The sequence below is a fragment of the Fomitopsis serialis genome, assembly GCF_022376445.1.
Source record: "Fomitopsis serialis strain Sig1Antser10 chromosome Unknown B0H18scaffold_117, whole genome shotgun sequence".
In the NCBI taxonomy this organism is placed as follows: Eukaryota; Fungi; Basidiomycota; class Agaricomycetes; order Polyporales; family Fomitopsidaceae; genus Fomitopsis; species Fomitopsis serialis.
This window is the reverse complement of record NW_025955077.1, coordinates 1-126887: the sequence shown is the minus strand read 5'-3', so window position 1 is coordinate 126887 and position 126887 is coordinate 1. Positions and strand designations below refer to the sequence as shown.

At 55.5% G+C, this 126887-nt stretch overlaps 35 protein-coding genes across 35 annotated transcripts; 20 read left to right on the top strand and 15 right to left on the bottom strand.

The window, feature by feature from the left end:
- Positions 1 to 12315: 12315 nt before the first annotated feature.
- Positions 12316 to 12951, bottom strand: B0H18DRAFT_1124221 (uncharacterized protein; the record flags this gene model as incomplete). Its single annotated transcript, XM_048034818.1, has 2 exons — positions 12316 to 12559; positions 12611 to 12951. The coding sequence occupies 2 exons, from the start codon at positions 12949 to 12951 to the stop codon at positions 12316 to 12318; spliced, it is 585 nt and encodes a 194-aa protein (XP_047887742.1).
- Positions 12952 to 13986: 1035 nt separating this feature from the next.
- Positions 13987 to 14220, bottom strand: B0H18DRAFT_884771 (helicase; the record flags this gene model as incomplete). The annotated part of the gene is made up of 1 exon (XM_048041041.1): positions 13987 to 14220. One exon carries the CDS (start codon positions 14218 to 14220, stop codon positions 13987 to 13989), a length of 234 nt encoding a protein of 77 aa, XP_047887741.1.
- A 3136-nt stretch (positions 14221 to 17356) lies between these two features.
- On the bottom strand, positions 17357 to 18325 carry B0H18DRAFT_850728 (uncharacterized protein; the record flags this gene model as incomplete). The annotated part of the gene is made up of 2 exons (XM_048039604.1): positions 17357 to 17845; positions 17900 to 18325. Coding segments are annotated over 2 exons (915 nt in total), but the record flags the coding sequence as incomplete, so codon positions are not given.
- Positions 18326 to 19541: 1216 nt separating this feature from the next.
- On the bottom strand, positions 19542 to 20742 carry B0H18DRAFT_958837 (uncharacterized protein; the record flags this gene model as incomplete). Its single annotated transcript, XM_048042735.1, has 7 exons — positions 19542 to 19581; positions 19628 to 19663; positions 19714 to 19764; positions 19815 to 19825; positions 19897 to 20022; positions 20306 to 20371; positions 20623 to 20742. 7 exons carry the CDS (start codon positions 20740 to 20742, stop codon positions 19542 to 19544), a joined length of 450 nt encoding a protein of 149 aa, XP_047887739.1.
- Positions 20743 to 24029: 3287 nt separating this feature from the next.
- On the top strand, positions 24030 to 25366 carry B0H18DRAFT_66040 (uncharacterized protein). The gene is made up of 6 exons (XM_048039009.1): positions 24030 to 24385; positions 24464 to 24603; positions 24666 to 24748; positions 24812 to 24918; positions 24969 to 25255; positions 25303 to 25366. The coding sequence occupies exons 1-5, from the start codon at positions 24242 to 24244 to the stop codon at positions 25233 to 25235; spliced, it is 741 nt and encodes a 246-aa protein (XP_047887738.1). The 5' UTR covers positions 24030 to 24241; the 3' UTR covers positions 25236 to 25255; positions 25303 to 25366.
- Positions 25367 to 26679: 1313 nt separating this feature from the next.
- B0H18DRAFT_66087 (uncharacterized protein) lies at positions 26680 to 27945 on the bottom strand. Its single transcript, XM_048039011.1, has 3 exons — positions 27422 to 27945; positions 27172 to 27357; positions 26680 to 27119 (listed from the first exon to the last, which is right to left on the bottom strand). The coding sequence occupies exons 1-3, from the start codon at positions 27750 to 27752 to the stop codon at positions 26791 to 26793; spliced, it is 846 nt and encodes a 281-aa protein (XP_047887737.1). The 5' UTR covers positions 27753 to 27945; the 3' UTR covers positions 26680 to 26790.
- Positions 27946 to 29781: 1836 nt separating this feature from the next.
- B0H18DRAFT_1038399 (Aldo/keto reductase) lies at positions 29782 to 31648 on the top strand. Its single transcript, XM_048030440.1, has 8 exons — positions 29782 to 29847; positions 29906 to 30041; positions 30103 to 30190; positions 30246 to 30337; positions 30399 to 30479; positions 30532 to 30655; positions 30715 to 30960; positions 31024 to 31648. Exons 2-8 carry the CDS (start codon positions 29996 to 29998, stop codon positions 31178 to 31180), a joined length of 834 nt encoding a protein of 277 aa, XP_047887736.1. The 5' UTR covers positions 29782 to 29847; positions 29906 to 29995; the 3' UTR covers positions 31181 to 31648.
- Positions 31649 to 41803: 10155 nt separating this feature from the next.
- B0H18DRAFT_1038364 (uncharacterized protein) lies at positions 41804 to 43205 on the top strand. The gene is made up of 4 exons (XM_048030439.1): positions 41804 to 41887; positions 41952 to 42262; positions 42330 to 42961; positions 43022 to 43205. Exons 2-3 carry the CDS (start codon positions 42193 to 42195, stop codon positions 42761 to 42763), a joined length of 504 nt encoding a protein of 167 aa, XP_047887735.1. The 5' UTR covers positions 41804 to 41887; positions 41952 to 42192; the 3' UTR covers positions 42764 to 42961; positions 43022 to 43205.
- Positions 43206 to 44286: 1081 nt separating this feature from the next.
- Positions 44287 to 46157, top strand: B0H18DRAFT_1038360 (Aldo/keto reductase). The gene is made up of 8 exons (XM_048030438.1): positions 44287 to 44352; positions 44410 to 44545; positions 44607 to 44694; positions 44750 to 44841; positions 44903 to 44983; positions 45036 to 45159; positions 45219 to 45464; positions 45528 to 46157. Exons 2-8 carry the CDS (start codon positions 44500 to 44502, stop codon positions 45682 to 45684), a joined length of 834 nt encoding a protein of 277 aa, XP_047887734.1. The 5' UTR covers positions 44287 to 44352; positions 44410 to 44499; the 3' UTR covers positions 45685 to 46157.
- Positions 45817 to 47088, bottom strand: B0H18DRAFT_958833 (uncharacterized protein; the record flags this gene model as incomplete). Its single annotated transcript, XM_048042734.1, has 5 exons — positions 45817 to 45930; positions 46005 to 46147; positions 46199 to 46613; positions 46682 to 46861; positions 46912 to 47088. The coding sequence occupies 5 exons, from the start codon at positions 47086 to 47088 to the stop codon at positions 45817 to 45819; spliced, it is 1029 nt and encodes a 342-aa protein (XP_047887733.1).
- Positions 47089 to 47979: 891 nt separating this feature from the next.
- Positions 47980 to 49198, top strand: B0H18DRAFT_884786 (Aldo/keto reductase; the record flags this gene model as incomplete). The annotated part of the gene is made up of 7 exons (XM_048041042.1): positions 47980 to 48019; positions 48072 to 48251; positions 48326 to 48406; positions 48476 to 48599; positions 48662 to 48857; positions 48924 to 48973; positions 49042 to 49198. The coding sequence occupies 7 exons, from the start codon at positions 47980 to 47982 to the stop codon at positions 49196 to 49198; spliced, it is 828 nt and encodes a 275-aa protein (XP_047887732.1).
- A 234-nt stretch (positions 49199 to 49432) lies between these two features.
- Positions 49433 to 50771, bottom strand: B0H18DRAFT_1215083 (uncharacterized protein; the record flags this gene model as incomplete). Its single annotated transcript, XM_048036614.1, has 4 exons — positions 49433 to 49464; positions 49544 to 50006; positions 50066 to 50274; positions 50456 to 50771. 4 exons carry the CDS (start codon positions 50769 to 50771, stop codon positions 49433 to 49435), a joined length of 1020 nt encoding a protein of 339 aa, XP_047887731.1.
- A 648-nt stretch (positions 50772 to 51419) lies between these two features.
- On the top strand, positions 51420 to 59139 carry B0H18DRAFT_1138713 (Ion transport protein-domain-containing protein; the record flags this gene model as incomplete). The annotated part of the gene is made up of 28 exons (XM_048035613.1): positions 51420 to 51445; positions 51467 to 52006; positions 52058 to 52240; positions 52287 to 53019; positions 53076 to 53158; positions 53208 to 53415; positions 53474 to 53566; positions 53621 to 53796; positions 53854 to 54292; positions 54342 to 54627; positions 54674 to 54942; positions 55036 to 55181; positions 55231 to 55671; positions 55740 to 56285; positions 56340 to 56570; positions 56627 to 56670; positions 56724 to 56988; positions 57040 to 57216; positions 57273 to 57302; positions 57353 to 57458; positions 57513 to 57537; positions 57589 to 57746; positions 57797 to 58110; positions 58163 to 58317; positions 58374 to 58527; positions 58566 to 58610; positions 58661 to 58746; positions 58796 to 59139. The coding sequence occupies 28 exons, from the start codon at positions 51420 to 51422 to the stop codon at positions 58828 to 58830; spliced, it is 5994 nt and encodes a 1997-aa protein (XP_047887730.1). The 3' UTR covers positions 58831 to 59139.
- On the bottom strand, positions 59027 to 62315 carry B0H18DRAFT_1124210 (uncharacterized protein; the record flags this gene model as incomplete). The annotated part of the gene is made up of 7 exons (XM_048034817.1): positions 59027 to 59125; positions 59269 to 59609; positions 59662 to 60157; positions 60211 to 60258; positions 60312 to 61079; positions 61130 to 61708; positions 61785 to 62315. The coding sequence occupies 7 exons, from the start codon at positions 62313 to 62315 to the stop codon at positions 59027 to 59029; spliced, it is 2862 nt and encodes a 953-aa protein (XP_047887729.1).
- A 1724-nt stretch (positions 62316 to 64039) lies between these two features.
- On the top strand, positions 64040 to 67183 carry B0H18DRAFT_1038339 (MFS general substrate transporter). Its single transcript, XM_048030437.1, has 24 exons — positions 64040 to 64191; positions 64247 to 64283; positions 64336 to 64367; positions 64487 to 64567; positions 64671 to 64747; positions 64797 to 64827; positions 64883 to 64924; positions 64969 to 65125; positions 65177 to 65214; positions 65244 to 65251; positions 65303 to 65442; positions 65508 to 65581; positions 65639 to 65672; positions 65736 to 65818; positions 65873 to 65898; positions 65948 to 66075; positions 66217 to 66267; positions 66317 to 66355; positions 66412 to 66460; positions 66513 to 66530; positions 66583 to 66629; positions 66683 to 66737; positions 66795 to 66844; positions 66898 to 67183. The coding sequence occupies exons 2-23, from the start codon at positions 64266 to 64268 to the stop codon at positions 66842 to 66844; spliced, it is 1278 nt and encodes a 425-aa protein (XP_047887728.1). The 5' UTR covers positions 64040 to 64191; positions 64247 to 64265; the 3' UTR covers positions 66898 to 67183.
- Positions 67184 to 67702: 519 nt separating this feature from the next.
- Positions 67703 to 71714, top strand: B0H18DRAFT_1087322 (uncharacterized protein; the record flags this gene model as incomplete). The annotated part of the gene is made up of 11 exons (XM_048032155.1): positions 67703 to 67882; positions 68005 to 68056; positions 68157 to 68271; positions 68327 to 68621; positions 68672 to 68693; positions 68747 to 69108; positions 69261 to 70119; positions 70176 to 70864; positions 70947 to 71272; positions 71326 to 71383; positions 71442 to 71714. 11 exons carry the CDS (start codon positions 67703 to 67705, stop codon positions 71712 to 71714), a joined length of 3231 nt encoding a protein of 1076 aa, XP_047887727.1.
- Positions 71715 to 72457: 743 nt separating this feature from the next.
- On the top strand, positions 72458 to 74783 carry B0H18DRAFT_1038319 (uncharacterized protein). The gene is made up of 12 exons (XM_048030436.1): positions 72458 to 72489; positions 72555 to 72950; positions 73012 to 73046; positions 73101 to 73269; positions 73390 to 73451; positions 73516 to 73613; positions 73669 to 73703; positions 73742 to 73755; positions 73875 to 74040; positions 74135 to 74186; positions 74244 to 74278; positions 74344 to 74783. Exons 2-12 carry the CDS (start codon positions 72904 to 72906, stop codon positions 74687 to 74689), a joined length of 1059 nt encoding a protein of 352 aa, XP_047887726.1. The 5' UTR covers positions 72458 to 72489; positions 72555 to 72903; the 3' UTR covers positions 74690 to 74783.
- Positions 74784 to 76869: 2086 nt separating this feature from the next.
- B0H18DRAFT_958826 (uncharacterized protein) lies at positions 76870 to 78671 on the top strand (the record flags this gene model as incomplete). Its single annotated transcript, XM_048042733.1, has 9 exons — positions 76870 to 76916; positions 77013 to 77235; positions 77266 to 77287; positions 77406 to 77408; positions 77467 to 77564; positions 77620 to 77717; positions 77910 to 77965; positions 78060 to 78136; positions 78294 to 78671. 9 exons carry the CDS (start codon positions 76870 to 76872, stop codon positions 78669 to 78671), a joined length of 1002 nt encoding a protein of 333 aa, XP_047887725.1.
- A 1294-nt stretch (positions 78672 to 79965) lies between these two features.
- B0H18DRAFT_1124204 (uncharacterized protein) lies at positions 79966 to 80923 on the bottom strand (the record flags this gene model as incomplete). Its single annotated transcript, XM_048034816.1, has 3 exons — positions 79966 to 80446; positions 80530 to 80756; positions 80843 to 80923. The coding sequence occupies 3 exons, from the start codon at positions 80921 to 80923 to the stop codon at positions 79966 to 79968; spliced, it is 789 nt and encodes a 262-aa protein (XP_047887724.1).
- Positions 80924 to 81872: 949 nt separating this feature from the next.
- Positions 81873 to 82163, top strand: B0H18DRAFT_853051 (uncharacterized protein; the record flags this gene model as incomplete). The annotated part of the gene is made up of 2 exons (XM_048039622.1): positions 81873 to 81982; positions 82043 to 82163. Coding segments are annotated over 2 exons (231 nt in total), but the record flags the coding sequence as incomplete, so codon positions are not given.
- A 589-nt stretch (positions 82164 to 82752) lies between these two features.
- B0H18DRAFT_65223 (uncharacterized protein) lies at positions 82753 to 83799 on the top strand. Its single transcript, XM_048038967.1, has 5 exons — positions 82753 to 82825; positions 82880 to 82907; positions 82963 to 83069; positions 83116 to 83245; positions 83324 to 83799. The coding sequence occupies exons 3-5, from the start codon at positions 82963 to 82965 to the stop codon at positions 83564 to 83566; spliced, it is 480 nt and encodes a 159-aa protein (XP_047887722.1). The 5' UTR covers positions 82753 to 82825; positions 82880 to 82907; the 3' UTR covers positions 83567 to 83799.
- On the bottom strand, positions 83664 to 85856 carry B0H18DRAFT_1038270 (P-loop containing nucleoside triphosphate hydrolase protein). Its single transcript, XM_048030435.1, has 7 exons — positions 85662 to 85856; positions 85530 to 85606; positions 85145 to 85478; positions 84653 to 85093; positions 84088 to 84595; positions 83800 to 84031; positions 83664 to 83754 (listed from the first exon to the last, which is right to left on the bottom strand). The coding sequence occupies exons 3-6, from the start codon at positions 85437 to 85439 to the stop codon at positions 83809 to 83811; spliced, it is 1467 nt and encodes a 488-aa protein (XP_047887721.1). The 5' UTR covers positions 85440 to 85478; positions 85530 to 85606; positions 85662 to 85856; the 3' UTR covers positions 83664 to 83754; positions 83800 to 83808.
- Positions 85857 to 85952: 96 nt separating this feature from the next.
- Positions 85953 to 88243, top strand: B0H18DRAFT_65160 (uncharacterized protein). Its single transcript, XM_048038963.1, has 3 exons — positions 85953 to 87551; positions 87611 to 88013; positions 88073 to 88243. The coding sequence occupies exons 1-3, from the start codon at positions 86367 to 86369 to the stop codon at positions 88105 to 88107; spliced, it is 1623 nt and encodes a 540-aa protein (XP_047887720.1). The 5' UTR covers positions 85953 to 86366; the 3' UTR covers positions 88108 to 88243.
- Positions 88244 to 88262: 19 nt separating this feature from the next.
- On the top strand, positions 88263 to 89141 carry B0H18DRAFT_1038266 (uncharacterized protein). Its single transcript, XM_048030434.1, has 3 exons — positions 88263 to 88547; positions 88630 to 88759; positions 88817 to 89141. Exons 1-3 carry the CDS (start codon positions 88441 to 88443, stop codon positions 89045 to 89047), a joined length of 468 nt encoding a protein of 155 aa, XP_047887719.1. The 5' UTR covers positions 88263 to 88440; the 3' UTR covers positions 89048 to 89141.
- A 212-nt stretch (positions 89142 to 89353) lies between these two features.
- Positions 89354 to 90345, bottom strand: B0H18DRAFT_65162 (uncharacterized protein). Its single transcript, XM_048038964.1, has one exon. It carries the CDS (start codon positions 90260 to 90262, stop codon positions 89399 to 89401), a length of 864 nt encoding a protein of 287 aa, XP_047887718.1. The 5' UTR covers positions 90263 to 90345; the 3' UTR covers positions 89354 to 89398.
- A 3289-nt stretch (positions 90346 to 93634) lies between these two features.
- Positions 93635 to 94111, top strand: B0H18DRAFT_1124198 (uncharacterized protein; the record flags this gene model as incomplete). Its single annotated transcript, XM_048034815.1, has 2 exons — positions 93635 to 93802; positions 94040 to 94111. 2 exons carry the CDS (start codon positions 93635 to 93637, stop codon positions 94109 to 94111), a joined length of 240 nt encoding a protein of 79 aa, XP_047887717.1.
- A 3914-nt stretch (positions 94112 to 98025) lies between these two features.
- B0H18DRAFT_884788 (kinase-like domain-containing protein) lies at positions 98026 to 98932 on the bottom strand (the record flags this gene model as incomplete). The annotated part of the gene is made up of 4 exons (XM_048041043.1): positions 98026 to 98179; positions 98237 to 98306; positions 98390 to 98608; positions 98728 to 98932. 4 exons carry the CDS (start codon positions 98930 to 98932, stop codon positions 98026 to 98028), a joined length of 648 nt encoding a protein of 215 aa, XP_047887716.1.
- A 2700-nt stretch (positions 98933 to 101632) lies between these two features.
- On the top strand, positions 101633 to 103409 carry B0H18DRAFT_1124196 (uncharacterized protein; the record flags this gene model as incomplete). The annotated part of the gene is made up of 8 exons (XM_048034814.1): positions 101633 to 101714; positions 101777 to 101885; positions 101943 to 102119; positions 102182 to 102486; positions 102565 to 102637; positions 102713 to 102898; positions 102975 to 103315; positions 103396 to 103409. The coding sequence occupies 8 exons, from the start codon at positions 101633 to 101635 to the stop codon at positions 103407 to 103409; spliced, it is 1287 nt and encodes a 428-aa protein (XP_047887715.1).
- Positions 103410 to 103647: 238 nt separating this feature from the next.
- Positions 103648 to 104624, bottom strand: B0H18DRAFT_1215072 (uncharacterized protein; the record flags this gene model as incomplete). Its single annotated transcript, XM_048036613.1, has 3 exons — positions 103648 to 103791; positions 104018 to 104438; positions 104476 to 104624. The coding sequence occupies 3 exons, from the start codon at positions 104622 to 104624 to the stop codon at positions 103783 to 103785; spliced, it is 579 nt and encodes a 192-aa protein (XP_047887714.1). The 3' UTR covers positions 103648 to 103782.
- Positions 104625 to 105160: 536 nt separating this feature from the next.
- On the bottom strand, positions 105161 to 105554 carry B0H18DRAFT_1038260 (uncharacterized protein). The gene has a single exon (XM_048030433.1). It carries the CDS (start codon positions 105521 to 105523, stop codon positions 105233 to 105235), a length of 291 nt encoding a protein of 96 aa, XP_047887713.1. The 5' UTR covers positions 105524 to 105554; the 3' UTR covers positions 105161 to 105232.
- Positions 105555 to 114793: 9239 nt separating this feature from the next.
- B0H18DRAFT_958817 (uncharacterized protein) lies at positions 114794 to 117119 on the top strand (the record flags this gene model as incomplete). The annotated part of the gene is made up of 8 exons (XM_048042732.1): positions 114794 to 114833; positions 114888 to 114988; positions 115047 to 115074; positions 115134 to 115192; positions 115241 to 116246; positions 116481 to 116594; positions 116768 to 116881; positions 116932 to 117119. The coding sequence occupies 8 exons, from the start codon at positions 114794 to 114796 to the stop codon at positions 117117 to 117119; spliced, it is 1650 nt and encodes a 549-aa protein (XP_047887712.1).
- A 935-nt stretch (positions 117120 to 118054) lies between these two features.
- On the top strand, positions 118055 to 119097 carry B0H18DRAFT_1124190 (uncharacterized protein; the record flags this gene model as incomplete). Its single annotated transcript, XM_048034813.1, has 3 exons — positions 118055 to 118112; positions 118165 to 118934; positions 118990 to 119097. The coding sequence occupies 3 exons, from the start codon at positions 118055 to 118057 to the stop codon at positions 119095 to 119097; spliced, it is 936 nt and encodes a 311-aa protein (XP_047887711.1).
- Positions 119098 to 120159: 1062 nt separating this feature from the next.
- B0H18DRAFT_1124189 (uncharacterized protein) lies at positions 120160 to 122039 on the top strand (the record flags this gene model as incomplete). Its single annotated transcript, XM_048034812.1, has 6 exons — positions 120160 to 120408; positions 120696 to 120709; positions 120762 to 120896; positions 121280 to 121449; positions 121505 to 121678; positions 121732 to 122039. The coding sequence occupies 6 exons, from the start codon at positions 120160 to 120162 to the stop codon at positions 122037 to 122039; spliced, it is 1050 nt and encodes a 349-aa protein (XP_047887710.1).
- Positions 122040 to 122497: 458 nt separating this feature from the next.
- Positions 122498 to 125585, bottom strand: B0H18DRAFT_958815 (uncharacterized protein; the record flags this gene model as incomplete). The annotated part of the gene is made up of 10 exons (XM_048042731.1): positions 122498 to 122863; positions 122917 to 123047; positions 123152 to 123398; positions 123454 to 123527; positions 124000 to 124036; positions 124305 to 124406; positions 124587 to 124656; positions 124949 to 125342; positions 125397 to 125525; positions 125570 to 125585. 10 exons carry the CDS (start codon positions 125583 to 125585, stop codon positions 122498 to 122500), a joined length of 1566 nt encoding a protein of 521 aa, XP_047887709.1.
- Positions 125586 to 126299: 714 nt separating this feature from the next.
- On the top strand, positions 126300 to 126852 carry B0H18DRAFT_958814 (uncharacterized protein; the record flags this gene model as incomplete). Its single annotated transcript, XM_048042730.1, has 4 exons — positions 126300 to 126337; positions 126388 to 126447; positions 126501 to 126696; positions 126722 to 126852. Coding segments are annotated over 4 exons (425 nt in total), but the record flags the coding sequence as incomplete, so codon positions are not given.
- Positions 126853 to 126887: the final 35 nt, after the last annotated feature.

Genomic DNA, 126887 nt, shown 5'->3' with positions numbered 1-126887 from the left:
CGCGACCGAAAAGAACACAAAAGCCACACAAAAACCCAACCGTGAGGTCGAGCAGTGGTATGCGAGGCCTCTGCGTCTATGAGATGTACGGGGGACTGTACAGTGGTCTAGTTAAGAAGGAGGAGGACGGACAAGACTCCGAACGACGTGGGAGAGCTTCGAAGATGTCGAAGACTGTTCGAAGACGAGGGCTAAGCCTCGAAGGTAGGAGGGGGAGTTTCGACAGACGTGTCGAACGAACGGTGACAAGAAAGGCGAGCGACGGCAGGAGGAGAAGGGTAGAGCCTCTCGGGGCAACTACGAGCTGGCGAACGTACTGGCGAACTGACTGACTGACTGACTGGCTTCGAACGTACTGACTGACTGGCGAACTTGCTGACTTCGAACGTACTGGCTGACTGACGAACCTCGCCGGTGCGAGGTGAGATTGAGAGGGAAAGGGGGTCTCTGAGATTCGAAGGGAACAAGTCCCAGAGTATATACAGGAAAATACGGTCCGAAGACCAAGAGAGCCAAGGGAAATTGAAGAAATGATGAAGGAGAGTGATAAGGTAAACAGCCAATCGGAGAGTGTCACAACGCTCAACCCGGACCTACTAACACATGGAGAAACCAACTCGGCCTTCCGCAAGTTCCGAATAACGGGCGACCGTCCCCGAACGGCGAAGGTCATAACCGGAGCCGGTGACAGTCCTCGAAGATATGAGACAGCCGCAGGAGTTCGCCTGACTTACACGAACATGCCGCACCTCGACCCAACTTCCGAAGCGTATGCTGCCCGCTACTACCGCCTCCTCGAAGTCCTCAAGACCGAGGGACTTGTCGAACCGCGATACGATGCCAACAGTCCCGGAGAGTGGCTGGCTTGGGCTCACGGAGTCCGTTGGATGATCGTACGTGCCTCCGAACTTAGACTATCCTTCGAACCATCGTACCGACCTTCGAACAGCGCTTCTTGTTCGAGTCCCGTAGCCGGGCTATCCTACTAGCGAACGATACGCTTCCTGCTCCCAGGTCGTTCCCCGAGATCGACGAGTTGATGCGTTACCTCGACGAGGTCTTTCACCGCGATGGCAACCAGGGAGACATCCTAGGTTCGCCCTACCCTACGATCGCGTGGTCCGAGACCTTGGTACTGCTCGAACAAGTCAACCAGGCCGAGCGTCGTCCCTCGCGAACCCGCAGTATCAGCGCGAGTCGTTGATCTTGTCCGACTTTTGCCAGCTGCCCGACAACCTCGAGTCCATGGGTCGAGCGATTCACAACATCGCAGTTGACCAGCGCCGCACGCACGGCACCCTCGTCGGGTTGCTCGAAAGCCTACTCGAGCGCGTCAACACTGACCGTGGCTCCGACACCGGCCCGTCTGTTCGTAGGGGTAGGGGTGGTGGTCATGGGTGTGGAGGTCGAGGCCATAGATACGAGAGTTGCCGAGGCCGTCACTAGTTAGTTTGACCTAGCCGTGTACTTGCCCGTAGTCCTACCAATGTAGTGACTCTTCTAAACCGTGTGACTTCACCGCTAAAGGTTCCGAACATGGACATTCGAGCTTCGAACATCGGGCGGTTCCTTCGAACGGACGGGACATCGGGCGGTTCCCTCGAACGGACAGATAGCGCGTCGACCGGACTGACTTAATGTACTGTCGCATCGACCGTAAATCGCGTTTTCGGTGGGTAGGTGAGCTAAGGGCTCATCATCTCCCCCTTACTGAGTTACTGACCGTCCCCGGTCAGCACGAGCACGCCGGCGCTCGATTTGCGTCCGCGATCATCGAGATGCTTCTGCGCCAGGTCCTCCGACGGCCTTGTCCAATGGCGGCCCTCGGGAAGCGCCTGGCGAACGGCTGGACGCGCCTCGATCACATTGATCCGAAGAATTAATCCCATTGGACGGGAGGTGAGCGCTTCTTGACCGTTTTGGGCTGGTTCTGATGGGGATGATCCCCGTTGTTTCAGTGCGTTGAATGCGGTAGGTGGACCCACAAGTCTCGAGCGCACATATAGCGGCGGGGTCTCCAGCCAATTTCGCTTGATCCCCCGCTCCGCTCGCTTTTGACTTCGTCCGTTTCTCCATGTCCGCCTCGTCTGCCTCCGCTTCCGCCCCGTCCCTGCTCGGCCCCTGCGCCCGTTCCTGATCCGCCGGCGCGCCTGCGTCGGACGCCGACTACACCGTGGATCCCAAAACCGGATTCCCCGTTCCGCACGACCCGAAGAGCCCAATGGCTCCGCTCGCTAATTGGGTCGTAGCGCATCTCGTCCCGGAGAACCCTGAGGCGATCGAAGAGTGGATCGAGGGCGCCTTCGCTGCCATGGTAAGTCGCGTCCGCCTCGTTTAATTACTGCTAACTTAAGTGTTCGAAGAATCGGTACACTCGCGTGACGAAGGGCGCGGCCCTCGCTGCCCGTTATGCGAACGCGTTGGGACGGCTGCTCGTCCTCGCCACTCACGCCAATCCGGAGGCCGCGCGCCAATGCGCTGAGAACATGCAGTGGCCACTGCTCGACGCCGCAATCAATCACGCGCGTAAGGAGGCCGAGGACCGTCGTCGCTGGGAAGCGAACCAAGCCCAGCTACGCAAGGAAGCCGAGGAGCGCGAGCGCCGCGAACGACAAGAGGCGGCCGAGGCCCAACGACGTCAAGAGGCCGCAGAGGCCGAGGAACACGAGCTCCAAGAGCTCGCCGAGGCCGAGGAACGCGAGCGCCGTGAGCTCCAAGAAGAAAAGGAGTACCAAGAAGCCAGCGCGGCTCATGAACGCGAAGCGGCTCGCCAACTCCGCGAGGAGAAGGCCCCTCTCCGTCGTGGACGATCCCGCGCCCGTGGCAAGGGCAAGGCTCCCGCCCCTCCTGCTCGTTCGCGCTCTGCCTCCGACGGCTCAACTGTTCGTGGGGAGTCGCCCGAGGTCGAGGTGATCCTCGAGCCCAAGGACTTCAAGAAGGGCCGTAAGCGCAAGGCCCCTGCCGACGGCATACCTGCTGATGTCCTCGACCGTGCGGCTCGCAAGCTCGTCGCGCGGGCGATTACTGTCCGCGACAAAACCATGTCGGTGAGCAATCGTTTCGGACCTTCGGTCCTTCCGTCACTGATTCCCCTTCTAGTGCGATCGCTGCGCGGCTGGCTACGCTAACGCCAAGCCGTGCGTTTTCGAGGCCAACGCGACTGCGTGCAACCAGTGCATCCACGATCGTGCCGGATGTTACTGGGGTGCCGCGTTGCTTTCCGGTACTCGCAAGGACCGCCGTCCGGGCAGTAAGTCCTTTTCATGCCTTTTAACGTCTTCTGCGCGTCCGTGCTAACCTTAGTCCTGCGTAGATAAACGCGCCGAATCCGAGGATCCCGAAGACGCGGCGTCCGCGCCCGCCCCCGTCGGTGTTCCAGCCGGCGTCGCAGCTGGGCACCTGTCCTCGACGTCTTGCGCGTCGCAATGCATCCCCGCGTCGCGGCTGCGCTCGCTGCGAAGCCTCCGAGCTCGCCTATCGATATCGCCGCTTTACTTCAGGTTCGTAGCCGGCCCATCAATTCTCTCGCCGAGGCCCGTGCTGCTCTTACCGCGACCTCCGAACGTATCGGGCACGTCGACGCGTCGCTCAACCTCCTTGGACTCGAACTCGCCGTCCTCGAGGGCCTGCACGAGTACTACGCTCATCGCGTCGATGAGCTGTATGTGGAGTCCACTGCGGCTGCGCGTGGTGCCTTCGATCCGTCTGCAGCGGGTCCATCGGCAGGCCCTTCGAAAGGGAAAGGTTCGAAGTAGGTCGCTCGTAGCTACTTCCCGTCGTGTTCGTGCCGCGTAGTGTGTTCGTAATGTCCCGTTTGTGTCTCGCGATGTGACTGTAAATGTATAATGGCTCTCGCCGCGTCTGTACAATGAATATCTCGGTTCTAACTGGTGCGACGATGTTCGAGGGTTGAAGTGAAATGAATGATGTGTCTCAAAGCCTGGACCGGTATAGGGTATACTGTACGAGTCTTTGACAGACTCACTCTTCGTCTTCTGAAGTCGACGATTCATCGTCTATCTCGTCGGGTAAGCCGGACGCCTCTGGTTCGTCGTCCCCTAGAGTGTCTGACTGCTCCATCTCCCTCAAGCGTTCGAAGGGTATGTCTAAGTGTTCGAGCGAAATCGTGATTGACCTTCGAGCAAGATATGGGATGACTCGAAAAGCGGCGATAGGTCTGTCGAGGACCGTGCCATCTAGTTCAGCAATGATGTAGGCACCTCCTCGGTTTCGAGATACGACAACCATAGGCCCTTGGTATCGTGGACGCATCTTACGGTTCAAGGCTTCTCTATCGCTGTGTTTCGTACGAGGACTAAGTCCCCTCGTTGGAAGTCGAAGTCTTCGATCGTGTACTGATGCTCTCGTTCGAAGCGTCGCGCAGCCTCACGTCTCGCTTCGTAGACCTTCGAGTAGATCTTCGAAAGGTCCTCCGACCGTTTCTGAAGTGCTATGGCTCGTCGGGCAATCAAGTCGGTAGTGTCGAGTGCTGTCTCAGGCGGTGGGACAAGGTACGTTGCTTCGACGACGTCGAGAGGCAGTATCGGATGGTGCCTGTCGCTGCAAAGTATGGCGAACATCCCATTCTTCGACGAGTTGTTACGCGTTCGGACCATAGTACTGAATGGAAGACCTGTGACCAGCGCGACTGATCTCCGTCGGCAGCCTTAAACAACGCTTGTCTCATGTCGAAGTGCGAACGTTCGACAATACCGTTCGCTCGCGAGTTGTAGCCACTGATCCTGATATGGTTGATGTGATACTTCTTCGAGAGGTACTCGAGCGCCTTGACCCAGGGTGCGCCGTTGTCGGAGACTAGTTCAACAAGCGTGCCCCAGCGACAGACAATGTCTTGATATAGCCATTCGCCAAGGGTCTGAGCCGTCTCTCTTCGAAGCATTCGGGCTTCGGGTACGTGATCGAGAACAGCGCGCTTGCGCTATGAGCTTATAGCCTCCCGAAACAGGCATGAACATCGTGTCGCAGAACGCCTTCATGAATAGTCCGGCTGGCATCCGACCGTCGGTGGGATGAGGATCTGTCGTAACTGACGCTTCTGACATAGGTCGCACGTTCGAACATACCAGCCTACGTCGGACTTGTGATCGGGCCACCAGAAGCGTTCGGAGACTGCTACGATCGTTGCGTGGATTCCGCGGTGTCCGATCCTATCGTGGCTCTCGCGTAATGTTCGAAGCCTTCGCTCGGGTGGTAGGACACCTTATGCGCGCCTTGACCATTTCGTCTCCAGAGTCGATCCCCGGTGACGAAGAACTGCGTCGCGTACTTGTAGAACGCTTCGAACGCTCGTTGCGACAGTCCGTCTGGCTTCGAAAGCGTCATCAGGAAATGCTTAACTTGCTCGACACGTGCGTCTAGCTTTCGAGCTTTGTCCGAACGTGGTACTATCGCGTAGTCGTCGTCATCCTCCCCCTTACTGAAATCTTGACCGTCCTCGGTCAACACGAGCACCACAACGTTCGAAGGGCGGGAGAGGGTGGGATAGGCTGTATCATGTGCACGAACGAGTACATGTTGTCGATCCAGTCTTCGAACGCTTCGTCTTCGTCTACTGGGTCGTCGCCTGGTTGCGTCGTTCTTCGGGACAGTCCATCCGGTCCGTGCGAGGTGCCGGGCACGTGCACGAGAGTGAAGTGAAACGTGAGAATTGAGACAATCCAGCGATTAATGCTCGCGCTCGGTGCGATGTCAGGATTAGCAGCATCCCCTTGATGTAGCGAGCGTCGACTTCCACGATCAGGTTTCGAATCCCGATGACATACATTCGAAGCGCTCGAAGAGCGCGGAACAGTCCATAGATTTCAAGCTTTGGTTGCGAAATCGACGTTCGCGGTCGTTGAGCGTGATTGATCCGAACGGCTGTAGTACCTGCGCTTCGCGTCTCCTCGTCGCACTGGCATAGGAGGAATCCGACTGCAATGAAGGACGTGTCGACGGCCAGAATAACGGGTGCCGTCGAGTCGTAATTGATCGAACGAAGTGCTGGGCTTTCGAGCAAGGCCTGCTTCAAGTCGTCCTGAGCCTGCTGTTGTGCGGGGCCCCATTCGAAGGGCATATCCTTCCTTGTTAGCGAACAGAGCGTCGGCCCGGTGCGCGAAGTTCTTGATAAATATCCTGCACACTCCGATCGTGCCGAGAAACGCTCGAACATCGGACAAGGTCTGACAGGCGCCCCAGTTCGGATGGTCGCGACTCGAGATTCGTCGGGCAGGCGCCCTTGAGGCGTACAACGGTGGCCAATGACCATGATTTCTCGAGCTATCAGCACACTCTTGACTCCCGAAAACGTTCCACCCGCGTAGCGCATTCGAGTGACAATCCGGCTAAGTTCTGGAAGTGTTCCCAGACGAACCTTCGAATGCCAGGGTTCTGCGGGATGACTTCGCCACCGTAGTCGCTAGCCGGACCTTTGAGCGGAACGTCGTCGATGTAGGGTACAGTGTGTTCGGGAGTTTCGGGCTGAAGTATATAGGTTACGTCGTCGTGGAAGATGGGTACTGCATTTGTCCACCCCATAGGAAGCGTAGTAAGTCGCATGGCTCCGTACGGTGTCTGGAACGTAGTGAGATCTCTCGAACTTTCGGCGATGTAGCGTTCGTCGTAGCCGACATAGAGGTCTAGCATCCCTCCGCACGTTCGTCCTCCGAACTGTTCGGCGAGATGTTCGGGAGTCGGCGGGACACCAGAGTGTTGGATCGTGACTGCGTTGAGAGGCTCGAGACTGTGAACAATCCGCAAGGACTTGCCATCCTTCTTAACAACACAAAACCATCGCGAACGGTACGACGAGTTCGAAGGTTCGTAGACTCCGGAGTCAATCTTGCGTCGAATCATCGAGCAGACCTCCTTGTACAGACCAGGAGGGATAGGGATGTTCTTCTGGACCCAAGGCGTATGCGGGATCACAGGAAAGTCTATAGGTGGGAAATACTCGGACTTGAAGTTGCCACGTTCGTTGTCTGACCATGCGAACACGTCGTTGTTCGTAGCCATGAAGTGGTGAAGTAGATCGCGTTCGGCGGGTTGTAACAGATCATCGTCGTGCAGCTTATCCGAGACAGCTGCCCTTTCGGCCGTGTAGCGACCTTCGGGCTTGAAAGGAGGTGGGTTGGGGTTGAGTTCACGCATCGTAGAGAGCGGATCTCCCTTGATGTCGCGAACGATACGAAACTGTTCGGGACGGACCCGAGAACAGGTCTCGTCTTGAGTGCGACCGGCTTGTACTTCTTCTTCGATTTTGCCTGTGCGAAGTGGACACATCAGGAGCATCCTCGGACGAGTCGGTACTGTCGTGGGTATGGCCGGTGCGGGTATACGTAGGTGAGTCGTTCGAACGAGAGAATGTGTTCGGAGAAGTGGTCGAAGATGTCTGCGTGTTCGAAGGTTTCGAAGCGTATGACGGGGTATGCTGAGTCGATCTCGTAGCCTCGGTGGCTGTCCTGACTTCATCGAAAACAAAACTGGAATAGGTATGGGAACGGAGAGATACGTAGCCGCGAGAACTGGGTCTTCAGGATGATATGTTGGCATAGGCAGAAATGGACGGGGTATCGTTTTCGAAGTCGATCACAAGTGCGACTTGCTCGTCATCGTCGGCCTGAACTACGTGTTCAAAAGTCCCGACTGCCTCTTCTGAAAAACCTCTTGGAACTTCGGACGTCCTCGAGGCATCGTAGGTACCGTGATCTGTTCGGACGTGTTCGGGCACAACAGGGTGATGGTTTGATTCTCGTCGGCGAAGTTCTTCACCAGGCTCTCAGTGATGACGTCGAATGGTCGACCTAGCAGCACGTCGTACGACGCGCGCTTGATGACGTGAATCTGGAGATACAAGGTGATCGGGCCGACTTGACATGGTACGTTCGAACAAGGCCGAGCGAGCGGTCGACTCCACCGTTCGCGGATTGCATGCTGAGGACGATGGTCGGGTCGAACGATAAACCGAGATGATAGCACAGTGCTTCCGACATGCAGATGACCTGCGAACCGGGATCGAGAATGCAGGCTACCTTCTCCTTACGATCGATCGTGAGGTCGATCGTTCGAAGCGAGTGGGACTCGGCCGCGACAGTAAGTTCGCTAGGTATCGCGCCTCGAGGCAACACCCTAGGTACGTCTCGTACGAATCTGGATGATGGTAGCGTCCGGATCAGCTCGTTGTCGTGGCAGTCTACTAACGCGGGTCGTGTGTCGGAAGTTCTTCGAACACAGCCATGTTCGTCGAGTCGGGTTCGAGTCATGCGTCACTCTTCGAGGCGTCACAGCTTCGCGATAGCGGTTCGAAGCTCGGGCGAGATGCTAACAGTCCTCGATGGTCAGCGGTACCGTTGGCGTGCTCATCGACCGCTTGAAGACGGACTCGGCTAGCTGGGCCTGAACGACAGGTGCAAGATTCGTATACGAGCCGTCCCGGTTCTTAAACTTCGTAGGCGCTGCTCCAAGTTTCGGGTCGTCGGCGGTGCATAGGTCGCGTCCCGAACATTTGCGAAGGGATGGATCGGACTCTCCTTGTCGGGCACTGACTGCGCTGATGGCGCCGAGACTGACTGTGCCGGTGGCGCCGAAGCCTGAACACTCGGCCTAGACTCTGCAGGTGGCGTCGGAGCTCTCGGTGGCGGACCTGCACGCTCCACACTCTTCGAACGCGTGGTTGGGGTCTCGATCGGTGCTGCTTGTTGACTCGACACAGGTGGCGAGGCGAAGCGTACGGTACGCTCCTTCGAAGAGCCTCGGGAGTCCGGAGCTCGTGACTTATCGGTGGGCAAGTTCGCAGGACGGGCCGTGGAACGCTGCGGCCTCTTGTCAATCATGACGCCGTCGAACACGTGCTTCTTCCGCTGCTCTTGGGCGTAGACTTCCGTAATATGTGACAACTGGTCTCGCATACGTTCGAGGGTCTCGCCAATGTCTAAGGCGTACGTCGCAGTCGGTGGGGCCTCGATCGCTTCATAGAGTAGCTGGGAGGTAGTCGAACCTTGCGTGGCACCGCCCGAACCGTTCGAAGTGTTCGCGTTAAGTCCGACTTTGCCGGTGCGGCGCGCGTACTCATAGATGGCGTCGCGGAGGGTCTCGCCCTCTCTCCTGCTCATGAATCGACCGTCGAACGACACGACCTTGCCGTCTGGGTTCCTCCGGCACAAGCCCTTCTTGGCGTCGTCTTCGAACATTTCGCAGTCGTTGATGCGACAGCCCGAACGACCGCAGTAGAAGCAGTGAGGGCCGTCTCTACCACCAGGTGGTCCGGGTGACCGACTCCTAAACTGCTGAGCCTCGAGAGTCTTGATCAGCGTCTGCAAGACTGGTAGGAGGTCTTCGTTCTTAACGCCGGACGAATTAGATGGTGCGACGTTCGAAGGACCTGAGGGGCGTTCGAAGATTGGACTATGACTTGCTGAAACGTCGAAGCGGGGGTAGGGCCGTCCAGGACCCATTGAGCGGCGATGTAGATCTGCGCGAAGGTCCATGGCTTGCGTCTCGAGTGATCAGGGTTCTTCATGAACAAGCGTTGTTCGATCGGTCCCCAAAGCGCTGGGGGAAAGCCTTGCTGGAACCTTCGATCTTGTTCGAGCGTCGAGAGGGAACCCTGAGCGATTAGGTACTCGGAGATCATGTAGAAGTCACGGTAGTAAGCGGCGAGGTCGAGCGCGTTACTCAGACCAAGCCTCTGACGTTCCTGGACCACCTTGTCGAGGTCGTCCGTCGAATACTTGTGTTGATCGTCGGCACCCGGGTAGAGTGTTCGAAGAGCTGTCTTGAACTCGTCGTACGTCTTCGTAACGTCCTTGTACGTCGGCTGCATCATCCACAGGTCCGAGACCCGTATCGGCGGGTACCGAACGGCCCATGACTTCTTGTCCGCGTTGGTGGTGATCCCGCATCGCGTGAAGTGGGTCTCGAGATCCTGGAAGAAACGGTTGAACGCGAAGGGCTCTGACTCATCAAAGACCGGCGCAGTCGAGTGACCGCGGGCAGGCATGGAAGCCGCCTTCGAAGCTTGTGCTGCTGCTTCGGACATGTTCGTATCGGTGTTCGGAGGGTTCGAAGGATTTGGCGGATCGTTCGAAGGGTTTTGGTTGTCGCTGGTCGAAGTCCTTCGCGGCTCGGACGACTCTGGTCCTGGAGGGGCCAACGACGCTCTGCGACGAGTGGGTAAAGGTAGACGTGAGGTGGTAGCTCCACTACGCGTCGTGATCGGCGTGGCTGAAGTGAGATCCTCTCCTTCGAGAGGTGGCGACGGCGTTAGGGACGGTAGAGGAGAGCCAAAGACTCGAGACTCGAGGCCGTCTGAAAGCGAGAGTCTTCGAGCACGTCTGGGCTGGGAGGGGGTAGTAAGGACTTGGTCTCGAACGGAGCGTCCTTGATCGTCGTGATCGGGGACAAGCTCGATGTGTTCGGACGAAGAGGGGATAGTCGAAGGTCCTGGTAGAGGGTTGCTACGCCTGCGAAAGGCGGTGGCGGATCCGGGACCTAGACGACTGTCGATAGCGAGTGCGAGAAGAGGACTTTCGTAGTCTCGGTAGTCTTCAGGGTTGACGTCGAAGTTCCGACGCGGCGGAATCTTGTTCTATATCCCCCTCGCGGTGGGCTCCAAGATGACGCGACCGAAAAGAACACAAAAGCCACACAAAAACCCAACCGTGAGGTCGAGCAGTGGTATGCGAGGCCTCTGCGTCTATGAGATGTACGGGGGACTGTACAGTGGTCTAGTTAAGAAGGAGGAGGACGGACAAGACTCCGAACGACGTGGGAGAGCTTCGAAGATGTCGAAGACTGTTCGAAGACGAGGGCTAAGCCTCGAAGGTAGGAGGGGGAGTTTCGACAGACGTGTCGAACGAACGGTGACAAGAAAGGCGAGCGACGGCAGGAGGAGAAGGGTAGAGCCTCTCGGGGCAACTACGAGCTGGCGAACGTACTGGCGAACTGACTGACTGACTGACTGGCTTCGAACGTACTGACTGACTGGCGAACTTGCTGACTTCGAACGTACTGGCTGACTGACGAACCTCGCCGGTGCGAGGTGAGATTGAGAGGGAAAGGGGGTCTCTGAGATTCGAAGGGAACAAGTCCCAGAGTATATACAGGAAAATACGGTCCGAAGACCAAGAGAGCCAAGGGAAATTGAAGAAATGATGAAGGAGAGTGATAAGGTAAACAGCCAATCGGAGAGTGTCACAACGCTCAACCCGGACCTACTAACACATGGGAGAAACCAACTTGGCCTTCCGCAAGTTCCGAATAACGGGCGACCGTCCCCGAACGGCGAAGGTCATAACCGGAGCCGGTGACAGTCCTCGAAGATATGAGACAGCCGCAGGAGTTCGCCTGACTTACACGAACATGCCGCACCTCGACCCAACTTCCGAAGCGTATGCTGCCCGCTACTACCGCCTCCTCGAAGTCCTCAAGACCGAGGGACTTGTCGAACCGCGATACGATGCCAACAGTCCCGGAGAGTGGCTGGCTTGGGCTCACGGAGTCCGTTGGATGATCGTACGTGCCTCCGAACTTAGACTATCCTTCGAACCATCGTACCGACCTTCGAACAGCGCTTCTTGTTCGAGTCCCGTAGCCGGGCTATCCTACTAGCGAACGATACGCTTCCTGCTCCCAGGTCGTTCCCCGAGATCGACGAGTTGATGCGTTACCTCGACGAGGTCTTTCACCGCGATGGCAACCAGGGAGACATCCTAGGTTCGCCCTACCCTACGATCGCGTGGTCCGAGACCTTGGTACTGCTCGAACAAGTCAACCAGGCCGAGCGTCGTCCCCTCGCGAACCCGCAGTATCAGCGCGAGTCGTTGATCTTGTCCGACTTTCGCCAGCTGCCCGACAACCTCGAGTCCATGGGTCGAGCGATTCACAACATCGCAGTTGACCAGCGCCGCACGCACGGCACCCTCGTCGGGTTGCTCGAAAGCCTACTCGAGCGCGTCAACACTGACCGTGGCTCCGACACCGGCCCGTCTGTTCGTAGGGGTAGGGGTGGTGGTCATGGGTGTGGAGGTCGAGGCCATAGATACGAGAGTTGCCGAGGCCGTCACTAGTTAGTTTGACCTAGCCGTGTACTTGCCCGTAGTCCTACCAATGTAGTGACTCTTCTAAACCGTGTGACTTCACCGCTAAAGGTTCCGAACATGGACATTCGAGCTTCGAACATCGGGCGGTTCCTTCGAACGGACGGGACATCGGGCGGTTCCCTCGAACGGACAGATAGCGCGTCGACCGGACTGACTTAATGTACTGTCGCATCGACCGTAAATCGCGTTTTCGGTGGGTAGGTGAGCTAAGGGCTCATCAGCGTGATCCTCCGCCGTCGTAGGAGGAGGTGGTGCCATAGACTTGGCGAGAGTCGAGTCGTAGAACGAGGTCGTACCACTTCTCCATCGTGTCAGGAGGGTTCTCGATGTTGAGCATCTTTCCTAGAAGCTCCGGACGCACGGCAGCCTTAAACAACCCAGCAAGGGTTTTCTCGTCGGTGACGTTGCTTTGGCAGCGAGGGTTCGGAACTTCGGGACAAAGGCTATCGTTGGTGTCTTCCCTGCTTGGTCTTTATCAGGAGCATGAGGGCCTTGTCACCCTCAGCGTAAACGGGGAAGGCTTTCTTGAAAGCTTCTTGAAGTCGTCCCAGGTGGCGAAGCGGTGCCTATGCTCAGCGACTGCCTTCTCTTCCTCGTGGAAGTGCTGTTCTTCCAGTAAACGCATCACTCTGCTGTCAATGAGAGTGACTGCATAGGCGATCTTCCTTTGATCGTCGATCGTGTCGTTGTTCGTGGCGCTGAAGTACGTGTCCAGGCGCCTCAAGAAGGGTGCGACATCGTCGGGCTTCCCTTCGAATTCCTTCGGTGCGCGGACTGCGAGTTTCGTGGAGGCGGATTGTAGTCGCGCAATCTGGGCCTGCAGGCCTTCGATCTCGGCATCTCGGTTGGCCATCTCGTAGGATTCTGGTTCGTGTTTCGGTTCGGGTTCGGGTTCGTATACGATCTCCGGTACGTTGGGAGATGGTGATCTGGTTCCTTTACAGAGGAAGCAGATTCGTGTCTCGAGAGCTCGCGCTGGATAGCAGCTGGAGTGTCTGGTCTCGGTCGTTCGTCGTGGATCTTCTTGACTAGCTTGGCAGCTCGTCCATTGGTGTCAAGGAAGGTCTGTGTCAACTTCTGTCTGTCTGCAGCTGAGACGTCGGTAGGGAGGAATGACCACGCGGGTTTCTTTCCTTCTTCTTCTGGGGTTCGAACGAGGACACCGGCGTAGGTGTCTACTCCGTCTTCAGTCTGCTTGTACTCGAAGACTCGGAGGTCGTCGTTCCAATAGAGGTTCGCTAGGTCCGGTAGCCCGTGACGTCTGGGCTCGACCTGTACTCGGTAGTCCGTGATGTCTGCGGAGCCCCAATGCGATGGGCTCCAGGGAGATAGTGGGTGGAGGTGGGTATGCTCTGCGTCTGAGCAGACGGAGCGTAAAGATCAGTTCGACCTTATGTTACGCGAAGCGTGACACCCTGAGCACTAGCTCACAACCTAACCCTTAAACTCGGGTCTTAGGCTGTTCGATCGTTCTTGCGGCGGTAGAGGATGGTTCGAGGACACTGCTAAGCACGTCTAGCAGGTCGAGCGGGGTGTCGTTCACACTCTGGAGTATCGCAAAGCGGAATGCTTCTATAGATCAAACCAGGTCGAACTGAGGGTTCGACCGCTAAAGTACACAGGCTTATATACATGAGGAGTTCAGGGCAGGGCCCGGGAAGAGTCAGGTATAGCAAGCCAATCAGAGACGAGAGGGGGAGGGATGAGTCACTACGAGTCAGGGGGGTGAGTCATACCGAGTCAGAGGGAGTCATAACGAGTCATGGAGTGCATGTGATAGTCCGGGTAACGCCGGACCGGGTACAGAGTGAGCCGGATGCCGAAGGCGCGTGCTCGTGTGAGGTTGCGCTCACATTAGTATAGTACAAGTCGACGAAGAGAAATAAAATCAAACGGACGTTGTCGTAACAGAAATGACATACACAGTAGGGATGAGCACCTCAGGATACACAATATTGGCAGTGTTAGTGTTGTCTTGGTCTACAGGAAATAGGACTTTGATCCTGTCTGCAGATGTACATCTGGAAAGAGCAACATAGAGTTGACCATGACCAAAGACTGCTGTACGCAGATCAAGTCCAACATTGACCACTGACTGCCCTTGAGCCTTATTGATAGTCATAGCAAAGGCAAGACGAACAGGGAATTGTCTTCTGCTCAATGGGATTGGCAAATCCTCAGCTGATGGTTCAATGCTAATTCTGGGAATGTAGACTTCCTTGCCACTATGAATGCCACCCAAAATTCGACATTTCAGGACCCTTTGCTTGATGTCCATGAGAATCATTCTTGTCCCATTGCATAGTCCATTTCTGGGATCAAGATTTCTCAAGAGCATGAGAGGACACCCTTTCTTTAGCTCAAGCTTAGACAATGGAAGGCCTGACACATTGATAGAGTTGAGATATTCAATAGGATAATGGATGTTCTCATCTCCAATGACTTTGTCTGCAGATGCCAATGTGACTTTCTCCCCTGGGAACTTATCCAAAACAACAGAGTTGATATGATCAACAGCATCATTTTTGGAAGAGAGGATAGTTCTCTGCAGGAAATACTCATCAGGCTTCTCACCCTCACTGAGACCTGGGTATAGAGCATTTATCAAGCCATCCAAAGTGTTGGACTGGAGCTTCATGTTCTGGGGCAATTGGATTGTCTTTTGTGGAGACACATTGCTTCCAGCACCAACTTTCAGAAGCCACTTTGCAAAGTCTTGGCTGGCAGGACTGTTCTCTAATCTCATGTTCTGTGTCAAGTGAAGCACCTGCATATGTCTCCACAAATGTGACCTGCGCAGGGAAGCAGCCACAATATGAGGTCTGGAGCCTTTGAAGACAACAGGAAGAGTCTGCCGAAAATCTCCACCAAATACTACAGTGATGCCTGCAAATGGTACATCCTTGTCCAAGATCTCACGCAAGGTTCTATCCACTGACTCAAATGCATGTCTATGCTGCATAGGGGCCTCATCCCAAATTATCACTCCAGTTTGGTGAAGAACTCCATGTAGCTCACTGTCTCTCTTAATGCGGCATGTTGAAGTCTCATGAATAGGGATGGGAATCTTAAAGCATGAGTGTGCTGTTCTCCCACCTTCAAGCAGTAGAGCAGCCACTCCAGAAGATGCCACACAAAGTGCAACTTTTCCCTGAGATCTCACAGTAGCAGCAATAGTATTGCATACATAGGTCTTGCCACAGCCACCTGCACTGTGAAGGAAAAACATCTTTCCCTGATTCAAGTTCACAGAGCTTATGACAGCATCATATGCAGCAGATTGCTCAACATTGAAATGGCCAACATTAGCCTCAGCTTGCTCCATGAGTGCCTCATAGTCATAGTCAAGCTCATGTTGCAAAAGAGGATTCTCAGCAATAGCTCCCCAAGGATGCTCAGGCATAGGCATGGGAGGAAAATCAGTTAGCTGTTTCCCAGACTTGAGAAGAATCTGATTGAGCAGATATAGCCCATAATCCCACACTTGATCCTCAGTAGGCTCAGCATAGCCAATTGCTATCAGCTTATGGCTCAGATCATCACATATCCCAGCTCTGAACTCATGCCATAGATCCTCAGGCTTGAGTGGATGAGAAAACAACAGAATGATTGCAAATAGACTTCTCAATGAAGAACCTGTCCTGAGCTGTGTAGCTTCTCTTAGGCATTGTCTCCATTCACCATCATCTTCCAAGAGACCTCTTGCAAGGCATGCATCCTTAAAAGTGGGATAATGGGCACCATCAAATGAGTAGAGATCATTCCAGTTTGTAGCACCTTTGACCACAGTCAAGAGAAGACGAAGATAAAATCTCTCATTGGCTGATGGATGGACAAAGTGCATTCTCCCAATGGCAAAGCCTCTCTGCCTCACTTTCCACTTCTTATATCTCTGATCCCAAACAAATCTCTCAGGGAAGTTCTGATAGAGATGGTTCTTAGCATCCTCCAGCTCAGCATTGGCCTTGAACCACTCAGTGAGCTGGGTCTTGGATGATCTCTCTTCACCAACCACATCCTCAACCTGAGCATCTGACTCAAAGTATACAACCTGTTCATTTTTGAGATGAACAGGTAGCCTATAGACTGTAGGCTTTTCCTCATGCATAGGAAACTCAAAGATGTGCCATGCAGCCTCAACAGGACCAATGTATCTGGCATCCACATAATCCTTAATCTCATCCACTTGGCCAACTTGCAAAGTTGTCCTGTCATTGCCTGTCAAAAATTAGAAAAATGTATATGATGTATATGGATATATTCTCACCTTTGTAGATGTACTTGTGAATGTATTTGACAGCTTTCACTGATGCACAGACCTCCACATTGATGTGACAGTCAAACTCAGCCAACAGATGAGGGTTGTAAGGAACCACATCCTGATTTGTGAACACTTGGCCCCTAGAGTTTGTGAAACTCCTCCCATTATCAGGCCTGGCATAGACAGGATACCCATCATCACCAAAGATGGTGTCCTCACAAAAGCTCCTGGGAAATCTCTTAGAGCATGTATTGTTGTCAGACATGCAAGGTGCATTGGGATATCCAGCACCACATGGGCCATGTAGCATGCACTTGGTCACAGTTGCATACAACTGAGGATGTTTAACTGGGTCAGGTAGCTGAGCACAGACAATGCTGTCTACTTGAGAGGCATCATGGATCTTATGTTCTTCCTTGAAGAATATGAGAAGATGCATGTGAGGAAGACCTCTCTTCTGAAACTCAATTGTGTATACATCAGCAGCTAAGTTGCCAAAAAATCCATCTTTGATTTTTTTGAGCAGAGCTTGTTTCTTCAACTGAAAGACCCTTGCTACAATGTCTGGACGATCAGCTGCAGTCTGATGCTTAGCAGGATCATTCTCAGCAGAATTGATTTCCAAAAGTGCTTCCTGAATCTCAGGCCAATTTGGATTGGCAGTCATAGTTAGGAACAGATCTGGCTTCTTATTCCTCCTACATATGGCCATTGAATCCTGAAACAGTTGGTACATATGCCTTGAACTCCCAGCATGAGAGGATGGCAGTATGAGTCTCTGTCCTTGTTGACCCATATTCACTTGTTCATTTTGTTGATCAGCCTGATTCATTGCATCCAACAGTCCTTGGTATAGCTCAGCTCTTATGGTTTTCTGATTGTGCCTAATCCAGTTCAAATTAGAAGCCTCAATTGAAGCCCATGCATCCACCAAGTACTGTTGAAACAGACGACCTCCTCTGAACAGATAATCAAACTCATTGTTCTGAAGCAGCCTGGGATGAATCCTATATGCAAAGTAGCATCTCTGAGAGACATTGGCACTTCTCACTCTGTTATCTGGCCCTGGTATAGATGGTATGTTCATGTGCCATCCTTGATCCCCTCTTGGGAATAACATGACATAGTGGAGTGGGAGGTATAGAGGATGCAAGTTGCTCACTCTCTTCAGTCCTCCACCTTGTAAACGCAGGACAATATCTCTGTGTTTGTCAATATCCTCATCTCCAGAGCCAGGTATAACTGCAGCTACTTCCTCAATAGTAGGAAGATTGTATCTCCTTTTATCTGCAGATGCCTCTAAGATAATGTGGGCCTCAACATGCACTTGCTCATTGGCTGGCTTCTCTCTTATGATCTGATATGCTTGCTTATAGAGAGGAATGAGGGGGTTGACTTGCATGAGAGCATCCTGAATATCTGACATGACAGAGGCCATGACAGCCTGATCCCTATTATTATTCTCAGGATTGTTTGCAAGCCTTGACTGCAATGCTTCAGCAGGGTCATGGATATACAGCTGGGCATATCTGGGAGAAACACCATCCTGAGGCATGAGACTACCCATGAGATGGTATAGATCCCCATGTATTCTGAAAGAGTATGGCCCAGATCCCATCAGAACAGCTTGATCAATATTAACTGCCACTGAGGTAAATGCAAATGCAGCATTATAACGTCTTATGTTTTTCAGGAAGTGAGCTGAGCGATTATCTACACCATTGAACAACCTCTGCAAGGGCAATGGAGGTATGGTGGGTGGGTCAAGCTGTACCTGACCCTGCAGACAACATATGCCAAATTTGGGATGAATAAGAGAGGAATTGCTCAATTTCTCTCCTTTGAAGTGAAGGGCTTTACAGTTGGGACATTCAATATTCATGGCCCCAATACTCTGTTTAACAACAGGTTCTGAGTATGGCCTTCTCCCCTTAGGAAGTTGCTGGATAGCCTGAGCTTCATTTGCCTCATGTTGATTAACCTCAAGTAGATGGTCTACTTGCTGTTGGTAGACATGGGCTTCATGTTGTTGCTGTTCAACATGTTGTAACTCATCATGCTCATGGATTTGCTGCTGCTGTTGCTGTTGCTCATGATCTCTCTGCAATTGATGTTCACCATGAGCAATGAATGCCTCTTGAGACTCAGCATGTCTTTCATCCTGTCTCTGTCTCTGTTGTTCATCATGGGCAGCAGCCTCCTGTTGGTGCTGAGCCTGTCTCTCAAGCTCTCTCAGCCTCTGTTGCTCATGATGGGCAGCAGCCTCTTGCTGGTATATGGCTTGCCTGTCAAGCTGTCTTTGTCTCTGCAGCTGTTCATGATTAGCAGCCTCCTGAAGCTGCTGAGCTTGAATATTCTGCTGAGGAACATTTGCTTGAGCTGTATGTTCTACAGCCAGCATATGAGATTGTCTCTGATTTTGTCTATCAGCAACTCTTTGAGCATGACTCCTATTTGTGTTTAGCTCAGCCTCCTGCAAGTAATTTCTCCTGGGAGGCAATCTCTGACCATGTGCCCAACCCAAGTTAGAGGGGCCAGCAACATTTCCCTGTGCATAGCCAATATTTGAAGGCCCAGCTACATTTCCCTGTATGTGCTCATGATGTGAAGGGCCTGCATAAACAGCATTATAATTTCCAGGAGCCTGGTAGCCCAGTGGTAAATTTTGAGGCATATAGCCTGCATTGTACATCCCAGTTGGGTATGGATGCCCAGCATTATGCATCCTAACATTCCCAGCATTATACACCCCAGTATTTCCAGCATTATACATCCCAGTAGGGTATGCCTGTGGATAGCCTGGATTGTCTCTTACAGGCATATCCTCTCTTAGCTGGAAAGCATGGCCCAGTTGAGGCTCATGTGCATGGCCAATCTGAGGTCCATGTGCATGTGGTCCATGTTGAGGATCCACAGCAAACTCAGGCTGTCTCACTGAGAGGTTTAACCTCTGCCTCTCTCGGCGCTCACTGGGAGAAGTCATTTGACGACCCTCACGCTCCTGCTCTCTCTCATGCAGTCTCTGTTGCTCAGGAGGAGTGTGAGGAGAAAGTCTGTCATGCATAAAAAAATTAGCCATCTTGAGTATAGAATTTTTTGAACTCACTGATTCTCTCTCTGTGATATGTGAGAACTTATCAAATGCTCAGTAGAGCCATCATAAGTACAGAACAGATGTTTACTCACTGGTCATCTCTCTGTTGCTCATGAATATGAGGATTTCTGTGAATTGTTTAGCCATCTGTAGTGCAGATATATGATTACTCACTCATTCTCTATCTGTTGCTCAGGAATGTGAACATTCCTGAGATGCATAGTTTAGCCATATACAGTTCAGACATTATGATCACTCACTCATTGTCTCTCCCATTGTGTCTCTGTGGCTCAGGAGCATGAGGAGGATTTCTAAATTGCATAGATTAGCCTTATTTGATTTTAATTATCTGTTTGCTCACTGATTTGGGTGCTGATTCATGACAGATACACTGAATTGTGGTTGTTACTACAGGATTGGCTCGAAAAAAGCGAAATACACACCTGTGCAGGTACAGACAGAGTCAGAGATGGGGGAGAAAGCAAGTCGTCGCACAGAGGCTGTGATCTTAGATAAGATCGCAAGATCGCGCGCTCATCGAGGCGGTGGCACTGGATCGCTTTGGCGCCCTAACGGACGACCGAGGCAGCGGACGATCAGTGGGCCATGCGGCGAACGTGGACGCCATGTGCGCTCCATGTGCGTTTCTCGTGGGCGTACGCGAAAAGCCACGCGAGTTACGCGCGCCACAGCACCACCCTCGTCCCACTCCTTTTAGATAGCCGCCGTTTCGCGGCAAGTCCATCGTCAGATCCAGTCGAAGCCCGCCCTCGGCTGGCGATGCCCGAAGCAAGACGACTGTCCGCACTAGAGGCACTCCAGCGAAGGGAGGCCGTATGTTCCTATGCGTACCAGCGAGTCGGTCGCAGGCGTGTGTTCCGTCGCGTAGATGTCGGAGAACCCGACCCCTTCCCCTAGCTGCGACACGATGGCCACGCCCCTCGCGTGGTCCTCGTCGGCATGGGAGGTCTCGTTTGCCACTGAGTACCTTCCCCCGCGTCTCCATGAGCCCATGCGACGTACGGTACATGACGGCGGCGGGCCGCTCCGTCGTACTCCGGCCACCGAAGGGGTTAATCCTCGTGATCCTCCTTCACGAGCACCCGGCGAGCTGCGTCGCTCCGTCAGCGACCACAGTAGCGCAGGAAAGTGGATGCAGCGAAACTCACCATGAGCACGGTCTCGGAGTCTATCAACGCGTTCGCTTCAAAGGGGTGCCGCCGAGGAGTATGGGAGTAGGAGGGCTTCATCCCTGAGCTGAAGCGCGCAGATCGCGTCCTGCGAGCCATCCTCGCTGTCGTGGGGATGTCCAGCGGAATCCCAGCGCAGCCGCCCGCCCAACCATGGACCCGTCGGCGATCGGCTCGTGACCGGAGTGGTAGGTAGGTGCTGCGTCGAACGCGGCTGATGTCGTGGTGCGAGCTCCCGGTTGTCCGATGGAAGGATCCTCGGTATGCTCTGCCCGCCGTGCACGATGGTACTATGGCACCCTCTACAGCGGATCGCGCCGCCACACGAGCTGAGGGGCGGAGAGACGTTAGGTCCAGGAAGGGATGACGACGATGAGGAGACGGCGTACGAGTGTGGGGTGCTGGACGGCTGTCACTGGCGCTGCTGACCGCAGGCATGTTCATCAGCCGGTGTCTGTGGGCTGGTTAAGAGGAATGGTACGACATGGGAAGCGGGCGGTAGTCGTAGTCTCAAGTGATCATCGAGTCGAAGGCGGTTGAGATCCACCGGGACGTGGGGTATTTATACCTCGACGGCTAGGCCCTAGGGTGTTGTCAAGTTTGCAACGAACGTGGCTTTGTCGTCTTTGTTGGAGGGCGATCTCGATGCACCACGGCTCATGCGCCGATCAGCCCCTCGGTGGTCGATGGATGTCCTGTGGCATCGTGAGCCAAAAGTAGTGAACTAAATGAGGCCACGCAGTACCGCTGACGCTTTGACTGACCATGCCAGCTGTGATTAGGCGGTGAAGAGCCGACCGGGATGGCACAACGCCTTAGCCTGGGTATTGAAACGCTGAGACGGTTGTGCTTTGGCTGAAACGAGGAGACGGGGGTTCAAAGAGTGGCGAACACGTTGACAAGTGACGTACCTGAGCATGACCGTCTTTGGCCTCCGTTGCTACGCGTCCTTGTCTCTGGACCACCGGCCGGCTCTCCCTGCGCATATATGCGGACACGCTACGCGCAATAGCTAGACATCACGCGCTCGATTATACTCCGCCCGTGGCTGTCGGTCGATGGCATGGACTTCCCGAATATCCGACTTTCGTCCCGCATGTTGCCATTCTTCCTAGATTAACCAACTCGCAGAGCGTTATCCGCATCCGCCGCCAATGATGGGCATCCTCCTCGGCACAGACCATAGGGATTTCTGGTGATGCCGCAGCGCAGTGGTGGCGCTACTCGCACGCTGCGTTTGTGAGTCTGCCGCGTGTCCGTCTTCACTCATCGTCATATTCATGCGATCGTTACAGTTCTGTCTCCTACACCACTCGTCGGAGCTGCCGGCGGTCCAATGCCAACATGCATCGATGAACCTCGCACATGAAGGACGAGGAGGGAGACACTGCAGAGCCAACCATGCGTGGCGAGGCTGGCTCGGCGGTACATTTGCGGGAGGAGGGCATTGACGTCGTTCCTAGTACCTCGGTAGGCAGTCCTACACTGACTTCCTTGATTTCAAGCGTGCGCGTGAACCCTTCCTTTGCGCAGCGCGGACAGTGAGCAAGCTGCAGAGGCGCGGGTGGGTCGTCACTCGCTCGACGAAGCCGTAGAGAGTTGCTCACAGCACCGAAGAGACGGAGACGAGACGGACACGTCATCAAGCAGTGGCAAGCACGCACCGCTAATTGCACAAGGCGCGCAATTCCAGGATCGACCACTGGTTCCAGTCTGGCAGTACTTCGTGTCCCTCTCGTCAACTCGCGTCTTGTGGCTGCCTCCCGACTTTCGTGACCCCTCCGGGAGAGTCCTCCTGCTATGGGTACGTGGGTTGCGAGGCGTGCTGCAGTTGAAATAGTCGGTCGACGGTAGTGGATGGAGAGAATCTGGCGTGGGTGAGAGGTCCGAGTCGCCGACGCGTCTGTGGCTGCCAGATCGGGCAGCGATCTGATCAGTCTCGCAAGCCTTTGTCTTCGGTCCACCTCGCGCATTCTGTTCTGACACTCATCCGCTGCTCTTGTCGGTATGCAATGCTAACTAGTGCACATCAACCATCAGAGCGCGCAGCATTGTCCAGGTTCGTCGTCCATACCGTACGGTCATGAAGCGGGTGTGGACCACGGTACGATCCTTACTGGGATCTAATTCCTGAGCATATGCGCGTTGCTCGGTGGGCGAGCCTCCTATTGGTATCTAGTCGACAGTGAGTAGTCTCGTCGACATAAGTTCGCTGAAAGATGTCTAGTGTCAGCACGATGCATGGAGCCGACGCGACCCGCTAAGACCGGGCCCGCCACCAACAGCGACTCGTACTAGGCATGGATTTTTCTGGCGTTTTACACCTCCAAGCTTGTTGCCCCGCTTCTGTATCGTGTCCTCGCCGACGGCGCGCGTCAGAAGAAACCATGTCCCTCGCACGACGTTACTCTGGACGTCAGTCGGCCTGTCGCCTGTCTGCTTTGAGCAGTGTGAGTCGTCCGATCTACCTTGCGTCCTCTCGGCTGCTGATACCCGCCAACAGCCGACAACATCCTAAACTAGGCGACTCATCCTCGCGACACCACTCCATTCGCGCCGAACATAGTTTCCAATCTCCGAAAAGGATCAACATGTACGCCGTCTCGTACATCGAAGTAAAGACGACATCCTGGCTTGGAGCCTGCTCACGCACGCCGGCATCATCCTGTCTTCCTAGTATCTCGATAGTCGGCCAACTAACGGGACGTGTAGGCTACGGAGGCCGCTGAGTTGCGTGGTCGTGAGGACCGGCCCTGACGTTGTACAGTCAACTGGACAAAGCTCTCCGTCACTGCCTAGCCATCACGGGAACAACTGGATATCATTCTTGATTACTGCAACGACTACGATTGTCCGACGATTACGACTGGACAACGGCCCCCAGCACCTACAACCACCTCGATGAGGCGGCGTACACCACCGATTCTGTGGCGAGATGGTGGATATCAGCGGAGGTGTACTTGGTGTGGCACGAGACTAAGGACCAGCTACCTAGTTTATGGAGCCCGTTCTTCTCGAAGAGAAGTGCCACTATACTGCTCCGTGGATGCTTCAATGACTTGTGGCTATCTATAAAGGGCATTTGGACGAGAATGTTCACCATCCAGGATGTCCCGGATTCGTACGACGGTAACCTGTAACGCTTTGTCGCCGGCTTCTTGCACGTTCTGCAATGCACCTACAGCAGGTGTGGTGCATTCTTGGACAGGGCGGTCATTCAACTGGTGCGCTTCGCGTAGGGGAGACCTCCCGCGTGAAGCATATGAGTCGTCTGACTAGTACCTGTCCGTGGAGACAGACCCAGACGCGCTGAGGTGTGGCTCGACTGGTATCTTAATGCTTCTACGTACAACTGACCAGCCGTTTCGCTGACATACATGTACAGTGCCAGGCTTGTAAACGCGACTTTTGTCGAGCCATGACATCAGCAAACTCCTTCGGCCATGGACGTTGAACAAACACGCCAAGAGGCCCGACCTCGTTGCAGTTCAGTGTTTAGCTATGCTATTCAAGTTCCAGTCAAGGAACCTTCCACGAGCGACCGCATCAGGTAAGCACTGTCGCACTCATCTGTCAGTGGATCAGATATGCCCTGTTGATGTCCGAAGATGACTTTACCAGTGTCCAGGAGACGCGGCACGAGATGAAGGCCTGCGTCCGGTCCGATCGGAGCAGGGCCCAGCGCATCGGACGCCGCAGGGAAACGAGAATCTCTCAGGATGGTCAAGGTCGTATCATCATGGTAAGCACAGTAATCTTACCCCGATGCGCTCCCAATCCATCATAATCTCAGGCTGACTCGGTCCGCACGGGCACGCAGGTGCGCCTACTACATTCAGCTGGCCCCCGCCTTCGACAGGGCTGTGGCGCCCTGAAGGGTGCCGTGAAGCTCGCCACGGTCGACCGTTCCGACCACACGCAGTTTGAGTTATGCAAATCCATCGGCGTCATGTCCTTCCCGTAAGTAGCATCAGCCTGTCGAGTGTCGTATTGTGGATTGACGGTTTGAGATCATCTGCTAGAACACTGCAGGTCTACCATAACAGCGCGTTCGCCACGCACCCATTTCCACAGCATGCACGTATAGCTACAATTCTACCACTGGGTGAGAGGGAAACCGAGAGTGTATGTACCCGCTAGTTTTGTGCGACTGACCCCTTAGTTCCAGTCACTTGCGAGCAAGCCCCTTTCCCAAAGGTGGCCGACCGCCCGCGCAGCTGGGAATGCGGAAGACTCGCACATGCACGTCCACTTGCTTCCATAGCATTCTCCTGCGTACGTGACACGAGGTCTCGGTCCTAGTTTTATCCTTATTCAGCGCTCAGCACTCGCATCATGTTTTTGGGGATTCGATACTCGTCGACGCAGTTGCCGTGCGATTGAGCCACGAAGAATCTATGCGACAGCATGCATCCCGTAGAGGAAGCGTGCAACAGGTCGAGATGACTATGAGTCATGACGGCGGGAAACTGGGATCGAGTCAAATCCTTGAGGGTCGCTTACGAGCCATGATAACTGAATGGGCACGGAAAGATAACGTGTGCCATGTTGATGATACAGGAGTCGTGCAGAAGCATCTTGCTCGTTGCTGAATGCCTACTGGGCACGATAGGTGTGCTTCGGCATACATGACCTTCTCTGCGCTCACGAAATGGACAGGCTCGCGTTTCGGCGCTGTGCAAACGACTCAAGTGACGACTTCAAGTAGATGCGTCTTTGTGCGGTCTCAAAGCCACAGGTAAGTACGTCGATAGTCAGGTCGTCCAATATCACTGGAGAGTGATCCCTATACTCAGCTTGGTCGCAAATGCTCCCGAGCGATCCCTTGCAGGTAGCGCTACGCATAATGCATGAACGGCGACATACGGTCTGACTGCGCGGGCTACTGTTGTACCAGGCTACCAGCTATCGACTGAACACTCTCCCTCTGTCTACTTCCGTGCTTCGGTCGGTGTCTCCGTCAAATTCAATGGCCCTGCCACCATGTTGGGCCGCCACTCTGCACACTCCGCTGCACCGACTCGCAAACTGGATGACTCGGAGGTTCCGTGAGCGCAGATCGTCAAGCCGATTCGCGCATCGCACGTCCGCCGCTCGGGCTTAGACTGCATAGTGGTGAGTCTCCGCTATCCATTCGACTCGTTCGTTACTCATTTCCCAGTCCACTTCACAGGATATTTCACGCGACCTCGCTTGGGCCGCGGCGAGACGTCTCAATCCCTGTCGAGAAGCGAACCTCCCGTGAGTATTCCGCAAGTACTGGGGCTGTCAAGATTCGTCGCCGCCGAGGAGGCGTTCTCGCAGCTGGGGGCGCAGAAGGAGTCGTCTTTGCGTCTCTGTTGTGTGCCCTCGAACGACCCGTGGCCGGCTCCGCTACCGAGAGACATCGCACAAGGGCAATCCGGGCGTAATCACTGCGCGAAGTTGGGAGGATTCGTGTGCGTCCCTCACGCGCACGCGCCGCCTCGCCATGTCAATAGTAGTAGAGACCCCAATATATCTATTCATCGCGACTATACTACGTACAGGGCCTCCGTACCTACGTAGGGCAGCAATCGAGGGAGCGATGCGCACGACACGCCGGTCGCCCGCCGTCGTATCCGGCGTGTACACAACGAAAGTGTTCACCTTGCAACCAGTGCACGGGCACTCCGCCGAGTGTCTGTGCCCATCGATGCCGACGTCGAGAGACGTCCATCGTGGCATGCCCGCTGGCACTGATCACACCACACGGCGAGGGCGTGCATGTCCCCTCCGGTCCCGCCTCCGCTGCTCACCGCCGTCCCTAGCCCTCCGCTCACTGCCCGCGTCGTGACGAAGCTGCTCCCTGCCTCGCCATCCATTCCAATGAGCGAGTAAGTATCCGAAAATTGATCGTTACGACACTCACCTCACCATTCCTCGCCGCGAACATGGAATGCCGTCCGCGGCGCACACTGTACGCGAGAAGGCTGTCAGATGGTGAATGGTGACCGTCTCGCAATCTACAGCCTGTCCCGATCGCGTCCTCCCTGTGTAGCCCGAGACGTACCGTTACGCGCCGGGTCCGTCGTCAACTTCACCGGGACAAGCTCGACGTAGAGAGCCTCGTCCACGCTGCCCGCCCTGCCATGCACGGGTGATCAGTGCAGAGAGACAGCCCACTCCTTACAGCAGAGAGGACGCCTTCCCCGCGCCGCAGCGCCTGCTCGGTAGCTCAGGAACATTCGCGTCCCACGTCCGATCCACGCGTAGGTGCGACCATCGAGTAGTGTCCGGATCGAGTCCGTGGCATCCGTCCGTCTGTGTCTGTGGCACTGACGTCGTTCGCAGCGACACGCCAGGCGCGTCGCCACCTCGCTTCCGCGGACACGGTGCACGATCCGAGTCCGAGCAGCGCTCCGGAACGGCGGCGGCCTGCCGTCGTAGTGACAGAGGCCGCGGGTGAGCGAGGTGCAAGGGCGAGAGCTGCGGCCGCAGGGAAGCCCATCGGTGAGCTGCACGCCGTGAGATGTGCCGAGCGTCGGGAGTACTAGCAGACGGACTCACCGCGCGAGCATCCAGAACGCGTCCATGCGTCCGTCTGCGGCAACCGACGGGGCTGCCATCCATGCCAGGCGCGACGCCACGCTCGCTCGCTTCCGCGGACGTCGCCCGGAAAGGCGACGGCGACTCGGCTGCTGCTGTCCCGTCGCTGACGAGCGCCCGGCCAGGCGAGGTACATAAAGCAGAGTCCTGTGGACGTAGAGCGGCATGGTGAGTTGTGTCCTTCCCGCGGTAGAGCGTGCACAGTACTAACCACCCGTCTTACAGATTGGAGCCCTCGTCGCAACGGGTGAGCAGGCCGTTCGTCGACGGGCAGTGTCTGCGAGCCGTCGCGAGTCGGCACGTCTGTCGCCGTCGTCGGCAGCACCGGTGTTGGCGGGAGCAGGTGAGTTTGCTCGAGGTTCGATGCCGCCTTGCAGATCGCTGATGATGTCGACCCCCCGCAGACCGTAGACGACTGCCGCGTCGTCCCGGGACGGTCCCGATCGCTCGCGGCGGGAGCGGAGGGGCACGCTGGCACGGTCGTGCGTGAGCACGACGGGACGGGCTCTGACGTGGGCGGTGCTCGTGCTAGCTGCGCGCATTGCAAGGGCGGTCAGGGTTGCATGTAGACACCCGCAGGAGGCTGCCCTGCGCTGTGGACCGTCTCGGATAGTTAGTTTAGTGTACTCACGCGTGTTCCATGTGCTGCGGGCGGTTGAGGTCGGCGTAGACGACCGACTCGAGTGGAGCGTATCGCAAGAGGGGTTGACGGATGAGTGGAGATCGCACAGAGGCGAGGATGATGGCCAGAGAACGCTGCCGGGAATCGAGGGTGCGCTCTGAGCCGAAGACGGTGTGAGGCACTTGGTGAACGAGACGGTGCAGGGCACACGGGCTGCAAGAGCGAAGCTAGTGTTAGAGAGGATGCAGGGGTTGCACGTAGACTCGTACCGCACACTGTGTCGTGCAATACGCACCTTGCCCATTGCTCGTTGAAGTACATGGACGGGAGTCATCCGTGTCACCTGCACGATAGAGCAGTGTTTGAGGAGCTGCGCGGGCGAGACACGCTAGCAGACGCAAGCACTGTGCTTCTGGTCATCGCGAGGACGAGAGGCGGCGAAGGAGTGTGCAGGAGAGGACGGCGGGCGCTTGTTGCACATCGCCGCAGAGAACGGCGTGTAGGGAGCGGTCCGGTGCACAAAGTCGGTCTCAACGAGCGAGAGAAGGGTGGTACGATGCTTGAGCATCGCGTGGTGATGCGCAGGCGGGTTCGGCGCGGGGGAGGGCGGAAGCAAGTCGGCGATGAGAGTTGGGGAGACGGGTTTCCTCGATGAATGCGCGCGATTGAAGAAAGAAAAGATAAACCGTGGACCTGTGTGGACCCGAGAAAGACGGCGTTGGGGGTGTCGACGGACACGTCTCGGCTGCGCGCATGAGCGCAGGGCAGCGGGACACGGGGCCGGAGCGCAGGGAAGGGAAGGGCGGGGGAGAACGACGGCAGCGGGATGGAGACAGAGAGAGCAGCCAGCGAGAGGAGGAGGAGGAGGGGATTCCATTGAGTCCTCACGGCTGCGTGCCATAAGGCTCGCCACGTGAGTCAGAACGCATCGTGCAGCAGCGACGAGAGTCGTCAGATAGACGCCCAGACACGGCGCGCCGATCGACTCGGATGACACGACTGGGAGCGGTCGTCAGTCCCGCTGAACGCTGACAGGCTGCGTCCCTCTGCAGCAGCAGTCGACCACGGATGACTGGTGCACAAATGTGCCAGGCTGGCTGCGTCGCAAGAAGCCTCCGTACTGCAAACCGCCATCATCCAATTAGATGACCTATCAAGCGCACAATGTCCCGGGCTGATGGACGCAAGATCTTAGAATCGCCGCCGCGGTATCCCAGGTCCGTGCATACAAGCGTATAAAAGGCGAGATATGCCTGCCGTATCCCTCAGCTCCTCTTCTCCTTCCGAGCTCACCGAGCAGGTTGCCGGCAAGTGAGTGTCCAGCAACGATGGTAGTTTGAATGTTAGACTTACCTTGCACCTCTCTAGCCTCGCTCTTTTTGACGACTCACGTCCCTGATTCCCTTCCACCAAAATCCTTCGTAACGACCCCAGTGCATACAAGACATCATGCGTTACTGTACGCTCGCCTCCGCCGTCCTTTTGGCAGTGGCCGCAGCTCCCGCGCTCGCTCACCCGATCACCATGTGAGCGGCTCGTTGCACATTCTTATCCCACGACTGAGCATACAATGATAACAGTCGCGCGACTGAGGATGCCTCCATGGTTGAGCGTGAGCTCCAAGACGGACTGGTGGAACGCGGCTGCTTCGGCGACCTTCTCTGTCGGACGCGCAGCGCCAAAAAAGCTTCTACGAAGCCTAAGCCGCCGCCGAAGAAGAATAAGCCAAAGGTCCCGGTCAGATTCGGAGTACATCGTGCGATTAACCTACATTTGGATATGCCTTCGCCAAGCGTAGTTCACCCCGACTCGGACTCGCACATTCCAGGACGCACAACGGTATATATGTAACGGTGTAGACACTGAACCGGTGATGCAATTTGGTACAGTAAGTAGTGCACACTGCAAATGTCCGGTTTTCTTGTTGCACGCGCGTAAGGCCACGGTTCACGTTCAAAACGCGGACACGGCTCCGCCATGCCCCACTCGGCCCGGGGCAGACGCCCGAACACACGGTAACGATATTGGCAACATGCAGTCCAACCTGCGCTAACTTAACTTGCTACTTATCAGCCTGACAGTGAGAAATGGTTACCCCCCACTGGCCGTATCGCTCGAGTGAACAAGTTGCCGTGAGCCCTCGGCTTCAACGTCCCAACCAAGATGTCGGGCACACTGAATCTGGATACGGCTGTGACGCTCCCCTCCGGTACGTGGCCCTATACATGGCTGCTGGCGTGCTTGGATCGAACCAGAGGACGGACGGACAGGTCACACCATGCCCCTGTTGGGTCTGGGAGTGTACCAGAACGACGACTGCGTTCCAGCGTGCCTCGCTGCGCTGAAGCATGGCTATAGGTGCGTGTGACCCAATGCCAACAGCGTTGATCCAGCCAACATATCTGATCCTCAGGCATATCGACTCGGCGCGTATGTATCGCAACGAAGCCCAAGTCGGGCAGGCAGTGCGCGAGAGCGGTGTACCCCGCGCAGAGGTCTTCGTGAGTGCGTTACAAGTGTTCACAGGACGCTGAGATCACATCCTAACGGCGTTCGAACTGGGCAGCCACCAAGATATACGATCCTGACCACGGGTACGAAAGCACGCTGAAGGCTGTCGACGAGTCTCTGCAGAGCTTCGGCTTCGGTCAGTCAATCAGTCAATAACCAGTCTTCTCACTCACGCCTCAGATCGTCAGACTACATCGACCTCTACCTGATTCACAGCCCCCTCTCCGGCAAGGAACGGCGCCTCGAGACCTGGAGAGCCCTCCTCGACGCCCAAAAAGCCGGCAAGGTCCGCACTGCTGGTGTATCTAACTAGTGCGTCCACCCCTTTGCCTCTGCACAACCTAACACTTACCACCATCACCCGGGGTCAGTGGAATCAAGCACCTCAAGGAGATTCGCGACGCCGGGCTCGAGACACCCGCGGTGAACCAGATCGAGGTGCAGCCGTTCTGCCAACAAGGGCCGATCGTCGAGTACTGCCGCAAGAACGGGATCTTCGTCCAGGCGTACTGCCCGCTCGTGCGCGGGAGGTTTGACGACCCCGTCTTACAGGAGGTCGCGAGGAAGTACAACAAGGACGGAGCACAGGTTCTCGTCAGGTGGTCGCTGCAACATGGGTGCGTTTCGCATCTTCATATCTCCACGTCTGTGTTTGCTTGCTGACATTGGCGTTGTTGTAGGTACAACCCGCTCCCGAAGTCGTCCCGCCCCGACCGCGTGGTCTCCAACGCAGCCGTGTATGACTTCGACATCTCGGGTGAGGACATGGCGAAAGTCGACGCCCTCGACAAGGGCGCAGCGGGCGCGACGAGCTGGAACCCAGTTGACGCGGAGTGATGGACTGCGCATCAATACGTCCCTGAGGGCAACAAAGGGTGAACGCAGAATGTATTACGAGATACGACTAATGTGGATCAAAGAAGAAACGTCCGCGCTGTGACCTCCATCGAACCCGCTGCCTTCATTACGCCCTCCACGCTCTCCACGTGTCGCGCAGCCAGGTGAGCCGCTGCACACTGAAGAGGCCCTGCCTCGTACCGGCGTCGACGTACTGCCTCTGCTCGAGCGCCAACGCTACCTGCACGATATCGACAGAACGGTGAGCACTTCCATTGGCTTCGAGGGGAGCGAGGAGCTACGTGCATCGCGAACGAGACTCTGCGCGTCCTCCTCGCGCAGCATGCACACGACCGTTGCGATGTGCACGCGCGAGAGCTCCTGCGAGGCCTGCACGAAGAGCGCGTGGAACACCGGCCATTCGTCGTCGGGGATCGTTACCGGCTGGTGTCGCCGGTCTGCAAGAGGCTGGAAGATGTCCGGACTGGGAGGCCGTTTCGTGGGAAGAGCGCGTGGGAGTGCGGCGTGGGGGCGGGGCGGGGATCGTCGCACGGCGGGCGTGGGGAGGTTACGTGCGGGCGCAGGGATTGGCTGAGGGCAAAAACACAACTGGCGCCCCAAGTCCAAAAAACGTCCTTTTTTCGGCCATAGTTCCGCCTCCCCGCAGGGAGCTCGCGCGTTATGGGGTGTCAAAACTTTTCTTGCCACGCGCAAACGGGTCCAGGTATGTACATGCTGATGAAAACAAAACAAAAAAAAAGCGAAGTCCAGCCCCGCCCCCTACGACTCGATGGCATCCACAGGTGCGTGTCCCTCCTCGTTCGCCAGTCCCCACGTGTACATACATACAACGAGTCAATACAACCACTTTGCCCGAGTACATGGTGATGTCGAACATGCACGACCTCGCCTGAGCAGATTGTCAGCGAACGCAGAAGACGGACGCACCGCGGGGACGACTCACGCGATGGCGAGGCATGGTTGGAAGCCCAGCGAGTCGACCACAGACCTGTGACACTCCCTCAGTGATGTTTGCTCGATGTTGCATCAGCGAACATGCAATGCGAACGCGCGGACGACGCAACTCACCGCGGACGTGGGTGTCTTGTCGTGAACGAGGGCGGGAGTCGACGCTGTTGTGCGGCAGAAGACCACTCGCCGTGCTGAAATAGTCCACATGTCGCTTTGTGTGCGGGGCTCCTGATGGTGTAGAAAGGCCGGAGAATGACGCGTCGTTCGTGACGAGACGGGCCGCCGACGAGCGTGACCAGTGGACTGGCTGCGTTTGCGGGCTCCTGAGTAGAGTACAAGGGGCATCACATTAGCCATCCGGGAGCATCGGGCAAAGTCAATAACAATACCTCGTGTGCGATTTTAAGACATCCCTCGCCGGACTTCGAGACATCGACACCGCGCGGCACGCGATCATTGAGCCGTGAAGCGCGACAGCGGTCGCAAAGGCCGGGATGCATTGCGTGCGCGCTGCCCACCTCAACTAGCAATGCACACGAGGCAGAGGACAGCGGGCCTCTTGAATGCGATGTTCAGTCAGTCTCCAGGAGTATCAGTGCATAGCTGATGTACCTCAGATGCAGCCCGGGGTGTTGCTCGCCGGACGTCGATACATATATACATTTCTGTTCCATGTACAACGTAAGTGTGTGTACCGCTAGATCACTGACAGAAGACACACCTGGCGCGACACGTCGGTCGCCGGACGTCGATACATACATACATTGCTGTTCCGGGCCAGCGCAAAGAGCGGGCACTATAGCCTTACGTGCACGTACTGAACGGTGTTCCTCGCGCTGACTGAGAGTGGTACATGAGTAGTAGACATATATCACGTACCTTCAAAAGCACGTCCGCCTTGTTAAGACCTAGGATAGGCTCGCCTGCGCTGAGCATATCTCGTCAGCGATACAATACAATGCATTCACATGAACACACTTACTAGTCCAGAGCCGTGACGTCTGAGCGCAGAAAGGTACGAAGGACTTGTTGCCTTCATGTCCTCGCGGAAGCTCCGTACTACACATGAGTCGCCGAACATGTCCCGAGCCGTCGTTGCTTGATCGACGACGCACTCCATACATCGCCCGGCGAGACGTTGGTCGTCGAATGTCGATGCATATATGCATTGCCGTTGGAGGTGACGCGCTGCCTCTTGTCAGCCCATTGCGAACCGTCATCGGAAGGCAATCGAAAGACCTCTGCCCATTGAATGTCAGCCAGTTCCGCAACATATTTGACTACCTTACACACCCTCACGGAAAGCCCGGTCGCGGGAAGACGATCCATATATACATTACCATCCATGGCCGACTCAGACGAGACCTGGCAGCAGCACAAAATACGTACCGGCGCGTGATGGGCGCACACTTCGTTAACGTCGGTGGGAAACTACATGGTACACAGAGGCAGGTCAGTTCATAGACGTGGATTGATCGAGGTTCACCACGAACCTTCCTGCACGGCCGTGATGTCTTGCTCACCGGACGGTGTTCTATACATATATTGCCAACCCAGACTCGCAATAGCAGTGACCGGGTGGCATCAACCGACCTTCGCTCGGAATGAAAGGTACGAAGGGCTTGTTGTCCTTCGTCCTGTCATCCAAATGTCTGCGTCCAAACTAAGACGCATGCAGCATAAGCGCATGGTCGTTCTGCCCTACTACCCTGTAGCTCGGATACTGGTAGCTTACCACGGCATAGCGGGTGTCGCTGATCGCCCGCCCCGCAAGACACTCAGAGTACCCTGCGGCACAGACCGACGTACTCACCACATGGTGCATTTAAAATGAGCGGCCCCCTTGGCTGGCAGCGCATGTATAAGGTTCATGATACAACATATATTACGATGATTGATGAATGTAGCTGAATGCGGGATGATCAGTACAGTCAAACACAAGCCGTTGCGGCACATGCTTACATACGGTGCAGCTCGACACGGACGAGCTTGGTGACACGGCGAGTGTCCATCTAACCATAAGCGATCAGTAATCAGACACTTCGTACACCCAGTGACACTGCGGCTGACGTACCTGTCCTAGTGACGCCATCCCGTCACTCTGATGTCATGCGCTCGTAGGCGAACTCGTCAGTATCTAAGTACCAGCACGTCCTGCCCGAGTCCGCCGCCAATTCGCATGTTCGCGCAGATGTGCCAGTCGAGCGAAGTAATGCAGTCGGCCAAAGATATCTGCATGCCCCGCCGTTAAGGCTGTACAATATTCAGATGAATCTTCAAAGAATACAATGATATCCTCAACATACCTACCAGCTGTATACAGGAGAGATCTTCCAGCTTCAAGCTTACTTGGAATGCGTGAGGCACCGTGACGGTGTGTCTACGAGACTGTGAGCGCCTGATCTAATGGCTACTGCTATATCAGGAAGGTACTCACAGTCAGCGCATTGCGTGCGCGCGCACTATGATCCCTTCCGATGCAAGCTTTTGTTCGGCAACTGTCCGGAATACTAAAAACAGTGAGTACAAGTATAGACATCGTAACAATGAAGATATATACTGACCATATGTATGATTGAGGTTCGCGGGGCTGAGGTCGCTGCTGAGGAGATCATGGTCGGGATGATAGGCTGAGGGCATCGGTCGTGAGTGCTAGTTCGGAACACCGAGCGAAGACGGTTGTTGCATGCACTGTACTGGGTGATCAATACATGAGGGGAGCAGCATAGAGGAGGCAGGGAGTGGTACGTCCGCCCTCCTACTGGCCTTTATAACCGGAAGTCAGTGCTCGGCTCCATAAATGCCAGAAGCATGCCGGAATAATGTCAGGGTCATTCCGATTTCACTCACCGTGATGCTCGCCTCAATACAGTGCCACAAATGCATGCCACTGCCAGGCATTCCTTTGGATCCGGTTGGTGGCGCTTGTCTCCTGTCAGTCAATCGTGTTTCCCATCATTGCTCGCCACTCGGAATGAACTCTGTCATGATGTTCCTCACAGACACAGTGTGCTCATGGTCAATGTTTCAACCTCCAGTTAACTTGGCTCACAATTCACCAGTATTCTGACAATGTTCTGCTATTGTGACTAAGATGAGTTCAGCATAGCTGGTCCTGATCAACCCACCGCTTGTGACACGCTGTGACGACGATTTGTCCATTGCACCTGCGTGAGAGACTGGCATGTCTTCGCACCGTCCTGATAAGGTGTGCGCACCACTGTTGATCCCTGCGCCGAGGAATGACAGCGGGGTCCAAGATAATCGCACACGGCTCCTCTTCCATTGCCTAGGACCCTGTCATGACTGAGAAACGTTCACGACCTGTGTCCAATCAATGTGAATACCACACGCCCGGACCACTGATAGTACGGAGTTCACTCAATGCATCCATTCATCCCCGTCTGCGGCAACCGATGAGTGTGTCACTCATGCCGGCCATAGCATTGAGGCGCCACATTCGCTTCCGCGGACATCGCCCGGAAAGGCGGCGGCAACTTAGCTGTTGCTACTTAGCCGAAGAGCACCCCGGGCATATAGAGATGAGCGGTGCGGGAAGAAAGGGGCATTGGTCAGTTGATTTTCTCCCCGCAGCGAGTCGTCAGAGTACTAACCACATGTTGGCTGCATCCAGTGGACCTGCCAAGGGTCGACTATCCGTGGTACACGATGTCGAGCGGACATCATCATTGAAATGCATGGTACCGGGAGCAGGTAAGCCCGCTTTCCTGGATGTCGTCCTCGATCTTGCTGAAGATGTGTGTTGCGCCGCAGGTTTCTCGTTGGTCGAGGAGAGGTATTACACACGGTCGTGGCACGTAGGTTCGCACACACTACCGTTTGCCTTACGCTTCACTTGTCGCGTCCTAGATTGTCAGTGAATGAGATTGAGGAAGACTCACGCGTGTTTCCCTTGCGCCTGACGGGTGTCGTTCGCGGTACGGCGCGTCGGGGTCGACCTACATACACAGATGTTAGCAGTCAAGTACAAATTGTTTCGCATTGAGAAGGATGTCTCATTCATCGAATGAAGACGTGAGAAGGCCGTGGATGGTGGGCGGAGAGTGCCAGAGAGCATGAGAGAGGATTGCACGTGCTCTGGGCAGCTTCGCGGACAGTCACTGGCATACTACATAGTGAGACTCAGAGAAGAAGCCTGTGTCGAAGTTAGCGCGTCACGCGAATGGTCTTCAGCCACAATGCCACTCTGTCCTGCTCAACCATCTACTCGCGCGCTGGCTCTACCTTCAAACCCATGCCTCCAGCCTGAAGATTTGTATGCACTTCAAAAGACTCTGGTTCGTTACTCTGGCTAGACAAGTCGGCCACAACTCCTACTGCCTTCTCGACGGACAGCACTGACTCTCTCGCCGGCGATGTTCCATCAACCACGACTCTCAATGGGCCGTCGAACTCCTGCTCGCTTGGTCTCCATCGCGAAACATGCACTGCACCGCGCGATATGCTGAAACGCTTACCGCTGTACGCACTCTGTGGCAGCCAGGCTGTATGCGCGCAGTCGGGTCTTCACAGGCACTCCCTGTGTTCTACGTCACACGCTCTCGTTGTCTCTGAATTCAACAGATCCTGTCAAACTAGCTGCGACCGAGCAGTCCATTGATCGGGGAGGAGGGGGCACTGACCGTGGTCATAAATTCGGTGAGTCTATGCACCTGTCACACCTACGACGGCGCAGAACCACGCTTCCTCTCGACACACCCCGTGCATACGACCCTGACAGGTCAAAGGGAGATCTCACGGTACCGGACGTGTGGTTGTAATGGTAGCTCCGATGTTCTCCTGGCAAGGGCGAGGCATTTGTCTTCCGTCCGTGGCATTTGCGTGTCCCGGAATGGTGCGTCTGTATTGAAAACTCGGTTGCATGGCATACATCATGCATTATACATGTCGATCGGGGCCCCTGGGTACTTCGTCGTCGTGCAATCTCGAGCGCGCTGCGTGGCAGACGAGCATCCCACCGCCTCCCGCTGCCGAGTCTGCTATGACTTCGACACGAGTATCCGCCCCAGATACTGGGTCGGATGTACGGGTCAATAGTATGGCTCCTGGACCGGTGGCGGATTCGCTGAGCAAGTGCTACTGTCTCGCAGGCCATTACAATTACCTCGGACCCGACAGTGCGTTATGCCAGGGAGCTTGCCGTGATGCACCGATACCGTATCTGCGGGGCTCCATCTCAGATGCATCCGCTGCTCGCGTCTCGTGAGCCTCGGTTGGTTACTCGCTACTTGCCCCAAATGAAAGAGTCGAGACGAAGCCACGGACCGCCCACATCTGCTTGCCGTCAACTGTTACGGCCGATGCATGCACTTTCCTGCGAACTTCTTCACGTCGAAGAGCAGGGCTGTACAACATATAAACGGACGTCGACTGTGACTGCTCGGGTCCGCTGTTCCGTGACTCGCGGAAAGCAGACACGTAACACGTTCCTCAGCTTCGGCGGGCACGGTGCCTGGTCTGCCTTCTGTTCGGTCCGTGCGCAGTGTAAGGGATCTACGATGGAAAAGTGTGACATCCGCTCGATGGCGCGACGGGATACCCGATGCACCGAGGGAGACTTTGGCGAGCAGCGTACTACTGCATCGTCAGGCTCCCGAGAAGCACGTCCCGAACCCGACGCTGTGCCCAGGCCCGGGTCTCTGAAAGGTCTAAAGGGGAACTCACAGCACTGGCCGTGCGGTCGTAATGCGAACTTTGACGCTCTCCTGGCGATGGCGAGGGTCGTCAGGGGAGATCAGTCTTTCGTCCGTGGCGTTTGCGCGTCCCGGAATGGTGCGTGTGGTGTACACTTGGTTGCATCGCACACATGGTGTCATACATTCTACACCTCGATCGGGGACTCTGAGTACTTCGTCGTCATGCGATCTCGAGCGCAGCCGACGGGCATTCCACCGTCTCCCGTCGCCCAGTCTGCTATGGCATTGGCGCGAGTGCCCGCCTCGGATACCGTTTTGGGTGTATGAGTTGATATGGCTCCTGGACCGCTCGCCGAATCCCTGAGCGAGTGCTCCCGTCTCGCGGCCAATTACAATTGCCTCGGACCCGATGATGTGTCATGCCAGGGGGCTTGCCATTATGGCCGATACCATCTGTGGGGCTCAATTTCACCGCTCGCCTCCCGCGACGGTCTCGGTTGGTTACTCGTCACTTGCCCAAAATGAAATAGTCGGGACGATGCCAAACGAGGCCCCAGCATATTCACCCTGACCTCGACTGAAGCCGGTATTCTGTCATTCGCTGGCCGGTGAGCTGCTGATGATTATAACAAGAGGCCCGCGCGCGTCGAAGGTCCGCGTGCAGTCTCGGTACTGCAGCGTAGAAGATACAGGCACGCGAAATGTGACGTGCGCCACTTGCAGGTATGTACTTTCTGCTTTAATAGCAAGACTTGCTATCCCCACGGGCAGTTTTCATGTCCTGGGTGTAACGGGGACATATGTCGTGCAAACACATGTCTGAATTCCGGGCTGCTCGACGCAGACTTCTGCGTTGGTCAATGCCCTGCTTCCCGTCAACGCGGCAACCGTCAGAGAGCACACGAGATACAGACCAGGCACTTCCTGTTCTCAGCCTCGTGTCGATCGTGACGGGGATCGTGCAATGCACGACTGATCCGGACTTTGAATTGGGTCATTGCAACGGCATCTGTTCCGTACCACGGACATGCCCCAGAGCCTTGGTCTGCGTCTGCCTTGGACGGTGTTCGGACCGTCTGATATCTGGTCTATTGGGTGACCATCGAATCGCTGATCTGCACGACGGTGTTCAGCTTGAGGACGTGACGGGCTATACAGAAAGGGTCATCGACGAGCCACTGACTATCATTGCATCGTTCAGCTGTTGCACGGAGTTCTCGATAGGCTGCACCTTTGCGACGAGCGGCTCATTGCGAAAGTGAAGACTCGCTGTGCATAGGTCACAATAGAGCTCGCCGCCACCCCCATGTTGTCGGAGTCGTTGGATCATTCCATCGCACTCCTTTTTTTCGAATGAAACCGAGCTCTACCGCTATGGTATAGTGTGCATGCGTTGGCGATGAGGCTACTCACCGTCCCGCAGTGCCTCCAAGTCTGCCAGGTCTGAGTCTGCGATACCCACCCTTTCCGCCTGCGAGTAGCTATCGTGATGGTCTGGGTCAGTCATTCTGTGCCGGGTCACGCACACAGTAAGTGTCTGCGTGCCATCCGGGGAGAGGTGCACTGTAGATCAGATGCAGTGAGTCGAGATGCGCAAGTACACCGGCGTGCAGTAGACAGAGTCGGGTAGAACCAGCAAGTTGAATCGCGGGTAGAGTGTATCGAGAACATGCAAGACTAGAGTCGCGTGCGGTCGAGCATTCAGAGTCAAGAAGCATGGACCGGCGAAGTTGGCTGGGTAATCAGACCACAGTTTTGTTTTATATAGCACGGTGACTCAGAGAGGTGAGTGCTACATAGACCGGCACACAATGGTCCCGAAAGTCCTCAGTAAGTGCGGTGCATAGCACTGTTCCGCTCCTTGCGAGACCTGGCCGTACATCCTGGTACCAGCGACTGGTTTTGATTCAAACCCGGGTCCTCAGGCTGAACGACGATCGTATACAGGACACACGAATACCTACCTATCTGGATAGAGAGCGTTTGAATCCTCGAGGCTATGCCACCCCGCCCGCTGCTCGTAAGTTCTCTCACTCTGTTCATGCCCTTCTCTGTCCTCACTCGACTGGCGCAACAAGTTCCGTGACCGTCAAGCAAACATCGGGACCTCATGCCTTCCTGACGATGGAATTCGATGACGGCGGCGTCGACTCGAGGCAGATCCTACAGTTTTCTGCAAGACATGCAGTCCGTATGATATGTGAGGGCCGGACGCGTGATGTGTAGGTGCGTAGTCCGTTTGATTGCGAGTCGCGGGACACGGGGCCTGTTTCATGATCCCGCTAATCCTCAAATGTTCGTAGGCCCAGCTGTCATTGATACTCGCAGAACGAACGAGACCATTCACTCAGCATCGAGCCGGTGATCTCGTGGACCCATCGTCTTCAACAACGGGAACACGCGAACGCCGACATAACCTACTACCTTGACAGACTACGCGTGAACTCCTACCGTTCGTCATTGACACTCCCGCCCTTCCCCCGATATGTGCTCCAGCCTGAGTGAGTCTATTCCATGGTCCTCAATGGCTCTGTCACCGTGGTCCACTATCAGTTGTTTGCGTCCACCGCGGGACCCCTTCGCATAGTCAAGGGGACCCCATTTCGACGCGGTTTGAGGCCGGCATGCGAGTAACCGAGTAACAGCGATGTCGGACTCGCCATCTCGCTCACGTCGATCCCTGGATTCCACAGCTCTCCACGCTCTCGTCTCGGTGAGTCGCCCACTGAGCTCTACCTCGAGCCGTTTGATAGCAAGCGGTCTCGCACGGAAGCCGCGGCCATGACGAGATGTAGCCGGCACCGCCAACTTGAAGTCACTCTGGTCCGACGATGCGATGCGCTGTGAGCGCGTCGAGCAGGCTTGTCACACCAGTCGGCCAGAAAGGTTTACGGTGTGCAGGTGCGTAATTCATTCAGTCGACTGGCTCGGCGGCACTCCGAGACGAGATTGCTCACGTATACTCGCCGACATCCGCAGAACGAAAGGGCCCGGCAGCCCGACGTGATGCTCAGAGGGCCGACGGCGGACGGGCGGTGTTAATTGAAAGCGTCACTGCCCCGGCCCCGAGATCTGCAGACAATCGTTCGGCAGCTGCCTCTGCGCGACCACGGAGGTGCTGTTGTGACGTGGACACAGGGATACTGCAGGGGGACTGCGACGGCTCTGACCGCGCTCGCGTTCCGTGTCCGACGCCATGTAGAGTAGCTCAAATCAAATATATCCATTCCTCGAGACTACATTCACGGTCACCGTACCTACTTCAAACAGCACAAACGACGTGCTAGGCGTCCGTCACGGCAACCGTCGTCCATCGTCGTGCGGCGTGTTCCCACCGAAGTATCGTGTTTGCGCCCTCTGCGTCTGCGACCGGCATCCTCTCCATAGCTCCTGCCTCGCATCCTCCCCGAGCCGTCCCACCACCCTCCAGCTCACTAAACGACAGATCATCAGCAGCAGAGACACCGCGATAGTACTCACCTTCCTTGCCGCGAAGGATGGTCTTGTCGACGAGCAGGCTGAGGGCGACTCGCCGACGGACGCATGTTGCTCGAGGAGGGAAGCGTACCGCCAGTGCTCGCTTGCATGAACGACTCGGCAGACGTGCTTCGCGGGCTGGACGCGACGAGCGGCTGTCGTGTCAAAGGGAAGCACGATGCCCGCGCATCTCGTACGATGCTACAACCCGTCCCAATTGCACTTCCCTGAGCGGCACGGGTCGTAGCGCACTGCGTGTGCCGTCTACCTGAGACGCAGGCCCGACTGGCACGTCCTTGCGCCGTCTTCTGGCGGGTTGCGCGGTGGAGTCAACTCACCACGACGGGCGACGCGGTCGCGCCCGGCTCCTGCCCGTCCCGCAAAGCACCCTCCCCAGATCCGTCCGTTGACGAAGAACGCGGACCCAGCCCGATCAACGCGCATGTACCAGCCATCGAGCATGGGCCCGAACGCCGGCGTCGGTGGCACGGACGAGGCTGGCATCCATGCCAAGTGGCGCCACGCTCGCTTCCGCGGACGTCGCGCAGGATGCGCCCCGGCCGTGGTGATCGCGCTCTCGGGCGAGGTATAAAAGTGAGGGCTGTGGGCGAGAGGAAGCATCGGTGAGTTGCGTTCCGGACCTAGTCGACTGGGCGAGTACTGACTTCCTGGTCGCAGCAGAGCAGACGCGCTCGCCGAGAGAGCGCGCCACGGCGACGGGCTGCGGATCGTCGTGCACGGTGTCGAGGCCGTCGGTGCTTGTGCTGCAGGGCGAAGGTACGCAAATTTGAGGTTCAGGTGGTCCTGGCGTCCGCTGACGACGGGCGACCTGCTGTAGCGCGTCTCCGCGGGAGCCATTCGTCCAACACGCGGGTGAGAAGGATTCGCGTCTGACGAGCCTCGTAGATGGCTGTGGATGGTGGGCAGCGGGAAGAGATGCTGCGTCGCACGATAGAGGGGACCGTGTGCTGTAGGTCTAGAGCAGTGAGTATGTACGAGTTACTTGTGGTTGAGAGTGCGGGACGGGTCGTGGGCGCACGTACGTAGGATCGCACAGGACGACTTGGGGGTTGCATTGGCGTGTGTGACCTGCACGTCGCGCGAGAAAGTGCACTGCCGTCCGTCGCTGCGAGATACCTGCGGGCGGGCGGTCGATGCTTGCAATCGGGGAGGGTCGCGTGCAGGTTGTCCAGTGTGCGTCGCGCAAGTGGAATGTCGGTCATTGTCAACAGCGATTGCGAGATGTCTGCAAAAGCGCGTGGGCGCGCGTACCGTCGTACGTATGTACGAATGCGGTCCCGTGCGTCAATGCAACTGTCTGAGCTTGTTTCGCGGGCATGGGCCCAGTGTGTTACGGAGCATACCGCGGCTGGGGGTGGAGTCAAGACGCGTAACGGACGATGGCAGCGCCGGGCACCGTCGAAAGGCAGATGCGGGGTTTTGCTACTTGCTGGCGAGAGGCACAAAAAGACTGTAGACGACGCGTAGAGCGTGGCGGGCGCTCTTGGGTAGCGTCGCACAGAACGGCGTGTAGCGAGCCGTCCCACGCACGGGATCGCTCCAAACGACTGGGGGGTGCACGGCGGGATGCTAGGGCGTCGTTTGGCGGAGCCATTGCGGGGTGCAGAGGGCGCATTGGGCGCGGGGGAAGGCGGAGGCAAGTCGGAGATGGGAGCTTAGGAGATGGGTTTTCTGGATGAATGCGGGTGATTGCAGAACAAAAAGATAAACGGACCTGTGTGGACCCGAGAAACAGCTAAAAGGCGGCGTTGGGGGTGTCGACGGACACGTCTCGGCTGCGCGCATGAGCGCAGGGCAGCGGGACACGGGGCCGGAGCGCAGGGAAGGGAAGGGCGGGGGAGCAAGACGGCAGCGGGATGGAGACAGAGAGAGCAGCCAGCGAGAGGAGGAGGAGGAGGGGATTCCATTGAGTCCTCACGGCTGCGTGCCATAAGGCTCGCCACGTGAGTCAGAACGCATCGTGCAGCAGCGACGAGAGTCGTCAGATAGACGCCCAGACACGGCGCGCCGATCGACTCGGATGACACGACTGGGAGCGGTCGTCAGTCCCGCTGAACGCTGACAGGCTGCGTCCCTCTGCAGCAGCAGTCGACCACGGATGACTGGTGCACAAATGTGCCAGGCTGGCTGCGTCGCAAGAAGCCTCCGCACTGCGAACCGCCATCATCCAATTAGATGACCTATCAAGCGCACAATGTCCCGGGCTGATGCGACGCAAGATCTTAGAATCGCCGCCGGCATCCAGGTCTGTGCATACAAGCGTATAAAAGGCGGATATGCCTGCCGTATCCCTCAGCTCCTCTTCTCCTTCCGAGCTCACCGAGCAGGTTGCCGGCAAGTGAGTGTCCAGCAACGATGGTAGTTTGAATGTTAGACTTACCTTGCACCTCTCTACTAGCCTCGCTCTTTTTGACGACTCACGTCCCTGACTCCCTTCCACCAAAATCCTTCGTAACGACCCCAGTGCATACAAGACATCATGCGTTACTGTACGCTCGCCTCCGCCGTCCTTTTGGCAGTGGCCGCAGCTCCCGCGCTCGCTCACCCGACCACCATGTGAGCGGCTCGTTGCACATTCTTATCCCACGACTGAGCATACAATGATAACAGTCGCGCGACTGAGGATGCCTCCATGGTTGAGCGTGAGCTCCAAGACGGACTGGTGGAACGCGGCTGCTTCGGCGACCTTCTCTGTCGGACGCGCAGCGCCAAAAAAGCTTCTACGAAGCCTAAGCCGCCGCCGAAGAAGAATAAGCCAAAGGTCAGATTCGGAGTACATCGTGCGATTAACCTACATTTGGATATGCTTCGCCAAGCGTAGTTCACCCCGACTCGGACTCGCACATTCCAGGACGCACAACGGTATATATGTAACGGTGTAGACACTGAACCGGTGATGCAATTTGGTACAGTAAGTAGTGCACACTGCAAATGTCCGGTTTTCTTGTTGCACGCGCGTTAAGGCCACGGTTCACGTTCACGTTCAAAACGCGGACACGGCTCCGCCATGCCCCACTCGGCCCGGGGCAGACGCCCGAACACACGGTAACGATATTGGCAACATGCAGTCCAACCTGCGCTAACTTACTTGCTACTTATCAGCCTGACAGTGAGAAATGGTTACCCCCCACTGGCCGTATCGCTCGAGTGAACAAGTTGCCGTGAGCCCTCGGCTTCAACGTCCCAACCAAGATGTCGGGCACACTGAATCTGGATACGGCTGTGACGCTCCCCTCCGGTACGTGGCCCTATACATGGCTGCTGGCGTGCTTGGATCGAACCAGAGGACGGACGGACAGGTCACACCATGCCCCTGTTGGGTCTGGGAGTGTACCAGAACGACGACTGCGTTCCAGCGTGCCTCGCTGCGCTGAAGCATGGCTATAGGTGCGTGTGTCCCAATGCCAACAGCGTTGATCCAGCCAACATATCTGATCCTCAGGCATATCGACTCGGCGCGTATGTATCGCAACGAAGCCCAAGTCGGGCAGGCAGTGCGCGAGAGCGGTGTACCCCGCGCAGAGGTCTTCGTGAGTGCGTTACAAGTGTTCACAGGACGCTGAGATCACATCCTAACGGCGTTCGAACTGGGCAGCCACCAAGATATACGATCCTGACCACGGGTACGAAAGCACGCTGAAGGCTGTCGACGAGTCTCTGCAGAGCTTCGGCTTCGGTCAGTCAATCAGTCAATAACCAGTCTTCTCACTCACGCCTCAGATCGTCAGACTACATCGACCTCTACCTGATTCACAGCCCCCTCTCCGGCAAGGAACGGCGCCTCGAGACCTGGAGAGCCCTCCTCGACGCCCAAAAAGCCGGCAAGGTCCGCACTGCTGGTGTATCTAACTAGTGCGTCCACCCCTTTGCCTCTGCACAACCTAACACTTACCACCATCACCCGGGGTCAGTGGAATCAAGCACCTCAAGGAGATTCGCGACGCCGGGCTCGAGACACCCGCGGTGAACCAGATCGAGGTGCAGCCGTTCTGCCAACAAGGGCCGATCGTCGAGTACTGCCGCAAGAACGGGATCTTCGTCCAGGCGTACTGCCCGCTCGTGCGCGGGAGGTTTGACGACCCCGTCTTACAGGAGGTCGCGAGGAAGTACAACAAGGACGGAGCACAGGTTCTCGTCAGGTGGTCGCTGCAACATGGGTGCGTTTCGCATCTTCATATCTCCACGTCTGTGTTTGCTTGCTGACATTGGCGTTGTTGTAGGTACAACCCGCTCCCGAAGTCGTCCCGCCCCGACCGCGTGGTCTCCAACGCAGCCGTGTATGACTTCGACATCTCGGGTGAGGACATGGCGAAAGTCGACGCCCTCGACAAGGGCGCAGCGGGCGCGACGAGCTGGAACCCAGTTGACGCGGAGTGATGGACTGCGCATCAATACGTCCCTGAGGGCAACAAAGGGTGAACGCAGAATGTATTACGAGATACGACTAATGTAGCAAAGAAGAAACGTCCGCGCTGTGACCTCCCGTCCTCATCGAACCCGCTGCCTTCATTACGCCCTCCACGCTCTCCACGTGTCGCGCAGCCAGGTGAGCCGCTGCACACTGAAGAGGCCCTGCCTCGTACCGGCGTCGACGTACTGCCTCTGCTCGAGCGCCAACGCTACCTGCACGATATCGACAGAACGGTGAGCACTTCCATTGGCTTCGAGGGGAACGAGGAGCTACGTGCATCGCGAACGAGACTCTGCGCGTCCTCCTCGCGCAGCATGCACACGACCGTTGCGATGTGCACGCGCGAGAGCTCCTGCGAGGCCTGCACGAAGAGCGCGTGGAACACCGGCCATTCGTCGTCGGGGATCGTTACCGGCTGGTGTCGCCGGTCTGCAAGAGGTGCGCAGGGTAGCAGCCTGGTATAGTAAAAGAACGACGCACCTCGGAGGTACTCCTGCCACACCATGTCTATCCAGGCACCTGTCTGGCGAAGCTCTGTCGACGAGAGGATGCGCCCTACGACATGCGGTTTTAGGATGCTTTGGTACGAGGTGGAAGGCTGCTGTTCGGTTCGGTCGTCCGACTCGGATGTGTCACTTGTCCCAACATCGCTACCAGAGAAATCCGATGCTAGGTATCGCAAGCCCGCGTGCGGAGACCGATGCGCCCCTCGTTCCTCTGCCCAATCACGCCTCGGGCGGCAGGCCTTCCTACGCGCGTCGAACTCTTGTATGTCATGTAGGATGTGCCAGAATAGCAAGTACCGCTCCAACAGCTCAACTTCTTTCGGAGGGGCCTTCTGCCGACGCAACTCGGCAGGAGAATACGGTATCATGCCTAGGAGCTCCGTGACCTTCTGTCCGGCCGCGACCCACGGGCCACCGGGGGATCAGCGGCGGCGAGTTCAGGAAAACAGTCTCGGACCATATACTGCGCGGTGAAGTTGACGACCATGTATTCAAAGTCGAAGAGGTAGACGTCGTATACCCGTTCCAATTGCCGCGCGAGCTCGGCGTTGGATCGAGCGGGCTCTGTGTTGGTCGCAGGGACGTGCACGAAGCCCAGCTTCGCCGCGATCTCTGGCCAGAGCCTCCGGTGCGAGGCCTGCCATAGAAAAGTGCGTAAGCTGTAGGTCATGGAGGTACGTCACGTACCGAGAGGCTGCCTTGCGCGGAGACGACGCAGTTGAAGAGCGTGCAGAGGTCGATCGGGCCGCCCTCGGACAACTGGACGCAGCTGGGGACGAAACGCTTGCCTTCGTTTCTACAGTGGTCAGCGTAGATGTGAGGGAAGTCTTCTGGGGACACGTAGATGCCTCTCGGGAGGTTCATGGTCGGTACGCTGCCTCACTGAGAACGTCAATCTTGCTGTCTGTGCTGTGAACTGCGAACGAGGGGCCCGGGGTTTCAAGATGACGATGCCCCCTCCCCCTCGCCGCCGCACAGATATATGGCATACTTCTTGCCACCGGTTGCTACGGCAATGCCACTCATTGCCCTGTGCGTGGTATTGGTGTGGCAGCATTCGTGCTTTCACTCGGGGCGGACGCCCTTGCATTGTCGACGTCGCCACAGAAGTGCCACATGTGCACATAATGGAGTCCGCAAAGTTACTCATTGCATTCGCATTTTCATCAGTGTTGGCCACGAGCGGAAAAGTTGCCGCGCGGAAGACTCATAGTGTACATGTAGTGAATGGATCGTATAGAAAATAGTGATCACTGGCAGACCGACTCGAGGGACACCAGAGATTTGCCAGAGATATTGAGTCCACTTCAGGAGGCGCCCGGCAGGTTGCCGGCAGGCTCTCACTTATGGGCGCTTCCGGGTCGACCCAAGTTCTGCACTGACTGCACTTGCAGGCCAATCCACGGCCTCGCGATCTTTCAACGTGAACAGGCTGCGATTCTACTGTGAATCTTGAACTACTCGCTGTCCCCACTACCTGGAACAGTGATATCTTTTATTAACACCACCGGCTGAAGGTTGTCAGTACATACCGATCAGCATCGAATCAAACCTTGCCGTGCCGCCATTCTCTCATCGGTCCCACACAACTGGCCGAGGTTGACATTACACACATAGAATAGAAAGTATAGCAGGCTGAAGGGATAGATCACCAATATTGTATCAATGGAGCCAGGCTTATAAATAACGCTCACTACGATCTCACCCTGACCACCACCTTCACATCGAACGTCCCTCTCGTCTCACCTACGAAAGATGGCCCTAACCCTCAAGTCATCTGTACGCCTCTCCTCAGGTATGTACCACTTGTGTTGTCAAGGCTGATGTCTCGCTCACGAATACACCAGGTTATACTATGCCCCTCCTGGGCCTCGGGGTTTACCAGAACAGCGACTGCTCGCCGGCCTGCCTGGCTGCCTTGAACCACGGCTACAGGCTCATCGACTCCGCACGCGTGTACGGAAACGAGGTAGACGTCGGCCGGGCAGTACGGGAAAGCGGTGTGCCGAGGGGCGATGTCTTTGTCAGTGCGTGGGTCACCTAGTTCTCATGCTAGCGACGACGCTCAAGTACGCCGGTATACTCTCCGTCGACTCGACAGCCTCGAAAGTTATTAACTCTGAGCACGGTTTCGAGAGTTCCATCAGGGCGGTCGACAGTTCGCTGCAACGCTTCGGCTTCGGTGCGTCAATGTCCAGTCCAAGCCACGTCCTGGGCTGAATGGCTTTACGCGACTGCATCGGGATGATAGACTATATCGACCTGTTCCTGATCCACGATCCGCTCTCAGGCAAGCAGAGACGTCTCGAGACCTGGAGAGCATTGCTCGAGGCGAAGAAAGCGGGCAAGCTTAGGACTGTCGGTGTCTCTAATTTGTACGCATGCCCATCCATTCACCTCCTGGGAAACATATCTTACTCAACGTCGGCAACCTCAGTGGCGTAAAGCACCTCGAGGAGATCCGCGAAGCCGGCTTGGAGACGCCCGCCATCAACCAGATCGAGCTGCAACCTTTCTGCCAGCAGAAGGACATCGTCGAGTATTGTAACAAGCACGGGATCTTCGTCCAGGCGTACTGCCCGCTCGTGCGCGGACGGTTTGACAATCCGGTGCTGCAGGAGGTAGCTAAGAAGGTACTGTACGCCGCACTGGCTTGGTACCGGCCGTCGAACGGCGTCTGACTGAAGTCCTCACTGCAGTACAACAAGGAGGTCGCCCAGGTCCTCGTCCGGTGGTCCCTTCAGCGAGGGTACGTCGTCTCATCCTCTCATATCACCCGTGCATACCCCTAAGCGCGCGATTACACCACCTCCACAGATTCAGCCCGCTCCCGAAGTCATCTCAGCCCACCCGCGTCGTCTCGAATGCGGACCTGTATGACTTTGAGATCTCCGCGGAGGACATGGCGAAGATTGACGCGCTTGACCAAGGGAAGAAGGGCGCGATCAGTTGGAACCCTGTGGATGCTGATTGAGGATGGGGGATGGTGAGTTGGCCTATGGGTAGTATTCCGTATGTGGGGTGTTCAGATCGACGAAGAACAACAAGCATGTACAATAACGTGCTGCGACAAGAGCGTGCTTGCGAGCTTTTGAGCAGTTGTGACAGTCATAAAGTTTGTACGTAGACGTACGGCCCTCTAAGGACGGTTCAGCGTGAACCGGAAGGCAATTCCCCATTAGCCCTTCCAAGAAGCTAAGGCTACTCATTAATCGATTGTATTCGTAGACACTTTTGATGCTGCGTTTTGCACAAGCATGAGCCTCAGAAGAGCCACTCCCCCGCACTCTTTCGAATCGCAAGTTTTGGATGCCATCACTCTCCTTCCCGGCGACTCCAGGACCGATGATCTCCTCATCCGGGATCTCCTGTAGGCGGACCAGCTCCCGGCGAAGGTACGCGACGAGGGCTGCCATGAGCTCCGGATACGCGACGTACTTGTCCGCCTCGTTCGGCGCGTAGTCGTGCACACCCGACCCGTCATCCCGCGCCTCCTCCACCTCCAAGCCCCGCTCGTCAAGCTTCTTCACCTTCTCCACCTCCCCTCCGATGAGATTGACGGAACGCCGGAAGTACGGCTTCGAGGGGTCCTGCCCGTCGGTCGGGTAGACGATGCCGCGCGCCCCACGTCCGCCCAGGATGTTCCGCCACGCTACCGCGGCCATGTCCGCGTCGCCACGGAGGAGGGAGACGTCGAAGGACATGCCCATGCCCGCCCACTGCTCCTTGAATATTTTCATCTGCTGCCCGACGAGCCGCTCGGGCGCGCGCCCCTTCGGCCGCTTCCGGTCCGGGTTCGCGATGGTGTAGAAGTGGGAGGGGCCGTGTAGGGATTCGTGACGGACGCGGGCGTGGCGGCGGAGTCGGGCGTGGCGGGCTGGAGGATCGCGCGCACGCGGTCTTCGACGTCGAGGAAGAAGTGGTCAATAAGGGCTTGGATGTGGTTCATGCCGTGTGGTGGCGGTAGAGCGCGCAGGCGGACAGTGAGCAACCAGACGTGGAGATTCACGACGGTGAACCAGGACTGGAACGTCGGTGGTAGGTGACATTCTGGCATGAGAGCGGTGGTCAGTTCGTGCATGGCGCGCAGTCTCGTCACAGGCATTCATAGTCAGAGATTTGCGTGAACCTAAGATCCACGCGTCCACGACGCGCATACACGCCTGAAGGAGACGTTCCACAGATATGGTGCAGAAAAGAATGTGCGGCACGAACAACGTCCACCACGCACCTTCCTGCCAAAACGCCCTGTCCTCGTCGGGCCTGACGATGCACAGTTGCTCGTACATCGCGAAAGCGCGTCTTCCCGCGACTTGCTTAGGGCTACCGTACCCCATCACGTTTGCGGCTTTCAGAAACACCCTTTTGAGTGCAGGCGACGCCTCCACTTTCTTGGTGAGCCATGACTTTTCTCGCGGATGTGTGGTAGAGGGTCCTGGGGCGGGTTCCGCTGGTTGCTGTTGCTGCGCTGGTGGTGGTGTTGAGGACGCTAAACGAGCATGTCGACGAAGAGCGATAGCCGTGCTTCGAGCACTGCGAGCAAGCATAGAACGAGGCAACATGATCCGGAAGGGTGAGGTAGAATTGACGGTACGCGCGCGTCTGGCTGAACCACCTGGCGTTGATGCAAACTTGGTCTCTGTTAGACTTTTAGATGGCCTTCTAGCCCTGTGAGCAGGACCTGGACTCGAGTCTTCTAGTCGTCGTGAACGAGCCCAGGAAGTCAGGGGGCGCTGGCGACGACGGCGGTTGGACGACAGCAAGTGACAGGCTAGTACAGCAAACGGAACTGTTGGGCGCCAAGGCGAACTGGCTCATCTCTTCCCGCCACGGCGTTGCTCTACCCATCACTCTCGACGCTGCGGAAGTTGGAACTGGTTTCTTTCGCTTGACCACCGTGATCTTCGTTTATGGATGGGCTCTCTCGTTCACCGAAGGACTCTGCAACATCGGCAGTAGACTTGACTGGCTCACCCGCTGGACTTAGCGTCACCTCGCGCCCGACTTCTCCTACATTCATGGCCTCGGAACCCCGGAGCAGCTTCGCGCGTCGGCGCGCAAGTTGGGGACGCGTTGAACCAGGGCAGGATCCTCTACACATCGACATCGAGCACCCACAACCACCAAAATCGAGCTGGAGACTCGACGACGACCCGTTCGCTTCACCAATGGATGAGCGGCCGTACGGGCACGAGATGTCGTACCGCGACACCCGGACTCGGTACGAAAATGCTACAGGTAGCTACCAGACAGCACAGGCAGGTCCGTCTTCTGTGTCTCTTATTTCAGAGTTTCGTGGGTCAGGGGACACGCTGGACGGGCAGCGGGAGGACGACGAGGCGCGGTTAACGAGCAACATGGACAAGACAGGTGTGGGTGGTGTGGGTTGGGCTCTGTCCGACGAGGATGACCCTGAGCGGTCGGTTGGCGGATCAGCGCGATCACGACGACGAGCGAGTCGTTACGGAGCATCGCCGTCGCCGCTGAAGAAGACGGGGAACACGCTCAAGCTCATGACGGGAAACCTGCGTCGGGCGTCGATACGTGTCGTGAATTTTGCCGGGTTCGGCCTCGAGGACCATGTGCGGCTCGCGGACGCAGAGGATGAATCACCGGAGCACACGCTCGTGGACAAGGTGCAGGCGGACGACACGGGCGAGGAGGAGGAGGTCGCATCCCTGCCCGACCTGTCACGTAGTCTCCCGATTCGCGGGCGCACGCTTGGCTGCCTGGGCTCGACGAGCAGGATCCGTATGGCGATGTACCGCTTCCTCGTGTATCCGTGAGTGTGCCGTCTCTGCGCAGACGTTCGCGACGTGACCTTCGCTCGCAGATGGACAGAACCTATCATACTCCTCCTAATCATCTTCAATGCAGTACTGCTGACAATACAGTCACATACATCGGCGGCTCTCGATGTGGACGACAACGGCAACACCCCGCACCCGCTGTATCTAAGAGGTTACTTCCATCAGTGGGAGGACTATGCTCTGTTTGCGTTGTTTTGTTTCTTCACGTGAGTGCGTTCTATGCTTGCTGGGCAACTCGCTAACACCCCCTAGGCTCGAGGCCTTCGCCCGAATGAGCGTTTCGGGCTTTCTATTAGACCCTGATGTCCCTGTGTCGTCGCTATTCACGTCTGTCTCGTTCTCCAAATACCCGGACCCCTCGATACCTTCCATGCGCATGGAACTACAGACGCCACTCTCTCGCAATGCATCATCGCTGTCTCGCAATGCATCCCTCGGTCACTCGTCTAGTCGCTCGCGTCGCTTCAACGTCGTCCACAAACTGCAGCATTTCGCACATAATCTCGCCCGCCCATTCGCTTTACAACACCATTCAATGTCACTCCCTCTCCAACCACCTCAATCAACGCCTGCGTCCTCTGCTCCCCAACGCACACCATCTACGCAGCATAGCCGGTCAGACACCACCAACTCTCGCACTGCGATTCTTGAACCGGCGGTCACGAAAGCTCAAGAAGTACATGCGCACATGCGCAATCCTTCCCAGCCGACGGTGTTCTCAACGGCACTCCGGTCGGACAATCCGGATGTCCTCGCTCTTCCATTTCGGCTGAGTGTCGCGAATGCACGGCAGCAGACGCAGCGGAACGTGCCGTACCTACGGCATAGTTGGACCCGAATAGACTTTGTAGCTATCGTCGGCTTCTGGGTTTCCTTCGCTCTGGCTACTGCGGGCGTCGAACAGGGAGAATATCACATCGGTATCTTTCGCGCTCTGAGCGTCTTGCGGACTGCGAGGCTCTTGGCCATTACATCCGGTACAACCGTACGTCGAGACGTGAAGTACTCATATATCTTCGGTTGACTCTTGTGGTGTTCTAGACGATCATGCGATCCCTCAAGACAGCCCGTCCATTGCTTGCGAGTGTTGCCTACTTCGTATTGTTCGCGATGATCCTTTTCTCGTGAGTCACTCTTCATCCAATAGCAGGTCGTAACTAATGCGTATGAAAGGATCATCGGGATACAGTCATTCAAGGGTTCTTATCTCCGCTCGTGCAACCTATTGCCTACCATGGGAGTAGAAAATTACACGGACCTGACCCAGAATTGCGGTGGTTATGTGAACGCTACCACCCTCGAAGTCATGGGTTATCTCAAGACAGACGGTACATACGGTTCATCCAAGGGTTATATTTGCCCTGCTGGTCAAATCTGCATGGTAAGTGGCATGGCCACTCTTCGTGTCACCTCCTTGACTAGGTGTGGCTCTCGTGCAGGAGGATCCGATGAACCCAGACAGCAACATGGAGAGTTTCGACACAATCTACTACTCCGCTTTGCAAGTCTTCATTGTCGCTTCGGCGAATGGCGTACGTCATATCTAGGGTGCACTTCATGGTTTCCGCTTATAGCCAATTTCATAGTGGTCTCCGATCATGTACAACATGATGGACGCGGAGTTCTTCGTGTCCTGCCTCTTCTTCATCACCTGCGTTGTTGTGCTCAACTTCTGGCTCATCAACCTCTTCATCGCGGTGATCACAAATACGTTTGCGGCTATCAGGTCAGACACGAAGAGAAGTGCCTTTGGTGCAGCAATGTACGTAAATTCTCTTATGACGTCTGCTTTTGTGAAGCTGAAAACTACTCGTTAGAGAGGCCCCTGCTATGATGAAAACAACGAGGGTTGGACCATGGTGGACGGCAGACGCGTCTCAACGCGCAACCGCATCAAGGAGGTCTACGAGAGCATCCGCTGGTGTTGGGTTGCCTTGGCTCTCGCTTCACTTATCTTGCAAGCCACTCGTGAGGTGAACATGAGCACTACGCACCAACAGATCCTCAATATCGGTGAACTGGTAATCACTATGGCCTTCGACATCGAGATCTTCATTCGTGTGGGCGCATATCTCCCAGACTGGCGTGCGTTCTTCTTCCGTGGACAGAACTTGCTGGATTTGTTCCTCGCGATCGCGTCAAGCATCATTCAAATACCGGGTATCCATGACTCGGACGTCTATCCGTGGTTCACGATATTCCAGCTTGCGCGATTTTACCGCGTCATACTGGAGATCCCAAGAATGAAGCCCCTGCTTGTGAGTACAATCCCCCGGCTGTAATGCACTTGTATTGACTGGTGCATAGCTCGCCGTGTTCGGAAACATGTATGGTCTGGCAAACATGACGTTGTTCCTCGTCCTGTTGAACTTCGTCGCTGCGCTAGTTGGCGTCCAATTGCTTCGGGGGGACATTGCCCGAGGCAACTATATCGACTATGGCCAGATATACAACTCATTTCTCGCCGCCTATCAGTTGTTCTCGTCGGAAAATTGGACGGATGTACTCTATGGTGCCGGAAATCCGGAGATTCCCCTCAGACAGGCACCCATCATAGTCTTGTATCTGACCGGGTGGTTTGCGCTTGCGAACTGTACGTTTTATCGTCCTCGTTTGTGCCTCTTCTGACGCGACTTTAGTCATTGTGCTGCAAATGTTCATTGCGGTCATTAACGAGAACTTCGAGATCGCCGAGAATTCGAAGCGGAGTAGACAAGCCTCCCACTACTGGGCCTCACATCGTCCACAAGAGACCCGTATACCGTGGCTTCGCAGACTGAACCCGTACAGGTGGATGAAGGCGCAACCAAAGGCAATTGCGGTTGAGCAGTTGCCGTCGGATCTCATCCTTCCAATGCAGAAGACGTTGGTAGATTCTTATCCCATGCAGGAGAAGATAGTGGCAGATGTAAGTTGGCTTCCTCACCCCGGCCGTGCATCTCTGGATCCTCACCGTCACTATGTGTAGGAACCTATGACCCAAAGCATCTTTGAAAAACAGAGTGCTAAATCGTATTTGCGCCACCTACAAAAGCTTTTTGCTGGTGAGACTGATGCCGACCGTGTGCCGCTCGCGGCAATGCGAAAAAATCGTCGGGACTCTGCGGCACCTCAGGATGCAATAGACGAGGAAACCGAACGGCATCTGTAAGCCCCTTCTCAGCTCAGAATATCCGCATGTCTGACCAGGGCACAGCGAATTGTTGGCAACCCTCAACTCGGAGGCAGCCGCGGCGGAAGATTTAACTGACATCATCTACGAACGACGGGCGAGAAGGGCGGACTTCATTCGCGATCACCCTACCTATGACAAGACATTCTGGCTGTTCTCCCACAAGAACATCATCCGGCGAGTTTGCCAGAAGCTGGTGTCCCCGGCAGGCGGCGAGCGTATATTCGGCGCACAGCCGTCTCCGATTGCGCACCCAGTCTTCCAGGTCGTTCTCCTACTAGCTGTCATCGGTGGGATTGTGGTTGAGTGGATAGCCACCCCAACATACCGGCGCAACTATCAGCTGCAGTACGGGCAACTACGCGGATCCTGGTTTGACATTGCAGAAGCGACATTCGGTTTCACTTTGTTGCTGGAGTTCATCATCAAGGTCATCGCCGATGGATTTGCCTTCACGCCGAATGCGTACGTGCGAAGTATCTGGAACATCCTCGACTTCCTCATCCTGGCTGGCATTTTGGCAATCTGTTCAGCGGTCTCATCTTCGTCGTCGGCCTCAGTCGTCTCACGAGATCGTTGAAGGCTTTGCGAGCCCTCCGCCTCATCACACTTATCAACATCATGCGGTCTACCTTCGAATCGCTGATCATCTCTGGCGTGGCACGAATCCTGGATGCTTGTCTCTTGGCCATCCTCTACATGATTCCGTATGCTGTGTGGGGTCTCAACATATTCGTCGGTCTTATGAAGGAATGCAATGACACCAACGTCTCCAACGTGGGGCAATGCGTCGATGAATACTCGAACACAATCTACGGTGATTCATTTGGGTTCTTGGTCCCTCGGGTGTGGGCCGATCCCTCTCCGTCCACGACATTCTCATTTGACAACTTCCGTGCGTCTCTGTTGATCTTGTTCGAGATTGTCTCGTTGGAAGGTTGGATCGACGTCACCACGGTCGCAGTGAGTCTCATCGGACAAGGCGAGCAGCCCCAGACGAATGCGCGACAGTTCAATTCGATCTTCTTTCTGATCTATAACCTTCTGGGTGCGGTCATCATTCTGACCCTCTTCGTCAGGTGCGTGTCGCGGTCTGAATAGCATGACATTCAGTTCGCTCACCGTTGCATCAGTATCATCATTGGCAACTTTACCTCGAAGACCGGCTCGGCATATCTCACACAACCTCAGCGAGAATGGATAGATTTACAGAAGTTGATCAAGCGGCAGCGCCCCTCCAAACGACCGAAGCGTCGACCATCATGGCGTATCAGAGCCTGGTGCTTCGATCGTGCAGTGCATAAGCACGGTTGGTGGCACAGGATGATGACGGTGGTTTTCACTATCCATGTAATCGTTCTGATGTGAGCCATCGGTTTTCTCATTCGTCGTCGAACCCTCCGACTCATCGAAATGGCAGGACTCAGACACTTGGTACCACCTCGACGCTCGATCGCACGCGCGGTATGGATTATGGTTTTCTTTTTCGTCCTGCAATCCTGACATCAAAACATCAGATACATTCTTCTTCGTGGTCACGATCATATATTCCATCGACACACTGGTGCGGTTCTTCGGTCTGGGCTGGCGCAGTTTCAGTGCCAATGGCTGGAATATCTTTGACATCATTGTCGCTACGGGCAGTCTTCTGACAACCTTTATTGTCAATTTCGGTCCTAGCGGATTTGCAACTCAACAGTTGCAAAAGTTGTTCATCACTTCAATTGCTTTCAAGTTGGTGCAGCGCACGAACTCTCTGAATAAATTCTTCAAGACCGCCGTGTAAGTGGTTGTGCGCTCTCTGAAGGGATGAATGACTCATGTCCGGCGCAGGGCAAGCTTGCCAGTGATCATCAGCCTACTGTTCCTCTGGATCATCCTCTTCCTTTTCTTTGCGATCATGTACATGGAGGTATTCAGCATGACGAAGTGGAATTCGGCGGAAACGAGATACCAGAACTACACGACGATGTCGAAATCATTGGTTATGCTTGCATTCATGACGACAGGGTAAGTATCTACCATCTTGTACGATGTCGTGGCCCTCACGTCCATCTGTCATGCAGGGAAGGCTGGAACCAGTACATGCACGACTTGTGAGTGCAGCACGCCTACACATTGTACTCGCTGTCTCACATCCTTTAAGTGCGTTGGAGTATCCCCGGTGCACCGTCCTGCCTAATGGCGACTCCGATTGTGGCAGCACAACCTGGGCGTTCACGCTCTTCATCGCTTGGAATCTGCTTAGCATGGTGGGTCGTCTGTTGCCATCACATGCTGCTATATCGTCTCACATTCTGTCTCAGTACATATTCGTCAACCTGTTCGTTGGTGCGCATCGATTTCTTCTCCTGTCTTCGAATGATGATGACACCTAAACAGGTGTTGTCGTCGAGAGTTTCTACTATGTGTTCCAGATGTCGGGTGGATCAAAATCCATCACACGTGAAGAAATGCGTAACTTCAAGAAAGTCTGGGCCGCGTTTGCCAATCCGAAGACAGGGTACCTAGAGAGGGACCGCTTTGTGCCTTTCTTTGGTGTGAGTGGTTTTCCTCAAGTCGTCAGATCTGGTGTATTAACTCTCTACAGAAACTGAGCGGGATCTTCGAGGTCCGGATATATCCTGCCGAGTTCAATATCCGACGAATAATGGCGCAATCGCTGGCGGATCCAACCTCAAACTCTGCTTGGCCAGCAGCAATAGTGGAGGGCATGGATCTTGGCAAATTGAGTGCGACGCTAGGTGGCATAGATCGCGCTACCATTAAGCGGAGGAAGAATCTGTATAATCGACTCTACCATGAAGCTCGGATCTCGCACGAGCCTGGAAAGGGCATATCATTCACAAATATGCTGTTACTCCTAACGCATCACAGGCTCATTGTCGATCGGGATGCTCTGGTGTGAGTGATCGCGTGTCACTATTTGACTGTGATACTGAGGGGCCTTGAACAGACTGAAGGACCTAGTTATACGGACGGAAACGAACAAACTTGTCACAGACCTTGTTGACTTCGACCGCGTCCAGTCTTTGCTACTCATGATATCTTATCGACGGCGGTATTTAGCAAAACGCGACGAAATACGGCGTATGAAAATGGCGGATCAAGGTGAGCTATCCGTCGCACGGCGCGGTTTAGACTTCTCATTGTTACTCCTTCCCCAGACATACCTGCCATCGTCGTCGATGACCTGCTCACGACCCCCGTTCTCATCACCCGCGACATAACCTCACCTAGCCGAGACAGTTCTGTGGAACGCTTTTCAGATCCCGACTCCCCTATGTCGCCGACCTTCGGCGATCGTTTCCCGGATTATACGTTGATGCCTGACTCTCCTTCACTTCATATTCACGGAGGAGGGTGAGTGACATCAGCATGCTGTCACTCAGTCCCGGTCTTTCGTGAGTCGGCTCTTCAGTAGCGCGTGCACCAACGCTGACGATTTCCCTAGCCCCGATATGTCCGCACGCGATCCTCACTCTCCGGTAGACGACGCGCAGAACATTCTCGAGACCATGCAGGGATCTGTTTGGAATGGTATGTACTGTGACCGCGCATTCATACTAAACTGACGCCGACTGGACAGAGATGATGCTGGAGGCTGAAGAGGAGGAATCATAAAATCATTACTTCGCTGCATATAATTCACCGGACTCTAGAGGGACACATGTAGACTGTAGACATATTGCACACCATTGTAGGCACCATGGCACTGTACTAGCGTAAGACTTTATTGTGTAACTTATCGCTCAGAGTAAAATGGGACTACTAATTCACCCTGGTACACAACATACAGCACAATAAGGTCGCGAACCGATCAGAATCTGCCTCTGCGCGGCCGCCAGACAGTCTTCTTCTCGACAGTCTGGAAGCCCTCTTCCTCCTTAGGCGGTTCCTCCTCGCAGCAGCTGGCGTTCTGGGCGCAGGCGATGCAGCACGGGAAGTGTTGATGGCGGGCAAGTCTCCATCCTTCCTTGCTGCCTCTCTGGCACGCCAGCCACCACCCTGCAGTGCGCCAGGGCGGTACTTCGGAGCGGCCGCTGGGCTTTCTGAGCGGACAGGACTGGCAGCGCGGGGCCGAGGAGAGGCAGGCGGCGGTGTTGCTGCAGCTGCAGTAGACCGCCTCCAGGTGTCTCCGCTCGGCGTTGCACGCAATGGAACAGGTGCCGCAGCTGGCGCGGTCCGCTCAGGCGGCGCGTTGCGACGAGCCTTGGCTCTCTCAAGCGCCTCCTCTTCGCGCTGCTGTTGCCTGCGAACTTGCTCGAGCATGGCCGTCCGCTCCTCCTCGCGCTTCCTGATTGCTGCAGCCCGCTCCTCCTCTTCTTCGCGCTTCTTGGCTTCCTCGCGCTCGCGCTCGGCGTCCTCTTCTGCTGCGCGACGCTCCTCCTCTGCGATGCGTTCTAGTAACCACTGTCAGCTCGTACGAGACAAGGGGTAGAGGAATGAACAAACCCTCTTCTAGCCGACGTTCCTCTTCTTCCTTCTCGCGTTGGATTCTCTCCTCCTCTTCGAGGCGCGAGCGCTCCTCTTCGCGCTGCTTGAGGATGGTCGCCCTGCGCTTCGCCTTCTCCTCCCCGATCTTCTTCTGCGCGAGCTCCTGTCTCTTCTGGAACTCCTCCTTCTGCTTGCTCATAATCTCCTCCTTCTTGGCGAGGTAATCGGGCATCATACTCGCGACCCGCTTCTTCGTCTCCATGTCGCGCTGATACGCCAGCCGGTGCGCCTCGAGACGAGCCTTCTGAGCGGCCTCGAAGGCTTCCTTATCATTCTCCTGCTGGATCTCGTAGTCCTTGGCAAGAAGAGGACGCTCCTCCTTGCGGTACGCACGCTCGATGTGGTCGAGGCGCTTGGCGACAATGCGCATACGCTCGGCGACGTCCTTCTTCTCCTTCGCTAGCTGTTCGACCTGGAGTCGCATCAGATTGTCCGTGCTGATGTTGTCCATGTCCTGACCAATACCGTCAGCACTCCGAACAACCAGTGACAGACGAAGACACCTACTTCGATGTCGACCTTGAGCGTACCCTTCTCCTTGAGGCTTTGTGCGAGCTTTCTCGCCTCCTCGTTTCGGATGTTTTCGATCTCCTCCTGGCCCGCTCGACCTCCTTCTTGCGCAAATCCTCCATCGCCTTGCGGGACTCCTTCTCCTTCTCAATACGGGAGAGCTCCGCGCGGCGGCTGGCTTCCTCCTTCTCCTTCCGCACCGACAGCTCCGACAAGAGCTCACGGCGACGAGCAACGATCGCGCGACGGAGCTGGAGCGCCTTGCGCTCCGCCTGAGCCGCAGCGACGAGGGTGGTGAACTTCGCCTGCTGCTCTTCCTCAGAGAGCGGCGCGAACGGGTGGATAGTGGCGAGGGAGTTGTGCAGGCACGAGGCGAGGCTGCTGAGGCGCGTGCGCACGAACTCTGATGTCGAGGGCTGCACGGAGCCACCGGTGCCCGTGGATGTGGACGAACTCGGGTCTTCGACGGCGGCGAAGAGGCTGTCGACGAAGGTGATAGTACCGTCGGCGTGGTCAACGCGGACGTTCAGCTCTCCCCGGCGGGCACAGCCCATGACGTAGGCCTCGATCTGCTCCTCGTCGTAGACCTTCGTGCCCTCTCGGTCGAGATCCCGAATGGGTGCAGCGAGTTCGTACAGGGTGCTGATCTTGATGGTAGAGTACACCTGAGACAGCTGCGAGAGCAGGCGCGAAAGCAGGGCGCGCTGGAGTAGGGGAAGGTAGGACGCATAGGTGCTGTCGCTTGGAAAGGCCTTGAGCAGGGGCTCGACTGAGGAGCAGAGGGTAAGCGGGTCGAACGTGACCTCGAGAACGTTGTACAGCTCCTTGACTGACTTCGGCGACAGCTTCAATACGTTGCGCGCGAGCTAACTTAGACATGAGTAGACATCACTTCGGAGAGAAGACAACGACTGACTGCGTCCTTCAAGAGGCTAGTGCGGGTGGGAGTCTTGGTCAGACCAAGCAGTGCGGTCAATCGCGCATTCTTGCCCTTGCCCTCTTCTGCCGCGCTCTCCTCACCCTGCAAACCGACTGGCACAGCCAGAGCACTGACAAGCACCTGTCCCGCCAGCCGACTCAGTTCCTCCTCCGACTTGCCACCTATCGCGGTGACAATGGCGTAATACCGGCTCCAGGCGGCGGCGTGGTAGAGAGCATTGCCACTCATGAGGAAGATCCGTGTGAGCTTCTCGTAGTAGTTCGCCATCATTGCGGGACGAGGTGCCTTCTTGGCCATGGTGAGGAGGTTGTGTACATCCTCGACAGACCGGAACGCCTCCTGCCAGAGCTCGAGCTCGACTGAGGTATTGAGCTGCGCGAAGCGTGTGTCGAGGTGATGCTGGAGGGTGTCGGGGTCGGAGAGGTTGATGGAGTGGGTCTGATGAGCGTACTTGGCTACGTTTGCAAGATGGAGACGGAGAGTCTCGCATAACCGTCGGAACTCAACTTTCCGCTCGTGCTTCAAGCAGAAACGGAATGCCTGTTGGGCGATTTGCTGTGGGAAGCGAGGTGATTAGCATGAAAGTGGCGGTGACGTAGCTTCAGACGATCTACAACGTGTGGATACCCACCTGGTAGATGCTCTCTAACCGAGCATTGTTCTTCAGAGTCTCCAGAGCCGTGCGGTAGCTCTCCCATAGGAATTTCAGCCATGGCGTGACGAGAGCCCTATCGGTCCTGTCCTTGTTTTGGTCCCCGCTCACAGCGCCGAGGAGGATACTTTCCGGTGTCTCGCTCGCCTCGAGATCATCCACATCCGTGAGCGCAACTGCCTTCTCCGCCTTCTCCTGCGCCTCCTGCACTTTTGCGTCCGCTAGCTGGATAAAGCGGTTGATGACGACCTCGATGGAGGCAACGCTGCTATTCTGCGCGATGTTCTTGTATTGCATCAGCCCCTCCTTGGCTGTGCGCCCTTTGCGCATGTCGACACAGAGTTCGATGAAACGAATCATGATGGGCTCGAGCGATACGAGAGGTGCTGAGCGGAACCGCTTTGAAGAAAACATCTCCGTCAATGATTGCAGAGCTGCGTGCATCTGCCCGACTGATACAAGGCCTTCGGCCTGCTTGAGGATCGCCTCTGGCTTGGAAAACGGCGCCATGGTGAAGTCGTTTTTCTGCAAAGGCTCGTTAGGGAGTTCTCGCTCAAGCTGCGAAACAACGACTCACTTGTTGCTTGGATACTCCCGAGCGACTCGCCTACAACAGGGCGACTTGAAAGGCTCGGTGGTCGTCGATGATAAGCAGCAGGCTGCGTGCGCAGAATTTGCGGTGACGATGGACGTGTGGGACACGCGGTGTATGCTTAAGGTTTCGTGGCTTACGGCTGAATTGCGGAGTTCCAAGCTTTACTGACTTATGAAAGTGCTCAGCTATCCCTGTTTTCTGGCGCCGATAAGAATTGGCTTATTGGTTCCCTTCCCCACGAGCTCTGTTCCACCCATATGATTCAGCTTCCTTGCCTTTGTACTGCTACGGAATGCGCTTAGCTTTCATCCTCGACGAATGCTCGTGCAATTAATGTTTGAGCTCAATCTGTCGGTGTTCCGCAATCCACCGATGCCGACCAATTGGTGTTGTTCGATTGCACCGCCAGACGCCATGAACTTCTCTCTCGCTCGCAGGGTGTAAACCGGCCACTTTGATTTGGTACTAAGCCCTGGGTAGCTCTGGTTTCGTTTGCAGCAATGAAGACGCGGTCATTTGCTCTGTCTGTGATGTCTCTCTGAGGTGCGCAAATTGTTCGAGTCACTGCGCTCACAACTCAAATACCCCATCATTTGTTCCTGTTCAGATCGTGCTCAGTAGTGCACCTGACGGTCCGGCATCCCATTGCGTGTCACCACATACATACCATTTGGTCAGGAGAGGGAGGGCATACCGGCCCCGATTGCAGCTACACTAAGGGTCATTTCCGGTGATTTCCGGCGAAGATAACTGAAGGTAGGTCGCCATCAGCTATCGAGTTGTGACTAGGACGGATCGGGGACGGACATTGCGAAGTATTAACTTGGCCGGCCAAGCTGCCGTGCTCTGTACAAGCGTTACTGGCCTGTGGCCGCGTGCGTACTCTGTCGATGTCCAAGACACGCAAGCCGTAAGTAACGCCAACGTCAGCTAGCAATGATTGGCAAGACTAATGATTCGGAGGAGACTTGTTCGTAGTTCAAGTGGCCACGCACCGCATTGCCTGCCAGGCAGATCCGGAGATTACCTGGTCATCATAGAAAGTCTACGTCGCTGAGCTAAGGTACGAAGATCGACATGCATCTTCTAGCTTGCTTTGCCTATCTTCGCAGCAGGTGGTATGGGGTTGATATTGCTGACGCCGTTGACAGCGAAGACTCCGAACTGCAGTGCGCTCCGACGACCACCCTATACAATCACTTCTCGCACAAGCAGTCAAGTTGAAGCTCAGTTGTGCTTGCACCGACGACTCTCGAGCTTTATGCCATGCCGGCTTGTACCTTAGACTTTTCCCACTGCTTATCGCAAGTTCCACCATCCTTGCGATAGCGCAGCTATGCATGGCGCGGGTCGCTCGCTCTTCGGCGCGCCGTCTGGCCGTTCGCGAGTGTCCATTATTCGGCATCAGTCTCTGCTATGAGATGCCGACTAGGCCAGCTCGCCGTTCCTGATCGTGCGTGATTTTCGCGATATGAGTCGGGGCCAAGGAGGATGACCACTCGCGCGAGGAGGGTAGTTACTACAAAACGCATGGCAAGCCGTTCGGACACGCTGGCTGATCCCATTCTTCGAAGACAGGTGCAGCAGTTGCATGTCTGACCGCGAAAGCTCTGTTTACAAGGGTGACCCTTCGTCCAAGTCTCAGTCCTTGCCCGAGCTGAAGGTGAAGGACGCGGAGAAGGTAGCAGTCGATACTCTTCCTGTCATCCCGGAGGAAGGCAATGTTGGTCTGTCGGAGTTCGAGGCAGCCAAGAAAGCTGGGGTGCAGGTCACGAAGACGGAAACTCGCAAGTAGGTCATGGTCGATCAGACTTGGGGAAGTGATGTAACAGACGGACTGCTATAGGATCGCGCTGAAGATTGACATGTTCATTCTTCCCATGGTGCGGTGAATCACAATTCTGCACGGTAGCGGAGCCCCTTAATTCTCTACAGCTGTGCATTTCACAAGGACTCAGCTATCGTGAGTGTTACCCATCTTTCGTCTACAGAACGTCGCTCACACGGGGCTGCCAGTGGACAAGACCGCGTAGGTCACTCTGCAGATCGCATGCTCGAAACTATCAACCAATGCTCTTCCCGTCAGGCTCAACTATGGTAACCTCTATGGTATGAAGACGGACCTCAATGCCGGAGGCAATCAGTGGCCATGGTTGGCGAGTTGTGAGTGCGTTTCTATGCTTTCGTACCGAACTTCGCCGACCGTGCTGTCTACAGCTTTCTAGTAAGTCCCTTTGGCGGATCATGCCACCGTACATTGAGCAGTGCAGCTTTGGTTACTTGATTGGCAACTACCCCATGGGCTGGCTCTTGCAACGTTACCACTCAGGGAGAGTGTTCTCGATAAGTTGGTCCACGACGCGCTTGAATACGACCTATAGCTCATCCCCGAGTAGCTACCTTCCTATGGGGAGTCATCATCATTGCGTATGCAGCATTCAGCGTTATGTAGCCTAATAAGCTGACTCGCGTGCATCACCAGGGTTGCCGGTGCAAAGAATTTCAGCAGCGCTCTTGCAGCATAGTAAGTTGCCTATGTTCGTGTATTGCTTGACCACTCACCGCCAGCCAGCTTCTTCTGGGCATTGTCGAGTCTATCGTCACCCCGGGCTTGACTCTACTGACAGCTGTATGGTACGCCCAGTCTGAAGTCCCGCTGCGCACCATGATCTGGTACAGCTTCAATGGCTGGGGTGGGATCTTCGGCGGGTTCATGTCATACGGCGTATATGCTCAATTGTTCTTTGACGAGGGTGGTGCTTAAGTCTGTGTATAGGTCGGTCGCATCAAGAACGCGTCGCTCGAGAAATGGCAGTAATCTACCTCATTCTCGGGGCGATCAGCCTGTCCTGTACGCCCTTAGAATGTGTTTTCAAAGACCATGCCTGACCCAAGTACTCAGATGCTCTTGTGCTAGCGCTCTTCTTCCCCGATTCTCCCGTCAGCGCGACTTTCTTGCGGAAGGACGAGAAGCTCAAGGCGGTGAAGCGCGTCGCAGAGGCGAAGAATGGCATCAAGAACACCGAGTTCAAGGTGTACCAGGTAAACTTGTCACATGCTCCTTCGTATCCTTGGCGGACATCGAATGACAACCTGGGTATCGAAAGGTCAAGCAAGCGTTGGCTGATCCCAAGACGTGGCTGCTCTTCGTTGCGTCCGTCGCCGCTCAGATTCCCAATGGGTGGGTGGCAGTGTAGCATTCGCGCGGAAAACTGTCGTCCTCATGCTTTGATCACAGCATCGTATCGAACTTCTCAACGATCATCATCAAGGTAGTCGCTACACACCGTCCTTGAACTGCACATGGTGCTGATGCAAACGGGTGGGTTTTTCAGGGAATGGGATTCACGACTCTTCAGACCACCCTGCTCGACGCTGCATCTTCCGGCGTGCAGATTGCAAGTCTGATCGCCGCTGGGTATGCTGTCTGACCTCTCATTACAATCTACCACCGACTGATACACCCGGCCAGCCTGATCACTACACACATCAAGAACAGTGAGTATCGCTACCTCCACCTCGAATCGGGGCTGACGGCGCGGTGTAGCGCGTGTGACCACTATGGCCACTGGAAACATTGTCTGCATCATCTCCGCGGCGTGTTTGACGTACCTGCCGTCTGACCAGAAGTGGAACCGTCTGGTTGCGTACTGGTTCACCTCTTTCCAGGCGCGTGTAGTCTCAACTATGTCGTGTCATCCAGCTTACGTACCGATCTCGCAGTCCGTCGGATTTTCGCTGTCGTTGGTCATGATCTCGAATAACGTGAGCATCGACCTGACCTACAAAGCTCGTATCCTACTCACGTTTGAGTAGATCGGAGGCTTCACCAAGCGAACGTTCACTACTGCGTTGACCTTTATCGGCGTACGTACAGAGCCGTGAAGAGCCGACCCGTGCTAACTGATGTGTTTAGTATTGTGTAGGCAACATCATCGGCCCTCACTTTCTCATCGTGAGCCCAAGCTTCAGTGTCCAATTGAGATACTATGGGTCTCAATGTTGCTTTAGTCCAGCGAGGCCCCTACGTACCAGACTGGCACACGTGCGATGTTCATTGGTAGGTCTCACGACTGGCCTTCCATAGTACTGTGACTGACTGTGACTTCAAGGATACTGCATCAAGACGGGTACGTAGCGCCAAACTGAGGAGGGTTCTCCCACTGAGAGCAACTGGGACAGCTGCCCACTTATTGCTGGGTCTGTACATGTGGAGGAGCAACGTGAAGGTATGTCTCAATCCAGTGCCCTTGCCGATCTTGCCGTCAACACTATCGTACAGAAAGATCACGCATACGGCAAGGTCATCTTGGAAGAAGACCAGCTCAAGGGCGAAGGTAAGAGCGCGCAGCTTGAGTACACATAAACGTCCTCATGATCATTCTCTGCCTCAGAGGCCGGCATGCATGACCTCACGGAATTCGAGAATACTTACCACAGGTAAGTGCACCTTGTCTCACTCTTCGGAACACCGTCTTAACATAAGTGGATCCATAGATACGTCCTGTGAGGACCTGCCAGTATCTCCGACGTTCTTACCTGGGGCCGCCGGGAATTCCGGCCGACACGTTTGACATTGATTGATGACCTGACTACGCCGCCTTGAACTTCACACCCAACGTGGATGCTATAGAGCATATATTGCCTGCGTAGACACTGGATGCCCTGTGATACAATGGACGAGAGTTGTGGATGGTAGATTGAAATGAGGGAGAGTCGAACCGCAATGTATTTAGCGCTGACTGAAGATAAGCAGCGGGCGGCAATCTAATCTCAGTAGATGAATTCCGTGCCTGGACATCTCTGCGGGCGACTCTGGGCGACATCACACTCTCGCGGATGCGTTCAAGTTGTTGAGCGCGTCGCTCGGGCCAGAGTCTGCGTCGTCCTCGACGTATTGCGGCCATCTCGAACGATGCCGCCGGCGAGGCGGCGAGTGTCCTACGTGATCCCCCCTCCCTCAGACCCTATTCCCCGGCTCCAGCTGCCCCCTCACGGCGTGTCACGCAACGGCGCCGTCGGCCCTCTGCTTGTCCCGTACAACGATCCATCTTCTCCTGGTCCCTCTTCAGCAGGTAGCAAGGGGATCTCACATCCACGACACCGTCTTGGAGTTGCTTCTTTAGCTCTCGACACTTCTACCTCTCTCGTCGGGCGCAACCATCCAGAGGGTATCTTGTATACTGGCGGACGAGATGGTCTTGTCATCTCCTGGGACCTTGGTATCCCCACCCAGCGTCGGACACACCGGTATGGCGTCGGCGAAGGCAGTTCTGGCCGGAGTATGCGACGTTGGGAAATCATGACCAACTGGGCAGACGACATCATCGAGGAAGAGGACGATGGCGAGGAACTGCCCAGTGACGGGGACGTTCTGGGCGAGGTTACCGGCCGCGCGCGGAGAAGGCCCAGCGTCATTCAGGATGCAATCCCAGAGGAGGAGCAGTGGGAGGCTAACGAGGAGGTCCTGGAGGCACAGAAGGTATTGCTCTGTTCTGCCTGACCCGGTCTCGCCTCGCTGCGGGCTATCCGTGTACGTGGCTGACTCTACACTCTGATATTGAAGGCCAATCCGCCAACTACTCAATTCGCCAATGTGCGCAGCTTCACTCGGACTGGGTCAATGACATCCTCCTGTGTAACATGAACCAGACCTGTACGTGTTACCCCCTTCAATTTCTGTGGACATTCTATCCACCAGCAGGGATAGATTGTCATCGCCAGTGTACCTCAGGGTTAACTGAATCATGGTCTAGTGGTTTCCGCATCCTCCGATGGCACTGTGCGTGCCTGGAATCCGCATGCAACCGACAACACCGAGCCCACGACAATAGGTATGCACGAAGACTATGTCCGATGTTTGGCACAGAGGTAAGCTGCAAAGTAACTCTGGGTATGAACGGCTATTGGAGTCTGCGTTCGATAGCCGTGTGCAACATTGGGTTGCGTCTGGCTCCTTCGACCGTACCATCAAGCTCTGGGACCTAGGCAGCGAGAGCTCTCCGACATCTCCTCTGGTTACTCTATCCGCTCCCGAGTCGTCTGGCCCGAAGGCGTCCATATATGCGATGACTACAGACTCCTACGGCTCCATAATCGCGTCGGGGTCCCCAGAACGCGTTATCCGGATGTGGGACCCGCGTTCGGGCAAACGTGTCGGAAAGTTGGTCGGGCATACAGATAACATACGAGCCATGCTGCTCTCAGAGGATGCGAAATATGTGAGCGCATTTGGGTCATCTCTTGGGCTGAGCAAATTGAAGGCATCTAGCTTCTCACAGGATCCGCAGACGGTAACGCTCTTACTATTCGGAAAGCCATCGGTTCCACTCACTTATATTGGCAGCTTCCGTCAAACTCTGGTCCTTGTCATCTCAGCGATGTCTGCATACATTCACACACCACACAGAGTCGGTTTGGTCCCTCTTCTCGCAACACCCGTCGCTGGAGATATTCTACTCTGGCGACCGCTCGGGCCTCGTCTGCAAAGTGGATGTCGAAGGCTGCACCGACGTGTCCGAAGGTGAATGTGTTGTCGTTTGTCAGGACACGAGCGACCGCACCTATGGCGGTAACGCGCCCGAGGGTGTGAACAGTATCGTGGCGATGGACGATAGCTTCCTCTGGACAGCATCCGGCAGTTCTAGCTTCCACCGCTGGAAGGTTCCACCACGGAGAGCAGTCAGGGCCGCTGCGCTCAGTTCCCAGGTCGAGACAGCGTGCTTGTCGAGAGCCCACCGGCGTCCAGCGAAGGTGACGACCATGTTCCGCGCTCCGCCGCCCAGATCTCTTTCGATTACTCCAGGGGTACACCGGGAACACCACCGCCGTCCGGGACGATGTATGCGCGCACAACCAAGAAGAGCCACCGAACATCCCTCTCGCCCTCCCTCTCACCTTCCCTCTCACCCTCTCTCCTGTCCGCAAACTCGGCTGCCCCACAGGAGCTCGACCCGTATGGCGAGCGCGAAGGTGAAGAGACGTGGTACGGGATCCCGTTCGAGAGCCTGGTGAAGCTCACGTCGCCGCACGACGCCTTCGCGGGCTTCAACACGCACGGGTCGTTCGCGCGGAACCACGACCCAGAGATCGCGACGCTCTACTCCGCGGCGTCGATCATGAGCATGCCCCGCCTCTCACGGCCGTTGCCCACCGCGCTGGCCAGTGCGATACATCAGCGCAGCAACAGCCCCTTCCTCAGCTCCCGCACACGCCTTGAGGACGCGCAAACACTACATCCGGGCACGCGTGCACACGCAGCTTTCGAGGAGCGTGAGGTGGCCGCGGACGCCGTTCCGTACAACCACGAGCCCAACGAGGTCGTCCAGGGCGAGCACGGGCTCGTGCGTTGCGCGATGCTGAATGACCGCTTGCACGTGCTGACGGTAGATACTGCGGGGGAGGTCGCGGTGTGGGACGTGATTCGTGGGGTGTGCAGGGGCCGTTTCATGAGCGAGGACGTCGCGGCGGCGAGCGTGGGTAGTAGTGCTGCGAGCGTGAGTGTGGATGGGGACTCGGCGAGAGAAAGGAGTCCGAGGGAGGCGCTGGAGACGGTGAGGGAGAGGATCGAGGGCGAGGCGGTCGTGCAGTCGTGGGCGACCACGGACACTAAGACGGGTGTGCTCACTGTGCATTTGAATGAGCGATGTTTCGAGGCGGAGATATATGCCGATGAAGCAGGGTACACTCCCGACAGACGATACGGAGAGGAGCAGAGGCGTATGTTCTTCTATCTCATTTGGGGCGACCTTGGCTGATGACGCTGTGTTGTTTAGTGAATGTTGGCAAATGGGTGTTGCGGAATCTCTTTGCTGGATTCATACGAGAAGAACAGCGAGCGCACTCGCGTCGAAGCCGTGAGGCTGAGAACGCCAGTCGACTACATCGTGGCACGGCACCGACTCATATCGATATCAATGGTGGCTCCCCAGAGAGGCGGCGTCGATCAATATCGGACGCCTCGCGAAAATCCCATGCGACAATACATAGTCCCAGAAGTACGAGTATCGTTTCCTCGCCGAACATGGTACCTGCCATGTCACCAGCAATCTCTGCGGCGCCGCGCACGCCGCTTCTGACCCCTCTGATCCCGATCAACACCAACCTGCGAGATTGCTCTACGCTATCGCCAATCCCCCAGTCGCCCTCCGATGCTACTCCCATGCCTATGCCCCCACGCTCACATACCCTCGACAGCTCGACTAACTCCCCTTCTAGCGCAGACTACTTCTCGCTACGCACCCGCCGCGGATCTCTGTCTACTGTAGGCACGACAACACCAGCGGACGAAGTCTCACCTTGGGGAAAGGATACGGCTTTGCAGACTCCGACTACTCCCAGTGCGGGAGGCTTGATGGGCCGTCTCAAGGCGTTTGGCAAAAGTACGAAGCGACAGGCCAGTGAAGTTGGAACATCAACCCCTGGGGGTACGCTCAAAGGAACAAACTCCGTGACCACGCACGGGGTAAGTTGGTTCCAACACGTTTCGTGATCGCACGATTGATATCATACTGTGTGCTAATAAATTCTAGGATGAAAATATCCAGGCTGCGCCCAAGTCTCCTGCGCAAGTATTGCTCTCGGGGCCCATCAACCCCCCTCCTACGAGTGATGCCCCGCCGCTCCCCATCTCACCGCAAACATCACTCATCATCTCAGAAGAAGCTGTGTCTGGATGGACGACTATCTACCGAGGACAAGTTGCCAGCGCTGCAAGTGATACTCGTACTCTGGAGGAAATCATGCCGTTCTGGCTACTCGAGTATTTACTCGCCAACAGGGCGCCATCAGTCCCCGTGACGAAGATCAGCTTTGTCCTCCTGCCTTTCCCTTCCAAAGATCCTCGCGAGATGTTGCCAGAGCTTCTCAATACGTGCGTACAGGTTTCTGTTTTTACAACTCACTTTGTTGAAGTCGCCTCATTAGAGCCCAATCGAAGCTGACGGCGAGCCGCTTCCTGCGTGTTCGGAAGCTCACGAACCATGTACGGAATGTCCGTTCATGAGTTGTGGTTAGTTCGACGGCTCATTCCGCTTGCACAGGTACAAGACAAGCTCGACAAAATGGCTGGCTCCCATGGTCCGACATCCCCTAGCACACCGCGTTCGTCCTTCGACACTCGTTCATCCGCTAGCAGGCACCGTGAAGAGCACCGGACCCGTGCGGAGGAATTGTACGAGATTGTCTGCAACGACGTCGTCCTGCCGCTGGACATGACCTTAGCTGCCGTGCGCCAGTTCGTGTGGCGACAGGCTGGCGAGCTCAGCATGTACTACCGACGGAAGGCCATCCATCCGGGCCATTCCCATCATTAAATTGGCTTATCGACTATATATTGTAGGTAATGTAATCTAGTCTTGTTGTAAATTGTAAGTAGAAGTCGACGCCCCATTTCCATCTGCCAGCGCACATTGTCCAGACGCAACGACAGTCTGGATGAGACTGTGGAAAGCCCTGTGACGTTGCTTATTCCTCCGACGGGTCGGTCTGTCGGTCTCAGCAGATGGCCCCGTGTTTCGCTGCTCTCCACCTTAGATACCGCACTAGTTCACGTCAAACTCAAACTTAGAGACCCCGCTTTCGTCTCGTCTGGAACGTAGAATGGCTAGCTGATAGGTTTGGATAACACAAGACTGGAGGGGCACTCAGATCAGAGCTCGTGCACTTCACGATATGGCCCGGAAGGTAGGCTGTAGCTATCTTATGCTTGAATGGTGCTGATGCACTTCCTGTCAGCTTTCAGCTCTTGAGAATCGACGATCTAAACCGATGTTTCCGCACTTTAAGCTTCAAGGCTTGCACGTTGCTTTGATGTTCCAAGCGGTCTCGACGGTGCTCATGACCAGGCTCGCCAGAGTATAAGTCTTTTGAAACCTTCGAACATCCATTGACTTCGATGACTTCAATATATCAGTACCCTGATGCTCCCTTCTCATGTCACACCGGTGCTTTCTCACTGATGCCAAATCTGCGCCCGCTGTCTACCTACCGCGGTACGGGGCGCAGGAATGCCGCGGTTCTGAACGCTCACAGCCCCGCTGGCGATGTCAACGCCGAAGAGACGTTGCATCATGATAGGTATCTACGGAGGTATGAGCGCTCGCAGTCACGTCAATGTTTTGTGTGGGCAGATTGATAGTGTCCATCACGAGCAGCAATCAAGAAGGTGCGCGAGAATCCTGATCTAGTTCAGTAGCGCCGTTAAGCTTCCGCGTGCCTCTGGCCCAGGGCGGTCTTCGCCTTGTCTTTACCCAATCTTCGCTCACCTGCAATCAGCGGAACTTTGTAGCCGCTGACTACGTAGAGTGCCAGTGTTTTGGACTTCGGAAATTGAATCCGCCACAGTCCGCCACTGCACAACCAGTTGAATCCCACCGACGTCGGCTCGCCGCTGCTAGTCGGATTCAAATACAGAAGTCCAGGCCAAGACTGATGAGTTGTCAATGCAGAAGATAAGGGTTCGTCGCCCGCGCTCTGGCGATCAACGTCGTCGAACACCCCGCTATGTCTACGGATGCTCAAGCCCAGGAAATTGCGTTCCTACAGGCGACGTGCGCACGACTCGTCTCATGCGGGACACTTGATGAACGTCTGACCTCTCAAGTTCCACAGATATCTCAACAACTACTGCCAGTTGTCGATAACAGGTAGTTCCTCAGCATTGTCGCCTTCGTCGTTCCAAGCTGAGACGTTATGCCCAGCACTCGTTGTATACGAACATATCATAACAATATCGCAAGAGACGCATTTGTTACATGGCCGCAAGTTTTCGGGGGGCGTGCTGCTGTTCCTACTCAATCGCTATACACTCCTCCTGTTCGGGGCGGAAAACCTGATCTACGTATTCTCCTGGGATACGCGTATGGTAAGGTTCATCGTGCATGCACTTTTAGTGACTGAGACTCACTGAGTCGATTGACGCATTGTAGGGGTGCGTTATCGTCCTTGCAGTGATGAACTCTACACGTTGACGCAACACCGACTGCATAGTTGCGAAGCCATGACTTTACTTTATGATATCTTACAAATGATGCTCTACATTTTGACAGCAGGTAAGCCCGCTTCGTCATCCCATTTACTCGGACGTCTGTCCGGTGACTGATTCCCGCATGCCAGGATTCACCGCGATGCGAGTCTATGCGATTGGTGGTCAAAGGGCTCTGATCGCCGTCATTGTGTTCATCTTCGGGCTCGCCCCTGCTATCGCAGGCATTGTGAGATATCATTTTTCTGGCATCCTCGTTGGGACGTTGCTGAACATTTGGTCAGTATAACATCTCTCAGTCAACCTACGACTACGTTGCGTGGGTCGGTCCTTACCCGAATGTTATTACAATAATAGCATATCGGACCGTGGTTGGGACCAGTGAGTGTTACTTGCCTGGCGACTACTCTCAACTCTAAGATCACGATATCTCCATAGAAGTATGTACCCCAACTCTGTCACCATTCACATTAGTTCTGATTCACCCCAGTGGTCATAATGTCCCGTGTCTTTCCTATGGTCTCCGACCTCATCGTGATTGTTGTCACTTGTGCGAGGGCATGGCCGATCCTCAGAGCTGCAAGACAAGCTAGAGCGACCCCGGCGCTGGTCACGCTACTACTCAAAGATGGTACGTCTAATTTCGTTGACATCCCGTCATCCGCGGATTGACCCGTCTATCAAGGGACCATGTATTTCCTGTTCGTGAGTGTGTTGTGTCGAAGATGTCTCCCTGAATCAGCGTCACAGGTTGCTCGCCTCGCTCAACGCCATACACATAGCGCTATCACTATCAGAAGGGGTAAGTGATCCTCCCTGGCTCCGTGCCCGTGCTCGTACTGACTTCTCCGCTACGTAGCCATTCTTAGGAGTCGTCTCAGAGTTCATCACGATGTACGATGCGCCATTCCTCCGTATACAGCGCCGCACACCTGCTCCCGCTGACACCCGCTCGTCAGGTTCCCCTCCATCCTCATCTCCCGCTTCCTGATGAACCTTCAGCACATCGGCTCCGCTGGGTACCGGGACACACTCCCGTCGTTCGTCCAGCGCGACGCAACGCCCGAAGCGCAATTGACTCCCGGCACCTCGCGGTTCGATATCACTGGGGATATGGGCGGATCGACGGACGACGGCGGGCTCTCTGCGCTGTTCTCGACGACGCTGATCGACGTTCCTGGATCCGACGCGTGGTCGAGCTGGGACGACGAGCCCTCGCCGGAGGTCGCAGGGGAGAGTCAGCGTGTTGACGAGGAAGATTCGCCGCCACCGAGAGATCCGGAGGTCATAGCTGTATCACGCTGACCGTTCGTTAGTCTCCGTTGCAGACTTTCAAAGCCTGGGTATTTGTCGGGATGTATCGGTGTTATTCATATTACTATGTGCTTCTTAAGCGGCGCTTTCTTCAAGCCCTGCGCATAGATCGGACAACTTTGAAGTATTGGGGAAGTTTGCCTTTCCGTCGAATGCAGCCTGGAGTGAGCAATATGAGCGACCGGGCTATCTCAATCCTTACCTTCTCAGCTCGGCGTTGTATTGTCTCTTTCCTCGCGGGCTTCTACGAGTCGTCGCTGATCGGTATCGAAAGTTCAAGAGGTCCACAGAGCGGAGGAAACCCGAGTCGGTGATACTTCCTGTAAAGCAATCATCAGCGTGACTCAAGAAACTCTGTGTGCGGCAATGAAAACCCCGCGTCGGTCATAGGTAGCAGAAATATTTTGCAGGCCTTTGAGAACTGATCCGAGTACCACAACTCCCCACGCGCAGGCGGCTGTCGAATACAGTAGCCCTTTGAGTTGCTGGCTGGCTATTTGCGCTGGTCAGAAGATTGATCATGATGGTTAGGCCGGGTGGATTCAATCTTGAACGTGTTAAGTTACGCACAACGCGTACAATTTATTTCCCCGACAAGCGACTCAAATATGAGTGCACTGGTGATTCGTCCTTGGCAAAACTGTGACTTGCAGCCCCCTATATATGCCCGCGCGCGAGAGCGACCGAGAACGAACATCGACGGAACGTGCAGGTTCGCAGAAGTTTTCGAGTGGAAGACGTGAAGCTTGAAGACGAGCGAACATTATGGGCATGACAGAAACGGCAAGTGTATTACCATATCAGGAAAGTATATCACGTCAAGATCGCCCAGATCTGAGATGACAACGTCCCTTTATTCCCGCCAGTTTGCTCAGATGGGCGATCGCGGTCTCTACCATGACTCGGAGTCTGAGTCGGCGGTCGCACTTCCCAAGTTCAGACAGCCTGCATGAGAGGAACTTATGGCCACGTTCCGCACGACCTGAATGAAGCCTAAGGTCGCTTCCAACTTGAAGTTCTCATCACTCACAAATTGCTCACAAATCAGATCCTTCCCTTTCGTTTGAAACATACAGTGGCTAACAGTGGATAGGTTTAGATAACAGGATTGCAGGCGGACTCATCAGATCTCAGAGCTCGGCGTGCACGTCACGATATGGCCCGGAAGGTAGTTCGGGTGAGCATCGCTGTAGCTTATGTTTGAACTAGTGCTGATGCACTTCCTGTCATCTTTCAGCTTCCAAAGACTGACGGTCTAAACTGATGTTTCCGTACTTTGGGGCTTGCACGTTGCTTAGATGGAGATGGGGTTCCAAGCGGTCTCGACGGTGACGAACGTCATGACGAGGCGCGTCAGAGTCTTTTGTGACCTTTGCACATCGATTGACTTCAATAACTTAGTGCATATCTCTTTGGAAGACGCTCTCTTGCATAGCAGCCAGTGGCTGGCCGCTGGGCGCCCGTACCAATGGGTATGAACGTCATTTGATGATTGAAAACTCAACATGTCAGTACCTTGTTGCATCCTCTTCGTATCACATTACTTCCTCACTGGTGTCAACTCCAGATTTGCGCTAGCCGTCTACCTACCGCAGTACTGAGCGCATTCTCCTGTCACGGTGCAACACTCACAGCCCCACTGCCAGTGCGATGTCAACGCCGAAGAGACGTTCATAGGTATCTATGGAGGTATGAGCGCTCGCATTCACGTCAACGTCTTGTGGTGGCAGATTGATAGTGTCGCATCATGAGCAGCAATCAAGAAGGTATGCGAGAATTCTGATCTAGTTCAGTGACGCTTCGGACAAGGTACCGTGTGGCTGAGTGCTAGTGGCGATGGCTCAGGGGACTCTTAGTCTCCCTGGGCAGACTCTAGACAACTCTGTTACCCTCCGCGCACTCCGGAAATTCTTGTCTGACGGGAGTCTTCGCTTCCGTGCAACCAGCGGAGTGTTGTAGCCGCTGGCTGGAGTGTTTTGAAGTCAATTTCCGGATTTGAACACGCCGCTGCACCGCCTATTGAATTCCGCCAAAGTCACGGTTGGCTCCCCGCTGCCAGTCGGTGTCAAATTCCAAAATCCAGGCCAAAGCACTCCAATGTTAGTGTAGAAGATAAGACCTCGCCGCTAGTTCGTTTCGCCCTCAATTGATCAACGTCGAACTCCCCCGCCATGTCTACGGATACTCAAGCTCAGGAAATTGCGTTCCTACAGGCGACGTGCGCACGATTCGTCTGTTCAAGTTGCGGGACACTCGATGAACGTCTGACCTTTCCACAGATATCTTAATAACTACTGCCAATTGTCGATAACAGGTATTGTCTCATCGTTGTCGCCTTCGTCGCTCAAAACCACGCTGAGATATTATGCATAGCACTCATTGTATACGAACATATTATGACAATATCACAAGAGACACAACTGTTACTTGCCCGCAAATTTTCGGGGGGCGTACTGCTGTTCCTGCTCAATCGCTATACACTCCTCTTGTTCGGGGCGGAAAACCTGATCTACGTATTCTCTTGGGATACGAGTATGGTAAGCTCAATCGTGCATGCATTTCTACAGAGTCACCTGATGCATTGCAGGGGTGCGTGATCGTCCTTGTAGTGATGCGCTCTACAGATTAACGCAGCACCGACTACATAGCTGCGAAGCCATGACTGTACTTTATGATGTCCTACAACTGATGCTCTACATTTTGACAGCAGGTAAGCCCGCTTCGTCACACTATTGATGTTCGTCCCTTGACTGATTCCCACATGCTAGCATTCGCCGCAATGCGAGTCTACGCAATTGGCGGTCAAAAGGCTCTGATCGCCGTCGTTGTTTTCATCTTCGGGCTCGCTCCTGCTATCACAGGCATTGTGAGATATCAATATTCTGACAACCTCGTTGGGACGTTGCTGAATGTTTGGACAGTACAACATGTCTCAGTCGACCCACGACTACGTTACGTGGGTGGGCCCTTATCCCGAGTGTGATTACAACAACAGCATATCCGACCGTGGTTGGAACCAGTGAGTGTTACTTGCCTGGCGACTAATCTCATCTAAGACCACCTTATCTCCGTAGAAGTATGTACCTCAAGTCTGTCACTATTTGCGTTGGTTTTGATTCAACCCAGTGATAATAATGTCTCGTGTCTTCCCAATGGTCGCCGACCTCATCGTAATTGTCGTCACTTGCATGAAAACATGGCCAATCCTCAGATCTGCAAGAAAAGCCAGAACGACCGCAGCGCTGGTCATGCTACTTCTTAAGGATGGTACGTCTGCTTTCTTTGGCATCCAGTCATTCGCGAATTAACACGTCTATCAAGGGACCGTGTATTTCTTGTTCGTGATTGTGTTGTGTCGAAGATGTCTTCCTGAATCAGCACCACAGGTTGCTCGCCTCGCTGAACGCCATACACATGGCGCTATCACTATCAGAAGGGGTAAGCGATCCTTCCCGGTTCCGTTCCCGCGCTCTTACTGACCTCTTCGCTACGTAGCCTTTTCTGGGAGTCATCTCAGAGTTCATCACGATGTACGATGCCCCATTTCCCGTTGTACAGCACCGCACACGCACTTCCGCTGACACCCATTTGATAGGTTCCCCTCCATCCTCATCTCCCGCTTCCTGATGAACCTTCAGCACATCGGCTCCGCGGTTACCGGGACACACTCCCATCGTTCGTCCAGCGCGACGCGCCCGAAGCACATTCGACTCTTGGCACCTTGCGGTTCAATAGGGTCACCGGGATATGGGCGGATCGACGGACGACGGCGGGCTTCCGCGCTGTTCTCGCGACGCTGATAGACGTTCGTGAGCCCGAGGCGTGGTCGAGCTGGGACGACAAGCCCTCGCTGGAGGACACACAGGAGAGTCGCGTGTCGACGAGCCTGAAGACTCGCCGCCACCGAAAGATCCGGAGGTTGTCTCTGACTCAAGCGGGCCTAACGGCACATTCTATTCGACTCAACTACTAGTACTACTTTACTTACTTTCTATACCTGCCTGGAGCTCGGCGGATGGCGAGCTACGCGACAATGGCCAGGAGGAGACTCGACGCTCCGCCTCAGGCCTCAGTGATAATATTAAAGGGACTAGCAACTTTGGCGCTGCCTAGAAAGCCCCAGTGGACCTATCTAGATATCAATAACGCCTATGCATTCCGACGAACAGCCAGGCTCGCGGCCGTTGAACGTTTATGGTCTGCAACGTAGACTAACAACTAGTCAGCTCTGTGCGTCGTCTGCCGCCCTGCGTCACTCCGCCTTCCCCTTGCCATCCCTCGCAGCCTCGTTCGACTCCAAGTCTCCATATGCGGCCGCGAAGCGGCCAGTGTCGTGGATGTACCTGAATAGCGGTTTCATGGTACTCGGCGAGTTCAGGAAATCGAACAAGCGGCGCTTTCCTCAGGCTCTGTGTATAGGCTGCCAGCGAACGTCAATCAGCCTACAGGTCATGATCAGATGTTAGGCAGCCGCAGTGTGCAATGTACGGGCGACTAGGCTATCTCAATACTTACCTTTTCACCTCGGAAAATCGTCTCCTTCCTTACGGGCTTCTCGTCGCTGGTCGGTGTCGAAACTTCAAGGCATTTGCAGAGTGGAGGAAACTCGAGTCGGCAATGATCGGGCGACGACAAGCGCAAAAGCGATACAATTCTTCAGGCAGCAAACATGACACGCAGACAGAACACTCCAGGTCAATCCAGTGACCAGTGAACGAAAGAAGCCACTCAGCGCACATAGACAGAATGGCAGGCATGCTACCGAACAAGATACACATCGCAGAGATGGTAATGAACACCCTCCCGGGTGACGGACGTCCCTTGACTCTCCCTCCGGCGGAAGCAGGCGATCTGTGTCTCGGCGCGAGGGCGACGTCTGCGAGCGAGCGCTATTTACGTTCGCGACCTGGGCCCCCGACAGGTGCGGCTCTCGAGCTCAACAGCGCCTCTCTCGCCCTACGGATGATCGCTGCCGCCACCTTCAGGTTCGTCGCAGGCACGCCGGTAGAGTCGGATGTACAGCGAGGCAAGATTTAGATGGGATTGAGACGTTAAAGCAGCACGAAACTTGAAAGAGTGATAGAATGGATAGAAGAGTGGAAATGGAGGCAGTGCGACGTCGTTGTGCCAGTTGGGCGGATGTTTTGAGTTGCTTGATATACCCTTCATCATTGGCGATCTAATGACCAGAGACGAATTAACGTCTGCCGACGAAACATGTCATACATCACCGCTCACCAGAGACTTCTGGCAGTAGCCCGACCGAGTTACGCGACACGCTCTCCGGCGAGTCGCGAGTTGTGCTGTTCAATTTGCTGCTGAAGTATCGCGGCGATCCCGCCAGGGTTGCTGCGCCCATTTGGCAGCTCCGTACCATCTGCAAAGGTCAGTCTTCCCTGCGGACTGTATACCAATGTACCATCCGCCAACCACTTCGTCGTATGGTGGCAGTATCCCATTCCCAGCCTGTGGTCAAGGTCCTTACCCTCCTCCTTCCCGCACATGTAGCACGACCGCGCGTACTGTCCCAATTGCTCTACGCGCGTCGTAGCACTCATTGCCGAGCCGGCCGTCGTTTGTTGGGGCGCCGATGTTGTGCCTTGCGGTAAGAGCAGTGTGACTTTCTCGAGGAAGTCCGTGAAATTGGTCATCGCTTTCAATAGCACATCGGTCTGTGCTCTGTCCCCGCCACCGCTGTCGGATTCCGAGTCGTCGTCCGAGTCAGAGAAATAGTCGACGTTATCCACACTAAGATGCTGTCGCACCGCGTCAGCGACTTGATCGAATCCTGCTGGGTCGCAGCACGTCAAAGCCTTGCCCTTCTCTCTGACGAGTCAGGCTTGATCGCCTGTCTGATCGCGGTCGTCAGCCCTTGGTAGAAGAGTAGGTCGTGCTCAGCTTCGGTCATCCTGTTCTGCTCTACCAAGTCACCAGCCCGAACCACGAACCCCAGCATATACTTCCTGAAGTCTTCCAGGTCGCGTATCTTGCGCTGCTTCCGATACTCCTCAACGTACTCGCGCAGCTTCCTGGCAGAGCTTCGGGTCCTAAAGTCGCTCTCGGGTAGTAGAAGGTGAGCCTCTCCTTTGCTTTCGCCCAGTCGCTGCCCTTGAAGGCCTTATCGCATCGCAACACGTCACGCACCTTCTTAGAGCAGTACAGTAGCACGCCCTTGCACTTCTGCTCTCCCGTCATGGCTGCGGCGTCGGCGAGGATCTCGAACATGAAGAGGAAGTCGTCCAAGCGCTTGCCGGTGAACTCTGGGGCATCCTCCGACGACGGTGGTGGGATGAACTGCCTCGAAACATGCTGGAGGGGTGTGGCAGGTGGATTCAATTGTCGTGCGACCTTGCAGTGTCTCTCAATCAAGAGCCGTCCTGTAACGCGATGATCAGTGTGACTTAAGAACCTCGGTGTGCGGCAATGAGACCTCTGCGTCGGTCACCAGTCGTAGGAGAAAGGTCGTGCAAGCTTATGAGAGGTCCGAGTACCACAGCTCTTCCCGCGCAGGAGACTGTGACCACGTTGAGCCCTTGGAGTTTGAATTGCTGGCTGGCTGTATGCGCTGGCCCAGAAGATCAATGGTTAGGTCGGCTGGATCCAATTTTGAACATGTTGAATCACCCGCAATGCGTACAATTCGTTCCCCGACAAGCGACTCAAATATGATTGCACTGGCGAGTCGGTTGTTGCTCGTCCGTGTCAAAACTTGAGGCGCGCTGAGAGAGGGGGAGGAGAGAGCCAATCTGACACGGGGACAGGCAGCGCAGCCCCCTATATATACTCGCGCGAGAGCGACCAAAAACGAACATCGGCAGATTCGCAGAAGTTTCGGAGCGGAAGACGTGAAGACGAGCGAACGTCACGGGTATGACAGAAGCGGCAAGTGTATTACCATATCAGGAAAGTATTGCGCGCCAAGCCCGTCCAGACCTGAGATGACAATGTCCCTTTATCCCGTGGGACTGCTCACTGGCAGATGGACGACCGCGGTCTCGGCCCGGACGAGCTAATGAACCCTAATGCGGTTTGAATCCACAGCTCTCTGTGATGACGCAACCCGGCCCCATATGTGACGACCTCCTCCGAGTCCCTGTCAACCAGCCTGCATAAGAGGAGCTTACGGCGGTCGACTTGAAGTCAGCCAAAAGCACTCACAGCTGGCCACTTTGATATAATGCGCTTCGTTGCCGTGACGCGTCCGGTGAATACCCCGGATGATCCCCTTCGACTCACAAAGGAGCAAGTGTACGAGGGCTTGAAAGTCAAGGCGCGCGACCCAATGTCTGTATGCCGGGCAAGTACAGCTGTGACCCCATGCACGAAGGGCTGACGGTTGCTTAGCCGTTTCGTGACTGTCATCGACCGATGTGATGTCCTCAACGAGCATGCGACAGGTCTTCTGCGCGAGGTCCAATTCAAGAATAAACCAGAGCCTGTGCGCGAGAAGATTGAATACTTCCCTCCAGAACAGGTGTTTCTGCTCCCTGCCTCGTCTTCTCTGCACCACGCTGAAGTCAAGCATGCGCCAGGTGACGTTCACGATGATCCATCCCAAGACAGGCGAACAGCTCGCGCACATCACCAATCTCATCAGTACTCTGCCCGACGGCGACCTCCTCCTGACCTTCGCCTTCGCGTGGGGCTCGAATGGTCCGCTCGACGAAGGACCTGCGGCGGAGAAGGAGGAGAGGGAGAGGGAGAAGCTTGGCCTCGATACCATCGAGCGTACGCTCGCGGTCATCAGAGATCTCGTCAGGAGTAAGCAAATTTAGTACGGTATCCTTGGAGAACACGCTCGTCATCCCGTCATGTACGTTGTTCTGCACATCATTTGCAGTCACGGACAAGGGCGGCATACTGTCGCGGCGCAAAGCTCGCGACGGCCTCAGCCGATCCCTCAGTCTCTCCCTGTCGGACATAACACTAGGTTCCCCGACATCGGGAAACATCAAGGCGCAGAAGTGTATTACAGCAGATGGTCATAATTAATGGGGCTGCGGATGTTGGTAACAGGACACAGCCCTCGTGCCGTTCGCAGGTACTGCTGACGCGTCGTCGTGGTTGACAATTGATTTCCCCGCATGATGCGCCAGACCAAGAAAAGCGGCTGCCGACACTGAACTTGTACGCACATAAGTCCACTCAGCGCAGACGCCTCAAGCACAAGCCCATCCGCAGACACCCAACTTTCAGCCTACCATCGGAAGTAAGTCCGCTCGCCCAGTAGCCTCCAGATGACCATCACCGTCGACCATGGAAAGATGTCCTTCTCAGGATACACATTACCAGTCAACCCGCCCGATGCGCCTCTGCGCCTCACCACCGAGCAGCTCTTCGCAGGGCTCAAGACGAAGGCCCGCGACCCCCTGTGCGTACCCCGAGCCACCGCATACACGCGCTCACAGTGTCCCCAGGGCGTTCGTGCCCATGATCACCAGCTGCGCAGTGCTGGAGGAGCACCCCGACGGCCTCCTGCGCGAGGTCGTCCTCAAGGGCAAGCCCGGCCCTGTCCACGAGCGCGTCGAGTACTTCCCGAGCGGCAACGTACGTCTCCGCGCCGTCTCCCCCCCTCCAAACCCACTATGTATGGCAACGGCAGTGGTCGACTGACGTGCACCGCAGGTCGTCTTCACGATGCTGGACCCGGCGACGGGCGACAAGCTCGGGGTTATCACGAACACGATCACGGAGACGCCTGAGGGCGAGCTGATGCTCACCTTCACCTTCACGTTTGGGCAGGGCGGGCCGTGGGGGAGTGGCCCGGCCTCGGATGAGCAGCGGAAAGAGAGGGACAAACTCGTGGTCGACACGATGCGCCGTACGTTGGAGGTCACCCGGCAGTACGTGCAGGAGAAGAAGATCTGAACAGAATATCAACGCACCTGCGAGATGGATATGTTGTTGCGCGGTCCTATCCCATCTGAACGATCAGCTTGTCGGTAAGCTGCGTAAAACCCTTATGATATTTGCGAGCAGCAGCTAGAGGGTCGCGATTGGAAGGGGTCAAAGCCTGTGGACATGTTATAGAAAGGCTACACAGTTCCTAGCATGATCTAACTCATCAGTGATGCACCGTCGGACACACCAAACTCACGCACATAAAACACTCAAGAGACCATGAACGTAGCAGACAGATTGCTCTCATCATCGATATCCATGCCGCCCGCGAGGACGGCTTTCCTCTCCGCGACCATCACCCTCGTCGCCGTCCTCCGCGCCTTCTTCGCCTCCTTCTTCAACACCCGCCTGCTCAGCGGGTTCGCGCTCGCCATCGACCGCCGGGCATGCTCCGCCACCGGTGCATCATACGACGGGACGTCATGCGACTTCCTCAGCCGCTTCGGCTGGCGATCGCCCGCCGCGTACGGCTGCGTGGCGGTCGAGACGGGCGACGGCGACGAGAGCGTTTCCGGGGGATTGCAGGCGCGAGGTCGTCCGACTCCATCTCCTTCCCGTCCTCGTCCATCTCGTCGACGACCTCCTCCTCCGGCTCGAGCTCCATCGCGTCCGGCCCCGGGTCGCCGCCGAATGCGCCCGCGTCCGCCGCGCCGAAGAGTCCGGCGAGCGCGAACGGCTGTGCGAAGGAGGTGACGATCTGCGCCTGTCCGACGCTCTCTGCACCCGGGGCGACGGTGCGTTCGCCGCCTTCCACGACTGTTGAGGGGATGAGCGAGGGGTGGACGTCGGGCGGGACCGAGTAGTAGGGGATCTTTTGGTGGTTCCAGTCGTTGAGGACTATGCGCGCGGCGGAGAGGATGTCGGGCGTCCCGCCTTTGAGCAGGCGGCCTGTTGTAAGTGCGAGCATGGTGAGGAATTGTAGTGTGGGGGCGATCTCGGGGAGGTTGTATATCTTCTTGAGCATTTCTGTGTCAGTCCGACTCAATATCTCCTCCACTGAGAGGGATATGCTGTTAGATTTCCACTCCACGATACAGAGATAGTATGTCTTACCGAGAGCGATCGGGTCGTCGATGTCTTCCACCTTGACGACGTTTCGGAGCAAGATGTTACTCCTCGACTTGCCCTTACCGTCGTCGAAATCATCCTCGTCGAACACGACACCGGGCGAGTCGATAACTTTCAGGCCTCGCTCAAGCTGGATGGTCTGCAGCTCCTTTGTGTGACCAGGCTGTGCAGCGACCGCGCAGACCTTCGCTCGCTTCAAAGTGTTGATCAAGCTACTCTTGCCGACATTCGGGTAGCCTACGACGCCGACGGTGACAGTCTGAGCGGAGCTAGGCTTGTACGCCTTGAGCAAGCGCACGAGAGCAGGGGCGGTGGGTGAGGAGAGCCGTGAACGCTGGTTATTTGACGCGGATTTGAAGGGAAGGGTGGGTGTTGAGTGGCGGAGGTAGCGCAGCCAAGCCTGCGCGTTGTCGCGCGGAACAAGATCTAAGGTGGTGTGTTACAACAAGCAGGGTATCAAGGAAGGAGGCGCCTCACCGATCTTGTTCAATACAAAGACCAACCGTTTGCCTTCGCTTTCTCGCCGACGCACTTCCTCCTCTACCAACCGACTCCTGCATCCCTCCGGGTCGCGCGCGTCGAGTACCATGACGATGATGTCAGCCTCGTCGATGACTTTGTGCAGTGCTCGAATATAATGCTTGCGAATTTGCTCCTTTGTCTTCGTCGCGCCACTCGTAGAGGAGGACGGGTCGCTGAACGCCTGGTCGTTCGATGGGGTGGCAGCTTCCGCCATAGCCGCGAGGGAAGAAAGAGTTGGCTCCGTCGCCATTTCTGCATCTCCGTCCGTTCTGCGGAGAGGAATGGGATGCTGCAGGATTGTGTCAATTAACGGGCTGGTGGATGAATGGACCTTGCTCACAGGGTGTGCCTTTTCCTTCTCTGCATTGCGAAGCCTTATACTTGGGAGACGAGGTATCCCGGGGTCCTTCTTCAGTTCTGTTCACAGATGTTGTCAGTGATGAAATGCGGAAAGGGTAATATTTTTACTGACTGCTTTTGAGCGGGATGTCGGGCTTGCGATTCTCTGAGCGACTTTGAGCGGTAACAACGGAATACTCAGAGATCACGAACTGTTTCTGCCCATCTTTGGCAATATAGTGCCACTTTTTTATGTCAATAGCACGATCAGAAAACCCTGAGGAGAGAAGGGAGGATGCAAGGAAGATGTGAGTTAAACAACAAATTGAGCTCAAGCGATCTTTGCTTACGGCACGAGGCGTATACATTCCTATTATGGAAATATCCTAGGCCTCATCGACATCGCCCGGGCCATCGGCCATCCCAACTTGATCCCAACAATCACTTGTACCTGTAGCTCCGGAGAGCTGACGCGCTGCTTTCTGCGACTCTCTCGTTTCGAACCGCTCAAGTTTGGACGTCGAAAAAACCTGCAACTGTCTAAGTGCAACATTGAATTCAGGTCGCCTGAACTTGAACTCTGCCAGTGTACGTTGCGATATCCCATCAACTTAGTCTCCCCAAGGAGAGGTAGAAAATCATTCAAACCTTCAAACCTTCATGCCTCAGGATATCCTTGTCTGACCATCAACTACGTGTACGTTGCTCGATCTGTGCTCGATCCTCGACAAGATCACCACACCTGACACGAGAGCAACAATCTGAAATACAGACGGACCACGCACTGGTCAAACTCGTCGCACTCTTTCGCGTACGAGTCCAAGTCGTTGTGCTGGACATGCAGCACATTCTCAGTGCTGTATCCAGCTCAATATCAGGCCTCCCCTTCGTCGGCGCTCCTAAGGATGTTATGACCTCCGCACAATGTCTAGCACAGCAGCTCATGAACTACGATCTCTGGTACAGAGTCACGACCTATCTCTCTGTGGAAGATGCACGCACTCTGTCGATGGTATGCCGCGAGTGTCACGCAGCCGCAATCAGACGATCCATGTCGTTTGTCAAGCCCACTAACAAGGATCAGCTACGTGCAATGTGTTCATCTATGACCATCGGAAAATACTACCGGGCATCTCTCCTGTCCGAACTGCGGATAGAACGCAAGGCGTTTGGGGCTCTGTCATTCTCTACGGTGTGGGTGCCGTATCATTTCGACAAATCCTCACCCATCCCGGGCGATCTCGCGGCCCTCCTCGGGCAGACGGTGAATCTGCGAGTGTTGTCGCTCCAATGCGTAGAAGACCTCATCGAGGCCAACGCCAGCGTTGGAGACGCACTCGTAGGCTTAGAACGGCTCGACACCCTGGAGCTCATGGACATTGGCGAGAAGACGTTCGCCGTCGCGATGCGCATACCCAGCCGACCGACGAAGCTCACCCTCTCCTACGAGACGCACGATTCTACTCGGAGCGACCTGCGCCATCTCAGCCAGCTCCCCCTTCTAGAACGTGCGCGCGTACTCGATCTGCGCCAGTTCCGACTCGCCGATGCCCCTGTGAATGCTAACCTCGACGGCGCCAGCCTCATCCACCCGTGGCCCGCCACCGAGGAACTGTGTCTCACGTTCTGCGCGTACCTCCCCTTCCGTCAGCTGTTCCCGAACCTCCGCACCCTCTCGATGTGGAGGATATGCGAGATGACCCACGCCGATATGTCCTTCGTGCAATGGCCGTCATCAGTGCCCTTGAAGCACGTTACCGGGGACCAACAGAACGTGATGTGCGTTTGGGGCACACCGGTGCGGTGGCTGGACTTGAAGACGTACTTCCCCGACAGCATCTCTCTGCTCCGCTCAATACGCGAGACTGTGCCTGTTGTGTTGTCTATGTTGTGTCCTCAAGATGACATGCACGATGCCGAGTTCTGGGAGAGCCTGGTCGCAGCGGTGACGACGCCGCAGGCGCGACTTCGGTATCTGATGCTGACCATCAAGTTCGACCAGTCAGAAGGTCTCCGCTGGCTGGTGAGTCTTCAGCACGAGCCGCTGACACTGACGATAGCTGATTTTTCTTACGTCGGCAGCAGAAGATGGTACCGCTCCTCTCAACGACACGTCTGCTCAGCATCAGGCTGATTGTCATCGACCTCGACTACACGCCCCCAGTAGACAACGGACGCGAAGACGTATGGCACGGCGACCCCGACCGCGTCCCCTCCCACTGGCAGACGTTCTTCCGCCAGGTGCATGGCAGCCTCGCACGCGCGATACCCTCGCTCCGCCTCATCTCGGTGCTGTTTGTCGGTCGGATGAACGTGACCCTCCAGGCACAGTACGACGATGACTATGATGGGGAGTTCTCGTGGTGGCGGGTGGTCGATGGCGACGGTGGCGAGCGCGAATGCGCTTCGGTGCAACCGGATGTCGGCGAGAAGATCCATCGGCACCTTCTGTCTGATGAGTTCGAGCGGAGGTTAGACTTCGATGGTATGTCTCATTGTCTGTTTGAACGGGACGGTGCATGGGGGAAGCTGACTATTGCTTAGATCAAATGCTCCTGGAGGGGAAAGATACCTCATAGTTCTCGCAGAGGAGATTCAGCCTACACAAGCTAACTGCTGTTGTGCTAACGACATGTACACTAGGTCCTAAGCAATGATACAATGCTCTACGATTGAGCCCCGAACGGACGTTGTATATCGACGCGTTTATGCAACAGCGTCCAGTTACAGTGATCGAACTTAGAACGACGCATCGTTTGTCTTCGGAACTGACATACGATCCTGCAGTTACCAATGAGATTTCGGGGCGTGCTATTGCATACGGGTGCACTCAAACTCTCCCAAACCTGCGTTAAACTTGACGCGCATTGCTCTCACGATCTCCAGTCCGTCTCCATTGATATCTCAGTGCAATGCGTCTCGCAGCCGTTACTCTTTCCGTCAACAACCCAGACGAGCCCGTCAGGCTGACCAAAGAGCAGCTTTTTCGAGGTCTGCTCGCGAAGGCCCGTGATCCAACGTATGTCAAAGGCCTTCTGTGGCAACTTACCGCGATCACAGATTCAGTCTAATTGACAACATCGCTTTGAATACTTACCTAGGCAATCCATCCACGTAATCGTAAGATGCGATATCCTGGATACGTTTCCGACAGGTCTGCGATGCGAAGTTGAGCTCGCAGACCGGCCAGGGGCAGTGCACGAGATGTTCGAGTTCTTTCCACCATCAAAGGTGCTGTAACAGTGCAGACAGACCACTGCGCTCACGAGTCTGACGGTTTGCCATTAGGTCGTCTCGACCATGACATCGCCCTCGACAGCAGAACGCCTTGCGCAGATCACCAACGTGATCAGTGCTACGCAGGAGGGCGAGATGCTCCTTATATTCACGTTCGCGTGGGGGGGAAATGGTGAGCTCGATGTTGGCGAGGAGGCTGGGCCCTTAGACTGGAACGGCAGAGTGAGGCTTTTGGATTTGAGAGCGTGCGTGGGACACTGGATGAGGTCCGCCGAATGGTAGAGGCGGGAGAGCTCTGACGCCATAAGACCCCTCGAATGTTGAATCATCGAGCCCTAGCCTCGTAGCGTGATGCTTTCAGACATATGTATCAGGTTGTAAGGCTGTGGCGAACGTCTCCTCGAAATCGAGAATCGTGGTAAACATTATCGTTACAAACGGTATCGACAATTCGTGAGCATGAGAACACCGCGGGAATGCTTTCCGTGTTACATGCAGTCCATATATACACTGGAGATACACACAAGTCCATAACTCAAACAGGTAGACGCGAGAGGTGAGATGCGCCACACTACAGGATGAGGTCAGTCGATGCCAACGAAGGCAGATGAAGACGGGACAAACTCACTATTATCACCGACCATACGGGTCCCTGATCAAGTACCATTCGTACTTGTCCCTATCAATGTACCACTTCGGCGGTGCAGTGATCCCCACGGCCTCTCCGAGCTTCCGAATATCCTCAGGCGAGGGGAGGTCTTTGCGGTGAAGATGGTAGTTCGTGTAAACTGATATGATCCGCAGCTCGTCTTCGTCGTGCTGCAGTGTGGAGTGCAGTGCCATGGTCGCTACCTGCAAACCGTCCTTCGATAGCTGAGTAGAGACATGTTTCAAGGCGGCTACCATCGACGCGGGTTCGTCGATGTTCATCCCGCGCGGGTTCGGGAAGAGCGGCGGCAACGGCCTGCATGTCCTCTCAACAACAACTGTGCCACTCCCATCTGACTCGTCACCTCCCTTGCTGGAAGAGTCATCATCGCCACTTCCGGTGTCCTCCGTGCCATCGTCAGTGGATGAGTCACTAGCGTCATCGTCGCTGCTCTCCCCATCCGACTCGTCAGCAAGCGGTCGTCTGCGCCTGCCCATCATCAGGATCAAGCCGTGTTCCTTTGCGTAGGCCAGAAGGGTCTCCCGAGGAGCGGACCATCCATAGTGCATGGTTGGCGGCCTGTAGATTGCAGAAGGGATGGGGATGAACATGCGAGGGAGTAGGGCAAACGGTTCGACATGGCACGCGTCCCGTAGTTCCTGAAACATCGTCAGCATGATACTGCGAGCTGAGACTGCGAAATCGCATACCTCTCTTGTCGCGCTTTCCGCCTGAGGCTTGAAGGGAGGAGGGAGGTTGAGTCGCGGTCCCTTCGGAGGAGCGATTGTCGAACGAGCGGCCGGGACGACCGGAAGTGGGATTGCAGTCATCTTCGCCGATGCAGACATGGTTTTGGCAAAGGATAAAGAGGAACCGTCGTCGGTGGCTGTCGAGTCGGTGGTCCCCGACTCCGACCGGAGGGAGAGAGGAGGGCTTTGTCGACCATAAGTCGTTCGCAGCCGGCGATGCCGCTCCCTCCGTGGGAAACACGTGACTCATAATTTCCATAAGCGGTATCGCAGCAATCACCGGGCGAGAGTCGGAATCTTTCGTCCCGAAAGATTGGAAAAAGAGTTCGAATCTTTTTACCCATATTTGGTATGAATGATTAGTAATATGATTGCAAACATTATGTTCGATCATTGTGTGCACAATATTGGAGACAGATTCCTAAAAAGATTGTAGACATTGTTTTGAATCATTCTGTGTGCAGTATTGAAGACAGATTGGTGTAAAGATTGGAAATGAGTTTTGGTCATAACATCTCTGATCTTTCAATGTAGAAGCTTGCAGAAAGTTCTCAGATGCAGAATGAATATTTTGGGCCAAATTGATTGTGAACAGACATCAAAAGGATTGCAGAGTGATAAGTTACAAACTTGTTTCTCCATAATCACATCATGTAATATTGACAAATGATTGTGACAGGCTTCACAATCCTCCATGTCTAATGTATTCCAAAGGTCTTTCAAAGGAAGTTTTGAGTTCTGTGAATACTGTCTTTTAGGTATGAAAGATTGGAAAGTATGATTGCAATCCTATCACAGCACATGTGTGCAGAAAGATGGTGATAGGATTAGAATGCAATTTTGAAGCTTGTGTCTCTGATTGAAGTGTAACATTGTTCATGATCTCTCCACAAACTCTTCTCCTGAAATATTGGGAACATTGTACTCAAGATTTGGGCATGAAGTATTGGAAATAGATAGCAGTGGCACACCTAGCTGCAGTGTACCCTCTCAATTCCAACAGCTCACATGAAGAGATACATGAAGTATTGTGACCATGGGGGTGACAAATCATGTTTGTGATCTTTCAGGGAACAAAGATAGTGAATGAAAGTGTGCCACTCCTAAAAGATTGCAAACATGTGTGTGCCACTCGTGAAAGATTGCAAACAAATGGGTGCCACTCAGAGCAGATTGTAAAGAAATCAGTACTGATGCCATCTGGGACCAGCCTCTGCATATGTAAACATGGTCAATCACACTGGACTATGACTTGGATAGGCAGACAAGTCAATACAGTGACAGGCTGACTAATATATGTAGTACATGTATATGTATAAAGCACATACACTGGATAGTACAGCCTGAACATTGGGACAATTAGTGGTGTTGCAGGTGATTGTACAGTGTAATTGTACAAGGACATGTAACATGCTTGTACAACTGCCATGCATATGTATTGCTACTGTACAACTACCTGTGCAACTGTACAAGGAGTTGTACAACTACTTGTACATCTACTTGTACATAACAACTTGTACAACTACTTGTACATCTACTTGTACAGGGACTTGTACAACTACCTGTGCAACTGTACAAAGACTTGTACAGCTACTTGTACATCTACTTGTACATAACAACTTGTACAACTACTTGTACATCTACTTGTACAGGGACTTGTACAACTACCTGTGCAACTGTACAAAGACTTGTACAGCTACTTGTACAAGGGCTGGTACAAGGGCTTGTACAACTACTTGTACAAGTAGTTGTACAACTACTTGTACAGTGACTTGTACAAGGGCTTGTACAAAGGCTTGTACAAAGACTTGTACAAGGGCTTGTACATGGGATTTGTACAAGGACTTGTACAAGGGCTTGTACAAAGGCTTGTACAAAGACTTGTACAAGGGCTTGCACAAAGGCTTGTACAACTACTTGTACAACTACTTGTACAGGGACTTGTACAGGGACTTGTACATCTACTACGTGCAGTCACAGAGCAGTGCGAGCAGAACTCTGAGGCCGGGCAACGTACAGCACGACGCACACAGTGATCGTGAGCATGTAGGGCCAATTCGCTACGTGCACAGACAGCCGACGGATGGACAGCATGCGCGCGCAAGTGAGCAAGCAAGTGGGTGACAAGGCGGGTACAGGGCATGACAACGCCCAGCACGACACGGACACGGACAGTGACCATATGCATACAGGGTGAATACCCTGTGTGCAAACATGGCCGTCAGCAGGTGAACATGGCCATAGGCCTTCTTTAAAGGTTTGTGAATGTGCATGGCACATCGATGACAATTCTTCTGACCATCTTCACGATAAGGCTATAGAGCTCGACTAGTACGACCCAGGCTCCCGACTCGGGCTTTCTCGATCACATCACCAAATATTGTGATGGCACCGGTACCACCAGACGGCTGTTGCGCGAACGCAAGGTCCTGCGCTTTGTCCCATTTGGCTCACCACTCGATAAGGATCCGACCGAGGCGGGCGACTTAAGCTTACTGGGTACTAGCACCGGCGATGTGGCTACACCGTTTGAGCCATCAATTGAGGCCGCAGTACAATCGATATTGACCCGTTAGGCGGAGCTGTCATTGACTGCCATCCCGACACGAGGCATTCGTGCCGTCCCACTAGCCCGAGTGCGCAAGCCTGAGCACAATAACCGAGCGCAGTTGGAGGAAGAGGGACAGAACGAATGACGGGTAGGAGTGGTGAACGAAGAGACAGGAAAGCAGAGGCGTGAAACCCAAGGTCGGTCGTTTTTAGCATTCCTACTGACAGCTTCTGTTTTCAGTCACCATGCTCGAGCAAATGCATTGACAAGCAACAACTTGCAGTGCCTATTTGTCCGCCAGTCCCGCCAGTCCGTGCCCGCCCTCGCCCTCTTTGCTTGCACGCCCGCCCGCGCGCTCTCCCCGTCTCCTTTGCTCAGCTTACGCGCCCGCCTGCTTTGTTCGCCCACCTGTTGAATGGCCCGCCCGCCCTGCCTCACATTGCAGCCCATTCCCATCCTTCTCCCTGGCTCGCCCTCGCCCTTTCGCTGTCGCCCTCTTGCTTGCCCGCTTATCCTCTCGCGCCTACCTGCTTGCACTCTCGCGCCTACCTGCTTGCACTCTGGTGCCTGCCCGCTTACCCTCTTATGCCCACGTGCCCGCCCTCTCGCACCCGCATCACCAGTCTGTCCTGTATGCCCATCCTCTCGTTAGCTTGCCCTCCCGTTCTCGTTGCTCTTCTCTCGCCCATTCACCCCTACCCTGTCCGCGTGTTCTTGTACGCCCGTGATCGCCCTGTTGCTAGCTCGACCACCCGCCCGCCAACACGTTCTTTCCTGCCTGCATTTGTCCTCTTACCCGACCACCGCCCACCCGGGCCTGCCCTTCCGTCTTCGGCTTCATGCCTGCTCGCCCTCGACTTCTTGGGTCCCCAGCAGTTCTGAGGGTAGAGCCGTTGAGGTCGACTGTACCTCCGACACCGATGAGGGAGGAACTCAGCCCGCTTACGCCTCGGGAAGCCTGCAAGGTTGCAACGCCGCAGGAGGTTGTGTCAAAGCCAACAATCCCGAAGGAGGCATCGAAGGCGGCAACACCGAGGGACGCTACCGACGTCCAAGGAGGCCTCCCGGAGCCCCCCGAGGTGTCGAAGGTGCTGACTCGGTCAACATGAAAGGCATCTGCATAAAAGGTGTTAGCTCTGCGTGCCTGCGGTGGACATTTGCGCTGTGCAGCCTGTGCTGCACGTCGCCGTATCCTGTACATGCCGTCCATCCGTCCTCGCCTATCTCCCAGCTGCTTGCCCTCCCTCGCCATCCGCTCGCTTCCGTCCTCGTTTGCTGTGTACTCGTCCTCGTCTGTCTCCCAGCTGCTTGCATGTCTCTCCCAGCCGCTCGCCTCCCCCGCCACCCGCTCGCTCCCGTCTGCGCCCGCCATCTACTCGTCCTCGCCTGTCTCCTAGCCGCTTGCTGCCCTTCACCGCCGTCTGCTCGCTCGCGCACGCCCCTCACTGTCCGCTCGTTCTCGCCTGTCTTCTAGCTGCTTGCCTGTCTCTCTAGCTGCTCGCCCTCCCTCGCCACCCGCTTGCCCTCCCTTGCCGTCCACTCGCCCTCCCTCGCCGTGTGCTCGCCCTCCTCCGCCATCCGCTTGCCCGTCCGTGCCCTGCGGTTTGCTCGTCCTCGCCTGTCTCCCAGCCGCTTGGCTGTCTCTCCCAGCTGCTCGCCCTCCCCCGTCACCCGCTCGCTCCCGTCCGCTCGCAGTCATCGCTGCTCGTCGGTATGGCTCTGCGTGTCGGCTGTGTTTGTACGTGGGGCTTTTGCCCTCTGCGCTCGTGGGTGGTGTGTGTTCTGTTGTGCGCTCCTGTATGTCTACTGCCTACTCGCCCTCCCTCAGGCTTGTCCTTCGGCCATTCACGCATGGTCCGTTCCTCGGCCATGTTTGCACACAGGGTATTCACCCTGTATGCATATGGTCACTGTCCGTGTCCGTGTCGTGCTGGGCGTTGTCATGCCCTGTACCCGCCTTGTCACCCACTTGCTTGCTCACTTGCGCGCGCATGCTGTCCATCCGTCGGCTGTCTGTGCACGTAGCGAATTGGCCCTACGTGCTCACGATCACTGTGTGCGTCGTGCTGTACGTTGCCCGGCCTCAGAGTTCTGCTCGCACTGCTCTGTGACTGCACGTAGTAGATGTACAAGTCCCTGTACAAGTCCCTGTACAAGTAGTTGTACAAGTAGTTGTACAAGCCTTTGTGCAAGCCCTTGTACAAGTCTTTGTACAAGCCTTTGTACAAGCCCTTGTACAAGTCCTTGTACAAATCCCATGTACAAGCCCTTGTACAAGTCTTTGTACAAGCCTTTGTACAAGCCCTTGTACAAGTCACTGTACAAGTAGTTGTACAACTACTTGTACAAGTAGTTGTACAAGCCCTTGTACCAGCCCTTGTACAAGTAGCTGTACAAGTCTTTGTACAGTTGCACAGGTAGTTGTACAAGTCCCTGTACAAGTAGATGTACAAGTAGTTGTACAAGTTGTTATGTACAAGTAGATGTACAAGTAGCTGTACAAGTCTTTGTACAGTTGCACAGGTAGTTGTACAAGTCCCTGTACAAGTAGATGTACAAGTAGTTGTACAAGTTGTTATGTACAAGTAGATGTACAAGTAGTTGTACAACTCCTTGTACAGTTGCACAGGTAGTTGTACAGTAGCAATACATATGCATGGCAGTTGTACAAGCATGTTACATGTCCTTGTACAATTACACTGTACAATCACCTGCAACACCACTAATTGTCCCAATGTTCAGGCTGTACTATCCAGTGTATGTGCTTTATACATATACATGTACTACATATATTAGTCAGCCTGTCACTGTATTGACTTGTCTGCCTATCCAAGTCATAGTCCAGTGTGATTGACCATGTTTACATATGCAGAGGCTGGTCCCAGATGGCATCAGTACTGATTTCTTTACAATCTGCTCTGAGTGGCACCCATTTGTTTGCAATCTTTCACGAGTGGCACACACATGTTTGCAATCTTTTAGGAGTGGCACACTTTCATTCACTATCTTTGTTCCCTGAAAGATCACAAACATGATTTGTCACCCCCATGGTCACAATACTTCATGTATCTCTTCATGTGAGCTGTTGGAATTGAGAGGGTACACTGCAGCTAGGTGTGCCACTGCTATCTATTTCCAATACTTCATGCCCAAATCTTGAGTACAATGTTCCCAATATTTCAGGAGAAGAGTTTGTGGAGAGATCATGAACAATGTTACACTTCAATCAGAGACACAAGCTTCAAAATTGCATTCTAATCCTATCACCATCTTTCTGCACACATGTGCTGTGATAGGATTGCAATCATACTTTCCAATCTTTCATACCTAAAAGACAGTATTCACAGAACTCAAAACTTCCTTTGAAAGACCTTTGGAATACATTAGACATGGAGGATTGTGAAGCCTGTCACAATCATTTGTCAATATTACATGATGTGATTATGGAGAAACAAGTTTGTAACTTATCACTCTGCAATCCTTTTGATGTCTGTTCACAATCAATTTGGCCCAAAATATTCATTCTGCATCTGAGAACTTTCTGCAAGCTTCTACATTGAAAGATCAGAGATGTTATGACCAAAACTCATTTCCAATCTTTACACCAATCTGTCTTCAATACTGCACACAGAATGATTCAAAACAATGTCTACAATCTTTTTAGGAATCTGTCTCCAATATTGTGCACACAATGATCGAACATAATGTTTGCAATCATATTACTAATCATTCATACCAAATATGGGTAAAAAGATTCGAACTCTTTTTCCAATCTTTCGGGACGAAAGATTCCGACTCTCGCCCGGTGAATGCTCGAGTGTCTTACGAGGCAGCTCGAGGCGGTTGGATCCTTCCGTGCTTCTGGCTGCATCTGGACGCCTGGATCTTTGACCATCGAATAAGTCCTCCCAAAGGTAGGAGGGCCTCTATTAAGTTGAGAGCCCTCGCATGTACTGTAGTATGTATCACGGTAAGTAAGTTCGCCGTGTGGCTCAGACTCGTGGAAGCCCGAGACGCCCGGGCGGCGAAGCCGCCGCGGGCGTGAGGGCTTCCAATTGAGTCTCCATACCATTCCGATGGTACTTACAATTATTTAAATACACACATAATATACTATGGTGCCGCTGTGGCAGGCTGAGTATAATAGCTGTGTACCATGCAGGAGTCGGGGATCGGCGCTTGCGCCGCTACGATCTATTTATGTGGGGCAAGTTGAACCATTGCGATCGGACATTGCCGACAACGGTCACGGGAACCACGGGCCGCCAGCCCGTGGACAAATCAGGCCGTCAAGCCACAGTCAATTCATGGTGGCATCATAGCCCGATACGTACACGATCGATCAACCGTCGCGGAAGTTTGCGCTGGTCCTGCGGTCTGGTCACGGTCGGATTCTCCGGATTCGGTATGAACAATGGCCCTAGCATTTGTTCCATTGCGGAGACAGCCGAGACAGAACCTGACTCTGCTATGGCTCGTTGCCTTGACCGCTGGTCGCGTCCGAATTGAGAAAAGTGTTGTCACCTGTGTGCTCGTGCTCATGGCTAGTTCTTTTGTTCTCCTGTTTTAGAAGAAGGCATTGCCTGGGTGTGTCCGTTGATGCCAGATCAGCAGCTGATCTCTGTTCAGATAACTTCATGGGATTCTTGGTCATTGCCGCGCCGCTAAGTGCCTGTATATAAGGCCAGGTGGGCATAACCCGGAGCCGCAACACAGCTTGGCGGCAGCCCTTGCCATCTCTCGCCTCGAAGCTCACGCGCTCACGTACCAGCTTGGGGTGCATTGCCATACGCCTCCCACTATTCCACCATGCAGCTGCGCAAGCCGAAGACGACGAGCTCCCAGCCACCGAAGACAACGGGCTCTCAGCCTAAGGTCGGCCGGAAGGCCACGGTTCAAATGCGGACGCGGTTCGGCCTCTGGGCCATGCCCGAGGTCAGACGCCCGAACACACCGTTCACTGAACTGTCAGTGCGTATAAATATATGTGTTCTGCTTGACCCGCAACACCGAGGTATGGAAGAAAATCACCAAAATCATGTTTAATATTCTGGCTTGCGATTTGGCCGGCTTCTGAGTATTCATTCTAGACGGGCAGAGCCCTATCGGACGCTTTCTAGCAGGCCGGCGCTTATGTAGTACACACTCTAGGCAGGCTGTCGATGACTGCGTCGAACTTTGGGAACACAGTCGCAATGAGGAATTGGAATCAGGTCTCTCCAAAAGCTAACATTAATAGTATCATTAGATTAGTAAGTACTGCGTGTTCTCCGAGTCAGTGTACTAGTAGTACTGGTGGAATTATCTACTATCACTCCGAACCCGAATCGTCGCGTTCCGAGTCACGGTCTTTGCGGCTACTGTTATCTCCCGACAAGCTCATCTCCATGCAGATGCGATTACATTCGTGTTGCTTCACGAAAGCATCGATCCCCTCCTGACCATGGTCTCCAACACCTGAATTTCTGTTGAGCTCGGTGCATCAGTCCGAGAAAAGATAGGAGGTGTGTTCATTGACATACCCGTCCTGAGTATGTGTCATCATGTCAAAAACGACATCAACCACCGCATTATCAATAGCAGCAACTGTGCCTATGAGTTGCCAAATATCAATGAAGAAATTGATCAAGCTCATCAGCAACTAAACAGATAACTCGATGACAAACAGAGCGTACTCTGTAGATCGGCAGCGACAAGCTGAGAGTTTGAGTAGCGGTAGACAAAATGGGCAAATGCAGACATTGTCTGCGCCTTCTGGCCAGCACCAGCAGGGTGTGACATTGTGCCACTCCAGCGGTGGACGGATGTTGCTCGTCGAGGCTCAATTAGCCAGTAAGCTCCAGCTTTCTCGGGCTCGCTGTCGCTGTCAATAGCCAACTGTGTGACATCGGAGGCTGTCGAAAAGCAACCATCGTCACTGACGATCTCTTTGGCGAGGTATGTATGGACAACACGGAAAGCTAATATAAGGCAATGGATGCGGCGGACTCGCAGTTAGTGAGCAATCATAGACAGATGAACATTGAAGACGAACACATGTCAGCCTCAATATCCCTCTCACGTACAAGCTTGTAGAAGCTCTCGAGGAACCACTGGCCTTGGAAGGCGCGACACACCTCCTGATAGAGGTTCTGATAGTTCTGAGATGGGGTTACACCGGCAAGGGTACCACCACCAATGTTGTAGAACCGTTTTGCGACGTAGGTAGTGCCCTCCATGAAAAGCTGTAGACATATAAATACATTAGTACCATGAATTTGTACAGCCTGAGCATAAGTAGCATGCATACCCAGTACACGTGCTTCGTCTGACCTGAGCTTAGTTCCTTGACATCAATCTTCGCCATGACAGTCATTAGTACGGCAGGCCAGGTGATATCGACAGAACCAGTAGTGACGTCTGTATGGACGTCTGCGAGAACAAGACTGATTGTCTCGGCCTTGTTAATATCCGCTGAAGCGGAGCTAGGCACTCGCACAAATGATGACGTTGGGAACGTGTTAGAGATATCTAGACCGAGAATGCTCAGTCAGTAGAAGAAGATTTCTGCGTCACTGTGAATTGTACTAGAAAATCAGGACTTACTCCGAGGTTGTTTTGCAAGCGGAAGAGAAGTCCGAACAACAGCATCAGCTTTGCGTCTTGTGCTCTTTCGGATGGACGTGATTGTCTCAGTGTCTCCAATGCGATCTTGGTACTGATTTGAAAGTAAAAGAAATAATACTCGTATCAGCGAGAGCACATCATTGGAATCAATGGTACTTACAGCGTCCATCTCGATCAGTAGCTCAAGTGTAAGACTGCGCGAAGCCTTTGCGAGACCAGGTACCTTAAGAGCCTTCCCCGCATAGATGTCCTTGTTAGGGCCTGTTGTATGCATACGGTAGAAGTCGGACAGCGTGAGAACTTCACTTCCTTCGATAGGGAGCTTGTTCCCTTCGAAGCGAAGGAAAACCTCATCACTGACTCGGAGGAATGTTCAATAAGCCTTGACAACAAACATAAAAAATAAAGACCTACCGTCGCAGTGCCCTAGGGTACTTCCCGACCCAGGTTTTATTCCAGACATCAAGGACTCGAGCAATGACATCTGACAAATCAACGTAAGCAATTCAGCACAATTGGAGTTGACTGGCCCTTTCTTACCTTCAATCAAAAGATCATCATCGTAGGCAGCAATCTGTGTGCCAAGGCGGGAATCAAGCTTCTTTGCCCGTCGTGCATGAAACGTGAGCCAAACTGGACGACTTGATGAGGACTGCATAGGAGGACCACCTGAATGCGTGGGTATACGTCCTAGACAAGCAGAGTTGAGAGATTCTGTAGTTAATGGGATCGCAGATGCTGTTGCCGCCTGAGAAATATGTGCATTTGCAGAGTCACGAAGTCCAGCCTGAGCCTGTGTACGTGCTGGTGTCTGCATGCGGGCCTGGAACGCACTGCTACGATGTGTTTGAGCGGCCTCGACACTTTCGTGAATGAGACCTTTATCCTAGTGGCAGTTATACGAGTTGTATATGAAATTATTAGTAGACAGTCAGTGGTTGCGACTTGCGATGCCATGCACACGTACCCGCTTGCATTGACCACAGAGCTCATTCTGAAGTCTTGCTGCAGTGACGCCGCACTCGCTGCATTGAGGCCAGTCCTGGGTGCACATATAGTACATTAGATGACACTGTTGGTTACAGTATAAAAGTCGGACTGAGGACGTACACTCTTTCTTGTGAACTCGTCAGAATTTGGATCAACCTCGCTGAGAAGTATGCACTTCTGACATGGGCCAGGCTCAGTCTTCCTTGGGAAGAAGTTACGGCACGAGAGGACCTGAGAATCATTCAGACTTAAGCAGATATTTGGATCATCGACTTCAGCCATGTGTGACGCCGAGTCAGAGCGAGATATTCCAAAGTGTGCAACGTCACCGCCGTGGACGAAACAGACTCTGTGAAATATAGCAAGTTCATATATACTCGCTCGACTGCCGCTCCCGGTCGCTTCATCATAGCCTAAGAATAACTCACTTTGAAATAAACACGTAGCAGCTTCAGAAGCAACAGGGTGACGGCGCCATCATAGCTGTAGTCCGTTCCAAGTCAGGGTTTGTGTGAAATGCAGCGTCCAGTTTGCGTCTGAGTCATGCTTCTTGTGAAAATATGGGGTCCTTGGCTTGGCTCTGCATCGCTCCATCCGAGCCCGCCTCGCTGTACGTCTCATTTATGTTTCAGTGACTCTTTTCCAGTGTCCCGCCTCGGGTGCCACTGAATTCCCACGCCTGCCTGCTGTCTCAAGTGGCCTGTAGGATAGAACATACGTTCAAAACATATATACTATCGCCTAGAAAACACATCTAATGTCTCAAAACACTCCCCTATCGGTTCTATGGCTTACAATGGGCTCCCCCATCCCTTTTCTGACCCAGCCACGCAGAGTTCGGCCAAAGTGGCTGACTTTCCCACGCCCTGTCCCAGGGCCTTCTGCATATTGTGAGCTCAACATACATTCAAACTACATAAGCTATTGGGGATGCACTGTGTCTGCATGCCCATGATGCGTTCCAAACAATTCCATGCCTTACAGTGGGCTCCCTCATCTATTTTCCTCCCTGCACAGACGGGCATAGGCCGAATTTGGCAGGTGTGGCTGAACTTCCCATGCATCGTACATCTGCACTCGTGCGGATTGATATTTGTGCGGCAGTCTCGACTCTCCAGCGTATTCTGCAGAATTTGCCTGACCGTGGTTCGTAACCAATTACCTCGGTGCTTTGTATTTTCCCTCTGATCCGTCTTGCCAAGACCAGTGTTCACTTCCGTCCTTCGTTGTTTGCGATCACTGATCATGATTCACCTCCTCATCCACTTGGGGCTTAGTCTCACCCCTCGGCCTCTCGACTCGTTGGCCCTCAACCCGCCGCCATGGCCAGAAATCCTTTGCTCAAAGACAAACCTACGGCAGGCAACAATCGCGCAGGCAAGAATGGGCAAGACAACGGAAACTGTAAGTCTCAAGGCTTAGATTCGAAGTTGAATATACTTGGTTTTGATTGTGACGTGCTGTAGGGCCGGAAGCGCATATTTTGAAGGATGCACTTTATCGCTACTCGAAAGAACGCCTCCCACTTTCCAGGCGTATCAAGCGATTGCACCACGAGTTCAGTCTCGATATTGGGTACGTTTCTGTTCCACATACTGATTTTGAAACATTTCCATTGACGGAAAGCCATAGCCTGACTCTTCTGAAGAACCTCAACAAACACTTTCAAATCCCTTCGTCGCGAAAGGCTCAGAAAGGCATGATCGCGACACAGACCATCCTGAACGAGATGGCCAAGGATCCATCAGGACGACGTGGTATCGGTGCAATGCAAACGAGCCTTGCTATTGCCGGTACACCCCTCCCTCGGTCAGTAAGATAGTAAGTAGCCCTTGGTGAGCTCCAGAGTTCATATTTTGTTTGTTTTGCAGAAGTGTCATACGGGACGTTGTGCGGACGAATGATCCTGATGGTGTTGAGGCACGCTATCCTGGACGAAAACCTCAAGCAATTGTGCGAGGCAAGCTTGTTGCTATTGGGCCCATGTACGAAGTCCATTGCGACGGACATGACAAACTTGGTGCCTTTGCGCTACAGATGGGCGGCGTTGGGCTACCCATATATGGCTATAAGGATAAGTGTTCTAGTCTATGTCCCCAGCTTGTCACCATTCCGAACAATCGCAAGACGGAGATCGTAGGACACACATACTGTGATTTGGTCAGCGAACTTGGGTGTATGTCTTTAATTCCAACTTGTCACGTCCTGAGTTACTGATGAGCCATTACTCGTTCTGTCACTGCACTCTCTATAGGTATTCCATTGCAACTCACGTTCGATAAAGGCTCGGAGACGGGTGAGCTCTATGCTATGCAGACGGCATTTCGGTGCGAACTTGCTCACCTCTCTGGCATGTCATCATGAAGCTGATCACGTCTTGACTTGGATGCTTATCTCTACAGCGAAGTATATGCACCAAACATCGACCCAGTGGCGTATCCACCGTGTCACGCGATGAAGAGTGTTCATAACATCCCAATTGAAAGTTTCTGGCACGTATTCCGGGAGCACACTGGCCGCAATCTGCATATGGCCATTGTACAGGGTAAGCACGACGGTATCTTCCACTGTAACGACGAGTTGCACGAGTGAGTTCTTGAGCTACTCACATGGTACTCAGCGTAGCGAGTCGGAAGCGACTTCTCGACTGACAATGATTGGCAGGCACATCTTCTATTGGATCTGGCCTCGCATCGTCCAACAGGAGCTCAATAGCTTCCGCGATTATTGGAACATGCACAAGATTCGCTTTCAGCGCAACAAGCTTATGCCTTCGGGTACGACACCCACAGACCTCTGGATTTCTCCCGAGGATTTTGGCCACGAACGCATCAGTATCCCTGTCCCCCGCGATGCTGTGGAAACCATGCGTAGGAAGCGTCTGCCATCATCTCGGGATGCAGCATATTCCTGGGTCGATCAGGACTTCGCAAAACGCGCCGAGCAGGCATACGATCTACTTGGTTGTCCGCTCCTCGCGAAGGAAACAGGATGGGATGTCTTTGGTAGAATAGAACCATTGCTGAGGCAGAAGTCATCAGGAAAATCTGGATTCCCTAAACTTGACTATCTTAGTTCTAATTAGTCTCATCATCCTAATGACACTCTCATTGAGCATGATTAGTACTAATCAGGATAACATGCATAATCTAGTTCATACTATGAAGATCTTATTCATGTTAGTTGTAAATGTTGATAATAGTTCATAATCCTCAGCACATTGAGACATACATATGACTACTGTACAGCTATGCCTGTCAAAATGTTGAACAGCATGGAAAGTAGAGCATTCTTCAAAACAATACTAGTGATCCATTCACAAGATGCAACTGGCCCCAGTCATAGATATCACAAATGGAATGAAGAGACTATGATATCAACAGCTCATACATGAGCTCTATTTAGTATACAGATATGAGACAGAGGCAAACATCGAGAGAGGGGCTGGCAGAAGCAATATATCTGCATGTGGCTAATTGTCCTTCAAACAGAGTGTTCAGTCGGCAAGCAGGCAAACGAGCAAACAAATGAATGGGTACGTGAACGAATGGGCGGGACGGCGGGACAGCGAGCGAATGGGTCGGCGGGCAGACAAACGAGGGAGCATCAGGCCAGCGCGAGCAGGGAAATGCGATGCGAGTGCGAGAGTAATTGACCCACTGAACATACCCTTGGCACGGCGGGTACGGCCTGCACGGTGAACATACGTCTCGGCGCTCGGGAGCTGGATGACGCGTGAGGGTAGTCGACGCCGCGCGCAGATGCGTCCAAGGTGACGAGGACCGTGCGCTTGCTTGCGACCGGAACGATGCACCGGTCTTGTCATATCGCACCGCACTCAACTTGCTCAGACGGTCCTCCTCCACCTTCCGCTTCGCCGCTGCGCGCTTCTCCTCTTCCTCCTCCTTCTGCTCGCGCTTCGCCTCCTCACTATTCTGCGTCACAATCTCTTCGCGCACCTTCTTCGGCTTGTTCTTCGTCTCGGGTCTGAGCTGCGCGCCGAGGCCTCCGCGTATCCCGGTCGCCTTGTCCTCGCCCGCGATCGTGTCGACGAGCTGCCAGTGGAAGGCGGCTTGGATCAGGGGTAGTGTAGCAGCAGTAGTCAGACGATGGGGGTGACGTCCGCGACTCGGACATGGCCGTGAGCGAGGGCGGGAGGGACGACTGGTCGGTCGTCTTGGTGAAGGAGAGGTCCCAGCCGCGCGCGCGGATGCCCTCCAGCTCGTCCTTCGCGACGATGGCGAAGATCGACAGTCGAGCGTTGAAGTCAATGTCAGAAACGTGGGCGCGGACGTCGTCAAGGCGGGCGTGCATGTCGGTAAACTCGAGGTCCGGAAGGCGAGCGCACATCTAGCATGTCGGGGATGCACGCCTGAATCTCGTCGGACTCAGGTACGTCCGGTATGTGGAGACGTGGTGGCGTAGCGAGGCGGGTCAGATGTTCAGAGAGGGGCGCAAGGATTGGCAGATAGTGGTCGTCCGGGGAGCACGGCGAGCACCTCGGTCAGCGGCCTCTGGCATTGAGTGACGAAGTGGCTATACCACGCGATGTGCTGACAGGGCGCGTGCGTGTACGGTCTTCGGATCGAAGCAGAAGTGGGCGAGTAAGCGAAGGGCTGGATGAGCGGGCGGACGGACGAACGAGCAGGCGTGTGGGTGGCCAGACCAGATGGACGAACAGGCCGGCGGACAAGCGAGTGAGAACGCGAACAAGTGGGCATGCAAGTAATTGAGAGGGCAGGCGAGCAAGTAGGGGTCGAGCCGGTGGGAGAGTGGGCGAGCGAGCGGCACAGCGAGCTATCTGCCAATGAGCCAGCACGGGCATGCACTGAAACCACACGCAGCGAAAGGAAGGTACATCGAACGGGGGCGCACCTTTGGTTTCGAGCCTTTGCGCTCGCTGTAATTTCCCGAGTTGCCCTTCAAGCTTCATGTTCCACCCACCCTCTATCTCCCCCTTCCGCGTTCGTTTCTGTATGACCAGGAGATGGCGCGGGAGCTTTGACGCGTGGGGGTCGGCCATGGTAGTTGGTAGTAGCAGTCGTGGTGAGCCGCGAGTTGAAGACGACGGTCCAGTGAGTGGGCAGATACAGTAACCACGCGGATGGCGCGGAGACGGGCGGACGAGCGAGTGTAAGCGAATGGGCAAGACAGTGTGCGAGTAAGCAGATGAGTCGACGCGTGCGGCGAGTGGTGGGCGGGCGAGATGTCATTTGGACTCTGGCGGTCGTCGAGTCGTTGTCGAGAACCGGGCTCGGGCGCTAAAGACTTGGCTCACGTCTCGCAGTAGTGCCACGTCGCCAGCATCCGCCCCACCCTCCTCGCGACTACCTTCCCGCACCCACCCCTCCTGTGCATGCCCATCCTCTCGCGCCCTCTCGCTGTCTCGTTTCCACCTGCTCTCACCTGCCCGCTCGCTTGCCCGCTCGCTTGCCCGCTTCTCCCGCCGCCCGCTTACCCGTCCTCGCTGCCTGCTCACCAGCCTTCGCTGCCTGCTCACCAGCCTTCGCCGCCTGCTCACCAGCCCTCGCCGCCTACTCGTGGCACTTCATCGACCGTCTCGCCCGTCTCGCCCACTGGGACCTCCCTGTCTGGCGCTCTCGCCGTTTCTCCGCTGCTCACCGTTCTCGGTCGCTAACTTGCTTGTAGGCTGTCGACCTGCTCGCTCGCCCGCTCGTCCCCTGCTCTTGCTCACCCGCCTGCTCACTCCCTTCCCAGCTTTCCTGTCAGCTAGCTCGCTCACCGGCTCGGTGGCCCGCTCTCACCCTCTCCCTTGCTCACCCATCTGCTCGCGCACAATCTGTCTCACTCTCTGATAAGGTAGTTTACTTGAGTAGGTGTGTCGACGAACCGTTGTGCCTACTTGCCCAGCAGTCCGCGCAGTGTCCGTCCTGCTCTCTCGTGCCCCCCCTTTCGTGCCCGCTCGCCGTCTCACGCCCGCCCGCTCTCACGCGTCTCGTCCGCCGTCTGCCTACCAACACCCTCGGTAGCTGCCCACTGTCACCTCTTCGCTGGCTTGTCCACCCTCCCGATCTTGCTTGCGTGCTCATTCTTGTCCTCTCGCCCCTCTTGCCAGCTCACGTACTTCCCTACTCGCTTGCCCGCCCTTGTCTGTCCGCGCTTGTGTCCCACTAGCTCGTTCGTCCACCCGCTCTTTCCCGTCCGCCTGTCTTGCCCGCCCGCACCCTCACCCTCCTGCCAGCTCACTTGTGCGCGTGTTCGCTCTCGCCTCTCCCACCCGCTCGCCCTGTCTCCTCTGTACGCCCTCGCGGTTGCCTACGAGGTTGATAGCGACAACTTTGCATCTGATGGCAACGGTTCCGAGCTCATTGGCCTTCTCAAGACCTTCAACTTGGACACCATGTATACTACGTACGATGCGCAGGCTCTCGGCGTGCAAATGCCGCTGCGCGACCACCGGTATCTCTTTCCCGGCGATGTTAAGGTACGTATGTTAGAGTTGCCCTGTATTGATATTGACCTACCCACCCAGCACGTTTCCGCAATGGTACACGCCTTCAAGCGTGCACTACCACGAGCACATTGATAGCTCCAATCGGAGCGGGGACTGTAGTCGACGAATGGGTGGCGGTGAGTACAGATGCAGACAGATGAATGAGCTGACTGCCCGCACAGGGTGCGGCGGCGTGCAGTACAACATGTACGACGACCGCGGGCACGCAGGGCTAATGCCCTGCGTGTTAGACACGGCCGATGGGCGGTCGACGAGTAGGCGGGCGAGTCGTCGGATGGCGGATGAGCAGGTGGAGCGGGCAATCCGACAAGTGGGCCAGCGGGTGTGCGAGTGAACATGCAGATGAGTAGGCAAGCGAGCGGGCAGGTACAGGGCTGACGGACAAGCAAGCAGATGGGAGAACTCGCGGACGGGCAGGCACACGGGCGCGGCAACCGTGAGCGTGCTGGGTAAATGCCTAGTGCGCAGACTGGGCTACCAAATGCACGCGCTGGCGGGGCGGGCACACAGGCCAGCAGTTAAACGAGTGGGGTGTACGTGCAGGTGAGCAAGCGGGCGTATGTACAGGTAAGCGGGCAGGCAGGTGACCTGTCCTAGGCTGAGGGTACAGTAGATTACTACGTACACTGTTGTTGCTCAGTAGATATGCATCTGGAATACAGCCTTTGAATCATTTATTGTGGTGGTGCGAGCATGCGCTCACTCTCCTCTACTTGATGTATTGAGGACTCATGGTGAAGGATCATAGCTAATGTATACGGGATTGTCAGAGGATTACATCTCAGATAGCTCTCATTAGAACTCATTAGGACGTCATTAGGGACTAATTAGTACTAATTATTTTGGGGGTAAAGGAATGGTGGCTAAGAGCTAAAGCTTCTAATTTGTACTAATTGTATCAAAATATGTCTCATATACTCCAATCACGTCTCATTAGGGAATTCAGGTTTTCCTGATGCAACCCGTACTAGTGTGAGACAGTACCCTAATGCCATACACTGAACTGTCAATCATTCAAGTTGGTACAGCTCGTATTCTGCTGAGACGGAGCCGAAGCATGACGAGCCGAGTGCAGAAGAAGGCTATGCGGAAGGAGTGGCACGCGTGGCCTCTACAGCCTCTGCACCGTCACTCCGGATTCCCTAGGCTCATGTATTCACAGCTCTAGGAATCCTCTCCATTCTTTTCCCGACCCTTCGACCCCCAGCATCGTGTTCCGACTCAAAGTTCACATCGGCCACAGACGACTGAGTTTCGGTGGCTCAACGCATTTCATCCCATGGGCCACGATCTGGGTTCACCGTGTGAAACCTGCTATTGCCCGCCCGACCTAGCAGCTCACCGGTCCTGGGCAGACATTTTGAGGGATCGATCCATAGCTTATAGTAACTAAGTAGTGAGTACTGAAGTACTGAAGTTTGAAGCTGTGGTCCGTGCACGGATAGCGCCGAGCCGCGTCCGAAATCGAACTGTGGCCTTCCGGCGTACCATACTCAGCCACCGGAGATGACGAGCTCTCAGCCATCGGAGCCGACGAGCTCTCAGCCACCGGAGACGACGAATCCTCTGCCTAAGCCGTTTTCCTGGAAGAAGTCTTTCGTCTCTACCTTAGAGCAACATCTTCGACTCTTGAGTGTCTTGGTCACTCGCATACGAGATCACGATCTTGAAAGCGAACAATACCACTTTCTCAATTTCTCCCTTACCTTCATGGCAGGGCGCATGGACTTGAGGTTAATCACCCAGCGGGTTTGCAGGGCATTTCAGACTCCGCTGTGGCGCGGCCTCCCGTACGCGCTGTGGGGCAGGCCCACATGGGAACAGCGGTACGAGCCCGGAACGACACACGCACTCAGGCCCGGGCAATGCGGAGCGAAGCGACATCCATTGGCGGAAGGACGACTCGGCGGAAGGACAACCAATATAAGAACACGCGGGAGGAAGACGGCTACAGTACATGGACAACGGGCTCCTCCCCCATGGCGTCCTCAACCTCTCCTTCCTCCAGATCATCGACATCCCTAACCGGCGCGAACCGCAGGCGGCGAGGTACCCCAGAGTAGCCGTCCGGGACGTAGACTCCCTCCGACAGGCGGGCGTGCAAGTCGCGAACACCGCCCTCCACCGTATTCAGGCCTCGGGCGATACGAACAGCTTCGGAACGAGCGTCGCGGTTAGCGGTGCGGCACTCGTCTAGGAGGCCCTGGAACCGAGTAAGGAGGCTGTCGAGGCTGTCGGACGAAGCGCGGTAGGACGAGAGCTGTAAGGGACGCTCCAAGTAGCGAACCGGAAGGAGGGGACGACCAATCTCTGCGTCGGCCTGCTCGGCGGTGACCCGATTCGGGGCCCAGGCAATCAAAGGGAAGGGTTCGCCCACGTAGCTATGCTGCGACGGAAGAGTGAGGAAGACTTGGTCGAGGTACTCGATCAGCTCCTGCACGTCGGGATAGCGGCGGACGAGCGGAAGGGAAGCATCGCCGTGGGCCACTGCACGGGAACGAGAGTCGAAGAGCATTCGCTGCGGGGAGGACGGCTTAGAGGGGGATCAGGAATCAGGATGAAGGGGAAGACGCACGATTAACCACCGAGCTCCGTGGGCCCAGGCAAGCCACTCGTGGTCGCTATCGGGGTTCAGACGAGGCTCGACTACACGTTCGTCACGGAGAAGATCGATGAGGCGGTAGAACCGGGTGGTGAAGACGATGGTGGACGGGTTCGGGGGAGCATCGGCGGGCATTGCAGACGGTGGGGAAACACTGAGAGCCAGGGGAGGGAGCGGAAGGAGCTGGAGAAGGGTATGGCGAGGCGTCGGAAGGAGGCGGAGGGACCGGAAGGAGCTGGAGAAGGGCACGGCGAGGGGTCGGAAGGAGACGAGGCGGGTGCGGAAGGAACGGGAGAGGAGAGGAACGGGTGCCAGCGAGGGTAGGACGTGGGAAACGGCGGCGGGAGGAGACTTAGGAGGGGAGAGGGAGGGAGGAGTTAGTTACCCACCACTACCTCTCAGGACTCCGTATCTAGGTTGCGACGGGCAATCTCAGGCTTCAGGTCTCGTATTAGGAGGAACTTCAGGCTAAGGAAGCTCGTCAAGGTTAGGCTCAGGCTTAGGAAGAAGGACGCGACAGGTTAGGATCGTCGGAAGGAAAATCGTCGAGCGCAGCAGGCTTAGGAAGGCCGATATACGCCACGGACAGGGCAGGGGAGTGTTTATCGTATCATCTCGACCTCCCTCTCCTCCGCGAGGTACCAGAGACCTCGCTCCCTCCTCCGCAACCGTCAACTTGTACCAACGACCCCCCCCATCGTTTTCACCGATACCTAGAATTCCCTTCCGCGTCGTCCACGCACCGGGGACTCGCAATCACCACAACTGGAGCCCACCGCGAGGGGGATTTCGTTGGTAAAATCTTGTTGACCCAACCCCGGGTGCCACGTCATCCTGCCTATCACACGGTCCCGAGCGAAAACTCTCGCTACCGTCCCTAATCGTTCAGAGCCTCACACCCCTACAAGAAGTCTACTCGAGGAGCTCACTATCGCACATCACTCCCGGACTCGCCGTACGACCCATCGCTCAGGGTACCCGCACTAGACGGCATTCCCCTTCCGCGCGCTGACGACAGTGACGGAGAGAACCCGTTCCTCGATCCGGCTGACAGCACCCTCACCTCCGCACCTGCATCATCACCAACTCGAAGCTCAGCGTCGAGCGAGTCGATCCCCTTAGCAAACGTACCTCGGCGGCGAGCATACTCTACCCCGTCCGCGCTATCCTCCTCGACCAAGTCAGTGGGCAGCCCCGTATTGGTGCCGGCCTCAGTTCCGCTTCCTCCCTCACCATATCCCATCAACGTTCCACTTCCAGAATCGCCCGTCTCAATATACGCATCACTGCCGTCGTCGCCTGTCGACGAAACCATACCCCTGCTCGTAGTCCCTTTAATCCCGTCTCTCGCCATTCCCTCCGACATATCGGAGACAATTTCCTCCGTCTCATCTGTTACTCCCTCCGACGAGTCTCGAGCTCGTTCCCCTTTCCTCCGCACTCCTTCCGCCCAACCAGAAATTAAAATGGCCGCTATCCAGCCACGCAGTATGCCCGTCCGCGGGGATCGCATTGCTCCGAAATTCGATGATCAGCCCCGGTCGCTCGCGCGTTACTTCGAGGACGTCTCTGATCTTCTAGGGCTCGCGAACATCACTGTCGACGAGGAGAAGATTCGGTACGCTCAAAGGTACCTGAACCCTGATCAGCATGAGTTGTGGGGCACTGTAACCGTCCCCGACAACCCGACGTTCGAGCAGTACAAGGAAGGGATCGTGAAGCTGTATCCTGGGTCGGACGGAGCATCCAAGTATCTAGAAACCGATCTGGATGCAATTGCGGCGGCCGGGCTGAGTGCCGGGACGGACACGCGCAGCGGGGAGGCAGAGTTCTATCGGAAGTTCCTTCCGGTGGCGCGCTACCTGATGACGGAAGGGCTGGTGTCGAAGTCACAGGTGCACCAGAAGTACCTCTCTGGATTCGACGCGAAGTCGGCGGATGCGATCCGTCGGAGGGTCGAGATTGTCAACTCTACGGTCGACCCCGCGAAGGGGTACAGCCTTGAGCAGCTGCATGGGGCAGCGCAGCAGTGTCTCAGCGCGGTCAGTTACGGCGGCGGAGGCAACACCCAAGGTGGGGGTACCGGTGCGGGAGCCGGCGGAGGAGGGGGGTCATCCGGCGTTAAGCAGGAACCGATGACGGAGGAAGCCCTGAGCCGAGCCTTCGTGGCGGCGCTAGGGGCACTCCAGCAGACGCATGGGAGCGGAGGAGGCCGCGGAGGAGGGTACACTGCCGGAAACTATAGCGGTGGAGGGTACGGCGCGGGGAACTATGGCGGAGGAACCTACACGAGCGCGAACTACAATAGCGGGGGGTACGGCGGAGGAACAGGTCGAGGAGGACCGGTCTTCGGATATCAGCCTCAAGGACCTGGGCGCGGAGGGTATGGCGGCGGAGGCGGAGGGTACAGCGGAGGCGGAGGGTTCGGCACCAGGACATGCAACTTCTGCGGCGAGCTGGGACACTTCCTGCGCGAGTGTAGGAAAGTCGGGGAATACCTCCGTGCGGGGAAGATCAGACTCGACGACGAACAGAAGATATGCTTCCCTGATGGGGGTTTTGTGTCGCGGTATGGAGGTGGATTCCTGATCGACGCTATCGAGGCGAGGATGGCTAACTTGGGTGGCGGAGGGAATGGAGGGCAGCGAGCCCATCTAGCTAAACACCCTGTTGTTACCCGGCCACCCGACGTGAGATTCACTTATCGCTGCCCGGTCACCCGACGTCGGCCGACGGTTTGACTCCGCCGTTGGTACCCGGGTCGGCCGATGATCAGACTTTCCGGGCGGGTGCGGATGGGCCGACGTATGAAACTGAACAAGCACCTCCGGGGCGGCCGGCCAACACGGATTGCTAGCTCCTTACATTGCCTGCTGACGCTCCCCAGTCGGCCGACGATGAGATTTCTATCTGCAGCCTCAGCGGCCGACGGTCAGAAATTCCATGACCTGCCGGGCGGCCGACTGTGGGACAGACGGTTCTATACCCAGTCGGCCGACCTCTGAACAGCCCACTCTTCTCGCGGCGGCCGCGCATTGGCTAGACAATGGCAGTCTGATCGGCCGCCCTGCTGAGGAACCGTAATCATTCTCAAGCCGACCAGTGTCGCCCGGTCGGCCGATATCTTCCCCTGATCAATCATGCCCTCACAATACATCCGGATGGTGGCACGTCGCCCGGATATTTCTCGAGCCACAAGTGACTCCCCGTTATGTCCCGGTCGGCCGAGTGTTCATCCGATGGCTTTCATTGTGCAACAGCCGACACACACAAGGCGATGCCGCTCTCCTTACTTTGTTGGCTAGGCCGGCCAACCAGACCAATTTACATGTCGGCCGGGCATGAGGTATGCAACTCCACTGGATTGGAGGCGGATCGGCTTCGAGCGCGCTTGGTTTTCGCTGGTTCGGACACGATCCGCGGCCGTTTCGTGGGACGGCGAGCTGTGCGCGTGCTTCGCCGGGAGGATGTGGTCGCAACCGATGCTGCATCAGACTCCGCCCCCCCGTCAAACTCCGAATCTGGAGGACCTGTCGCCTCCGACGCCTCCGACGCCTCCGACGCCACCGACCGAGACCGTGAACGCTTCCGAGGGTTAGCTTTCCGGCCGGTGGGCGTGCGTGAGCGGGTGCGGGACCGCCCGCGCTTGACTTCATGCGTTCCCGATGTGTCGTAGTCGACACAGGAATTGTGCCCCCGGAAGCACTCGTCGCAGCTCCTCCCCGGGCGCTCGGGGTCGCTTGAGATCCAGCAATGCATGGCCCGGCATTTGATGCATTTCGTGGGCTGCAAAAGCAATCAGCGGTGCGCAACCCAATCCACCTGCATAACTTACGCGGACTCTCAGCCATCTCTGCCGACGTCTGTTTATTATATCCTTGTGCTCCCAGTTGAAATACGGCATATTTTCCCGGGCACGCTCGGCTGCAACGACCTTGGCGAGATACTGGCAATCTCTCGTTTTGATCGCTCTTCGAATGCGTTCCTCCAACTCCTCACCGGGTGTGATGTCCGGGTTGAAGGTGGCCTGGCCTTCCGAATCCGCTGCCTTGAGGATGCGGCCCGGTTCCTCAGGGACTGCGAGCGATGTCAGGGACACTGTTACACACCACGGAAATAGTGCTTACCATCAGTCGTCTCGTCATCATCGTCGACAGATGTGACGCTTTGCGCTCGCCCCTTTCCGTGAGCATTGCTGCTCGAGGCCTTCTTCTTGGGCACCGCGGGCTCCGTTTCGTCGTCGTCGTCCACAGAAAGGACGCTCTCCGCTCGCTTCTTGCCTTTCGCATTGCTGTGGGGGGTCGTCTTCTTCGTCCGCGGGACCGCCTCTCCCTCCGCATCCGAGCCCTCGTCAAAGTCGACGGTCCGCGCCCGTTGTTTTCCCTTTGCTTTAGCAGACGCGCCGCTGCTCAATTTCTTCGGCCCGGGCTTGGGCCGCTCTTTCATTGACTCCCCGTCATCGGACTGCTGCTTGTGGGACTTCTTCGCGTGCGGTGTGGACGGCCTCGCCACCGGCCGGGCGGTCTTCACTTGGGGGCGGACCGGGGGTGGGGGGCTGACTTCCGGCTCGCCGAAATCATCGACGGCCATGTCGTCCTCATGGCCCTGTGGCAGATCAAATGTGACCGCAGGTTGCGGGCGGGAATTCGAGGGGAGGGGCTGCGGTGAGGCCACAACATGTGATGGCTTGCCCGACGCGGAAATGGGAGGGCCACGAGGGGTATACCACGGATTCTTGAGGATCCTCGGGTCATCCCTCGAGATACGGGCGACGCGCCCATGATGGTCAGGGTATGGCGGTTGAGCCGCGAGTTCTTCCATGACTGAGATCACCAATGGCGGCACATACACCGGCCACTCGTTTGCGGCCGCGGATGCCACAGCCCTGGCGGCATCGTTCTGGCAAACCTTTTAGTTCATGCCGCACGGTCGGATACAACGGATGTACGCACCCCCATTTTTTGACCTTGTTCCACTGGTCCGTATCCCCATGTTAAGTATGTCCGGAGCATCTAAATCCAGACACTTACAATCTTCTGCATTGTTTTGGAGTCCTGGGCCTCGGGCATCTTCTCCGCCTTGACGAACCCGTCTAGTTTCTCCTCGCACTGGGCGAACAGTCTCGTGACTTGCTCCGCGGTCACTACCTTCGGGCCGTCTTCGTCCGGACCGGGATTGTTCGTCGATGCCATTGGAAAATGAAAGCTGAGGGATGAGCGAAGCAGCGGATTGCAGAGCGGGAGCAGGCAGAAGTTGGTGATGGAGTGTAGGAGAGAGGAGTGCGCGCCAGCAACGCACTGTGGGAACGCAGCCACAAACACGTGGTCCGTGTGGCTGAGCCGCGCCGCGGGCCATCCGATCGATCTCACTGATGCGATCTGAACCAACCTCTTGCTACCTACGCCCATGTCAAAATCAAGAGTTGCGCTTATGAAGCGGAAAGACGGTAAGTGCTCGTGTTAACTGGTATCGTAAGTGCTATTAACAGCTCGATGCTTAGGATCACCGGGTATGCCCACGCCAGCCGGTGACACCTCGGAGAATCGCGATCGTAGTGAAAACTGGCCACAAGAGCTTCATGAATTACTTGATTCCACGTCGGTGCGTAGATGAGTTTTGTTCCACACGGACAGGTCGCTCAATCAGTGCGGTCGCTCAGGATGCCAGTGAAGTCGAGGACGACCAAGGTGCGTCGGATTCCAATGGCTAAGCCGGATGTCATATTGACTCGGGTTCACTATTCCAGTACCACTGGTCATACCTCCAAGACCCGGTACACTTCCCCCGACCGAAGCGGATGCCATGGTGAGTACGGTCACCGTGAAACTAGCAATAGAATTGATAAGGGTGCAGGACACAACTCCGGACGGTGGCCCGTCATCAGGCGATGTAGATAATGGTGCCGGTGCTGATGCCATTGTCGTCTCCGAAGGGGAAACCAAACAGGCGTCACCACCCCGCCGTCGGTTCGTCATGCCCGTCCCGCTCCCGCGGCGACGGCCACCGGGCGCTCCCGTAGTTTTTTGCCCTGACTCAGACCCGGAAAGCAATGCGCCGGTAAGACCGTCAATTGGCCTGACCAGGCCCGGAATTACTGGCGTTGCCAGTAGAGTGACGGATGCTCTGGGATTGTCGGACACTGATTCCGATGTTGAAATGTTAGACAAGCCCCTGGCTATGCCGGCGAGATCTGCAAGCACCGTTGCCACCTCGGTATCGAGCGGGCGGGCCGGAACACTGGAGTTGTCCGATGGCGACTCGGAGGGCGAGTCGGATGTAGACAAGCCCCTGGCTATGCCGGCGAGATCTGCAAGCACCGTTGCCACCTCGGTATCGAGCGGGCGGGCCGGAACACTGGAGTTGTCCGATGGCGACTCGGAGGGCGAGTCGGATGTAGGAGGAGCCGTGGGCCGATTTGTCATCCCCAGCAGGCCAGCCCGCTTGGGTTCGTCAACACCCGGGTCAAAGACGAGTCGTACCGGCTCCCGCCTCTCTACGACGATCGACTTGTCAAGCGGCGATGAATCCGAATCGGGGGCGGACGTGCAACCGTTACTCATCCCACCCAGGCCGGCAAGAGTGGCTACGCCGGTCGCGACTCCGCAGGCTACACTGGTCGCGGCTTCACAAGCTGGTCATGCCTTTGCGCATCCGCAGTTCTCCCCTGCTCGTGCTGCAACGCCGTTGGATTTATCATCAGGTGACGAGGAAACGGAGCTGGGAGGAATCGAGCAACCATTAGTCATCCCGCCCAGGCCGGCGAGAACAGCTACGCCGGTCGCCGCTCCGCACGCCGGACATTCCTCCAGGCTTCCGCAGTTCTCCCCTTCCTTGGGACCCTCAACGATGAACGCCGGTCGTGGGCCACCGCGGGTTCCTGCCCGATTCGGAAATATATTTGGGCTTGGGGCAACTGGCCCAAGGGATGAAGCTAGGATGCCTGCCGGGATCCGAATTGAACGGGTCTTGCTGGGTAGCATCCCGGATGGACAAGAACCGCGGTTTGAAGCTACGTTATCGAGGGTAAGCCCTCCATATTGCCTGGACTCCTTGTGTGGGTACATTCAAACTGATGACCACTTGGACACGGCAGGCTATCCCCCTCGTGGAAGAGGCTCGGGTGTACATGCATTGAGCAGTAGCCCGGCCCGCGACTCCCCTGCGTCTGACCATGTCGCTGGCCCGTCAGGCTTCGACGCTCGTGTAGGTGAGTGATTTGTACCGCTATTCTGCTGCGGGCCGCCGTTCGCGGGCGTCCGGTGGCGGGCGTCCGGTGGCGGGCGTCCGGTGGCGGGCGTCCGGCGGGGGGCGTCCGGCGGCGGGCGCGGTTGTTGAGCCGCTGATGTTGCAGCTTTCTAATAACGTTGTTTAACTTTCCAGGTAGCAGTTCTCCATTCCGCGGGACTTCCTCTGAAGCCGGGCGATCGCAGTCCCCTAGCGGGAGGCCTGGGCCTTGGCGCACCGCAGTATCACCATCGGAGGAGGAATTTCAAGGTAGGACGATTCCATGTGGAGCATTCCGTTCTCTCTCATATGTGCCGCAGTTGCCCACGGAATCGTACGGGGTCCCACGTACGAAGGCCCCCTTCCGACGATGCTGCGAAGGCAGATGCAGGAGAGCAATGTTGTGAAGGCTCGATTGGAGGCACTGCGAGAAATGAAGAAGGCAAACAGGCAAGGCGCGGAAATGCTGCAAAGGCTGAGGGAGCGCTGCGGCGCGGATAGAGAGTAGTGGAACTTGGATAACCGTTGTGTATAATACATTGCTTGCAGCCTAAATTCGGACGTACGACCATCCGGGGTGGGACTAGGAGACCCGTTCATGTCAACGTAGACAGAATTAATACATCTCCGTTCCTCCGGGGGTTACTACATACTCTTAGCTACATAACGGCGGCCGCCTGTTAGCATGCAACAATTGGACTACGATCGTCGCAATAGCAATGAAGACGGTGATTATATCCTGCTCTCGGCCGGAGCGGATGTGCATGGTAGGGTAGGATAGCGGCCGGGTACATACTAACAGGGATGCGGTCGGCCCCCAGAGTTCCATCATTGCACATCAAACATTGGCACACACTATTTACAATGGAGTGGTCCGGGGTGCGCCGATCAGTCATCAGGCCACTTTGCAATTACAACCGGCTCGCTAGTGATACTTGAAACAGTGGAGATCAACTCCGTACGGCTGCAGCCCATCATGTCAGCCGGTCGGAAAGTAATCCTCGTGGCCTGCCCCTTAACTTCCGGTGGTCTGAGAAACCACTGAACGTCCTAGCCACAGGGAGAGGGATGTAGTTTCGGACCAGCTCGAATGTCAGCCCACTCGGTACGCATCCAGAATCTCACACCCGGCCGAACAGACAGCATCCAACCCGCAGAGTTAGAGGAGGAACCTGGCACTTCAAGGCCTGGTTCCCCGAGCGGGGTCGCCGGACCTTCCAATGGTGGGGGGGCAATTGACCAGCCGCGCGTCGTCCCAGCCTACGTCGGAGAGCCCCCAAGTCGTGAGTTATCTGACACTGACATCATGTGTTCCCGCTCATATCTTCCAGGACTTGCTGCGCTGCCTTCAGTTGCGGGGCAGGGGATCGTCATGCTCCAGTCAGCAAGCGCCGTATCTCAGGAGCTACACAAGTTGCGACAGGAGAATGCGGAGCTCCGGAGATGTACCAACAGCTCCGGACGGAATTCAACGATTTCCGTGAGCTCATCCTTGGCCCTGGTGAGTCATATCGGCTCGGCTTGTCATAGCGACACTGACCATTGCTTTCCAGACTGTCTACTCCCCGCCCATGAAGCGGATACGGGATCAGTGCCGCCCGAGGCTTCCGGTTCCGGTACCCGTCATGATCCCGAGGTCCCCATGCAAGATGTCGACAATGACGTCGACAGAAATGAAGACCGGGCTCCGTCCCCCGCTATCAAAAACGACGTCGACATGAATCACGACCGTGCTCCGTCCGCTGCAATCGACAACGACGTCGAAATGGATCACGACCGGGCTCCCTCCGCCTCTATCACACTTCCCGAGGGAACCGAGGACGTAGCGGCCGGGATGGAGATGGATTGGTCGGCGGAGAACGAGACTGGACAGGCCGACGAGAGAAGCCCATCCCGAGGTGTGAGTCCGGTCCACGACACTCCCCCTCCTCCCAGGCTGTCCCAGCAAGCCCCACGCAGTCCATCTCGTCTGCAATACCACCCGTCATCGTGGGCGAGGACTCACATGACTCCCCGGCGGACTTGCGTCCCAGCAGCTCGATCCTGTGGTGAACGAGCGCCCCCGGAGCCGGCGTATGCTCCCCCGCCCCTTCCTCCCTGTGACGGCAATGTCGCAGGCGGTAGTGAGCCCCCGCCCCCGAACTCGCAGGATACCGTGCCGGATTCTCAGCCACCTGTCGCCCCGTCACAGGATGTCCTTCCCGGTACTACCCCGGCCGAGCAGCAGTCGCCAAAAGACGCCCAGGAGAATGTCGTGGACACCCGAGCTAACGAGCCGGATGACGAGCCGGGTATTGGGCCACAGGGCAGGTCCGCAGAGCCGGTGAGCAGCACGGTGCTCAATGCACCTTTACATGCTCACAGCGTCGTGTAGACAGGCCAAAGCCAAGATGGGGAACACCCGGAATCGCCCAGTGTTACACCGAACGCGGCCGGACTCCAAGGGACTCGGACATGACAGCGCAGCGGACCGAGCCAGCGGATGAGGGTGATATTGCGATGACATCCGGGGAGAACGACCCCGGAGCCAGCAATGATCACGGCGGGGTTGCAACTCCACCGATGGTCCCTCATGGACGACGTTACAGGGGTATGCGGACGAGTAGTACATTCGTAGTGTAACACATAATGTACAATTAGATGCTATATATATTGGTGGACAGTCCTGATCCTGGAACGAAACACCTCAGGAACATGAAATCGAACTTGGACAGTGTATCGTACCTCGCAAGCTTGCCCGCCACCGGACGCCCGCCACCGGACGCCTGCATTCCAGGCGTCGGACATCAACATTCCAGTGTGACCAGCCGACCGAGGCAGAGGTTGCCCGCCCGGAGTTGCCGGCAGCTTGGCTTCCCTGGTGCATTAAGTTATGGATATGGTGATATGGCCTAATTTCGACCAATAGGATCTCGTGTGGCGCCCTCCGCCACACTTGGCCACGTGATCGTGGTTCTATTGCCAGCACACTTGATCAAACGCCCGTGGTTACCTTCCTACCTTTGTTGATCTCCCCGACACATCGCTCATATCACATCCGTTATGTCTCTCCTCCACTTCGTCATCACACCACGCTGGGCCGGCGGCAGCTGCTGACCCCTTCAGGGTACAACAATCCCTGGACGCCAACTTGCTCCTCGCCGCATACGGCCGGAACATCGAAACCCGTTTGAAGCAGTCCGAAAACCCCCGTCTTCAAAAGAAAACGATTGCGCGGTTGTGAGTGACGCAATCATGTGAGCAGGCATAATCATGTTTCCCAATGACAGTGGGATGGCATAGAAACTCAGTGGTCAGTCGTAGTCAGATTGCACTGGATTCACATCTTAAATGGACATTAGTTAAAATAGGCGCATATTGGATCCGCGTCAGCGAGAGAGTGGGTACTGTACGTACCCCCGCTCGCCATTTGGCGATGGAGGAAGTGGCCGGCAACATGAGCGGGGACTACCCCCCGATGGCCACATCAAATCGGATGACCCAGATCTTCACGAATGCTGGTATCTGCAAGCCCCCGCCCGGGTCGCCCGCTGCCCGGTCTCACCGGGATGGCGACCTCCACTGCCCCCGGAGCGTCCATCCCGAACATGTCCGAAAAGCATTACCGCTGGTGCATCGCAGCCTACGACATCCCACACGGCGCATGCAGTGCGGTTTGGCTCCCACACGCCCGCTCTCGTCCCGCGGAGCGTAATGACCCGGAGCAGGCGGACGTTACTCCAGGCACTGCAGTGCGGCCCGGACAGGTGAAGCGTTCGACAACGGGATGGGATTACCTGGAGATATCGGATGACCAGGTGGGCATGATGTGGGGTTGGATGGTGGCTGCACCGGTAACGTTTACAGGGCAATGTCACGACAACAACAATGATACCAGCGACAGGAAGACGGTTCAGGAGCCGGAATTCCGACGGACGGAGAATAGCGGCCGGGAAGCTAAGGGAAGCGTCCGACGAGCGACATCGACTTCAGTGACGAAGAAGACCAGTTGCTGGAGTCCGAGATACCGACCAAGACAATCAACCAGCACGGGCAGGCCAAAAGAAACAACGGGCAGATAGTGCAACATTGAAGGTGCAGCAAGTCAAGCGAATGCTCGTGAGTGACTCAGGAATGTATTGATTTGTATCCCCGCTCAACATGTTATTAGCGGTTCTCCTTCGTCCTGCACTGAAGAACCCGCTTCCGGCGGACCGTCAGCGGGCAACGTCAATCACGGCCCGGCGGATCAATACAAGGTCGACCAGGCCCTCAAAATCCGCAACATCAATGCCCTCATCGATATGTACAGGGGAGCGGGCTGTCAAGCGCCTGCCCAAGTTCAACTGGGACGCCGGGAAGATTCAGGGACGGCGCAAAGCTATCTGGCTGAGGACCATGGTGAGCTTGAATCGTTCTTTTATCGCCGGGCACTCATTAGCCGTTACAGGAGCCTCCATGCACGCGCTGCTCTGGCATTCACTGCTGGATCTCCAGTGATCCCAACGCCAAGTGTCCTGCTACAAAGTGTGACGAGTGCGCCCGACTGAGCAAAAAGTGCTTTACCAGAGAGGCCCGCGATCCGTCCCCGGTTGACGAGGTCGGGGCGGGTCGATCCAGCACACCAACCCCGCCCACCGCAAACACCCAACGCCGACCCTGATCTCTGTCTGCTCTGTCCGATGCAAGTGGCCCTCCGGAATCCACCGTGGAGGCGCCCGCGGAGCAGGACAATGCTTCAACCACCGCTACCACCACTCAAGGAAGCGGGGACGAATCATGCGCTGCCAGGCAGTGTGCGTTGGATGCGGACGAACCGCGCACCTTCGTCCGCGCATACGTTGGGGCACCCCCACCAAGTCAGTGATTCATCCATTCCGCTGTGATGATTATTTACATGTAATGAACTTACAGGATTGGCCCGTCAACGGCCGGACAGAAGTCCCGAGGGGATTGATCTCCTGGAAACAATGGCGGATGTGTCCTACGAAGTCCGAGACCTGCGACAGGAGAATGCTAAGATACGCACCATGTGTGATGAACTCCGGCAGGACTTCGCAACCCTCCATGAACACATGAAAGCACGCAGTAAGTCGGACATGATGTCCCGGGGCCATACAGCACTGAAATCAAATTTGCAGACAATATCCGTGCTGCCAAGCACGGTGAACACCGGTCCGGAGGAGCAGCAGCGTCCGGGACAGCGTTTGACAATGGCGCGCAGACTGACATTCCTGCCACATCTGATCCATCTGCGCCGAGGAAGGAAGGTCTCCCGGAAACCTACTTCGTAAGCAAGGCCGTCCGCGAGGTTCGCGATAACTCAGTTATCGCGCCCGCTACACTCCGGGATGCTTCCGCGGTGTGCGTACAGGATCGCTGCGACATGGCCATTAGGGATGATATTAGCAATATGGACATCTCAAGCGATGATCCCGATGGAGTGTGACACCCGCATTTCCAGAACAAGATAGTACTATATGCATGTAACGTACAATGACGATTTTGATTACATGTAACCTGTGACGGATTCCAACATGGATTTGTTCCGCTTTTGGTGAATCCGTAACCTTCAGTGCACCCAGAATGGAGGGCGGCCTCCGCTGGTTCCCGCCACCGGACGCCCGCCTCCGGACGCCCGCCACCGGACGCCCGCCACCGGATGCCCCCCATCGGACGCCCGCCGGAATAGATGACGAGCCAGTTGGTGGCAGGTGCAGCCGTTGCAAACGCGACAGGTGTCCTGCAATAGTTGATGGTATCTCTGTGTCGCCGCCTGCATCGTGATCGGCCCGTAGTCAGCATTGTGGAGGTGGACATACATTACGGACTGTGGCACGGGACATTGTACAATATGTATTAAACAAACAAACAGATTCGGAGAGGGTGTCCGACATGTTACATTCATTACTCTTTGTGCATGTCTTCCAACCCACAGAACTCGGTAAAGCCACGGACAAAATAGTCAGAATCCTCCATCACCGGGTGCAGGGCATCCCGCGCATACCAGTCACGCTGCTCCCGCTCACTGCCCTCCAATACTGATTCCCAGAACCTGATTTCGGCTGAAATGTACTCATCCATGATCGCGTATTGCGCCACCTGGGCTTCAATGATGTCGTCCAAATACTGTAGCTTTTCCCCGGGATTCAACACCTTCGTGTATTCGCCGTTTTCGAGTTGTTTGTACTGCCCGGGTGGACTGTCCGGAATCGGCATGACCATCGGCGGCAGTAGTCGCAGGTTCAGCTGATTGATGTAGTGTGCGATTCCCTACAGGTCACCATGTGAGTTCGCGTGCCAGCGAGAGAACCGTGGTTACGCACGTCCTCTTCCTCTCCGATGTGCCTCCGTTCAAGTAACATATGCATGTTCTCCTCCCTCGTGATCTCCGTGTCGAGCAACTTGTTGACGGCCTCGACTCGGGTGGTCTCAGCGTCGAATGTGTCCCTCATTTCTGTGCGAAATGCAGAGAGGGAGACGTTGTCTGGCGGGATGAGCACGTTCCCTTGTCACCCAGTTAGGGTGGGTCCGAGATATGCAAGAGCCAGCGGCACTTACCGCCATCCCCTCCATGCTGCCGGGTCATCTGGGGCACACCCGGCGCTCCTTGAATTCTGTCGTGCTCCATTGGTACGTCTTTAAGTACAACGGTGTCCCTCAAGTGCTCCAGTGCAGCAGCCCCGGATCCTTCTGGGCCATCGAGGACCTCCCAAAACCGGCTCATGGCGTCCGTAAGTCCTAACACCATCAGGGTGTCTTCATTGGACAGGCACTGGAACCCTGTCATGAGCGCTGCCATACACTGCTGAAACACAATGTCAGTACCTTACATCAAATGAAAACAAAGCTTAATACAGTACCATTGATTTGAGGAGCATGCGATCCTCGGCGGCAGTGCTCCCGGGGGCCCCGCTTGACTGCGCCGCTGCTTGCGCTGCAGCGACCGCATTGTCATGAAACACGACTTCAATTTCTTGCGCGGTTGGGAAGGTCATCGTATCGAGAGTAGGAAAGGCGGATGAGACGAGTTGTGTGGGAGATCAAAGTAGAGAGCAAGGAGCACTACTGATCCACGAAATCTGATTAGCACTCTCCGGTTCGGGTATTCTTTCCCATGCAGCCACTGGTGCGATGCCACAGGCGTCAAAATGACGCCTGTTTATCGATGTCGGCAATGTGTGATGCCCGCCAGCCGTGCTAATCAAACTGCATGGGGAAGGGATGCAATGTAGCATCCACGACCTTTGGCGACTTCTCATGGCTGTGGCTTACCATGCGAGCGTGCCCCGACACCCGCCGCCGGACTCCCGCCACCGGACACCCGCCACCGGACTCCCGCCGCCGGACGCCCGCTGTCGGACACCGGACGCCAGACAGAAGGAAACCGTGGTGGAATTTCTGCATACCCTCATGACCTAGGATCAGTTGCACTCTGAAGCAGTTCTGCGTACACATCCAGTCGTTAACGTGAGATGATACATTGACTGTCTACGCTGGGAGGATGACTTCCGGCGGCGCGTTCCGGAGGTTATCGAGCTTCTCCCGGTACGCACGGGCGTAGGCAATGGAGTCGAGACAGCACTTGTCCGCCCGCTCATCGATATACTTAGTGTTTGAAAGTCCAGTCCATGGACTGGAAAAAGACTGGGACTGAACTGGGACTGGCCTTAGAAAGACTGGACTGGACTGGTCAAAGTAGGACTGGTCCTACCCAGTCCAGTTGCAGTCTTCCAGGGTTGGGCAAATTGAAGGGACTGGTCAAAAGACTGGTTGCAACCAGTTGCAACTGGTCTTTGGCCACCCCCCTAATATGCTGGTGTACATGGCCAAATGGGATGTTTTTGGGGTCATAAATAGCAGTAATACATAGGATAGGCACCAGATGGTGGACATAGTATGGATGATGTGGCCTATTTAGGCAACATGTATCATCTGTCTATGCACCTCCACCTATGCCTAATATGGTAGGTATACCCATCTCACCCTTACTGACATCATATGCCTTGCCTGTATCAGTCATTATGGACTGAACTGTGATGCTCCCATGGGATACACACCATTGCCTGTGGTCATATACCATATCACAGTAGCTTAAGTCATTTTGTCAGACACAATCACTTGAAAAAACCAGTTGCAACTGGCAAAGGACCAGTCAGGACCAGTTGGGACTGCATGTGCAGTTGCAACCAGTTGCAACCAGTCTTTGGAGGCAACTGGACTGCAAAGGACTGGTCGCAGTCAGTCCAGTCCCAGTCCTACCATCTTGGGGTCAATCTAGGACCAGTCCCAGTCCCAGTCTTTCCTCCAAGGGGTCAAAAGACTGGACTGGACTGGACTTTCAAACACTAGATATACTTTCGGAATTCGAGCCCGTAGATGCTCGTCCAGTATCCGCGACCGGAGTGAAAGCCGCCAATGTACTCCCATGCGCATTGGGTGTTGCGGCGGCTAGGGCGCAACCACGCTGCGTAAGTCCCGATGATCGCTAGCCCCCACGGCAGCTCATGCTTCGTGAGGTCCACATGAGCGACGACTCGCGCCATGTACGATTGCAGCTGTTTCAATATAGCAATCTGGTCGTCGATTGTCGGAATCACCTCGTTGGGATGCAGCGACCCGACTTCAACAACGAGGTGTGGCACCTCCCGCTCCAGCTCCTGACCCCCTGGCTCTTTGAGGCCGTAGTACGAACTGATGAGGAAGTCGGGGTACTTCGTGCCGGACTTCGTGCACGAGTACACAATCCCTCCTGTCAATAATCAGTTGCGGTTGCGTCCGGAAGCCCTGCAGAAATTGTACATACCGTCCCAGTTGACACTAGTCGGGGGCCGCCCAGCCAGCGCTTGACCGGCGGCCGCTCGCTCGTCATTTCCACACCCGCCCGGCACCGCATCAAGGATATGCTGTCCGGGGACAGACGGGCGGAGCGGCTCTTGTGGCTTGATCAAGGTACGGGGGAATCACAAGGTAAAGTACCTTGTCCACGCGCCATACTGGGAAAATTGCGTGGAGGCCGGCTTCAAATGCCAGTGGTGGACCATTTCGCGGAGTTGGTCATCCACATCGGGGTGACCGTCGAAAGAAAACTGGACATAGTAAGTGTCCTTCGCGTGCACGATCGAAGCGGCCCGGCGTACCATGTTTCCAATGTTAGCCTGTCCGACCACAGCGGTGAGACTTGCGCTGCTGAGATCCGTGGCGGCGCTGTGCGCCCTTTTATACACCAAGCACATCACACGTCGGAATGCCTGGCTTGCTAATGTGCCGCTGTTGAGTGCGGTCACAAGGGCCACATCGGAGGCATGCCTGCTGCCCAATCAAGGGGCGTGCATTGTGTCGTGGAACACAACCCGACGTCGCATGCTTATCCACTGTCCACAGAAGCCCGGATATGTCTTCCGTAGAAGAGTACTGGGTGATACACAGCTGATGCCCCGTCCGGACTGCATTGAGATAGCAATTTGCGCTGCACCCCACATGTGCAGCGCACTCATGGGACCCGCAATACATGCCGCGATAGTAGCAGCTACAATCAAGGCAATGACACCGGCCTTCCCGGGGTGCTTTCCAGCCACGGAGTTAGTGCCGACGACAATATACAGAACATGTGTAAATATATTTGGGTATGTTCCGTCCGCGACATGGGACCACTTTGTTCTCACACCCTAAGTTTGTTTGACATCCGGCAGGAAACACTCACCGGCACATGTACCATGATAGCGGCACACGGGAGAAGTCCATATCGTGGGTATTATTCACGTGACTGACTTAGTAACACAACCATCATGACATAGCACTAGAGTCTATAGGATCTACAATCCACACCCCCACAAGCTGCAGCCACAAAGTACAAGGTGAGTGTAAGTGCCTGTGACATGTACTACAGTTGTCTGATGCACCTCCACAGCATGGTTGGCGTCATCTCTGGCTACATACTGCCGGCGGAGAGCCTGCACTGGTTCTGCCAGTGCTGGGTCGGTCCCTTTGTGCCCGAGGAAATTCCGGAGGTCGAGGGGCCTCGCGAATTCAATGCATTTGTGAACGACATACTGTGCATGATCGACTGGATTTGGGGTCTGGAGAGGAGCAAGCTCGTGCCTCCTGTGAGCTGTGAGTACCATCCCCAAGCACACGGGCTCCATTACTGAGCCCCCCTCAAAACAGGGCTTCTCCCGGACCGGGGGAAAAACTGCTGTCATCGTCACGGGATACGAGGATCAGAAGAAGGGGGTCTCCTGGATCCGGAAGACGACAGGCAGGTTCGCGCGCGCGACCGGTTTGTGAAACACGCGAA

Coding starts and splice junctions, on each gene's coding strand:
- B0H18DRAFT_1038339 (XM_048030437.1), top strand. Junction 64,748..64,796: donor AGGGAGAGTGTTCTCGATAA/GTTGGTCCACGA, acceptor ATCCCCGAGTAG/CTACCTTCCTATGGGGAGTC. Junction 65,899..65,947: donor CACTACACACATCAAGAACA/GTGAGTATCGCT, acceptor GGCGCGGTGTAG/CGCGTGTGACCACTATGGCC.
- B0H18DRAFT_66087 (XM_048039011.1), bottom strand. CDS start 27,752: ATGCGCGCAGCTAGCACGAGCACCGCCCACGTCAGAGCCCGTCCCGTC. Junction 27,358..27,421: donor TCCAATCTGTAAGACGGGTG/GTTAGTACTGTG, acceptor CTACGTCCACAG/GACTCTGCTTTATGTACCTC. Junction 27,120..27,171: donor GCGTTCTGGATGCTCGCGCG/GTGAGTCCGTCT, acceptor CACGGCGTGCAG/CTCACCGATGGGCTTCCCTG.
- B0H18DRAFT_1038319 (XM_048030436.1), top strand. CDS start 72,904: ATGTCTACGGATGCTCAAGCCCAGGAAATTGCGTTCCTACAGGCGAC. Junction 73,047..73,100: donor CTGCCAGTTGTCGATAACAG/GTAGTTCCTCAG, acceptor CGTTATGCCCAG/CACTCGTTGTATACGAACAT. Junction 74,279..74,343: donor GTCTCAGAGTTCATCACGAT/GTACGATGCGCC, acceptor CCCGCTCGTCAG/GTTCCCCTCCATCCTCATCT.
- B0H18DRAFT_1038364 (XM_048030439.1), top strand. CDS start 42,193: ATGGCTGTGGATGGTGGGCAGCGGGAAGAGATGCTGCGTCGCACGATA. Junction 42,263..42,329: donor GGGGACCGTGTGCTGTAGGT/CTAGAGCAGTGA, acceptor GGGCGCACGTAC/GTAGGATCGCACAGGACGAC.
- B0H18DRAFT_1038399 (XM_048030440.1), top strand. CDS start 29,996: ATGTCGGGCACACTGAATCTGGATACGGCTGTGACGCTCCCCTCCG. Junction 30,042..30,102: donor GGCTGTGACGCTCCCCTCCG/GTACGTGGCCCT, acceptor ACGGACGGACAG/GTCACACCATGCCCCTGTTG. Junction 30,338..30,398: donor CCGCGCAGAGGTCTTCGTGA/GTGCGTTACAAG, acceptor CGAACTGGGCAG/CCACCAAGATATACGATCCT.
- B0H18DRAFT_1038270 (XM_048030435.1), bottom strand. CDS start 85,439: ATGGCGACGGAGCCAACTCTTTCTTCCCTCGCGGCTATGGCGGAAGCT. Junction 85,094..85,144: donor CTTTGTATTGAACAAGATCG/GTGAGGCGCCTC, acceptor ACACCACCTTAG/ATCTTGTTCCGCGCGACAAC. Junction 84,596..84,652: donor CGACGACCCGATCGCTCTCG/GTAAGACATACT, acceptor TATCCCTCTCAG/TGGAGGAGATATTGAGTCGG.
- B0H18DRAFT_1038360 (XM_048030438.1), top strand. CDS start 44,500: ATGTCGGGCACACTGAATCTGGATACGGCTGTGACGCTCCCCTCCG. Junction 44,546..44,606: donor GGCTGTGACGCTCCCCTCCG/GTACGTGGCCCT, acceptor ACGGACGGACAG/GTCACACCATGCCCCTGTTG. Junction 44,842..44,902: donor CCGCGCAGAGGTCTTCGTGA/GTGCGTTACAAG, acceptor CGAACTGGGCAG/CCACCAAGATATACGATCCT.
- B0H18DRAFT_65223 (XM_048038967.1), top strand. CDS start 82,963: ATGTCCTTCTCAGGATACACATTACCAGTCAACCCGCCCGATGCGCCT. Junction 83,070..83,115: donor ACGAAGGCCCGCGACCCCCT/GTGCGTACCCCG, acceptor CAGTGTCCCCAG/GGCGTTCGTGCCCATGATCA. Junction 83,246..83,323: donor AGTACTTCCCGAGCGGCAAC/GTACGTCTCCGC, acceptor CGTGCACCGCAG/GTCGTCTTCACGATGCTGGA.
- B0H18DRAFT_65162 (XM_048038964.1), bottom strand. CDS start 90,262: ATGTCTGCATCGGCGAAGATGACTGCAATCCCACTTCCGGTCGTCCCG.
- B0H18DRAFT_66040 (XM_048039009.1), top strand. CDS start 24,242: ATGTCCGAAGATGACTTTACCAGTGTCCAGGAGACGCGGCACGAGATG. Junction 24,604..24,665: donor ATCGGCGTCATGTCCTTCCC/GTAAGTAGCATC, acceptor ATCATCTGCTAG/AACACTGCAGGTCTACCATA. Junction 24,919..24,968: donor CTTCCATAGCATTCTCCTGC/GTACGTGACACG, acceptor TTCAGCGCTCAG/CACTCGCATCATGTTTTTGG.
- B0H18DRAFT_1038266 (XM_048030434.1), top strand. CDS start 88,441: ATGCGTCTCGCAGCCGTTACTCTTTCCGTCAACAACCCAGACGAGCCC. Junction 88,548..88,629: donor GCGAAGGCCCGTGATCCAAC/GTATGTCAAAGG, acceptor ATACTTACCTAG/GCAATCCATCCACGTAATCG. Junction 88,760..88,816: donor AGTTCTTTCCACCATCAAAG/GTGCTGTAACAG, acceptor GTTTGCCATTAG/GTCGTCTCGACCATGACATC.
- B0H18DRAFT_65160 (XM_048038963.1), top strand. CDS start 86,367: ATGCAGCACATTCTCAGTGCTGTATCCAGCTCAATATCAGGCCTCCCC. Junction 87,552..87,610: donor CAGAAGGTCTCCGCTGGCTG/GTGAGTCTTCAG, acceptor TTACGTCGGCAG/CAGAAGATGGTACCGCTCCT. Junction 88,014..88,072: donor GCGGAGGTTAGACTTCGATG/GTATGTCTCATT, acceptor ACTATTGCTTAG/ATCAAATGCTCCTGGAGGGG.
- B0H18DRAFT_1038260 (XM_048030433.1), bottom strand. CDS start 105,523: ATGACATCTCGCCCGCCCACCACTCGCCGCACGCGTCGACTCATCTGC.